The sequence below is a fragment of the Acomys minous genome (genome assembly GCF_964271855.1).
Source record: "Acomys minous genome assembly, chromosome: 16".
Classification (NCBI taxonomy): domain Eukaryota; kingdom Metazoa; phylum Chordata; class Mammalia; order Rodentia; family Muridae; genus Acomys; species Acomys minous.
This window is the reverse complement of record NC_140498.1, coordinates 95079853-95220266: the sequence shown is the minus strand read 5'-3', so window position 1 is coordinate 95220266 and position 140414 is coordinate 95079853. Positions and strand designations below refer to the sequence as shown.

At 50.8% G+C, this 140414-nt stretch overlaps 5 protein-coding genes and 1 long non-coding RNA gene across 17 annotated transcripts in view; 4 read left to right on the top strand and 2 right to left on the bottom strand.

Annotated features, from left to right (window-relative positions):
* The first annotated feature begins 26125 nt into the window (after window positions 1-26125).
* On the top strand, window positions 26126-26816 carry LOC311586678 (NADH dehydrogenase [ubiquinone] 1 alpha subcomplex subunit 6-like). The gene has a single exon (XM_084762809.1). The coding sequence runs from the start codon at window positions 26161-26163 to the stop codon at window positions 26542-26544; it is 384 nt and encodes a 127-aa protein (XP_084618935.1). The 5' UTR covers window positions 26126-26160; the 3' UTR covers window positions 26545-26816.
* A 4261-nt stretch (window positions 26817-31077) lies between these two features.
* On the top strand, window positions 31078-48925 carry LOC311585840. Its single transcript, XR_014775365.1, has 3 exons — window positions 31078-31637; window positions 42087-42231; window positions 47983-48925. It is a non-coding gene; the product is annotated as an uncharacterized lncRNA (long non-coding RNA).
* LOC311585839 (uncharacterized protein C12orf76 homolog) lies at window positions 44116-46974 on the top strand. The gene is made up of 2 exons (XM_084761453.1): window positions 44116-44314; window positions 45777-46974. Exons 1-2 carry the CDS (start codon window positions 44182-44184, stop codon window positions 45860-45862), a joined length of 219 nt encoding a protein of 72 aa, XP_084617579.1. The 5' UTR covers window positions 44116-44181; the 3' UTR covers window positions 45863-46974.
* A 646-nt stretch (window positions 48926-49571) lies between the features above and the next one.
* Window positions 49572-84855, bottom strand: ANKRD13A (ankyrin repeat domain 13A). Of its 2 annotated transcripts, none has more exons than XM_084761405.1 (15): window positions 84490-84855; window positions 72486-72618; window positions 70430-70554; window positions 67212-67257; window positions 65236-65379; window positions 64211-64400; window positions 59763-59829; window positions 58612-58693; window positions 57370-57431; window positions 56564-56697; window positions 56012-56169; window positions 54878-54985; window positions 53230-53390; window positions 51684-51751; window positions 49572-51109 (listed from the first exon to the last, which is right to left on the bottom strand). In XM_084761405.1, exons 1-15 carry the CDS (start codon window positions 84583-84585, stop codon window positions 50914-50916), a joined length of 1770 nt encoding a protein of 589 aa, XP_084617531.1. In that variant the 5' UTR covers window positions 84586-84855; the 3' UTR covers window positions 49572-50913. The 2 variants fall into 2 exon arrangements, with proteins under 2 accessions (XP_084617531.1, XP_084617532.1); XM_084761406.1 differs by having other exon boundaries at window positions 56564-56694; window positions 84490-84854.
* Window positions 84856-86438: 1583 nt separating this feature from the next.
* Window positions 86439-134947, top strand: GIT2 (GIT ArfGAP 2). 9 transcript variants are annotated; one of them, XM_084761410.1, is made up of 20 exons: window positions 86440-86634; window positions 89850-89983; window positions 92278-92390; window positions 92885-92990; window positions 94641-94727; window positions 94833-94963; window positions 97751-97845; window positions 108013-108058; window positions 109001-109052; window positions 111967-112039; window positions 112264-112361; window positions 113380-113491; window positions 116815-116957; window positions 118877-118981; window positions 123487-123735; window positions 125515-125604; window positions 128996-129078; window positions 129580-129768; window positions 131458-131521; window positions 132198-134947. In XM_084761410.1, exons 1-20 carry the CDS (start codon window positions 86583-86585, stop codon window positions 132408-132410), a joined length of 2235 nt encoding a protein of 744 aa, XP_084617536.1. In that variant the 5' UTR covers window positions 86440-86582; the 3' UTR covers window positions 132411-134947. The 9 variants fall into 9 exon arrangements, with proteins under 9 accessions (XP_084617541.1, XP_084617536.1, XP_084617534.1 ...); XM_084761408.1 differs by having other exon boundaries at window positions 113380-113495; window positions 116819-116957; window positions 118877-119026; XM_084761409.1 differs by having other exon boundaries at window positions 86441-86634; window positions 109004-109052; window positions 118877-119026.
* A 4808-nt stretch (window positions 134948-139755) lies between these two features.
* TCHP (trichoplein keratin filament binding) overlaps window positions 139756-140414 on the bottom strand; it is a 13197-nt gene continuing 12538 nt past the window's right edge. For all 3 annotated transcript variants that reach the window (XM_084761426.1, XM_084761425.1, XM_084761424.1), the window contains exon 13: window positions 139756-140414. This exon is cut by the window's right edge and continues 492 nt beyond it. The gene's annotated coding sequence lies outside the window, so the exon portion shown is untranslated.

Sequence of the window (140414 nt, the reverse complement as noted above, 5' to 3'; positions counted from 1 at the left end):
CTGTGCCACTCAGGGCGCGCACCCTCCTGCTCACATCCTGCCTCACCGGGACTCGGCTTCCACTGTGCCAAAGGCACTCACTGCTGAGAGGGGCCCAGTAAACCTTGAGCTGGGGTACACAGTAGGATTCTCTGGGTGGCTGCATCCTGGCCTGTCCCCGATTCCCGTGAGAAGGATGCAGAACCTCTCGCGGTACTGCGGCAGCTCTCTGGGTTATCCTGTTTGAACATCTTAGCATCTTTGTATCTTGTGCCATTGAGCCAAGAGCTTAGACAGCACAATCAAGATAACTGTGCTGGTGTCCAGGGAAGCATCAGCGCGCTTCCCTAGCCAGGTGTCCTTTTCTTCTTGTGTCCCTCAGCTGCCTCGGGGGCCAGCTGAACCAGAGCCGGAGTGGGAAGAGGCACATACCGTGTGGTGCAAATTAAGCCACTCAAGGGGCAGAGATAAGGCAACACAACGGCCTGCTGGCCTGTGCTCAGGTCTCAGTCAGAAGCCACGGGGCGTGGGCAAGGGACCACCCGTTCTTCTCAGATGGCTCCTGGCTTATTTACTGGAATGCCCCTCTGCTTATCTATTCTTCTCAGAGTATAAAGCTTAATAGATTGAGTGCACATGAACCCTGAGGAAAAATGACTGGTGCTTCCTGGCTACGCCTGAGCAGCCACTACTACAGGTTGGGGGAGAGCCAGATAGATGTGTGAGGCTGTTGCCTCTAGCCAGAAAACTCCGGGGGCCGTTTGCTAAGTTCAGGGTTCACGTGGCCATGGTATTGTGAAGATCCCCAGGAGGAGCTGCCGTCATCCCTGTGGCCCCCACATCAGCCCTGTGGGACATTATGTATTGGACAGTCCATGAGGTGACTTGCCCAGAGTCACACAGATCTCAAGGACCAGGTAGAAGGAATGTGCTTGGCTCCTCGGGTCATAGAACATCAGCCAGAGTCCACAGTGATGCTGTGGATACCCTCACTCTTTTTCCCAGATTTCCTCACCCCACAGAGGCTGTGAAGGGGGAGTAGACCTCCCCGCAAAGGAGCGCTTGGCCAAAAGAATGGCTTGGAACAGATCCAGACTCCTGCCTTTGCATTGCAGTCCTGCACCAAAAGCTAGGGCTTTTTCCCCGCCTCCCCTCAAAAAGACAAAACTTAAAGGAGAGAAGAGTCTACTCCAGGCCCACCCCCCTAAGAATTTTCCTCATCAGCTGCAAGGGTGAGCCACCTGAGGGACCATTGGTGTCCCTGGCTCCTCTGTGACTCAAAACTCAAGCCTTCTAAAAGCTGTCCCATGGCCCCACCACAGTGACTTTGCCTGGCTTCGCTGGGCAGCCGTCCGTGCACTGTTAATGTTGGTTACTGGGGACAAAGTAGCTCCGTGGCTGGTGGTTTCCTGGCAGTGAAGGAAGCTGTCAGGAACCTGTGTGGTCTCTACTGACCTGACAGACACTTCATGTGAGAAGCCTGGTGAGACCTGGCAGCGTCTGCACCTGCTCTGAAGATGCTCCTTCCTGCTGCCTCCTGAGCACCTGAACTCCCTCAGGAACGCTCCTCCCGCCTCCGCCCTGCACAGCCAGGGGCAGAGCACCAGCTCCTCTGTGAAGGTCCCTCCATAGCCATCGGCACCGCACTCTAGGTGTCTTCTGAACCATACAGGCCCTGCCATTGACACATCCCTCTGCCATCAAATGTCGCCTACCTGCTATTGGATGGCGGTGTCCCTCTAAGGGCAGTCCTGGCAGCACCCCAAAGCAGGGGTTGTGTCCTCACCCAACCTGTGGGCGTCCCAGTCTGACATCCCCTATCTCTCTTTTCCGAAGGTCTCGGAGTCTAAACCGCTCTTAGTAGTGTCAGGTTCCGGCAAGTCTATCCGGCTATGTTAGGGCTGGAATTCAGCTTTCCTGCGGTGTTGGTTGCTGAGGTGGCCCCAAGAATGTCGTGTCCTGGGAAGAAAAGAGGGCAGGCTTCCCTTCAGATCTACACTCAGGAACAATGTTGAGAAGCTAGCCCATTTTCTATGTGGAAACTGAAAATGTAACTTTTTGGGTAGATCCCAGAGGAGTGGCTCCCTGGGCCTGAGGTTCGCCTCCCAGAAATTTACACTAGATATAGAACAGACACAGGAGGGACGTTAAATACGGAAGAATCAAACGCAATATTAATACCCCAAATTGTCCACTGAACATGGCCAATCTAACTAGCCGGAACCTTATTTTACAGAGAGGAGAGGCCACGCAGCTGGGTGGCTGTGCGTGCCAGGGATGCGGGCCACGGACCGCTCAGGTGTCCTGATCTCATTATAGGAGTTTGGAGCAGGACCGATGGTGCGGCGTGCCAGGGCGATGCAGTGACCGGGGAGGTGGAGGCTGGCCAGGAGACTCTGCAGTTCCAGAAGGCTCCTCAGATATCCCGCTCGCTACTCACAGCCAGCAGCCACCGGGCCCGCCTCGTGTCCTCAGCTAAGGCTCTCCTCGCATCAGTGAGGTCGCCTGGGCTTCCCACTGGGTAGGCTTCAGGGATAGCGCTGGCAGCGAGCCTGAAGCAGAGGAAAGGGCATTCTTAAGGACCCTGAAAAAGCTGAGGCTTAAGTCCCTGAGTCTCTGGGGAGTAGGAGGCCTGGCGATCCTGGGGGGAGCCATGCAGTGCCCCTTCATGCCTGCCCTCCACAGGGGCCATCCTGAAGCCCCCACTTAGCCATAGGTTGGCGTTTCACATCTCCCCAGTAGTGATGCGCTGCACCTCTGGTATCCCCACCCAGCTTGCCTGCCTGTCGCTGTAGCTACAAACGAGTCCCTAGGCTGGAGGAGGATTTCTCAGGACATGCATTCACTTCATGAATTTTCCTAAGATCTTGATCTTTCCCACCTGGCCGCCTGGCCGTAGACAAAGCAGCCACCTGGCTCTTTCATCACACTCTCGGGCTTCCTCTTCCTGGCTCCGTCCATCCTTTGTGTCCCGCATGGGAGGCTGCGGAGAAGCCCATTACAGAACCGCCTTCCAGGGCGGAACACGCTCACATCCAGAGCACCCAGTGCCTCAGGCGCTTCTCCAGAACCTTTACATAGATGCTGACACCTCCCAGCTGTCATGCCCCTGTCCCCATGAAGAACCGCTGCCTGGCTGTGAAGGGGTGCTCCTACTCGGTGTTGTAGTCTGGTGTCAGAAACCGGGGCGCTGCGTGGCAGGGGCCTGAGGGGCTCCGCGGAGACACTGAGCTCACTGCGTTCCCAGGATGTCAAGTGTCTGGGTGGGCCAGATCCTTCATGATGAGAGTCATAAATGTGAGAAACAGGAACTAGGAGTGGGGACTCCCATCTAAGAGGAGGAAAGGGTAGGGCAGAGGAAGCCCGCGCACACGCGGACTGGCCCTTTCTGAGTCTTCACTGCTGCCAAGTGATCGTCTGAACCTTAGGAGCAATAGCGCTGATGAGGTGGCCGTGGGGACCAAGAGCAGGGTGGGGTGGGGGAGAGAACTCAGGGCTCTGCCGCTCTGTGGGCTGTGCTATTCCACGTGGTTTAATCCAGGGCACTATCAATTTCCCCTCGTGTCTGCAGTCCTCAGTGAGGGCCTGTGTTAGACCCCGCTCCCCCCTCCCCCCCACCCCCGCTACTAAGGTTGCAGTCCTTCATGACCGGAAGGCCATGAGCTTGGGGAAATGGAGGGCCCCCTCTTCTCGGCCTGACCTGGGGAGACCAAATCCCCACACCTCCTACCCCAGGAATGTCAAGTAGTCCTCAGGGGAATGACAGGTCCAAATTCCCTTTCTCCCCATAAGCAAGCACCTGGGCATGCAGGGTTGCCTCCCCATGCTAATGAGGTATCTCAGTACCTTAGCCGCTCAGCCAATGACCTTTGTCCACCCTGGATATCACTCCCCTTTTCCCAAAGTTCTATATGACCATCCTTCACCCTGAAAAAGAAAAACTGATTTACCTCCTAGAAGCTGGTAACAGTGCCGTCATTTCCGCCAGCTCTCGTGGGGCTTTGGAACTCCCCGTCTGTCACCCCATTCCATTTTCCCATGTGGACAGACACTGACAGTCCTCTGGGGCAGGGAGGGTCACAGACGTGGGCGCCTTCGCTGTGCAGTGGGGGACGGGTGGATGGATGGTCTCTGATCTCTGTATTTCCCCATCAGTCCAGCTCCTCAGCTGTGACCAGGAAAGGATGGCTGTTGTCATCCTGTCTGTCTGAGAGGCTCTCAGGCTCACTTACTGTCATTTCTGGAAGAGAACAGGCAGCTCTCAAGCACCCCAGAAATGGTCTGGGGTCGCTTTGGAACAGCACAGATGCACGAGCTGGCCGTGAAGCAGGGAGTGGCGGGCGGCAGCAGACGCCATCTGGCCACCCTGAGCGCACCCCATGCGGTGTAACCTCTTTCCCCAACTGTCTCTGAACCGCGCGACCGACGTAGCAGGGCGACAGCATCTTCTTTTGTACCTGGCTGGGCTTAGATCCTAGACCATTCACCTGTGCGGGCAGTAGGGACCGGAAGCCAAGTGCCTGAGGGCGCTAGGAGCCAAGGTTAGGGCTGGGGCTGGGGACCAGAGACAAAGAGAGCATCTGTTTACCTCAGCGGCAGTCTTGAAAGCTGGCCCCGAAGGCTTCTCCACAGGTGCCCTGGGGCAAGTGGCTAGGCTAGTCTGAGGCAGCTGGAAATAGAGAAATTTGCTACAGACAGTGAAAGGAGATGGGATTCCACTGTGAAGACAGCAGAATGGACCTCTAGGTTTAGTGTCTGAGTCACGGGCACCAATGTTATAATTAATAAAAAGAAAATAAGATAATAAGATGCCAGGCAACAGATATTATATTATATGAGGTTTAGTAAGTGAGCACGGGGTGGGGGGGCGGGGAGAAGGAGAGGGGATAAGGGTACCCCAGAGAGAGAGGAAATAACAGAGTAGAGTAGGTAGGGGGAAGAGATAAGAGGGGACGGAGGGGAGGGCGGGTGGAGAGGGCGGACAGCATCACGGGTAGGGGGGCTGAAGCAGAATGCTAACAAGTATGACCCGGGATTAGGGACGAAGTCATTCCTGAGACGATGCCAGTGTGATGTTGTCTGGACCACACAAGAGACCACGGGACCAGCCGCTACCACTGATGACCGCACCCTGCACTGGAGCCCAATGTAGAATGACCGCAGCTACCCTGGGGCAATTGTGTCACACTGTCTAGTTTAAAGGTGCGCAGTGGAGCCCACCCAAAGGCCGGCTAGCAGCTGGCTTATAGAAGCAGGTGGAAAACAGGAAGCGATCCCTACCCGAGTCCTGTGGATACCTCGCTCTGTGGTCTCCCGAGTTGGTCCTGAACCTGGGTCTGTCTTCTGTCTTCCAGTCTGGGTCTAGAGACAAGAGGCCTGAGTCCTGGTCTTTGCCTCTTCCCACCTCCCACACAGCAAAGAGTCCTACATGTCACGATAGCTGGAGAGGGAATGGCGCAGGAAGTTACTCCATCTCCTTGAGATCAGATGTCTGTACTATGTAGTCCTCAGCTCACTCAGGACAGGCGTGTCTTGCTTGTTCTCTCTTGGGTGAGCACAAAAACAATCGCTGTGTAGACAGCTGTGGCTGATGGTGGGGGAGGGGCCAGACAGGTCTAGCTAACTAGTGTGACCCCCTCCCCCTCCCCCCTCTCCTCCCAGTTCTCGCTCTGAGCCAGTCTCCTCCGCGGAAGGCCCTGGGCAGCCGTCTCTGCACTGGGGCGCTTGGTCATGTAGTTCTTTCTCCCTGGCATTTTGTCACAACAAACCCCCTTCCAAGTGCCTCTGGGCAGCTGTCCTGGAGATGGGGGACATGCTGGGGCAGTCTCACTATGACAATCTTGCTCCTGGGAGGTGAGTTGACAGTGGGACATTTTTCAGTTGTGCGGTCTTTCCAAATTCCCAAATCCAGAATTACCCTCAAGCCCAGAATTGCCCTCATTTTTGTACACACATTTGCATAAGCAAATTGCTTGACTGGATTCCTCAGGAAGGCCTTCGAATACAGTCTGAAGCCATTTCGTGCTAAGTCGGACAGGACCATAGCTGGGATGCTCCTCGCCCGTGCCTGAGCTTATCTCTGCACCCGGGATGCGCGGCCGCCTCCCTTCTCCTAGGATGCTCAGGCCTTGACTAAGACCTCTCGCTTCTTGCTTCTCTCACCGCTCCTTGTGGCTTGCGGAGCGCTGTGTAATAACCAGCGCCCGTGGCGGCAGACGGATTGCCCACCTGAGGAACGCGAGGGCCTGGCAGCTAGTTGGCTGTCTTCCAAAGAGAACGACTTGACCTCTGTGGAGAGAGCCAAAGGGAGGCTGCCGGAACTGTGCAGACCCCCCCCCCTTCTAAGTCCCCACTAGACCCGCATGCGGCATGTGTCTTATCACTGAGGGGGGCGTCTCACTGCAAAGGGAAGCTTGGCCCAAGCACTGTGATATAAAGGTGGGTTAGGATTCTACCGGATGCCTCCTCTAGCTGCAAGGCTTGGGGCATGTGGACAGGACCAGGGCGGAAGCACCAATGGGTGCTGGCAAAAGAGCCCTTGAGCTGACACGCTGAAGAGACAGGATTCTGGCATTGCTGTGGACTGTCTGTAGTGTGAAGGGACGGTCACAGGAATGAAGGCAGACCTGATGTCTCATGATTACAGATGGGCTCTCCCAGGAGGTGGAGGCAGGGGGGAAAAAAGACGAGGGACTTAGGTCACGGGGTTAACCAGCAGCCCCGGTCCCCACGCTCTGCACACGGTACACACATCCCACATTCTCAAACCTTCCTTTCTCATACTTGAACAGTCACGAGTTCGTTTGTTTTGTGTGAGCAAGCTGCATTCTATGTGGGGAATGGGGGTGGGATGGGGACCACTCAGAGGTGGCTCACCATCCAGTTCAGTTACTGACCATGAGCAGCAGTCTTTAGAAACTGAAGACGAGCCGGGCGTGGTGGCGCACGCCTGTAATCCCAGCACTTGGGAGGCATAGGCAGGCGGATCGCTGTGAGTTCAAGGCCAGCCTGGTCTACAAAGTGACTCCAGGACAGCCAAGGCTAACACAAAGAGAACTTGTCTCAAAAAACCAAAAAAGAAAAAAAAAAAAAAAAGAAACCGAAGACGTTTCCCTGGGGGGAGGGGATGGTCTTTAGAAACCAGGCCCGTTTTCCCGCGTGGCGGTGGTCTTTAGAAACTAGGGACATTTTCCCGGGTGGTGGCGGTCTTTAGAAACCAGGGACATTTCCCTGGGTGGTGGCGGTCTTTAGAAACCAGGGACATTTCCCTGGGTGGTGGCGGTCTTTAGAAACCAGGGACATTTCCCTGGGTGGTGGCGGTCTTTAGAAACCAGGGACATTTCCCTGGTTGGTGGAGCTGTGTGGGGACAGAAGCGGCACAAACGTAGACTGCAGTTTGTCATGACACTTGGCAGTGAAGTGTGAGTGTGCAGGCCAGGTGGACGAGCGAGTCCCGACCTGTCGCTGGTGTTGGACATAAAGGTGTCTTCTGGTCGACTTTGCCCTCAGCTTGTGGCCCCGCACACTTATTTTGCCTGGGTGGTGATGTCAGAGCCACACTTCGGGACCAGGGCTAGAGATGGAGTCATTTTGTGTTGGGGAACACGATTTCCGGGGACACCCTGACCTCAGGAAACGTGGTTTGGGAAGGAAAGGCGTGAGAGTGAGGGAGAAAGGCCCTTTGGCTCCGGAGTGGCCACTGGACCAACACAGTCCAGAGCTTGGTGACTTGTCCCTAAGGTTGAAATCTACCAGTGGAGCCAGGGGGAGGCGGGGGCTCAGGCGCCTGAGGCTTAGGAAATACAAAAGTGCAATAGGCAATCTCCTGGCTAGGCCTGTCTGTGAGAGCTAAAACTAAAATTGACAAAGATGAGCATGAGTCCAGCCCTTGATGCTAGCCAGGCCAAGCGCACACTCACTGATGCAGACAGCAACAATGGGCTCAGAGCTGTCCATAAGGGGACCTCTGCTGGGTGGCAGAGGGCGCCTGCTCAGGACATAGGGTCTCCCCAAAGGGAGCACAGGTGCTCAGAGACAGACAGACAGGCAGAGTTGACAGCGGAGGGTGGTCTCCAGGGACGGCCTCCTTCAGAAGCTCCCTGAGGGAGGAGCCGGGAGGGGAAGCCTTATGCTTAGTGACCCAGGGGGCTGTGACTTTGTGAGTGCCACAGTGGGGGACACAAGTTTGGGTTGATGCAGGACTCATAGAGCAAGTATGGATCTCTCTCTCTCTCTCTCTCTCTCTCTCTCTCTCTCTCTCTCTCTCTCATTCTCTCTCTACACACACACATTCACACACACACACTCACACACACACACTCTACACACTCTACAGTCACAACCGGGACACAACACAGCTAATTCTGAATGTAACAGCAAACCAATAAGATGACTGAAGGCCACTGTTTGTATTGGTGACACTGGCACTGGCCAGAGTCCCACTGTCACTATCAAGAAAAGGCATCAGTTGAAGGAGGCATGGTGAGCCACACGTATGAAGCGGCTGAGTTAGAAACCTAATGGAAAGCCATATCCAGCCAGTGAAAGACACCTTTGGGATGCCGTCCATGGCATGAAGTTTGTTTACACTGTTGAAATGACCCACAGTCATCAAAAACGAAACAAGCCACCAGCTCCGTCATTGGACAGGACTGTTGGCCGGCCCTGACTGTCAGGGTTGCGGAGGCCCTGGGTGGGCTTTATGCTGGTGGCCAGTTTATGATCGTGTCTGCATAGCACAGGCAGCTAAAACTGTGTCAGCACTCGGCAGGCCCTCCAGGGGGCAAGCATTTGCACTTAGAAGGAAGATTGCACCCATAGGAGTCTGCAAGCCAGGGTGTGCTGTGTGATGGCTGCCGGATGATATGGTGAAACAGACACACAGCTACCTGAGAGAGGGGTGTGTGGGGAGCCAACGGCAGGCTTGTCTCTCAAAGTCCTTTCCAGGGGGGGGCTGTGGGGGTTGGGCTCTCCTCCTCCAAACAGCTGCACCTAGAAACTAGCCTTACCCAGCCGGGATGAGGGCTTTCCTGCAGCCACATAGATGAAGCCCCTCAACCCCCGTTTATTCCCCTCGGGCTTGTGTACATATAGCTCCACCACCAGGCCATGTGGGTGCACGCAGAGTTGGCGGTTGGCATGGAGCAGTTGGAGGACGTGAAACAGCCCAGCCAGGATGGTCTCCTGCACCCGGGGCCACCGCTGGGTGTACCAAGAGGGCACTTGCTTGACTCAGACGACAGTCACTCTTGACACGTGTCAAAGAAATAATCCCACCGGAGCCTAGCTTAGTAAACCAATAGATTTATTGGGAGGTTTTTAGAGGAGTGTAGGTGAGGGATACGTACCTGAAGATAGGTGACTCAAAGACATCTATGCCACCAAAAAGCACCACCCTACCCCACCCCTACATACTCCATAACGATATCAGTCACTGTCCTCCCCAGCCTGGCACAGTAGAGTAGAGTGCACAGATGGGATGCTAGAGTCCAGAGAGAGAGGCGGTGACACAGCTAAGGTCTTAGAAGCTGTTTCACTTTACCGACCCAACCGGAAGCATGCAGGAAGACTGGAATTGGGGGGGGGGGCGGGCAGGGGTCTCCCTGGGCTGAGTGAGGGCGGGCTGCGCACGAGTGGAGGAACGCTTCCCTCAGGGGCTGCAAGTGCTTTGCTGGTTCACATCTCCAATCCTGGAAGAGCCTCCAGAGTAGCCTTGTGCCCCCCCCCCCCACCCGACATTGTTCCACAGGAAAATGAGGCTCCCAGGGGATGAAGTCAGGCACCCAAGCTCAAGGGAGAGAGATATTTGGTCCCAGCCCCAGATCTATTTGGTTCAGGAGAGAGGTCACAGCTGCCAGACAAGGGATATACCGTATGCCTGAGGGAGGGAGCCCAGTCGTCTCGCTGGCCCAGCAGCTGAGAGGGCCACAGAGCCACTGCTCTTCCACATTTAGCACTTCTGGCAGCAGACATTGCAGGCACAGCCCCTAGAGTCAGCTTGCGCATGGCATCAGAGGGGTGCCCAGGGCATGAAGTGACCCCGGCCTGCATCCAGGAACCCCTCCACCCCCCACGAAGAACCCTCCTGTCTTCCCCCGGGACACTTCTGGCGGTGGCTTAGCCTGGTGCCTGAACACCCCTTACTCTCTTCCCCTTGGTCCCATCACTCTGAGAGTGTAGGTCCTGTACACCACCCCAGCCCACACGGAGGGGGCACACACGGCCTACACTTACCATCACCTTCTGCTTCTGGCATGTGCCTGGTGCCCCTGTGCACCTCAGCCCCATCTGGAGTTTACCTCAGACACATTCGCCCCGGTCTCTGATTCACCCAGGGGTGCTTGGCAAGTCTTAGGGCCCAACAGGAAGAAGAAATGATGTCCCTGGCTTAGGTAGCCACCTTTGCCAGTGCCTGCCCCACGCCACCACGCACCACCAGGCACGCAGACGCCGCACATGCTGACTCCAGAGAGCCTGCAACGCCACACAGCCCAGAGCTTCCGCACAGATGGCTTCAGGATGTCTTGGCTCTGTCTGGCCCTCCCTTTCCTTCCTCTGTTGTGAGTGGACTTGGCTCCACCCTCATTGTAACTCAAAGTGAAGCCTTCGATTCTCCCATGGTGGGGCTGTCATGGCAGCACCTGGCCCGGGGGGAACCTCTGCCTGCCCAGCTCTGTGTCCACTCACTCTTTTGGTTTGTGTATATAATTCACAAGGTGAGTCATCTTCCAAGGAAGAGGCTGGTGTTTCTTATCCCCATTTTACAGATATGAAAGCTGAGGTTGTTGAGTGGGTGATAGTGACCGACGGGGTTTGTCCCTGCGTCCCCTCGGGCCAGTCTGGTGCCCCTACTCTCTTGTTGCTCAGCAATATCCAAGTCTGAAGACCCCCTCACAGAGCCCAGAAGGGAACCCTGGTTTAGAAATCAAATCGTGAGATTTTAAAAACCAGCGAGGGCTGTGTGGGAAGAATGTTCTAGCAGAGGTCCGGGAAGCTAGGGCCCAGGTTTCCACAGACTCCTAGCAAACCAGTGTAATGGCAATGGCTGGGACAGGTGGTGGGAGGGGCCCCGGCCACGGTGAGAGTTGTCGTCATCATCAGGAAGCTGAGCCTGAGCATAAGGGCACTGGGGCATGGAGGAGCTCGAGACTCCATGGGGCCTGTGTGCCCGGACTTTACAAAGAGTCAACTACAGATCAGTTCCTCAGCCACCCAGTGTCATTTCAAGTGCTCATCAGCTACGTGTGTGTCTACCGTAGAGGACGGCACGCCTGTGGGCACCGGCACCAACACAGGCAGCGTCTCAAAGTGTGTCAGATGCACTGTGTTAGGGACAGCACTCGAGGTTTGGGTGGAAAGCATTTTGGAGAGAAACAAAGAAGACAGTGGGCATGGATGGGCTCACGTGACTCGGTGAGGTGAGCGGTGGGCGGCCAGTGCCAGCATGGTGGCTGGCACTCAGCCAGCGTCCTGGGAAGTGGAAGAAGGTGATGCCCCAGATATTTCCAGGTACTCACCCCTCTAAGTGACACCCAGTTGTCATCGTCCTCCATGGCTTGAGAGGTCAGTAGAATATGGCCAAGGACACAGAGGGACTTTCAAGGCTGGGTCAGGAAGGCACTGCGGCTTCCCCCTCTGTCTCTTGATCCAGTTTCCAGTGGCTGAGGCTGGTTCGGGTTTTGTGTCTTTCAACCCTTTCCTGCTGTGCGCATGCCAGGCTCTGCTCCGGGCTCCCGCCACATGAGTTGGCCTGCTCCATATTTCACATGACACTTTCAAACTTAGTTTGTTTTGATTGCACAATTTTCACGTCCTGTTGAATCTCACAGTGCGTGTGGGCTTTCCTGCTGTCTGGCTAGGTGCATTTAGAGCTGAGAATATGCTTTCTGTGTCTGCGTTGCTTTCACAGACGTGCTGGGATGTGCTGGTCAGGGCAGCTCTGACACCACGGGCTTTTCTGGGAATGTTTCGTGTCCTCTTGATGCTTGCTGCAGCGTTGTCATTGCCGATGGGAGGCAGGTGACAGGTGGGGCTTTGTCTGTCGCAAGGTTCTCCTGCCTGCCTTCTGCACTTACCAGTAAGAGGGAATGGCCCAGTCTCTAGCTGTAGTACAGATTTTGTCCATTTCTAGACCTGGTTTTGCCTTTACAATATGAGACTCTCACATCAGGGAGCCGAGGGGTGTGGATACTGGGGACAGAATGATTTTGAGGACTGGCCTACTGAGCTAAAGGTGACCCCGTCTGCCCACAGTCGTTTTCCTCACTGTGATGGCTGCTTTGTTTGATGGATTTGCAACGGCTTGGCCTATTTTTGATTTGTGTGAGCAAAACATGTGCCTTTCTCCACCCCTTTCCCTTTATCTTGTGTTTCCGCGTTGAAAGTCGGCCTTTTTTGCACACAACGTGGCTAGGTCTCATTGCTATTTAATCCATGGTGCTAGACTCTGACTTCTAACTGGTACGTTTGGGCCACTCCAGTTAAGAGATTGCTGAAAGGGGAGGGGGCTCCTTCCACTTGGCGGGACAAACGGCCCTTAGCTACACTCCACATTCACACAGTTTTGAAAAGCAGGACAGGCTCAGAATGACAGAGAGATTCACAGGAACCCTGTTGGAGCAAGCTGACTTTTAAGCTGAGTCTTGAAGACTGTACTATAATGAACCTTAACTGCTGAGGGAACGGGGAGGACTGTGGGCGCCATCCAAGCCGCCATTTTATATGAAGGAAAGGGCTGCTGTTATGACTGGAAGCCGCTCTGTCATGTTTTATGGGTAACGGGCTGGAGCAAGGCTGGGCCTGAGGGAGGGGACAGCAGTAGGCTGGCCAGGGAGTGGGTCACTATGATGTGAATTGGAGAACTCAGGGAGAGCACAGAAGGGGGTCAGGTGCCACTGCCCGGTAGAAGGGACACTGGGACACGGTGCTGTGCCTGAGGCCCTGAGATGCCAAGTGTCTTGGTCCTTCCCTGCAGAGAGAGGTGGGGGGTGGGGGTGGGAAGAGCTGACAAGCTCAGGGCAGGCGTGGCCAGTGTGGGTCCTGTGATGCAGGCCTTACTAGGAGCAGATTGAGCAGGGAGTCGGGCTGAGGGCAGGGAGGCTGCAGATGGGCTGGAAGGGGCTGTGGGAGGGAAGGAGAGGGCAGGGCAGCCATGCTTGCTTCCAGACACGAGATGCAGCAGCTTTCCAAGGCCCCTAGCACAGGCCTCCCTCCCCCCAGCTGCCCTGTGATGCTTATGCTGGAGAGGAAGCACAGGAGCCTGGGCAGGCAGAGGGGACAGCAGGAAAGCCTGTGGCAACGGGCGCTAGCACGTCTGGTCATCCGCAGTAACTCTAAGACCCAGTCTCAGGAGATGGCAAGAGACAGAATCTCCTCATCCATGTGTGAGCAGAGAAATCTCCCATTTTTACCCCTAGACCTTTGTCCCATGTGTGCCAGAGAAACCCAGGGTGCCCTGCCTTTCTTCCTAGAGGACACTGGGCACCAGCCTGGGTAGGGATGAGCCTCCTCCTTCCTCTGAAGTGGCAGAAACCCTTGGGTGGAGTTGTGTGACTCTGGATGGAAGTACACTGCGGGTCAGGGCTCACGGACGGGGTCTGGAACTCTGGTTAGAGCTGTCTTCAGAGCTTTGTTACAGAGCCCCTGCCTCGGGCGGGGGAGATCATTGATCAGAGGGGCTTAAACGCCGAGCTGCCACCCCTATTGAACCGGAACTCCTCTCTGATTGTCTGCTGCCCCACTGGCAGAGGTGTTTGCTGGCTCAGTGGTCCCTTCCTGAGTTCTCCCAGGACTCCGAATGCAGTTTTCTTTATGCCAAGGGTTTTGGACATACCTGGGTATGCAGAGTGCAAACCTACAAACTCTCTCACCTCTGCCAGAGATGATAGGGTCAGTAAACAGCACACTGGGTTGTGAGGTGGACTCACCAATGTGGGGGAGGGGGGCTTTAGAATCAGGAACCCAGAAAGGAATCCAAGGTGCTGGGTCATGGCGTGGTGTCTAGACTGACAAACCACGCAATGTCACTGGATCCTGGAGATGCCCTATGAACTGAAACAGGGGCAGCGCAGGATCACAACCACCCCAGGATAGCTGAGGTCCACACGCATGCTCAGGGCAGCTAGCTCTTTTTTTACTGGTCCTTGTATCCTAGAGCCTGGGCAGGCCAGGAGGACAAAGGGTGACCAGGATATTTAACGGATAGTTTGGAAGTTTGCTGTAAAGAACTGGCTTCTACCTTCTCTTTCACCTGCTTGTCATTGGGCTTGGCAACGTGTGGCCCATGGTCAGAACAAATATTTGCAATGTGTGAGCAGAGAAGTGGGCACAGAAGGTGTTGCACACACACCGCTGGAGTGAGAGGCCAGGGCGACTGCAGATCTTCTCTCTGAGCCTTGGGGAGGGGAGGGGATCACCCCCACCACCAAGCAGGGCCCTGAGCTAGAGCAAGACTGGGCCCTTCTTCTCTGCCCCAGCCCCAGAGCTGTCAGCACCATCCAGGAGCAGTGAGCCCAGCAGAGGGCCAGCTGCTGGCTGAGCAGCTCCCGCAGGAGGCAGCAGCCTTGGGGACAGTGCCTGGGTGTCCTCCTGCCCTCACCCTGAGAAGCCACTGCAGGGTGGGGGCGGGGCACTGAGAGCCAGACAGTGGACACCAGTCACGTGCCAGGCAGCTTGAGCTGTGGACCTGGGCTGCCTGGGAAGGAAATGCTAACCCTGTGAGCCTGCGTGCCCCTGCCTAGGTGTCTGGCCTAAAGCAATAAAGCCTCATGCTCTCACAGAACTCTGTGTGGATGCTCTAGTTCCCTAATCTCCTAGACAGAGGAGCACTGCACACCCAGCCTTTCTCCAGTGAGTGCCGTTGTGCTCAAGTTGTTCTGGGAACAAGTAAGTGATGTTCTGAGCAAATGCCCCTGGTGGGAAGAAGTGAGCTTCAAATTTCCACTCACGTCTTTCTGGGGCACCAGCAGTTGATGAAACACGCATCTTTCTATGACAGCCTTTAAAATGCCCCCTCTCTCCGAGTACTAGCTGTGCCCTGCCTGGGCCACTAAATGCTTTATGCCATAGCCTATAAATCTGTTCCTTCAAGTTTTCCATTTCCAGACAAGAGAGTCCTCCTGTCTGTCTCTGGGATCTCTCTGGCCTCTCAGGTTTAAGAGCTGTGCTCTGGAGGGAAGACTCTTGGCCTCCGCCCTGGGCCCTGGCTTGACCCCTGCGCATGCTCCCGTGCTGCAGTTAGGTGTAGGTCCCACCTCGTGGACTGTCACCAGCATTTTGCTACTCTGTGGGTCCTTCTTTCTTCCTTCTCCACCCCTTTTCTTTCTCCCTTTCAACCCCTAATAAGACATTATGAGAGAAAAAGGATAGAGAGAAAAAGAAAGAGATCCCTGAATAAAATCAGGGACTGGCATTAATGATAGACCACTTCCTGCTGGTTAGGGGCATCAGCTCCTTGGGGGAACGTTTGACTTTTGCGGTCAGGGTATCTTTTTTCTTCTTGTTATTTCTTCATTGTGCATGACTACATAGCAAACCTCGACCAACAGCAACCAACAACCTACCCTGCCTCTTGGGGCCTTAGCATTTTTTCTCCATTTATTTATTTAGTCACTTTACAGCCTGATGCCAGCCTCCTCCCTCCTTTCCTTCCAGTCCTGCCCTCGGCCCTAGCATTTATATATTCTCTGAAAAGTCCCCAGAATTCCAAATATCACACAGTCGCAGAAACGGTCTGCAGCTGGAAAAAACATGCCTCTGCTGGGAGCATGAGGCAAGTCATAGTCAGCTGCTGCAAAGCTGCCCTATATCCCCACACTTGGGATTAAAATAAAAACATATTCTTATAATATTGCTGGGTTTTTTCTTTGTTTTGTTTTGTTTTGTTTTTCAAGACAGGGTTTCTCTGTGTGATAGCCCTTGCTGTCCTGGACTCACTATGTAGACCAGGCTGGCCTCGAACTCACAAGAGATCCCCTTGCCTCTGCTTCCTGAGTGCAGGGATTAAAGGCATGGGGCACCACCCACAGCTTATTGCTGTGTTTTTTTGTTTGTTTGTTTGGTTGGTTTTTCGAGACAAGGTTTCTCTGTGTACCCTTGGGTGTCCTAAACTCACTATATAGACCAGGCTGGCCTTGAACTCAGAGATTCACTTGCCTCTGCCTCCTGGGTGCTGGGATTAAAGGCGTGCGCCACCATTGCCTGGATTTACTGCTGGGCTTTTAAAGAAACTAAACTTTGAAAATTGTCACCACATTTCCTATTACTGTTTTAGGCCATTAATTGTGTTTAGCAGGAAACTATAAACTGAAACATTTTCTATTGGGGGAGCTAAACAAAAGCCATCTTGTGTTAAGCCTCTGGCTTGCCCCCAGAGAAAGCCTCCCCCACCCCCTACCCCCACACCTGAAAGCCAACTCAGGAGGTGAAGAACACAGAATGCTACAACAGATGAGAAAAAAAACAAGTCCCCCTGCAGCTTGGCTCAAGGCCCCCCTGTTCTGCCTCCTCTCCCCTCCTCTGCACCTTATATAAACCCTGTACTTTAAGGAGGAGGGGTCGCCACCTTCCTCAGTTTCTGGGGAACGGAAGGTCCTTGATCTGGAGTTTGCTCTATAAAAAAGGCCCTGTGTGAATTGCATCCGGCTGGTCTCTGGCTGTCTACGGGGGTCTCGAGACTTGGGCATAACGCTATGAACTAGATGCTTTTTCAGGTCAGAGGCCAAAGTTTTCAAGAGACCTCTCTTGCTTAGTTCTAATCTTTATCAGCTTTGATGGTATTCGGAGCTTTTCATTTCCTGTGGAGATACAAGCGAATCTGCATCCCCAATGCAAAATTTTGTTGTCTTCATTCTGATATTAACACATCTTTATAGTATATAGGTTGGTTTAATTACAGTTCTTTTCTGTAACCTGGTCACTCTCAGCGGCTCTTGTCTGAGACAGCTCATGCTGTTTGCTGTGGGGCCTCAAGCCAGCACCGCCCCCTCCCCGAGTCCAGTTGCCAATTGCAAGAAATTGGCCTTGGATATCTCTCTTGTACCTACACTCATTGGTCCAATGGCAGTCCTTGCCACATTGCCTGCACACCCCTAGAAACCTAGGCCTTATTTATGGTTTATATTTAGAAAACCAATTGCCCCCACAGATTCTTTGTTCAAAAATTGGTTGCGAATGACCAATTCCCCACAATTAAAGCACCGGGGGTTTTGATATTTATTGGAGGCCTCTAGCTATATCTTGACCTATGATATTAGCACAGTACGTTAGAATAGTATCTGTCAAATCCCTTACACACACTCCATAGGCACTGCCTGCACCTTTAATGGTCTAATAACCTTTTTACATTTGGTATTCTTATTTTCATACACCAAGGTCCACCCCTCCCTCCTCTAACTCTGGCAGAGAGGTTGGTTTCAGAGTAACCTTTTGTCTTGAAATGGGCTGTGTCATCAAACCATCTTCCCGCCTTTTCAGCTTTTCTCTGATCCGGCCACCCTCTGCCACAGTTTCTGCCCCTCTTTCCTCCTGTGAGAAACGCCCCCCCCCCCCGCACCCCTCTCTACCCTCCCCACTCTCTCGCTCAGTCTAGACAACTGAACCTTTTCTCTTTCTTGTGGTGCTCCTCGCTTCCCAAGTGTTTCCATTTCCAAGACCAATTTTTCCAAACTGCTCAGCCAGTCTCCCAATCTTTCTTTCTTTCTTTCTTTTCTTTTCTTTCTTTCTTTCTTTTCTTTCTTTTTTTTTTTTTTTTTGTTGTTGTTAAATTTTTATTTCTGGGGTTGGGGAGAAGGTAAGGAGAGAAAGCAGGGAAGTGGGGAAAGGGCAAGGCCAAGGGTAGGCAAAAAGCGCCCTCCCAACGCTTCTTGAAACAGAACGCAGGAAGAAGAAAAAAGAGAAAATTCCCTCTGGGAGCAAAGTGGGGCATAGCCCAGGGTAGCAGCTGCAATAAATTCTTTTTGTTGGCATCTTGAAATGAAATATTCATTCCTTCATCCCCTGCTGTTTCTCAAATTTCCCATCCTGCCCAGCCCCACTCTGGGTACCACTTGTAATTGATGTTTGCTACTTTGTGGGTTCTTCTTTCCCCCTGCTCCATCCTTTTGTTCCCTTTCAGCCCCCTAATACTAGATATAAGAGAGAAAAAAGAGAGGAAAGGAAAGAGATGCCTGAATAAAGTCAGGGGTCAGGAAAGGGGCGATATTATCATTAGAACACTTCCTGCTGATGAGGGGTACCGAGCTCCTTGGGGCCGTGTTTGACCTTGACTGTCAGGAAACCTAATTTCTTCTTGTTGTTTGTTCTCTGTGCACAACTACTTAACACACTGCAGCCAACAGTCCACCCTGCCTCTCGGGCCGTAGCATTTATATACCCTCTGAAGAGTCCTCAGAATTTCAAACATCATACAGTCGCAGAAACTATCTGCAGCTGGCAAAACCACACCTCTGCTGGAGCACGAGGCAAACCATAGTGAGCTGCTGCAATCAATCTGAAGCAGCCCCATTACCCCCACATCTGGGATGAAAACAAAAGCATATTCTTACAATATTGCTGTATTTTAAAAAATGATACAAATTCCAAAATTGTTACTACAACGGACACCTCACGAGACAGGCTTCTGCAGCAAGTACAGCAGGGACCGTGTTTGGGCTGTGACTGGCTCCTCCTCACACTGGTCTGAATCTGGAGCTGTCACTCGGGGAAGTGGCTGCATCTCTGAAAGTGTTGGAATCACAATTCACAGTGCATCGATCCGAGATACGTACGGGGTGTTTCCAGAAGATTCTCTCTGACGGTGCCACAGTCGCGAATGGGTGTTGTGGGTGTGGGTTCCTCACTGGGAAAGTGAGGGCATATGGGTTGACATGAGGGCAGGTTGAGAGCCTGCTCCATCTTGCCTGGAGGCACCTCAGGATGACAATGTGGGCCAGACTGGTCATGCCAGCCCCTTAATATCAGACTTTTCCAGAATCAAGAGCTAAGAAATGAGACCCAGTCTCTGGTCTTTTGTTACAGGGACACAGGATGGACTGAGAGTCCGTGGCAGGTAGAACACTCAGAGGTCCCTACTGATAAAGACATAGTGGCACCACAAACGTCCCATGTGAGCCTTTTCCTTTAGAACATTTTCATTTACATAGCATGACACAAGTGACATGGAAACAAATTTACCTAACGAGGACCATATTCCACAGTCATCCTTTGTATCATGAAATAGAAAATTGACAGGCCATTAGCATTATTCATAAGTCATAAATGTTTATGCCTTTCCTGTGCCTGTATTAACTATGGCAAGAGAAGGAGAAGTGTTGGCCACTTGTGATGACCCACGAGTCACTCCTCATGAGGGTTGCCCAGCTGATGGCCCAAGAGGGTCCTTTGTGGCTTCAGCCAGGTAGAGCACTTGGGGTGCCTGATGGGCGGGGACATCAGATACAAAACACACCAATCCTCAGTTCATATTTTTGTGCTGCAGTTTTCCTAAAATGATTTAAACTTTTGAACTAGAAAAAAAAATTCTTAATTTTAAATGGTTTATCTCTATTTGAATAAAATTGACTAAATTTGTAGTTTCATGTGTACATCTACTCTGTGAAATGACTTAACCCTATCCATCCAATAGACAGCCTCACCAGCTCCCATAATTCCCTCTGTGTGTGGCACAAGCTCCTAAGATCAGTTCTCAGCCAGTCCCAGTAGACAGTCGTGTCATTCTGCCCCAAGCCAGCTGTGAATCAGATCTCCAGAACTTAGGCCTCCTGTGCCACAGGAACTTTGTATCTTGTAAATGTCTCTTATTTCCTCTGATGAGTGGATGAGGTAAGAGCCTTACCCAAGCTGAGCTCAGAACCGGTCCCTGGGCCTAGGCCTGGAAGCTTCTAACCTCAGTACAATCTCCTCTTCTGTAAACCCAGACCTTGAAGGCTTCAGCTTCCAGTCTTTGTCTGCTAACCTAGGCCTAGAATGTTTTCAGCCTCTGAGACTTAACTGCTGATTAGGCTCACCCTTTCCACCTCTTTCTGAACTCTGGCTGGCTGGCTCAACTCAGCTGTTCTGGCTCAAACGCCTCTCCAAGGTGACTGACTCAGACTGGCTTCTCTTGGCTTTTGACTGAATTATACTGCTTAGAAAAACTGCCTCTGAACTCCACAAACTCAGCTGCACCGACTGCAGGGACTGAACGGAACTGAGGGGAACTCAACTAACTCAACTCTGTCCCTGTGCTGTCCTTAAATAGCCTGTCTTTCCTGTCTGTCCTCATGAGAGTCGGGCATACCCTCTCTGACTCATTCTGTCATATTGGGTCATAGTGCTGCCATGATGCCTTCCAGGGGGAAGAACAAACTGATTTCAGTCGCCAAAGCCCTAGAGCAACAGTGACACAAAGGACAGGCGGCAAATGGGCCATTGTGTCCAGTTACAACCCAGTGTGGGGCCTGGCTCGGGGGGGGCGGGGGGGGGAGTAACTGTGGGTCATGAAGGGGCTGCCCTGTATTCCATGAAGTCCTACCTCTGTGTAGATGTCCTAAGATGTGTTTATGCTACTAAAAGGGTTTTCTAGCAGCTGGTGGTAAGTGATTATATTTAATATTAACTATGCATGAAAAATAGAGCAGACAATTACATTAAATATATACACTTGGGTAGTGGTTGGAATGAGACATGGCTCTGGCATGTCATGAGAGGTAAGTCCACTCTGCCCTTTGGTGGGAGGTGTGGGGCTCAGGAAACATGTAATTTCCTGTGATCCACTCCAGTCCCAAGATGTGTGCAGAGCAGGGCGGGGCATGGAGCCTCAACTGCAGAGTTTAGGCAACTGAAAGGTAGAGAGGTTTAAGTGGTTTGGTCAGGGTCAACACAAAGATGACTGACAGATTGTGGTCAGCATGGAGTTTGCTCCCTGGTGGCAAACTTTCCAGAGTCCTATTTTTGGTATCTTAAGACTCTGAACTAGGGGACTGTGTCCCTGCTCCACATGTCCTACCAGACCCAGGGTTCTTTAGGAAAAGGAAGCTCTGAAAAGGTGCCTGAGCCCAGAGAAGAGCTCAGAGTCTCCACTTCCTAGGTTTCCATTCCTGGCCTCAAATATTGCAGCCTCCCTCAGGGTGACCCTCCTCCTCAGTAGAAGGTGTTATACTGTGGAAGGGTTAAGGCAACAAGCAGATGGCCAAGTTCAGTGGCAAGTCCAGACATGTGACCCCCATGCCCTGGGCTCTGTCAAGAGTCCCACTGACAACCAACAACCTCACATGATGAGGGTTCGGAGCCTAGGATAGTCCCAAGCCACCGTCACTGCAGGGCTGCCTTAACAATGAACAAACCCGGGCGAGCAGTTAGCGCTACTAACGGGGCCATGTGCCCATGAGTTGGAGTCTCAGGGTCTCAGAGCATGGGGTTGTACCCATGTCAGCTGGCAACTGAGCCCCGTCTAAGCATCTGGACAAAGGCCTGGCTGAGAACAGGCAGTGGCTGCAGTTCCCTGCTCACGGCCATCACTAAAACCTGTTCTCACAGCCTGCCTCTCCTCCTCAGATTCTGCAGAGCAGGCACAGAGTGACCTCTCTTTGAGGGACCAGGCCAGAGTCAGATCCTGTGACCCCTTACAGGACACTGCTTGAATGCCATCCAGGCCCTTTTCCATCATAAAAAACCATATTCTTCAGGGCACTGCCCCTTGTCGCTATCTTTACAGCTGTCCCTAATAGCAGGGATCTGGTGCTGTTTTTTTTAAAGAAAACACCAAATGTTCAATTTTACCAATAAAGATGCAGGAGCCAGATGCTGAGGTGAAAGCCTGCTAGCTCAGAAAGGTAGAGAAAGCACCCAGCTGACCTTCCTACTCAGCTCATGTCCCAGAAGGAAAAAGCCCCTTCTCCTTCTCCACAATGTCTTAAGGACTTGTCAACTCAACGCCTTCCCTTCATTTTACTCTTTGTCAGCTGGGTTTCTTTTTTTCCCTCTGCCTCTTGACCTAGGGTTAACTTTATTTAATCCTGTTTACAGAAAGCTCTTGGATTAAAGGTATGTGCTAGGGCTGAGCCTGTTTATAATAAACAGAAAATTCCTGGATTAAAGGTGTGTGTTAGGGCTCAACCACACCAGACAAGAAACAGGGTTTTGTTACAATACATTGTATTGGTTTGGCGTAACTGACATAGAGTCTGAAACCTACTTTACGGCTGCCAGCACTATAAAGGGCAGAATCTAAACTGATTCTAGTCTACTCATAAGTTAAAACAAACTACTCTAGACCTCATATATATATCCCAAGCACTTGCCAATCTAACCCTCAGGCTGCTTCTCTCCTGCTTCTTCATCAGCTGTCAACCATCTTCTTCCCCTCAACTGTCAAATCGTGGCCACGCCCCCTCTCCAGGAAGTCCCACCTTTCGCTTCTTGCCCTTCTGCCCAGCTGATTGGCTAAACAGCACTGTATTTACAGTTGTTACATCCACTCAAGACATTCCTCCACAATTCCCCCTTTTAGTCTAATAATAAAAAAAAAAAACCTTTTACCTATACATTTATATTATTACATCAATATACAATATACAGACAAGAACCACAAGACAATTGTTATATTCATGTTATACTCATAATGTTTTGCTGTCTTCAACCCCATCAGAGACTTGAGGAGGAATAAAATTAATTAGCTGAGTAAATAGGAAGTACAGCTTAGCAGCTTCCAAAATGAAAAAAGTGACAGAGACACCTCGCTGCCTGAACAGTCACCCAAAGCTTTCTAACACGTTGGAGCATCGTCTTCAGCCTTCTGGCCCAATATATCTGATAGGCATATTTGTGAAGCAGGGACTATTGAGGACTTGCCTACCCTGTCTTGGCAGAGGTTGGCGGTCAACTCCACCTGCACCCAAGTTTGCCCATTTCAGGCAGAATTCTGTCTGTGGCAGAAAACAAGGACATTTTTGCCCAGTGGCTTGTTTGCCACATCTGAGCCATCTCCATAAGGAAGTTCCTCGATGCTCATTACCTTCTTTGAGGCTGGGTGTTGCCAGGAGTCAACCTGTCTCATTTTCAAAGAATCCTCAAACAGTAAAAAAAAAAAAAAAAAAAAAAAAAAAAAAAAAAAAAAAAAAATCTTTAAAAGCTATATTCTGTAGGTCTCTGAGGTTTTTGAAGACCTTATCTAAATATTTTACCTTATCTGTCTATTGAACCTATGAATTATATTCTTGTGATAAAATTGAAGAGTACAATGAATTAAACTTACATCAGTATATACCAATGAATTAAAAATAGCCTTGTGGGGTAACAATTAAGGCCTTAAGTTGAAGAGTAGATTCGAGAATCTGACTTTTGTCCTATCGTTCCTATATATTTCTATATTCTCAGAGAAAAAAAAATCTCTGAGTCCAACCTCATTCTCTCTCTGAATAAGACCATTAATAACATATACAATTCCCAATTAAAATAAACATCCATAGCCCAAAACCTTACCCAACTCCCCTTTAAGGGAAATGGGATGGTGTTCTCTTTTTAAGGCTTCTTCAGGCTGATTTGGGACGAATAATACCTATGTAGGGGCCCAAATAAAACTGGGAAAATGGTTAAACAAGCTAGAGATAGAATTTGTGGTCCAGTCTCTAAATGTTGAGAAATTCAGGCTTAATAAAAGTTATGTGTGGGACAGTGTGAAATGCTGGACCAACTGGAATCCGGAGCTTTCTTTGAAGCTCTATTGGGAGATGCTCTGTTCTGATGACGAACAGCAACCGAAGCACTTGCGGGTGGAACATGAGGAACGCAGGATGTCAGCATCTCAGCATGCTGGAGGATGCATCCCGTCAGGTCTGATCCAGCATCAGTGTCTGGTACTTTTGTTCTGAAAATATATAATTTCTGACAAGCATTTTACAGTTTTCAAACTGTAAATGCGTGAGGTGTGCAGGATGCACAGAACAATTGAGGCTGGTTCTGTAGTTTGAGTTCATGTATGTATAGACTGACTTAAGTTAGCAGTCTCCCTTTCATCCAGGTCTGTTTCATTTTGACCTCTTTCAAAGAGGAAGTATAGTATTACCATTGCCAAAGAACATACAATCATTATTTAATTGAAATCAAAACAAGATTGTATAGTTCTAAATGTCCTGCTCTAGGCTCTGTGGTGCCTGATGGCTATGCTACCTGTCTCCCGAGGAAATGTGTCCCGTTTTAGAGACAAGCTGGTTGCCCTGAGCAAAAGAAGAGGCATTAAGCCTTAAATAAACTTATGCATACCATAGGCACCTTGTGCCTGGGTTTTCACACTTACACAAACTCCTATTTTAGAGTTTACGCATGCCCTAGGCGTCTTGTACCTGGGTTTTTCCATTTGTTGCAGGTGTTTTTCTCTCACCTCTTCTCTCCATAGCAGGTGGAGAGACTTTTAAACTAAATGTCCTTCTCTAGGCTCTATGGCGCCCGATGGATAGACCAGGACACTCGATACCTGTCTCCCGAGAAAAGGTATCCCGTTTTAGAGACAAGCCGGTTGCCCTGAGCAACAGAAAAGGCACTAAGGTTATCCTTTTAAGTGTATGAATTGTAGCCTTTGAGTTTTTGGGACCTAACTAGGCTGACATGTACTTTGTCGCCTGTAAGTCCTCGGAATCTTTTTGCATTTGGTGTGACCATCACATGTCCACCCCCCCCACCCCCCACCCCGTGGTGAAAGTAGCTCAGGTTTAGAGGGATAAGCCAGCTGCCAGAGCAGTGAGACCTCAACCCAGCATACAAAGGAAAAGTGTGTCAGTTTAAATCCTAGGCTGTTTTTGCAAGTAACTTATCAGCAGGGGGTCACACCCTGTGGAGACCAGGCTGCTCCAGAGCTCACAGGGATCCACCTGCCTTTTTCTCCATTGTGTTAAGATTAAGGGTGTGTGCCACCACCGGTCCTGCACAAATATTTCATGTCAATTCCAGTCAAAATCTAAAAAAATCTCAAGAAATATTCAAGAGTTACCAAAAAAATTTCTAAGTCTTGGGTCAGTTGCACCAATTTAGGCTTCAGTAAGGGAAGCCCTGCCCACCATCCGTTTGAATTTAGTTATTGCTAATTCGCACAGGTGGACCCTTTCCAGAGAGAGCTGACAAATACCTTGCAGCTAATAAGTTCTGAATTTCAGCCGTTATCAACTCTATGGAAAAGAGTTTGGTTCCTTCTTCCCTTCTCATTGTTGGTAACTTAGCCTGGCATCTCTCAGCTTTCTGCCTTTCTCCCTGAACAACAAAAGGCAAGATAAGGTCAAAGAGGATCCAGGAGCCTTCTACCATAGTGAGTTGGTGGGAACCATAGCAGTCTATTCTCCCCACCAAACTATAACAAAGTATCCTTTTTCAACGGTGTGGATACACTAAATACATTGGGTACCAATTTGTTGCAATAAATTGTATTGGTTTGGCCTATTGGCTTCCAATAACTGACACAGAGTCTGAAACCTACTTTAAGGCTGCCAGCACTATGACGGGCAGAATCTAAACTGATTCTAGTCTACTCGTAAATTAAAACAAACTAATCTAAACCTCATAACATACATACATCCCAAGCACTTGCCAATCTGATCCTCGGGCCGCTTCTCCTGCTACCTCCTCAACTGTCAAATTGTGGCTCTGCCCCCTCTCCAGGAAGTCCCACTTTCCACTTCCTGCCCTTCTGCCCAGCTGATTGGCTAAACCGTGCTTTATTGACAGTTGTTACATCCACTCAAGACATCCTCCACAGAGTTTTGTTTTGTTTTGTTTTGTTTTTCAGGTTTTTCGAGACAGGGTTTCTCTGTGTATCCCTGGCTGTTCTGGACTCGGTTTGTAGACCAGGCTGGCCTCGAACTCACAGCGATCCACCTGCCTCTGCCTCCCGAGTGCTGGGATTAAAGGTGTGCGCCACCACGTCCAGCAAGATACAGGGTTTTACAGTTCACAATTTTGGGGTTCACAATGGAATCAAATAACCTACAACAGGTATTCACCCCAACCATAAAATTTTTGTTGCTGCTTCTACTGTTATGAATCACAATGTGAATATCTGATATGTGACCCCAGTGAAAGGTCAACCCCCAAAGGAGCTGTGACCCACAGGCTGAGAACTACGGGTATATGCAAAAGTGACATTAAGAAATGTGTGGTTCCCGCCTACTCGTGCCACGGCGTATGCGCGCGCCGAGGGGGCGGAGCTTCCTTGGAAAGATGGCGGCCAGCGGCCTTCGCCGGGCTGCTGCCGCCAGTACCTCGGTGAAGCCCATTTTCAGTTGCAACCTGAACGAGGCCAAGCAGAGGGTGCGCGAGCTCTACCAAGCTTGGTATCGGGAGGTCCCGAACACTGTGCACTCATTCCAGCTGGATATCACTGTAAAGCAGGGACGGGATAAAGTCCGAGAGATGTTAATGAAGAATGCCCGAGTCACAGACCCCAGGGTGGTTGATCATCTGGTCATTAAGGGGAAGATGGAGCTCCAGGAAACCATTGAGATATGGAAGCAGAAGACACACATGCGGTTCCTCCATGAAACAACAGAAACACCAAGGCCAAAGGATTTCCTGTCCAAGTTCTATATTGGCCATGACCCATGAGGTCACCCAATGGGAAGGTGCGTGTTAATATTTAATTAGAGTAGTAATAAACCCATTGATGGTTGCTTTATGATAAAAAAAAGAAAGAAAGAAATGTGTGGTTCGGGGCTGGAGAGATGGCTCAGAGGTTAAGAGAACTACCTGCTCTTCCGGAGGTCCTGAGTTCAACTCCCAGCAACCACATGGTGGCTCACAACCATCTATAACAAGATCTGGTGCCCTCTTCTGGTGTACATGCAGGCAAGAACACTGTGTATATATGATAAATAAATAAATCTTAAAAAAAAAAGTGTGGTTCTTTTCCCTTGTGGGCCATCTGAAGGGAAGATGGGTCACCAGCATCTCTACTGGAGTCCACCCATGGTCCCCATCTGATCAGTCCCATGATCTGACCTCAAAATACAGGCCAAACACGTGCAGCAGTGTCTCAGTCTGTCCAAGAAGGACATAGTGTTGTCTTTGTTTTCCAAGACAGGGTTTCTCTGTGTAACAGCTTTGGCTGTCTTGGAACTCTCTTTGTAATCAGGATGAACTTGAACTCACAAGGATCCTCTGCCTCTTCCTCCCGAGAGCTGGGACTAAAGGTGTGCACCACCACGCCTGATTTAGGACATAGATTTTAATTTGGACTAAGCGACCTTCCTTGAATGGATTATTCTTGAAGACCCAACAAGAGGGAACATGCTAGTCTTTATACATAAGAAAATAAAAAAACTCCAAGACCTTAAAAAAGGTATAGTTCGGGGCTCAAGAGTTGGCTCAGTGTTTAAAAAGCACTGGTTGCTCTTCCAAAGGGCCTACATGGCAGCTCACAACTGTACCTGCAGTTCCAGGGGATCTGGCATCCTCATAGATGTCCAAGCAGTAAAACACCAATGCACATAAGAATCTTTAAAGAAAAAACATGTTTTTCCAAATTTAGAAAAATACTTAAGAAAACCAATTAGAGAGAATAAAAAAGTCAAGTGTTCAAAGTAATATTAAATCAGTACAGAAATGCGGTGGGAGTAGTGACTATAGGGGAGGAAAATGCATTTTGTGAAGTAGAGCCCATCTATTTGAGGATGCTGCACCCACAAAACTGTAAATGCACCTCCAAAGTTTGTCATCTCAGAGAAGTCTAGGCATTGTTAACCTCAGAGCACCCCTGCAGCCTCCAGTGTGGAGCACCCAGCCGGGGACACTTCAATTAGAGACTCAGATGTGCACTGTCACAGTGGTGACAGACCATCATGGACAATTCGGGGTGGTGCACCAGCACAGCACAGTGCTGCCGCCATAACGCTCTGTAGACAGGCTCATGTCATGTGCCTTAGTGTGTCCTGTAAAAACACACTTCAAAACTTAGAGCCTGGACACGTTATTATTCTGTATTTATTCAAATGAGCTAGGTAAGGTAAAAACGACACGCCCTCTATTTGGTTTATATTGTTTTGATTTTTGTTTTTGTACTGGGGATTGAACTTAGGACCTCATACATGTTGGGAGAGAAAAACACTGTACCACCATGGTATATCCCCAGCTCTTGCAACCTTCTCCCTTTAAAAAATAAATATTGAGCAATGTTTCACTAAGTTCCCAGCATGGCTTTGAACTCGGCACACCTTGAACTTTGGCTTGAGCTCCTGTGTCAACTGTCAGCCCCCTGGGGAACTGAGTCACCAGGCCCAACTCTAAATACTTTTTTTTTTTAATAAAGAAGAAGCTAAAGGGATATATTAACATGTTGAATAAAAAGAGGCTTTCCCCCCATTTTGAAATGTAAAACACGCCAGCACTATTTCTGACTAGGTATTTTTAGATAAAAAGTTTAAATTTGATTCTGATTAAACATCTCTCTCTCTCAGTGTGTGTGTGTGTGTGTGTGTGTGTGAGAGAGAGAGAGAGAGAGAGACAGACAGACAGACAGACAGACAGACAGACAGACAAAGAGACAGGCAGAGAGGCAGACAGAGAAAGAGACAGAGAGAAAGAGAGAGAGAGAGAGAGAGAGAGAGAGAGAGAGAGAGAGAGAGAGAGAGATGCCTAGTGGTACACAGCTGTGATCGTAGCATACAGAAGGCTGAGACGGGAAAATTGGCACTAGCCTGGGCTACACACCAATACTCTCACTCAAGAAGACAACGTGTGAGCTGTTTGTAGGTTGGAGAAGGAACGCACCCCTTATTTAAACGGTGGAAACCAAGCTGTGCTATATACTATTTGATGAGTTACCAGAGGAGCAGGATCATACTCAAGAACTGCCACACCAATCTCAGTGCGATGTTGATGGTTTATTAGCAGGCCACAACCCAAGACGGACCGCAGCCAGGGGTACAGTGGACTCAGGAGCAGGTTTCTTACTGGAAAACTGTAACCAGGTAACAGCCAGATAACTAGGTAGGAAGTGGGGGTGGGGGTGGGGGGCAAGGGGAGGGAGCAGGGTTACATCATTTTGATTAGCTAAACACAAGAATGATTGATTCTGTTCTGAGCACAATGTCCAGGTGACTGGACAAAGTGTTTTAATCTGATTGGCTAGGACATAGGCTTGGGGACACTTCAGTTCCCCACCATTCTGAGAGAAAGGAACATAGCAGGGCATCGTGGTTTTGTTTAAGGGGAACATGAATAATTAGTTCAAGCAGAATGTTCAACAAGGACTGATCTGTAAGTAAAAGGCTGTTCAAGCTCCTAGGCAGGTAGAGCCTGAGAGACCCGGAACTTAATTTCGCCTTACGATCAAAATGGAGACTTGGAGACAAAATGGCTTCTGATGTGCTAAAGGTGACAGCAGGTGTTGACCGAGGAACCACAGTTATGCTGGGAACTAACTTAGGCCTCACGGGAGGGGCTGTAGGGCTTGAGCAGGTTACAACAGCTTGAAAGTTGACAACAAAGTGGTGAAGATCCCAGTAGGCAGGAGACTGAAAGGGGATTTAAGAGAGGAAGGCACTAGCAATCCTGTTTGCCAGCCCGGATCCTTACGGATATAACCTTGTGGGCCGGAGAGGTGGTGTTTCAGTCACTGTTGTGTCGCTGTAAGGAGACACCATGACCAAGGTAACTTTAAAAACCAAAGTATTTAATTGGGGGGTAGGGGGCTTGCTTAGAGTTTCAGAGGTTCAGTCCATGACCATCACAGTAGAGAGCGCAGTGGCAAGCAGGCATGCTTGGCGCTGAAGAAGAAGCAGAGAGCTTACATCCCGACCCACAGTCAGCAGGAAGAGAGCCAAGAGAGGGCCTAGCTTGGGCTTTCGAGACCTCAAAGCCCAACCCCAGTGACACACCTCCAACCAGGCCATATCGACCACCAGCTGGAGAGGAAACATTCAAACATGAGCCTATGGGGGCCACACTCTTTCAAACCACCATGATGGCTCAGCAGTTACGAGAACTGGCTGCCGTTCCAGAGGATCTATCCGGTTTCATTCCCAGCACCCACAGGGTGGCTCACAGCCATCTGTAACTCCGGTCCCAGGGAGTTGGATGCCCTCTGAGGACGCTACACAAATGCAATGCACAGACATACATTCAAGCAAAACACTCATACACATGAAGTAGAAATAAAATCTCGAGCAAATTTAAATGACCCTGTGATACCATCATTAGGTCGGATCTAAAATAAAGTGGTGATTTAATCTTCGTATGGGGAAAAAAAAATAAAGCACTGTCAAGGGTTAAGGATATTACCAAGATTATACCATTCAGAGAAATATCTCCAGAACTTACCCTCTTAATCTGCTATAATTAGAGAAAACCCCGACTTGGTTAAGGATGTGTGATAAAGCTTGATGGTTAAGGGAGGTTAGAAACCTCTTGTTTTTGGCGCTGGAGAAATGGCCCAGGGGCTAAAAGCGCTGACGGCTCTCCCAAAGGACCCGGGTTCCATTCCCCGCACCCACACAACAGCCCACAACTGTAACTCTTGTTCTAGGGCACCCAAGCTCCTCACACACGCAGGCAAAACACCAAGGCACACGAAGAGAAACGAAAACAAAAAACCTCAAATTTCCCTGCATAACACTTGAGCTATTATTAGCATGGAAAAAAAAAACCCTGCAGATTGAGGGGTTCTGTGCGTTTCTTTCCTAGAACCAACGTCAGGACTCGAGCTGTGCCTGCTGAGGAAGCATTTGAAAACCAGTCCTGCTGCATTCCTGGAGAACTGGGCACAGAAAGGATGCACCTGCGGCGGTGAGTTCATGGCCAAGGTCACTCCAGGATAGCGAGGTGGTAGTGCTATCTTGCCGTAGGATCACGTGTCTAGGCACCTGTGCTACACAGGATGGAGAGCTCAAGCGAGGTGACAGTCTGTGACTTAGGATCAGCGCAGTGTCTTTTATAAGTTTTGTTTTTCTTCTTAATACAGCACAGGGTTTGTCAACTGTGTCGACTTTTGAGGAAATCTGCCGCCTTCTCACATCAGTCGCAGCTGTCCTCTTCCTGCTTTTTGGCTTGTTTATTGCTACCCTGACCTCTCTTATTCCGTTCCCTCTGCTAACGCAGGGCTTGGTTTCTTCGCTTTAACCTAATACCTTGAGGTCTATCACAATGCTTATTTAAGGTCTGGTTTTCTTAATTTGTCGTCATAGACCTTCCTTCTTAAGCTGCTTTCACTGCATTACAGAAGCTTAATGCGTGCTATTCCTGTTTTTACTCATCTCGAGGTATTTTCTCCTTGGCTCTGGCCCAGCCCAGGGAAATAAAGAGAAATAAAGAGCATCGGTGGTATTTGACACGAAGCAGAAAGGACTTCGAATAGAAAATGACTGGGACGCTGGGAAACGCAAAATGGGATCTCAGGCCCTTCCTTTCAGATATGCTGCAAGTTCAGGCGCGAGTTCTAAACTTAGAACTCGCTCTCTATGGGATTAGCTCATGGACCAGGCAAGGTCAGCCAGTGATGGAGGCTCTTGAGCGCCTCTCACGCTCCTCCATCACTCATCGCGGCCAGAAGGGGCGCTAGAGCACAGAACCCAGATAAAACTGACTCCGGCTCCCACCGGTGGGCGTGGCCTCCCGCCCTTCTGGCTCTGGTTGGCCAGGCAGGGCGCGGGGGCGGGGCTGAGCTTTCCGGGCGTTCTCTTCAGAACAGCCGCTGGCTCAGCCAGGTAAGCTCTGCGCTGTTGTTTTTTAACAAAAATCTTAATCCTTCGACTTTAGAGGGCGCTGGAGCCAGATGTTGGGGTGAAAGTTTGCTATCTTAGAGAGGCGGAGAAAGACCCTGTGTAAGACCCCCAACACGGTGGTCTTAACGTGGAGACCCCCACCAAGAACCAGCGAGACCAAGGTTCCGGTTGCAACACACAAGAGGCTTTATTGCAGGGGGTCGGGTACCCGGGCGTTTCAGTCTCTGGAGAGGCTGGCGCGCTGAGCGAGTCTTTCGGGGGGCCTTTTATAGGGATTTTAGCGGGAAGCGCGGGTACAGAAGGGAGAAGCATAGTTACAGGGCTCTGATTGGTAAATTTAAATGAGGCGAGGTTATGGCCCGGTCATCAGATGGGCTCTAGGAACAGGGGAGTTTACCCGTTCTCTGGGCCAGGTGGCCGACCATAAATATCTTGTTTGACATGAAGTGAGGTTATGGCCCGGTCATCAAATGGGCTCTGGGAACAGGGGAGTTTACCCGTTCCCTGGGCCAGATGGCCAACCATAAATATCCTGTTTGACAAGGACAAACTGTTTCTGTTATCTCAGCATGCTTTTATTTTTCTCCTCTGGGCCCCAGGCCTCATCTTATCCCGGGAACCTATTATTCTAGTCTTGCCTTGCAAGATAGCGTTACTGCTGCTATGCTTGCTATGGCGGGTGCACAGGGGAGGGGGTCTTACATTCCCCCCTCTTGTTGTAAATTGAATGAAATCTTTCATTTAATGACCTCTGGTTCTACCTGTTGGAGCTGTTGGTATTGTTGGGTTAGAACCAAGGCCTGTACAACCGATAGGCGGTCTCGGATGAATTGCATCAGTCTGTTAAGGATGCAGGGCCCAAAAAGTAGGAGCAGGATAATAATTAATAAAGGGCCCGTTATGGTAGATATTAAAGTGGTGAACCAAGGAGCCTTATTAAACCAGTTTTCATACCAAGTTCATCCTGATTTAAATTGCAACTGTCGCTGCTTGAGCCTTTCTTGCAGCTTAGACATACTATCTCTGACTACTCCTGTATGGTCAGCATAAAAACAACATTTTTCCTTGAGGGCTGCACAGAGCCCACCCTCTTTCAGGAACAAGATATCTAACCCTCTACGATTTTGGAGCACTACCTCGGAAAGGGAGGTCAGGGACTGTTTTAATGCACTAATGGATTTTTTTTAATGCTTGAAGGTCTGCGTTCATGGCCTGCTGTAACTGCTGAAAATGAGCAACCTGAGTGAGAGCAGTAGTCCCGGTTCCGATCCCTGCCGCAACCCCCCCGACTGTTAATCCTCCCAATAGCAGTGCCAGAGTGATGGATATTGGCTCTCGAGGGTAGCGATTGATCCCCTTAAAGTGGCGATATAGGTCGGAGGGGTCATGGTATGTGATCTTGGGGAAGAGTTGAATCAATACACAGAAGTCCGAGGACATTTTAAGGATGGATGTCGTGACGCATGGGGTTAACCCAGTGTTACAGGCCCAGTAGGTCCCATTTGGGCCGGTAAGGTACCTGGTTTCTGAAGCTTTCGGAGTGCTGGTCAAGGTGGTGTTGCACAGAGATTTATGGGACGAGGGGACGGTCCCTAAGCAAGTTCCCTTCCCGAAGATTTCAGACAGTGTGAGACGGTGAGGGGTATTGGAGAGGCACCTATTGTCTGGGGTAGAGGAGTTAGTAATGCTGGCCATAAGGGCAATCCCCTCGTAGTAAGGGGGTCGGGAGGTGAGACACATCCAACATTTCTCCGTCTTTTCCGGGGAAGTATAGTTCAAGGCCTGGTATGCCCCTGTAACCAGGTCTAAAAGTGGGTTTCCTGTATTAGGATGTGATTTCAGGGCAGGGAGGGTGCTAGGGCCCATTGAATATGGCATCGATGGCGTGGGTTGGGGTAGTACCTGGGGTCTTGGCTGGGCCTGATGTGGCTTAGTCAGGACAGGGTTCGGGCCTATAGCCAGAGTGGGAGCTGTAGTCAGGGTTAACTTGATCTTAAAAATTAGTCCAGGGTCTCTTCCTGGGGCATATAATCGCAATCCCCAGTTGTTTCCCTTAAGCCATTGGCGATCTTGTTTTCCTTTCTCTGTAAACTTGATGACCAAAGGGTTGCAATAGCTATTTTGGCAAGGCTGAGGGCAGTTAGGGTCATTGGTGCTATTTTTCTTTACCGTGATCAGGTCCCAGCTGGAAGAAGGGTTCCAGTAGGCCTCGCCTGTAGTCTCACAACCCCATGAAGCACAATAGAAATCAGGGATCCCTCCACACTGACGCTTAAGCTGTCGAGATTGACCTTGCCCCGGGCATACATAGAACTCGGCAGACCGGAGATTAGTCCGGGTGTACTGGTTTGAACATCCATAAAGGTCGGAGGGTATATGGATGGGGAGAGTGCCTGATGATGTGCTGCCCCCAGAGCATGAAGTCTTACCGGATTCAGGGAGATTAGAGCCAGGGAGCCAGTCAGATGACTCGGCTGCCAGCTTACAGATGTCTGGTGTCAAGTCCGGCCACCAGGTCCATGGGGGGTGCAGCGCAGTGATCGACCAGGTGGTGTCTCCTTCATTATTGGTTACCTCCCAGGTTTGTTGTACTGGGATATGAGGGCTGGCGGACGGGGTCCAGGGGAGGGTTAGGAGGAGAACAGTGAGGGTCATGGGGCGAATTAGGTTCGGGAAAGTCTTATCTTTAAAGGGTTGTCGGTCTGATGTGCTCTCCATGTGATCCCGTCTGTGTCTTTGGCCGCCTTGACGTGAGCAGCGTGGATCCATGTGGCAATTCCGTCAACCTTGAGAGCCATCGGGGTAGTCAGGAGTACGGCGTAGGGTCCCTTTCAGCGGGGTTCGAGGTTCTTGGTCCGGTGACGTCGGACCCAGACGTAGTCTCCAACCTGGAATGGGTGAGGGGCCAGGGGCTTGTCAAGCTGGTCTTTATAAGCGCGGGCTAGGGGTTTCCATACCTCATTTTGCACCTCTTGGAGGGCTCTTAGGTGTGCCTGGAGGGAAGGCCTGGTGGCGAAGGAGCCGATATCTGGGTCAAGGAAGTGAACAATAGGAACATGTGAACCGTAGACAATCTTAAAAGGAGTAAGCCCATGTGGGCCAGGGGTGTTCCTAACCCTGTATAGGGCCAGGGGTAGCAGGGCCACCCAGTCCTTAGTGCCAGCTGTAAGCGTCAATTTGGTTAAAGTCTTTTTAATAGACCTGTTTATGCGTTCTACCTGTCCTGAACTCTGGGGTCTGTATGAACAATGTAATTTTCAATTAATCCCCAATAGTTTGGCCACCTGCTGGCTTACCTGGGAGACGAAGGCTGGTCCGTTGTCGGACCCGATTACCTGTGGCATCCCGTAGCGAGGGAAAATATCATCTAAAAGCTTTTTGGAAACCACCTTGGCTGTCTCATGTTTGGTGGGGAAGGCTTCAGCCCATCCTGAGAAAGTATCTATGAAGACCAGCAGGTACCGGTACCCGTATATACCTGGTTTGACCTCCGTGAAGTCAATTTTTTAATGAGTCCCTGGCCGGTGTCCTCGGACCCTAGTTCCTGACAGGTTCAAGGACCTGTTATTATTGACCAACGCGCAGGGCCGGCAATTGTCAGTGGCTCTCTGGAGGGCCTCCTTTTTTTCTAAGAGGTAAAAGTCCGTCTCTTTTCTCTCGAGGAGGGTCTTCATTTTCTGAGCACTTAAATGAGTGAGCTTATGGAAGTAGTCAATCAAATAGTCTCTTTTGAGGGGATGACTACCTTGTCTTGATACCGCCAATGGTTGGGGCCTTCAGGGAGAGTGCCCACCTTGTGAAGTCTCTCTATGTCGTCGTTGGTGAATTTCCAACTCCGGTCCTGCTGTCCTGGCGCTCCGGTGTCCTCTTGTAAGGAGAGTGCCTCGAGAGTGTCGAGGGGTCTTGTAGCGGCTTGGCGGGCTGTCTCGTCAGCCAGCTGATTACCTCGAGCCTCAGGGGAGTCCCCTTTCTGGTGGCCCGGGCAATGGATGATGCTGAGCTGTGGGGTAAAAAGAGGGCCTTCAGGAGGGCCAGGATTTCAGTCTTATTCTTAATTTTTTTACCTTCTGAGGTGAGGAGTCCTCGGCGCCGATAGATTTTTCCATGTACGTGGGCCGTGGCGAAGGCATACCGGCTGTCTGTATATACTGTTAGCTTTTTTTTTTTTTTGCCAGTTCCAGGGCCTTGGTCAGGGCGATCAGTTCAGCACGCTGGGCGGAGGTCCCTGGGGGCAGAGGGCTGGCCCATATTACCTGGTTGGTGGTGGTGATAGCCGCTCCGGCCCGTCGTGTCCCGTTATCCAGGAAGCTGCTCTCATCCGTATACTAAACGAAGTCTGGGCGAGGGAGAGGCTGGTCAGTGAGGTCAGGGCGGGTTCCGTGGGTTTCCGCCAGGACTTGCTGACAGTCATGATCCTCGGGCCCGTCTGGGAGAGGGAGCAGCGTGGCAGGGTTGAGATTGGTCATTGGCCCAAAGGTGACTCTGTCCGAGTCTAAAAGCATGGCCTGGTAATGGGTTACCCGGGCGTTGGAGAGCCATCTGTCTGGGGGCTGCCGGACCAGGGATTTCATGGCATGGGGCGCCAAGATAGTAATTGGCTGTCCCATGGTGAGTTTATTAGAGTCTTTAAGGAGTAAGGCGGCTGTAGCAACCATCCGTAGGCAAGGGGGCCAGCCTGCTGCCACGGGGTCCAGTTTCTTAGAGAGGTAGGCTATAGGCCTTTTCCAGGGCCCCAGTCTCTGGATTAGAATTTCCTTGGCGTAGCCTTGCTTCTCGTCAATGAACAGCTCAAAGGGCTTGGTTAAATCGGGCAGCCCCAGTGCGGGGGCTGAGATTAAGGCAGTCTTGATAGCCTTGAAGGCCTGTTGATGGGTGGGCCCCCAGGTAAACATCGTTCCTGGCTTGGTAAGGGGGTACAGGGGAGCTGCCATTTCTGCGAACCCAGGGATCCAGAGGCGGCAAAAGCCCGCTGTTCCTAGAAATTTTCTGAGTTGACGGGGGGACCGCGGTGGCGGGATTTGGAGGACAGTTTGTTTTTTAGCCGGGGTGAGCCACCTCTGTCCATCCTTGATGGAGTAACCTAGGTAGGTCACTTCAGTCTGGCAAATTTGTGCCTTCTTGAAAGAGGCTCGATACCTCAGCCATCCCAGGACTTGTAGGAGGGCGTGGGTTTCCCGTTGGCAGTTCTGCTTAGAGGGGGCTGCCAAGAGGAGATCATCTACATATTGGAGCAATATGAGGTCTGGGTATTGTACCCTGAAGTCGGCCAAATCACGGTGTAGGGCCTTATCGAACAGGGTGGGGCTATTTTTAAATCCCTGGGGCAGCCGTGTCCATGTTAGTTGCCCTGAAATCCCCAATTCGGGGTCCTTCCATTCGAATGTAAAGAGAGGCTGGCTGGAGGGGTGCAGTCTTAGGCAGAAGAAAGCATCCTTTAAGTCCAGCACAGTGTACCAGACATGGTCTGGGGATAGCCCCGTCAGTAGATTATAAGGATTGGGGACAGTAGGATGTATGTCTTTAACCCGTTTGTTGACTTTTCTCAAATCTTGGACCGGCTGATAATCCCCCGTCCCGGGCTTTTTAACAGGAAGCAAAGGGGTGTTCCAGGGAGACTGACAAGGAGTCAGTATGCCTTGGTCCAGGAGTCTCCGAATATGAGGCCGTATCCCCAGGTAGGCTTCCTGGGACATAGGGTACTGCCGAATAGAGACTGGGGTGGCAGAAGCCTTAAGGTGTACTAATATGGGGGGCTGTTGGTGAGCTAGGCCCATTTTCCCAGTTTCGGCCCATGAAGATGGGTAAAGGGCGTGCCAGTCTGGGCTAGGGGCATCGTTCCCAGGGGGGTCAGTCTCATACAGTCTGTATTCGTCTTCTAGGTTTAATACTAAAGTCTGAATAGGCCGCCCTAGTGGTCCTGTCACATACGTGTGCCCTTTTTCGAAGTGAATTTGGGCCTTGAGTTTGGTTAACAAGTCTCTTTCCAGGAGGGGATATGGGCAGTCCGGGACATGAAGGAAAGAATGTGAGACCTTACCGGTTGCAAGATGTACTTTCCTCTCGGTAGTCCAGCGGTAAGGCTTCCCGCCAGTCGCTCCTTGCACCCAGGCAGTCTTTGTTGTCAGGGGCCCCGGTGCGGTGGTGAGGACGGAGTGCTGAGCTCCCGTATCCACCAAGAAGGTGACAGGTTGCCCCCCCACATTCAGAGTTAGCCGGGGTTCAGGGGGTGCTCCTGACCCTGACTTCTTCAGTCTTCTAGGTTGAGGAGAGCCGCGGAGGGGGGGGGCCCTACGGGGCCCTTTGGGACGTCTGGGACAGTCCCGTACCCAGTGGCCTCTCTCCTTACAATAGGCACATTGGTCCTTATCCACAGGGGCTTTTCTCCGTTCTCCCTGGCCCTGACTATCCTGGCGCCCTGAAACTACGGTGGCCAACAGTTTACTCATTTCCCTATGTCTCTTTTTATCTCTAGCATTTGCCCTTTCTTCCGCTTCTTTTCTCAATCTCTCTTCCTTTTCTTTGGACTCTTTCCTAAGCCTTTCTTCTTTCTCCTCCGGCGTCTCTCTCTTATTATAAACTTTCTCTGCCTCCTTTAAAAGATCCTGAACTGTACTCTCCTTGAGTTCTTCCAATCTCTCTAATTTGCGTCTGATATCTGGGGCAGATTGCCAGACAAAGGACATGGCCAGAGTGGTGGCCTGGAGAGGGTCCTCAGGGTCATATGGAGTGTAAACCCTGTAAGCCTTTTTCAGACGCTCAAGAAAAGCTGACGGCGTCTCATCTGCTTTCTGAGTAACCATCTTAACTTGGGCCAAATTTGGCGGCTTTTTGGAGACCCGCTATGAGCAGCTGGCGATAAAGACGTAGGTGGGCCCTACCTTTCTCAGTGTTGAAGTCCCAGTCCGGTCGTTCCAAGGGGAAAGCACTGTTGATTTTATTTGGCAGCTGGGTAGGCCGCCCATTAGCTCCTGGGACGTTCTTGCGTGCTTCCAGGAGGACGCGCTGCTTCTCTTCGGAGGTGAGGAGCGTCTGTAGGAGCTGTTGGCAGTCGTCGCAGGTGGGTTGATGAGTGACTAAAATAGACTCAATAAGGGAAGTTAACCGGGAGGGATCCTTAGAGAAAGGAGGGTTATTGTTTTTCCAGTTATAAAAATCTGAGGCAGAAAAGGGCCAATATTGCATCTGGCCACCTGTGCCAGCCCGAAGGGGGAAGGCCTGAGAGGTCTGGGGTGGAACTTCGCGCCGGCTACGGAGTCGGCCGGCCATTGGTGAGGCCTCGGGCGCTGCGGCGGGAGCAATATCCTCAGGCGGCCCCGGCAAGGGAGGAGCCGAGGGAGTCGGGGGTCCGGCCGGTGAGGCTGGGCCTGGGGCCGCTGGGGCCTGATAAGGGGGTGGTTCCTCGGTTAGGAGGTCAAGGAGGGGCCCCTCGTCCGGAGGCAAGACCTTAGGGGGGGGCGGACAACGGCGGGATAGAGACCGGCCCCAGAGGGGGCCGTCGGAGTGGGGGCCAGGGGAGGGGCTAAGGCGGGCGTGGTAAGAGAGGTGGGGATAGGAGGGGGCTGAGTGAGGAAAGGTTTGACCCATGGAGGGGGGTCACGAAGGAGAGATTCCCAAGTTATTATGTAGGGGACCTGGTCCGGATGACCGTGTGGTCCAGGGTCCATAATTTTGGACTTGACCTGTAAAATGAGAGAAAGGTTAAAGGTGCCATCTCATGGCCACCCGGTGTTAAACGTGGGCCATTCGGCGGAACAGAAAGTCTCTCATTTGCCCTTGCGGACTTTCACTGACAGATTGTGTGCAATGACACGGACCTCTTTGAAATGCTGTAAGGTAAGGGTTAATGGGGTGGCAAGAGTCTGACCCATGGTACCAAAAATATAAAACGAAAGACAACAGAGGAAAACTAGACACAAAAGACCAAAAACAGCCTGCGCGGGACGCTTGCGCCAAAGCGAAAGTAAAACAGAGGTTGGAGATGGCTGCTCGTCTCCCAGATGGGGCGAATAGCCTCTCAGATGGGCCGGGGCCCCAAATAACCCTGGGGCAGACAGGGTTCTGGTGGGACGGGGAGTCCCTACGGAATCCCGCCGGGACGTCTCCCGGGGGTACAAGGAAGAAGTCCGAGTCCGTCAACTCCTTCTAGTCCTTGTCAAGATTCAGAGAGTCTGTACAGACGCCGGAACACGTAACGGTCAACACGAAGACGGGACAATAACAACGACTGAGCCGGCCGACACAAAGGCTTACCTCCCGAATTTGGGTCGGTGGTCCCTGGGTGGGGGTCTCTATCTCGGTGGGACCTCCAAATGTAAGACCCCCAACACGGTGGTCTTAACGTGGAGACCCCCACCAAGAACCAGCGAGACCAAGGTTCCGGTTGCAACACGCAAGAGGCTTTATTGCAGGGGGTCGGGTACCCGGGCGTTTCAGTCTCTGGAGAGGCTGGCGCGCCGAGCGAGTCTTTCGGGGGGCCTTTTATAGGGATTTTAGCGGGAAGCGCGGGTACAGAAGCGAGAAGCATAGTTACAGGGCTCTGATTGGTAAATTTAAATGAGGCGAGGTTATGGCCCGGTCATCAGATGGGCTCTAGGAACAGGGGAGTTTACCCGTTCTCTGGGCCAGGTGGCCGACCATAAATATCTTGTTTGACATGAAGTGAGGTTATGGCCCGGTCATCAAATGGGCTCTGGGAACAGGGGAGTTTACCCGTTCCCTGGGCCAGATGGCCGACCATAAATATCCTGTTTGACAAGGACAAACTGTTTCTGTTATCTCAGCATGCTTTTATCTTTCTCCTCTGGGCCCCAGGCCTCATCTTATCCCGGGAACCTATTATTCTAGTCTTGCCTTGCAAGATAGCGTTACTGCTGCTATGCTTGCTATGGCGGGTGCACAGGGGAGGGGGTCTTACACCTGCTGAGCTTCCTACTCACCCAACGTTCCCAAAGAAAAGGAATTCTCCTTCCCCACACTGTCTAAAACAAAACAAAACCCCTTATATTGGATGTCCCTCCCTTCTACTTCCCATGGGTCTCTCTATCCATCCTCCTGACTTCCTCATACTCTCTATGGTTTTCTTTTCCTATGTTCACTCCCTGTCAACTGGTTGCTTGCTCCGCCTCCTGACTATGGTTGACTTTATTTAATCCTGTTTACAATACTCAAGCAGAGAACTCTTGGATTAAAGATGTGTTCTAGGGCTAAGCCACGTAACAGATTTTTCCAGTAAACAATACGATCTTGGAGTTCACAGTGTGATCAAATATCCTGCAACACTGTGTATCATGTGCAGACTGTTCCCCTCACTCAATGGTCCCTTGGTGCCGGAATGACTGCCTGGAAAGTGTCCTGTCCTGTGACCTTGCTTGAAGGGGGTGGAATCCTGGTGCACTTTGGGACTCTGGGCTCAGCCCCATAGGAGTCCCTAGGAGTTCTCAGGGATTTGACAGCCACCTGCAGTGCCTAGGATCCCTCGCCCTGGGCGTCATTTGCTTTGGGAGTTTGCCAAGGAAATCAAGTCCATGTCGGGCAGATAGTGTGTGTGACCTTTAACCTGGCGAATGGGCTCCTCCTTGTTTGTGTGTCTGGGGAGGGGCAGGCATTGCTTTGTCTTTTATTGGTGATCAATGTCAAGACAAGTGGCCACAGAACGAAATTGTTTTGTGACTGGATTCATGTATGGGTTCCGGTAGGTTTGGGGGTTTTGTTTGTTTGGCTTGGATTTTCAAGACAGGGCTCCTCCATGTAGCCCTGGCTGTCCTGGAACTCATGGTCTAGACCAGGCTGGCCTTGAACTCAAAAAGATCTGCCTGCCTCTGCCTTCTGAGTTCTGGGACTAAAGGTGTGAGTCACCACCACCCAGCTGTGTTCTGGTAGTTTTAAAAGATTGCTACGGGGCTGGAGAGATGGCTCAGAGGTTAAGGGCACCACCTGCTCTTCCAAAGGTCGTGAGTTCAATTCCCAGCAACCACACGGTGGCTCACTAACATCTATGATGAAATTTGGTGCCTTCTTCTGGCGTGCAGAGGTACATGCAGGCAAAACACTGTATACTTAATAAAGAAATAAATCTTTAAAAAAAAAAAAAGATTGCTACAAACCACAAAAAGAGTTACTTAAGGGTGGTGCATTCCTTTAAACCCAGCACTCAGGAGGCAGAGGCAGGTAGATCTCTATGAATTTGAGGTTAGCCTGGTCTACATAGTGAGTTCCAGAACAGGACTGTTTGGAGAGACACGTCGTAGTAGTAGTAGTAGTAGTAGTAGTAGTAGTAGTAGTAGTAGTAGTGGTAATAATAATAATAATAATAATAATAATAATAATAATAATAATAATAATAATAATAATCACTTTCCTCAAGAGCTTGGGTGGACAGAGAGCTACCTATAATTCATTGGTCTAACTCAGGTCCTGAACCTGTCATTGCAGCTGAAGAGATGGAAGATGCTAATTGGCCCCTGGATGGTATGTATGCTCTTGGGGCAAGACTGTGTGAACATCCTGGGTAGGAAGACTCAAAGGAAAGGGAGCAGAGCCTGTGTCTACCACCATCGTACTTTTGAATTTCAAATTGGTAAGAGTGATTTCTATACTATATTTATAGTCTACTTTTTAAAAAATCAGTATAAAGGACAGTGGGTTTAGGGGGTGGAGAAAGATCTCAGAAGATACATCACGACCACTTGTAACTCTAGCTTCTAGAGGATATACAGCACCTCTAGTGGCCTCCACAGACACTGCACTTATATAGCTCACACACACACACACACACAGACACGAACGCACGCACACACACATGCGCGTGCATGCATGCACAAACACACAGAAGGTGCTGGAGAGATGGCTCAGTGGCTAAGAGCACTTGCTGGTCTTGCAGAGGACCCAGGTTTAGTTCCCTGTATCTACATGGTGGCTAGCAAACATCTGTAACTCCAGTACCAGAGTATCCAATGCCAGCTTCTGGCCTCTATGGACGCTGAAGGTATGAAGGTACCTTATATATCGAGGGAGGCAGGAGCTCTCACTTGAACCCAGAGCTCATAAGTCAGCTTGTTCTGACCCCGTCTCTTCTGGAGCAGAGTCCCGGGACACAGGTGCGCCACTCTGCGCACTCCAGCTTAACGTGGGTAACAGGAATCCTGCTAGTGCTTCTCTGCAGCGCAGCTGGTGCTCTGCCTGCTCCTCTAACCTCTGCTCTGAGAGTCTCCTGCTTCTGTGGACACTCACCTTCCACTGGCTTGGCCTCTTCTCCATGTTACCGGCTCAGCCCACTCTGCGAATGAGAATATCAAAAGCAGTCGTGGACTCACAAACACAAAAGGCCACGGAGAGAAGCGTTTTACTACGCCTAATCCTGGGACACCCAGGAAGGCAGCGCAGGGGAGTGTCTCCCAGTGAGCTGAATAGCCTGCTTATGCAGTCAGAAAAGGGGGGTGTTTGTACCAGCCACAGCCGATCCTTCCGTGAAAATTGCGTTTAGAGCTGTCTTGGCGCTTCTTCCGCACTGGTGACAGCAGCCCCTCTGGTAGGCTGGGTGGAAACGGCTGCAGGGAAGAGGCACGAGATATTGGAAACAGTGGTAGCTGAGGTTGTACTTTCTGAAGCTGGAGTTGGGGAGGGGAGGGAAAAAGGGAGGAGAGGAGAGAGGAAGAGAAAATCCTGGAGGAGCACAGGTGCTCATCTGTCTCACAACTGACCCCAACACTTAACTTAGTTTCCTGGTTCATCCAGTGAACATTCATTCAACATAACATACTACGATTCTGGACAAAACAGTAAACAAAACCAAAATCACTGCCCTGGTGGATCCTACACACACACGCACACGCACACACGTACACACACCACCCCCAGATAGGGTACTTCTGTGTAGCCTTGGCTGTCCTGGAGCTGGCTCTGTAGACCAGGATGGCCTCAAACTCAGAGATGTGCCTCCTGGGTGCTGGGATTTAAGTCGTGGGTCACCATTGCTCAGCTGCATTTTTGTTATTTTTGTTTTTGTTGTTTATTTAAATAAGAAAATAAGCATTACATTTGTCAAATGGTGATAGGTTTAATGCGATTGAATTAAGCAGGACGCTGGGTAGGGTGAGTTTATTTTGAGAGAGGGGAGAGGCTTCAATTTTAGAAAAAGATGTTCAGGATACGGGGTCCTTGAGAGGGCGTGTGTAAAATGGGAAGACGGTGTCTGTTTCTCGGGACTATGGTGGCGATTTAAAACGAAAATGCATGGGTTTGTAAAGCAAAGCCTTCACAGGGAAGGTTCACGCGAGCGCTTGCCACAGCGGAACGTTCTGGGCGGAACGTTGGTCCCCGCGGAAGGTGGCCAGGGTGGAGCTTTAAGCCCGGGCCACTCCGCACTGGCAGAACCTTGTCCGGTCCCCTGCCCCTCCTCCGCCAGCCGCGTCTAGTTTCCATGGCAACCTCGGGAGCGGAGTGGGACGTCCGCGGAAAGGGTGCGATTAGGGGCGGGGCTTGAGGCGGAAGCGGGGTGCGCACCATCCGTGCGGTGCAGGCTCCGGAGATGCTGCGTGCGGGATGGCTGCGCCTGGGTGCTGCGCTCTGCAGCCTCCTGCTGGGCCGGGCCGAGGCCCCGAGCCCCGGGGCGCCGCCGGAGCGGAGCCGTCCCTACGCGGTGCTGCGTGGGCAGAACCTGGGTGAGCGGGGCGGGCGGGCGGGCGCGGGGGGCGGGGGGTGGGAGCTGTCTGGCCCGACGGCCCTCGCGAAGCAGGTCTTCTTGCTGTCAGCCCCCAGCTTAAACCCTGGGAGCCGGCGCCGGTTCCCTGTGTGCTGGCGGCACCTGCTGGAAGCCGGAGGCCTGGGTTCCTGCGCCGCGGTCCAGCTCTGTGTATCCAGGCTAGGCGGCAGGGCTCACCCTGCATCCCTCTTCCTTTTAAATAGGCCCGTTCTCAGAGATGGCGTTTGTAACTGACAAGTTTCAGCGCTTCCTGCATACCAACTGTTGTGCCCAGCGCTGTTTACGTGTATTCTTTCTGGGCCTCGGTGTAAGCTGTGAGAAACGTAGGGCTTTCAACCCTCTTTTACAGAAAAGGAAAATGAAGCCCAGAGCTCAGGGATATTCGGGTAGGAAGTGGTCAATGCCAGTACTTGAATCTGGGATTTGTTGGGGCTTGAAACAACTCTGGGGGAAAATATCTGTTACGTACACCTACACACAAACGGGAGTGCGTGACCTCGAAAGGAGCCCCGGTGTTTAGCTGGGCAGCCCTCAGAGTGAATCTGTCCTGCTTCAGCCGTCCCGTCTCTCCTCATTAGTACATCTGTGTGTCTGTGAAGTGCGTGGCCGCGTGGTATCGTTTCTGGGTTGTCTTTCAATCTGCTTGGTTTCTCCCGTGTCTAACGTACCACTAAGTTCTCACGGGTCTCCAGCCTAATCCTTGAGAGCTGGTTTTGTCAGCCTGGATACTCCTGACACCTCAGACAAACACCTTAGACACACAAAAACAAAAGGGTTTGTTTGTTTGTTTCAAAGCAGGGTTGTGAAGTTATTGCTGCTTTGGCGATGAGGCCCTTGTCCAGGTTCAGCTAGCACAGGACTGGCTTGTTTGTCACATCTTCCGGTTTTAAAGATGAAGTAGGGCTCCCCGGTCCTGTCATCTCCCATAAGGAGGAGATGCTTCTTGGAACAGAGCTAGAGGATCTGTTTTCCCAGCTAATTGGATCAGTCTTTGCCTGCAGCCTTCCAAAGGCCTTTCTTCATACTTAGGACCTGACGTCCCGTGTTGGCCCCGCATACGTGTGCACAGGGTACATACTTGTTCACCCACATCCCTGCGCCACACGCATACACAACCCTTTGCCAGCTGCTTCTCAGCATGGTTCCCATGATGCTTTTCTGCTCACTGGCTCGTTCTGGCCTCAAGGCCCTTGCTTTGCTGACCCCTGGGACTGCCCTAGCCCGCCCACCCCGCCCGCTGTTGCCCACCCTCTCATACTGTATTGCGGTTCTTCCCGTGTCTGTGGGGTGACTTGAGTAAGTGCCTGACTATGGCTGGTTCCTGGCACCCAGTGCAGTAAACACCGTCGGTGCAAGTAGCAGTTGGAAAAGCACTGTCTTTTAGTGGAACCCCCTCGAGGTAACCTGTCTTCCCTTTGCAGTGTTGATGGGAACCATTTTTAGCATCCTGCTGGTGACCGTCATCCTTATGGCATTTTGTGTCTACAAGCCCGTCCGTCGTCGGTGACAGCCACATAGGAACAGCCTGCAAGTTTCTGGGACAGGAGAAGTTGTGTTGCATGGAGACATGGAATCAGTACTTCTGGGAAGTGACCTTTGATCCGAGCGGGTGGAAAATGCTACAGGGTTTATAGAAAAGTGTCTGTCAGTGGTTGTTTCCCCAACATCAGTCATTGCTCCTGAGTCGGTGGCATTGTGTTTGTTTTTGTTTGGGTGTACTGGTTAAAAGTGAGGCCTGAAGCTCCAAGGTTCCCTGTGAAGACTCGTCCACTGCAAGGTTCCCTGAAGGGCCACCAAGAGGAATAATCACTAATAATCACTAATGCTTGACGTTGTAAGAGGACAGTGTAGCGAGCGTCCTACCATTCTGGCACAGTGCGTCAGCCACACACGGGGCAGCAGGAGGGCTCAGCAGGTGAAGGCACTTGCCGCCAAGCCTGGCTTTGGTTCCTGGAACTCACCTGGTAGGAGGGAGAACCGACCCCTCGGGTTGTTCTCTGACCTCCACACAGGAATATAAGTAAAAAGAAAAGCAAACACCACGTTTTTGCTCTACTGAATGGCCCCCTACAATACCCTGGCCCCAAAGCCGGTGCTGATTGTGGGGTGCTTACCCATCATTCCTTGCTGCACTGGCGCTGAGCCACAGCTGCATCCTAGGTCTGTAGTCGTGTGGCCCCTCAGCCTGGGAGGCTCTGGGTTGGACTGGACTTGTCTGTCAGAGGAACAGCTCCACCTGAGTCAGACACATCGATGTCCCTCTCGGCCGTGCCCTCCCAGATGGGAACCTTTTCTCCCTGGTGTGGAAGGCTGGACCATGTGCAGGCTGCTGTGTTGACAAGACTCTGAGCTTTTCATGTGCTGCTGCTGAACCAGATTTTCCCTGTTGATACTTCCACTGTTAGAGAGTGGTTATTTATTTTCAAGCTGCTAGAATTCATTTTGTTATAAAGTTGTTGTAATGCCTGTGTGTTTCCCCTCTGCATAGCACTGGCCTTGTTTTGTTTAACAACCTGCACTGATGTGAATTAACTGATAAGAAGCACTGTAACTGTTGGGGTCTCGGCTGTAACCTGGTAACACTGAGCCATTAAAATGTCAATTAAGATTAAAGAGGAATCCAGTCCGCTGTTTCATTCCTCATTGTCTTCCCAAGTGCTTAGTGCAGGGTGTGCTGTCCCGATGGTTCACTTGGTTTGTTGCTTTTGTAGAGAACCCAGGCTTGGTTCCCAGCACCCACATGGTGACCCCCAACTACCTGGAACTCTAGGTCAGAGGGTCTGATGCCTTCTGACCACTGGTGGGCACCAAGTATACATGTGGTGCTCAGACCTCCACAAAGGCAAACACTCACTTACACAAAATCCTTTAAGAAAAATTGAACAAATATAAAAAGGAAGAAAGAAAATGTCAACATAAGGCTCTGTGTGTGTGTGTGTGTGAGAGAGAGAGAGAGAGAGAGAGAGTCTGGCCTGTGCAGTGGGATTTAAGCACGTTACATGGAGTAGTAAAGCTTGAGTCACAGATGCTCAGGCCGGCGGGGGTGGGGGGTGGAGAGCAGGCCTGTGTTTCTGTTCTCAGCACAGCAGCGCCAGCACTCTGAAGTCCCAGTGACAGGACATGCTGAAATGTAGGAGACATTGTCACAGGCCGCCCTTCCGAGAGGTTCCAGGTCATCTGGAGAGATGGCTCAGCTGTTACGAGCATGCACTGCTCTTCCAGAAGACCAGAGTTTGATTCCCGGCACATAAGGCAGCTCACACCCACCTGTAACTCCAGCTCTGGGGCCCCTGCCTGAGGACAGCAGCACTCATGTGCACATGCTCTCTCCTCGGACACTCCCGTGATAAAAAGTAAGTGAATAAAAAAAAATAGAAATTGCCAGGCCTGGTGGTAGTGCACACCTTTAATCCCAGCACTACGAGGCAGAAGTGGGTGCCTCTGAGGAGCTCCTGGCCAGCCAGGGCTACAGATGGATCCTTTTTCAATGCAAGGAGTGAAGGTCATCAGACTCAGCCAAGCTGTCCCGATATTACCTGTGTAGCCAGCGGAACGGGTGACCAAACACAGGTGCTATTGCAAACACCTTTTCTTTTTTCTTTTCTTTTCTTTCTTTTTTTTTTTCAGAGATGGTTTCTCCATGTATCCTTGGCTGTCCTGGAACTCGCTCTGTAGACCAGGCTGGCTTTGAACTCTGGGATCTGCCTCCCAAGTGCTGGGATTACAGGTGAAACACGTGTCTCTCTGCATTGAATTTGTCTCCTGGTGCTGCTTGGGGTCTGGGGACACTGGCGCAGTAAGTAGTGACATGGTTTCTACCTGGACTAAAGTCAGTTGTGTGGTTTTTGGTTTTTAAAGACAGGGTTTCTCTGTGTAGCCTTGGCTGTCCTGGACTCACTTTGTAGACCAGGCTGGCTGCGAACTCACAGCGATCCACCTGCCTCTGCCTCCCTGAATGCTGGGATTAAAGGTGTGTGCCATCATGCCCAGTTTGGACTTCGGTCTTAAACCCACAGCTATTTCTACACTTAGGTGTAGGTAGCACTTGGGCCTCCATCACTCACTGGCCGCCGGTCAGGAGCAGCCTGAGCCCAAGCTGCTGCTAACATGTTCCTGTCGTTACTCAGGCCAGCTTTCCCCTCACACTTCTTCATGCCGTGTGACAAGACTGGAACAGACTGGGTACAGCAGTGCTTCCGGGCAGAACGCCCCAGTGTCAGCTAACTCATTAAGTAATCCATGGCGCACCCATGAGCCTTTAAAGGGGATGCGCACGATGTCCTTGTGGCTCAAGTAGTGCTCACCCCCAAGGGGAGCTGCTCTTCTCGGATTCCGAGAACACCAAGCCCCACTTCTAGAACCCTGACATCATCACTCAGCCACTGCCTGTTTTAAGGCCCAGACTTTCACCAGAATGCCTTAAAAATAGCCACCACCACCTCACCCCAACCCCAGCACTGTGCCGCTGAGGAGTGAGTCTGTCGATCCATCAGCAGTGTGGGTGTTGGTCTGCCTTTTCTTCTAGAGGGTACCCCACTTCCAGGAGGCACTTAGAGAGGATCCAAGTGGCCCAGAACTGGATGAAGTGTTGACCGTGCCCTGGGCAGGAAGGCTGGGGTGGTGGTGCCAGGCACTGTGAGCAGAAGTCACTGGAAGACACACTACAGATGAGGCAGGGCCCAGGCAGGTGGAACTGTGAGCACCCTCTAAGGAAGTGTATTTATTTGCGATTTAAGAGAGAACACATGGGAAAAGCTCAACACGTCGGTGCGGTGCTTTTAAAGTCTCTTTTCACGTGACTTCCTGGGGACACAGTCCGACTTGAGGAACGCAGAGCAATGGGCGCAGACCCGGGAGCCGCCTGGGTCCCCTTGGTGAGGCAGCGCGGACAGACCGCAGTTATTCTTGTCAGGGTCTGCTCACAGACCACCACGCCGAGGAGGAAACAAATGTGATGCCCACATTGGTGATGTGATGACGTATGTGCAGGAAAGAGTTTTCGTCGGCCCATGACAGAAAAAGGCAGGTGGCTATGAGGAATTAAGATCACAATTCTTAGCTGGGCGTGGTGGCGCACGCCTTTAATCCCAGCACTCAGGCAGAGGCAGGCTGATCTCTTGAGTTTGAGGCCAGCCTGGTCTACAAAGGGAGTCCAGGACAGCCAGGGCTGTTACACATAGAAACCCTGTCTCCAAAACACAAAAACAAAGTCACAATTCTTTGTGTCTAAGAACATTTTACTGGCAACACTGTTATCAAACAGACATTCCTGGGAACGGTGGATTGGTTCTCTTCCAATCCCAAAGGAAGCCTAACAGGAAACAGACAGAGGAAGGTGCTGTTCACCACGTGATCAGCACAGCCTGTGGGGTGAGTGCCTGCACAGATGAGAGGTGCAAGGGGCCCTTGGCTGCACTCCCCAGAGGTCAATCTGTTATGCAGTAGGTATTGACAGGGGGGATTAGACAAAATAGTTAACTACTAAAGGTATCCAAAGAAGGCCTGAGAAAGTGGTTAAAATGTATAACCTTGTATTGCTACTGATGGGAGTAGTCAGCTTTATATCTTTTAAAAATAATAAAAAGATTCTGTTAAAAAATATATTTATCCAGAAAGATGTTGATTTGAACTCTAAAAAGCAACGTGGAGTCCTCACTTTTCCCTTTTGGATGAAGAGCCTCCACTCCGTGTTAGCGCCTTTCAGGTTTCAAGTGTGTCCTGTCCTCTCTAAGGCCACGCAGCCGGCTCTCCAGGCTGGGTATCCTTCGAGGGAGCAGGTACGTGGTGCTAGACTCTCCGCTGTTCCAGCGGGCTGGCCAGCTTGCCTGCTCTGAGAACCAGCCATGGATTCCCCTAGCTGCACCTCCAAGGACAGGATTAGCTGCCTTCGGTTCCGCCTGGAGGATGCTGCTCTCAGAGGAGCTGCCCTTCGGATTCAAATCAGGTCCTCGGTGTGTGGAGTGAGGCGGTTTAAAACTATTAGTAATTTTTAAGGCTAAGGCAATATCCGTGGTCATTTGAATAATTTGATGCAAATAGTCAGCTATAATCTAAAATAGATCCTGTACATATCCTCTTAGCTGGGGCGAAAGGCCTGGAGGAAGGTAGGACGGGAGGAGTAATGGCAATACCGTGGGGACCCCACAGGAAGGGGAGATGAGGGGGTCAGCACACCCCGTCTCTTTGGTGAAAAGGAAGGAGGGGCGCAAGCTCTTGCCCACTCTACAAAGGCTGCAGCTCTCCCGTGGAAAAGCACCCTGACTGCAGTGATGCTCGCGATCACTTGTGGCTATGATGCATCTACGAGCCTGCAGGGCTTGGCGTTTCTGTGTAAAGCTGGTAGTAAAAATGTGACCTGCAAGCCAGGACAGCTAATGGAAGGTGACGATGCTCCCCTCCCCTCAGCGTGGAGATGGGGAGTCCCTGGTCCTGCACCTCTACATGAGGAAAGAGCAGCTGCTGTCTGCGGCAGTGCAGGCCCTTTGCCCTCGGGTCTCAGCGACGCTGCAGTCCGTGCCGCCCAGAGCCTCTGCTTTGTGCAGCGCTGGGCAGCACTGTCTATTTCTCTGTGAGTGACAGCTGTAAGACTTGCTGGAGTTCAGCCTCTTCCTCCTGGAGCCTCAGCTCCTGTTCCGCCAGCTCTTTGGCAGACAGCTCCATGGCCAGCTGCAGGTCAGTATCGAAACAGCTGGATTCACCGAGGGCACCCGGGCATGGACCTTCCAAGTTGGTCAGGAGGCTCTCCTGGATAGCTCTAGGGTGGAGGATGGGAGAGAGTCATTCCTATCCTGGGGACGGTGCCAGCAGCTCGTTTCTTATGGTGACTGAGAGCACACTGTCCCCAACACTCCCGATACATGATGCCGCCTACCCTGCGGAGGCGGAGGTTCTGGGCCTGTGACCAAGCTATGAACAGACCTTCGTCTGTTTGAAAGCAAACTGAGGTTTTGACCTGTAGCGCTCACGCATGCCTAACATACAGGCAAAGGCTGAACGACTGAGGTTTCCCTTAAAGGGGTTTCCAGCTGTTTCCGTAGCTCTTCCCCAGCATCTTTAACACGATGCATATCCTTGCCCAGACAGGTCTGCACTCACACATTCACAGAAGGTGAGCCAGTCAGAAAACATTTACCCAAAGCTTTGCCACAAGCAGCCCTAACCTGGGAGCCCAGCACGCGGTGCCCTCATCAGGTCAGAGCTGGATTAGTGACTGACCACAAGAGAAGCAGCCCGAGAGCCCCTTAGAGCTCCCACTCAGCCCAGCCACGCGGATGGCCACACATCAAGTTCCCCGGGACAACCCAGGTTTGCCAAAAGCACGACATTACCTCTCATACTGGGCTTCATAGCTGTGTGTGTGGCCGATCCCTCCATTTGACGCCGGTTCAGAAAGTTCCTGACAAAAACAAAGGACGGGTATAAACACCCCATAGAAGAAACAGTTGCCAAAAAGACAAGGAAATGAATGTAGTGAGAACAAAATACGCAGTGTTCACAGTTTGTCACTGACAGTGCTGTGTGGCACAGGGCATCAGGGCCACCACCTCCTCAGACCCTACACAGTTCCAGTCTAGTATGAGCCACTAACCTAGGACAGCATTAAGCGACTGAGGCAGGCCATGCCTTAGGGACAAACTGAGACACTCTGTGGCATTCGGTGCCCTGGACACTGGCTACTGTCCGTGTCACAACTTAGAGTTGTCAAGGTTTTTATAGCTATTAGGAGAGCAAAGCTAAGCTCACTTGCACAGGGAGAGGAGGGGCTGACAGCTGTGTCCAGAGGCTGGATCTTCTACAAGGAGCTTCCCAGAGGCAGCAGTCCAGCTGCCAAAAGACTAAATAACCCTATCCACCACCCTCCCCCCCCCCCAAAAAAAAAGAGAGAGCTGGAGAGGTGGCTCAGTGGCTAAGGGCACTGGCTGCCTTCCCAGGACCCAGGTTCTGTACCCGGCACCCACACGGCAGCTCACAGCCATCTAGAACTCTAGCTCCAGGGCCACCAACACCATTCGGGCCTCTGCAGGCACCAGGCACAGACATCATGTGGGAAAAACACCTATACACATTTTTTTTTTAATGAATGGGGGGAAAGGACAAGAAACGAATCTGAGGGTCTGAGGTAGTGGAGAGGGCAGGGCCGCAGTGCAGAGACACTGTGCTCACACCTCACGGGCTCTAGTTTCACCCAAGAATTCCCAGCATGCTCTGCAAATCCCTACTGGATGGACAGTGGGAGAAAAGAAACCCTGAGCCAACAAAGGGACAGCAAAAACCCAGGACACCGTTCCATCCCAGGCCGCAGGAGACCAAAGAGAGAAGGAATAAAAACAGTGCCGACAGTCAGGCCGTACAGTTTTCTTTGTCCGCATGGTGAAGCCAGGGGCAGTAGACGGCAGAGCCCAGGCCCTGGACTTTCAAACAGCCGGGGTCTGGAGAGGCAAGCACGTAGCCTCCATGCTCTTTCTTAGTTCTGATTTTGCCTGAGATGCCGAAAGCACTAAGGAGACTCCTTGGAGTAGGGAAAAGTCACGAGTGAGCCACCACTGCATCACACCTTCGACTGAGCGCGCATTCCACCGTGACTGTTGCCTTGGGGAGCTGGGATGAAAGCCCACATCGCTACTTCACAAACGCAGCACTTCAGTGCTAGAAGGCTATGAAGCTCCACCATAGCTACAGGGGTGACCTCGGCTAAGGAGTCTATCTGAAGACACCTTATGAACGACGCCAGCTGGGTGATGTAATGGCTCTCCCAGGCAGCCAGCTTTGAAATGACCCGCATGAACACTGGACATACAAGCAAGCAAGCCCTGGACCGTGAGCCTGGACCTCGGGAGATTGCCCACCAGGCCCCTCCCTCCCGGCCCCGCCCACCTGGCTGCGGCTGGACTCCAGCAGGCTCTGCTGGATAGCAAACTGCATTATTTCATAGTCCTCATCTTGCAGGTGCACGCTTCTGCCATTGTTCTGAACGTGGTAAGATTCCGGGATTTCAAACACAGACTGATCAACCTCGAAGTGTGTGACCTCGGAAGCTGAAACACATTCGTTACAGTCAATTCAGATGATTCTTTTGAGTTTTGTTTTTTTTTTTTCTTGTTTTTTGAAAGAGTGTCTATTTAACTCAAGCTGGCCTAAAACTCAAAACCTATCCCAGGCTGACACTAAGGAACACATAATCCTCTTGCCTCAGACTACTACTGTGTGCCTTCCCTGTGTTTGGGGGGTGGGGGTGGGGTGGGAGCGTGGGTTGTCTCCTTGACTGTTCTTCCCCCCTGACATGGGGAATCTTACTGTATTATTGCTCACACCGACCTCAAACTCAGGAACTCAGCAGACCCTCACGCCTCAGCCTACACATGTGGTGACCACGGGTGGAGTGCACTCAGCTCAAGAACATTTCAAATTAAAAAGACTGAAGCCGGTAGCCAGGCACGGTAGTGCACGCCTTTAATCCCAGCACTCAGGAGGCAGAGGCAGGCAGATCACGAGTTCGATGCCAGCCTGGTCTACAAAGTGAGTCCAGGACAGCCAAGGCTACACAGAGAAACCCTGTCTTGGGGTGGGGGCGAAGAGTGAAGCCAGTAATACCCAAGGGCTGAGGGTGTAGCTGAGCTGTGCGGAGCTTGCCTAGCAAGTAAAGCTCTTGGCTCAGCCCCCAGTGCTACAAATAAATAAGATCAAATACTGAAATGTAAAAAAAAAAAAGAAAGAAACCAAAGATGAAAGTACTAACAATCAATCTGCTATTGAAGGAAGACTTTCTATGATGATAAAATTCAGCAGAGTCCCGTTTTTCTTTGTTCTTTGATTTTTCTTGGTGAAAACTAGCATGTAAGTACAACGCAGGAACCACAGTGGCTGTAAAGTAGGAAGAGTCTTCTCCCTAATGGGGCCAATGAGCGGCCTGAAACCACGGCCGGAACATAGCCTTCCCCGCTGGTGTTCAGTTCTTGTCACTGTGACAAAACCAACCAGGACAGTATCCCACAAGTTGTTTTCCATTTAATCTAAACTGTCCTCTTCTGCAGCACAGATCTGCCTTGTTTAAAAATGTCAGGTGTAATGACATGACTTTTAAGGTCTGCACCTGCACCGGCCTGGGTCCCCTCCGTTAGGTCTGCACCTGCACCGGCCTGGGTCCCTTCCCTTAGGTCTGTATCTGCACTGGCCTGGGTCCTTTCCCTTAGGTCTGCACCTGCACTGGCTTGGGTCCCCTCCGTTAGGTCTGCACTTGCACCGGCCTGGGTCCCTTCCCTTAGGTCTGTACCTGCACCGGCCTGGGTCCTTTCCCTTAGGTCTGCACCTGCACCGGCCTGGGTCCCTTCCCTTAGGTCTGTATCTGCACTGGCCTGGGTCCTTTCCCTTAGGTCTGCACCTGCACTGGCTTGGGTCCCCTCCGTTAGGTCTGCACTTGCACCGGCCTGGGTCCCTTCCCTTAGGTCTGTACCTGCACCGGCCTGGGTCCCTTCCCTTAGGTCTGTACCTGCACCGGCCTGGGTCCCTTCCCTTAGGTCTGTACCTGCATTGGCCTGGGTCCCTTCCGCACTTGGACTCTCTTCAGCAGTGCTACAACCGTTGACATTTCCAAACGTGATCCGTGCGTTTAAAACATGGAACAAGGGGATTTCTGAAAATGAGACATTAGTAGGTCTCGCTGAGAACACGGGTCCTTTGCTAATACTCTGCAGAGCATGGTTGATCAGCACCAGCACCCCACCCCACACACCCCCAGACTGAGGCAGACACAGGTGAAGGAAGTGATCAAGACGGGAGTCAGATGCTATGAACACCAACCATCCAAAATCCAAAACAGCATCATCTATATCCTAGTCCAGCACCAAGCGTGTCTGCATCCCAGGATCTGTGTCAAACGCCTTCATTCAGTAACTGTCTAGGATGACAGGTGGTCTAAACACACACACACACACACACACACACACACACACACACACACACACACGGCATTATCAAAGTATTAACAAAATATTAAAAAGTAATCCAAAAAGCTCAAAATAAAATTATCCAATTTGGCCAGGTGGTGGTGGCGCACGCCTTTAATCCCAGCACTCGGGAGGCAGAGACAGGTGGATCGCTGTGAGTTCGAGGCCAGCCTGGTCTACAGAGTGAGTCCAGGACGGCCAAGGCTACACAGAGAGACCCTGTCTTTAAAAATAAAAAAAAACAAACAAGTCCAATTTGAAGTTTTGCTTACATTGAAGACACCACATTAAAACGAGAATTCATCTTCTTTGCTTTGGGGAGTGGAGGAGGCTTTGTTTCTTGAGCAAGGGCCTCATGATGCAGCTTTGATCTGTCTGGAACTCACTGTGTAGACCAGGCTGACAGAACTACTGGCTGGAGATCTTTAAGTTTTGATATCAAAAGGAATCAAACATCACGCCAAGTCTTCAAATGCAGTGAAGCCAGAGGGCAATCCTGGCCATCCCGTGTGCCGTACGCTAACTTCTTGTTTTTTGAGACAGGTCTCTCTGCAGCCCTGGTTGGCCTCGAATCCACAGAGCTCGCCTGCCTGTCTCTAAGTGCTGGGATTACAGGCGTGCGCCACCGCACCTGCCACTAATTTCTCCTTAATCGGCTCCATTTTTCTGAAGCGGGCCGGGCACCCTCACAGACAGAACCTGAGTGACCATACCTATCTTGACAGGGAACCCAGGAGGGAAGTCCAATTTGATGAAATCCCGCAATCTTGCAAAGTGAGCGCTGGTCCGCGCCATGAGGTCAATGATCGGAATCACCTGCTGCACGAGCGACAGCGGGAACTCCTCACACATCCACAGCGTCGCTTTAAACCTGCAGGGGTGACAGGGTGAGGGCTGCAGCCGCCTCTGGGGGGGGGGGGGTGGCAGGGCAGTATTAGCTGGCCAGACACACCACCCTCCACAAAGAACCCCATGCCTCCTCAGGTCACCTGAAATCTGACAATGGAGGGGAAAAGCCTGCACTGCAGCCTAAGGGACTGCATTCCATCTGATAGCTTTATTGGCAGTAAACACACACACACACACACACACACACACACACACACACACACACACACACACACGCTCTTCTATCTCTATTCTCTACTACAGAGGCGAAGCAAGAGCCATTTACTGTTGGTTTCTGTCAGGTTAAGAACTGCAGCATTTCTTTACGGAAAAGGGGCAAGGCGTGACCAGTGACACTGCCGCCACACCTCACTTACTTTTGTGTTCTAATCGTCAGCTCTTTTGGCCTTCCGATGTCCCTGTCTTTCAGATCGAAGTCTTCGTCAAAGTACTCATCAGGCGTGATAGCCGTGGGGTTGTTTACGGTGGCACACTCCGTTGTGAGGTCCTGCTGAGCCACAACCCAGGAGCATCAGGACTGCCCGACTTTAAAGTGCAGCCCTACTATGGGTTTCACCGAAAGTCAGGCTACTGCTTGGAGCAAGCAGGTCTAACAGTTTACGTCTGTGCCTCCCCTCGACTTTCTGTCCTGGTATGGAAGACAGAGTGAACGCGGGCTTTGGAGGACTTCTGCCCCTCGGTCATGTCCACTGTACCAAACGCATGGTTGCGAGGGGCCCTGCTGCTGGATGACACCAGCCTGTCTTTTGTTTGTTTTTGTTTTGTTTTTAGAGACAGGGTTTCTCTGGCCTTGGCTGTCCTGGACTCACTTTGTAGACCAGGCTGGCCTTGAACTCACAGCGATCTGCCTGCCTCTGCCTCCCGAGTCCTGGGATTAAAGGCGTGCGCCACCACCACCCAGCTACGCCAGCCTGTCTTAAGCGCCACACTCAGAGACGGTCCTTGTTTATTTATCATTAACAAAAGAGAGCCTGACTCTAGGACCTACCCTTCCTCCAAAGTCTTGATTTTTCAAACTTATTCATCTAATTCTCTCCCAAAAAGAGTATCGGTAGTCCATCTCCTAGTTGGGTGACCCACTCAGGCCCCGGTAGCTGCCATCACACACAGGCGAGGCCAACCTTTCCATTATCTTCCACTGACCGCCCTGTCGTCAACTCACCCCTTGAGCACCAAAATGATGTTCCACAGTTCCCAGCAGGGACTCCAGTGGGTTCCGGTCCTCTAGAGGAGGGAAGGTGAACAGAATCAAGCCCCTCACAGCCGCTCCCGGCCCGGCCCCAGCTACCTACAGGACATGCCATTTGTACACAGGAGATAAAACCACCCAGGAAGCTGAGTGGAGCTTTAACCTGGAGGGACCTGCCAGGGAATGCAAGCACCGTCAGCACGAAGCCCAGTTACATGCGGTGAGCACACATCAAGGAGGAAAAGGAAAAAAACCAAAGACAAGAACCCAAGCAGACAGCTGCAGCCCCTGGCTCAGGAGCCAGCGAGCGGCTCGGCATTGCCTTCCCACCACGGTCACTCACCGCCCGCCCACCCACTGGGAGCCATGGTAACTGGCAACCAGCCAGAACTGCCTGCACTTTCTAAATGTTTGCACACGGCAATTCCTCAGGTTCTCTCAGTGATGGTGAGAATGACCCAGCACCGCCTCCGATTTTACTACACAGGAAAACGAGGCCTACGGCATGGGCCACTTCACAAGGCCACAGAGCTAGCAAACTCAGGATAGAGTAACCACATGTCCACAGTGATTCGGCCCAAAGCCCAGGTTCCATGAAAATCTCATCCCTGCACTGGAGGCAAAGTCACTCTCACAGCAGGGCTAACACTCTCCAGTGTCTTCTCCCTCACACTGCTGCTGCTGCAAACCCCAGCAGTTATTGTGATGACTGAACTAAGCCTTCATGAATGGCTTTCATTACAACTAAAACCAACCATAAATAAGTCAAACTAAGGAAATTCTTACAAAGAAAAGTTACGATTTGCATCCCCAAACACATTTACCCCAAACTAGACAGCGCTGCCTATACCAGTGGTTCTCAACTTGTGGGTCACAACCCTTTTGGGTGTCAAGTGACTCTTTCACAGGGGTTGCCTGAGACCTCAGAAAACACATATTTACATTATGACTCATAGAATAGCCAATTACAGTCATGAAGTAACAATGAATATAATTTTATGGTTGGGGTCACCACGTGAGGACCGGTGATAAAGGGTCAAAGTGTTACGGAGATTGAGAACCACTGGTCTATATGATCAATCAACCAATCAACCAATCAACCAACCAACCAACACCAACCAATCAACCAACCAATACCAACCAGCCAACCAACAACCAACCAACCAACAACCAGCCAGCCAATCAGCGGGGGAAAGGGCTGGTGGTTGCACTCACCTTTATATCTCTTCTTTTCCTCCTCAGTCAGGTGCTCTGTGCGAATTTTGGTTATCACACTCACATTGTTTACTGTGTAAACCTTGAGAGATGTGTGTAAAAGACAACAGTGACACAGGGAATCAAAAGCCAACAAGCAGAGCAAGACCAAGAATGCTGAAGCAAAATCAAGCAAATCTAGGAAAATAAAGGTGAGAACTGGTCAACAGCCCCTAGGCCCTTCCATAGCGTCAGCTCCTGCCTGGGGGTGCACGCAGCAGGTGCCTGGCTTCTTCCTGCTCGCCCTTCTCACAGCTAAAGGGGCTTAGCAGGTGTCCTGCTGGGATGCTCTTGCTCCCAAGCCTGACTCCTGGGATGGGTGATGCTCCGCTAACCACTAACCCCTAACAGTACTGGCTTAGCAGGACCCAGGTTCTCTTGACCAGGGAGATCAGAGAAAATCTTCCTATTGACAAAAGAAAAAAAAGGGAGCACTGCACTGAGGGGAGCACTTTGAGGTCAGGGCTGCCTGAGGGGTCTGGATTGGTTGGGTGCTGACAGCTGCAGAAAACACTGAACCACAGCAGCTGTTTCTAAATGCATCTTGCAAAGCATGATGGGGCTTTTTTTCCCCCTCACTTAGAGGCCAGCAAACGACCCTACAGCTCCCAGCTCCCTCTGTCCTTGCTGTACACTGAGGAAAGGCCTGCAAACAGCTTGCCAACTGATAAAAATACCAGATGACAGACAGGCAGGGCAGCCCATCACTATAGCAGTGTGTCTGGGCACGGAAGTGGCAGGAATGGGTCTTTAAAAACTGAGGCTGAGAGTTGGCTAAAGAAATGAACTAAACTTTAATAGAGTCAAAGAAGCTGTTTACTACATGATGTCATCTTAATAGAGATAAATTTAATGGGAAAAAAGTAGAACGAAAAGAGCAAGTCCCTCGTTTCTCAGCAGCCACTGCTCTTTAGGGAAGCTACAAACCTGCCCAGGGCATGCGATCCCACTTTCTGAAAATCAATAAGACAAACCATCAAGTAGGAGACCCGCTGGCGCGTATTCCCCGGGGCCTTCCTTCTGACTCTGGCCCGGAAACAAACAGACTCCTCACTCGCATAGAAGAAGCTAAAGAGCTATATGAAATCTTAGTTTAAGAGGTTTCCTTTTACCTTTGCTTCGTAACCATTAACAACTTCTGCTTTATCTGTCCTCCAGCCCCAGAATCCGGATTTAGTTCTGATAAAAGTGAACACCACAAATTTCCACATGTACAGCATACCATTCAGACCTCCCCCGCTGCCCTCACAGCCCCCCACTGACGTTAGGGAAAGACACTGGGAAAGCATGGTCCCACTGTCCACAAAAGGATGCTACAGCGGCAGATGGCTTAGACATCCCCACCCCCCTCCCACAGTTATCAATCAATTTGCATCACTCCAAGCAAAGGAAACTTCCTCTTGGCTTCTTTATAGGAACGGCCAGCACAGGGGACGAAGGTCATGGGATTTGTTGGGCTGCTGTCCTGGAGAAGTGAGTGAAGATGAGCAGTGCCCAAGATCTTGCTACAAGGAGGTATCTAGGGCAGCGCACTTATCTGGGTCATCTACCCCAGGCAGGGGCACCGAGCCTCCACCTAGCACAGGCAGGGGCACCGAGCCTCCACCTAGCACAGGCAGGGGCACCGAGCCTCCACCTAGCGCAGGCAGGGGTACCGGGGCCTCCACCTAGCGCAGGCAGGGGCACCGGGGCCTCCACCTAGCACAGGCAGGGGCACCAAGCCTCCACCTAGCGCAGGCAGGGGCACCGAGCCTCCACCTAGCACAGGCAGGGGCACCGGGGCCTCTACCTACCCCAGGCAGGGGCACCGAGGCCTCCACCTAGCGCAGGCAGGGGCACCGGGGCCTCCACCTAGCGCAGGCAGGGGCACCGGGGCCTCCACCTACCCCAGGCAGGGGCACCGAGGCCTCCACCTACCCCAGGCAGGGGCACCGAGGCCTCCACCTAGCGCAGGCAGGGGCACCGGGGCCTCCACCTACCCCAGGCAGGGGCACCGAGGCCTCCACCTACCCCAGGCAGGGGCACCGAGGCCTCCACCTAGCGCAGGCAGGGGCACCGGGGCCTCCACCTAGCACAGGCAGGGGCACCAAGCCTCCACCTAGCGCAGGCAGGGGCACCGGGGCCTCCACCTACCCCAGGCAGGGGCACCGAGGCCTCCACCTACCCCAGGCAGGGGCACCGAGGCCTCCACCTAGCGCAGGCAGGGGCACTGGGGCCTCCACCTAGCGCAGGCAGGGGCACCGAGCCTCTACCTACCCCAGGCAGGGGCACCGAGGCCTCCACCTAGCCCAGGCAGGGGCAGTGGAGCATCCACCGCCATCCAGGAAATCTCAGTACAATGAAGCACGGAGCCCCCTCCTGGTGGAGAAAGAGCCATTCTAATGTTGAGAGGCTAGGAAAGGCCTTAAAACGTCAAATAACCGGAGAAGCACATGTTTATCAGGTCAGGTACAGCAGAGGGCAAAGAGATGAAAAGTGGCTTTTTGGCCCAGCCACTGATTCCAGTATATGGGTGATTTCTGAGGTAGCCCGGGATGCAATGGCCCCCGGAAGACGCACTTGGCTGTGGTGGAGCACACCTTTAATCCCAGCACTTGGGAGGCAGAGGCAGGTAGATCTCAAACTCACAACAATCTGCCAGCCTCTGCCTCCCAAGTGCTGGGATTAAAGGTGTGCACCACAACGCCCGACTATTTTTTGTTTTCGATCAAGGTTTCTCAGTGAGTTTGAGACCAGCCTGGTCTACAAAGTGAATCCAGGACAGCCAGGGCTACACAGAGAAACCCTGTCTCGAGAGAAAAAAAAAAAAAAAAAAGGAAGACGCATGGGTGCCTTCATTTTGTGTCACATAACCCACCCAGCAGGAGACAGAGCACTAGAGGGCTATGGCAGACGCTGGCTGCTCTAGCTTACACTGCTCAAACAACAACAGTGGCTGGGGACCACACCCAACAAACTAGCAGGTCACGGCCCTTGCTGCTACCTGGAAGTAAAAATCAAAGCACTGCTTTTAATTAACCAACTCATTCCTCGGTTCCTTATTTTGAAGATGTCAATGATGTTTAAGCTGGGAACTTGTAGTTTTCAAACATGTGGTCCCTGAGGGTTACAAGGCCTACCGTTCCCTGCCGCCTCCTTGGTGGTAGGTGGACCCGCCATCACATTCCTCAACTGTCCCCACCTAATCTCACACAGCCCTGCCTTCTCTGCCTGTCACACCTGACCCCAGCACATCAGAGGCCACTGTGAATCATTATTACATAATTTAAAGGCAGCTCTGAAGAGGCAGGATTTTTTTTTTCTGCTATGGCACAGCGTTCAGGAAAAGAATAAAATCCAAAGTATAACCAGTTACATACCACCTGCCAAAACTCATCAGGGAGGGTAGTGATTTGTAAGCATCAGCTTCCTAGTGCAGACACAGGGAAGGGACAATAGTAACGGCTGCAACGCGGCAAAGAGCCGCAGAGGGCCTCAGTTGGATGTCACTCACACGCCTGCATCAGCAAACCTCACAACTCAGGAGTGGAAAGAGCCGCAGAGGGCCTCAGTTGGATGTCACTCAGATGTCTGCATCAGCAAACCTCACAACTCAGGAGTGGAAAGAACCGCAGAGGGCCTCAGTTGGATGTCACTCACACGCCTGCATCAGCAAACCTCACAACTCAGGAGTGGCCACATCTATTTATTCCTAAGCACTCTCGCTTCAGCGCACTGTCCGCTTCAGGAAAGCCAGCTTGAGCTGTCTGAAAACCCTGCGATCGCACCGACACACGCTGTACCTTCATCCTCAGTGCCCCGGAACACATTCTAATTTCCCATCTGCACTCAGTGGACCCAAGCCAGGAATTGCCACACGCCCTGGATAAGCTCTGCTTCATCACAAACAATGGACCCAGCAACTCCCATGAGCACCATGGAGTGAGGACAGCAGGGTCCCAGATCCCAGGAGCACCACCCTGAAGCCCACGTGTTGTTTTCCTTCCGGCTAAGGAAACAAAAACCGGAGAGTCAGGCCACTTGCCCACGGCCACCGTTACCCATCCTGCTCTCATCTCTGCCGTGGGCTGTGGTAGGGACAGTGGCCGCCTCTAGTCTGGAGCCTCTGAGGGGGCCTCCCTGCCTGTAGAGGCACATACGGAAACTGAGACTCTAGCTGAGACCCTGCACACGACCCCACAGTCGGTTTCTAAATCTCAATGTCCCCAGCCAGGAGGCCGGCAGGAGGACTTCCTGCTTCAACCACCCAGTTCCTCCTTCCAGAGCAGAAGTAGCCTCCAGGCCGACACAGGCTGCATGGCGTAGCCTCTGTCACAGAGGCCTGCGTTCCTCGCTTTGTTGAAACAAAAAGAAAAGGGCATTGTGTTTTAGACTTGACTAAAGAGACATCACTAGGCTTTTTTCACCAATTTTATATTGGTGAACCGGAAGGGAGCCATTTTAAAGAGCTCAGTCAGCATATCATGGCGAGAAAAGAATGCCTGGGTCCATGGGCAGCATCCAATCAGTTTGGGTTATGCTGATTCACAGGCAGCCACAAGGGATGCTGCAGACTCCCTGGGTTCACTGTGCTCCGCAGCAGAGATGTGTGAGCTTCTATTTCCTCCATGCTCAAAGCACCCCCTCCCCCACCCCCAGTGTGCCCCACAGGTGGTTGGGGTAGACAGGGGGTGGGGGGGGTGGGGGACTGGTGGTGGGGTGGGGTGGGGTGGGGTGGGGGGGTGGGGGGTGGGGGTGTATCTCATGGGGATTAAACACAGCAGAGAGCTCTCTGGAGTCCTCTGGGACCTAGAAAGAACTGAGCTGCCTTCACTCTCCTTCCACACTATTGGGCCCCGCAGGGCGTTATGATACATTATTGTATCATACTCCATCAAGGGAGTTACGATACATTATAGTGAGTATAAATTTGACCACCTAGGGTCTATACAATTCTGGTCAATTCTAGCTTCAAGAGTCTCAAAGTTCCACATTGGGGATGAAGGAATGTTGTGCATCCAAAACTACCAAAGCAAAAAAAAAGATCCAGGAGCCGGGCGTGGTGGCGCACGCCTTTAATCCCAGCACTCGGGAGGCAGAGGCGGGCAGATTGCTGTGAGTTCGAGGCCGGCCTGGTCTACAAAGTGAGTCCAGGACAGCCAAGGCTAACACAGAGAGGCCGTGTCTGGAAAAACCAAAAAAAAAAAAAAAAAAAAGATCGAGGGACTCCAGGAGAAAGGGCCCACAGAAGCATACAAAGACAAGACTTAGGCACCATGCCACAAAGAGGACGCCCACAGGACATCAATTATGATTCCAATTTGATTAGCATCAGAGATCACCCTTGAAACCCACAGCATCATGCCGTACTAGAAATTAGAGAGGGCCCAGCCCAGCCACAGCAACTGCAAACGCGCTGTCAGTGAAGGTGGCCCCCACAGTGACTGCAAACGCGCTGTCAGTGAAGGCGGCCCTCACAGTGACTGCAAACGCGCTGTCAGTGAAGGCGGCCCCCACAGTGACTGCAAACGCGCTGTCAGTGAAGGCGGCCCCCAGGCTAGGTGCAAAGTGCAGTCCGTACCTTTCAAAGGCGACATTTTTAGTGTCAAGGTTGGTGTTGATGACGGGGCTGGTGAGCCGCCTCTGAACCTCCCTGCTCTTCGGCTTCATCAGGTCCAGGGTGAGGCGCTCCATTTCCTGGGAAAGGTCAAAGTGCTCGGTGGTGACAACTCGGTCATCGTGGTTGACTTCCATCAGCTCTGCCCAGTTGTCTGTCAACAAGAATGCTAGTGTGAGGAAGTGTGAGCAAGTGTGAGGAGGCACCGCAGGGAGGCTGCAGTCAGCAAGGCAGCCGTTCACACTTCTCGCTCGGCTAGATAGCCTACAGAGCATGGGGTTGCCTTTCTTTTTCCTTTTTTTTTTTTTTTTGAGGTGCTGGAGGTTGAGTCCAGAGCCCAGGAAGCACTCCAGTACTGAGCATGTTGTCTCCAAGGCTACTGATCACTGACAGGACTTGCTCAGAGCTTGTCTGGCCAGCTCCTTACAGCTCACTGGAGACCCCAGAGCATCTTCCCAAATGGGAGAGTTTAAAATTAACTTTACTTCTTTAGTAGGAACACACTTCACCTATGACCTTTACAAACTCTACAGAAGTAGTGTAAATGACCAGGTCTGACCGCACTGGCGGGCCAGATTACACCAGGCCTTCACCAGCAGGAGCATGCCTGTTTCTGAGAGGAGCACAGGATGACACAGATGGAGGCACAGGAAAGTGAATTAGCTCACATGTGACAGGCAACCGGTGTTAGCAATGAATGAATTTAGCAAGGGAACTTGCCAGTCACCATAATAAGAGGTGGAAAGAGCCAAAAAACTAAGTGCAACAACCACAAAGACCTCAAACAGATGAAGTGTAAAATACAAGGACACTGTGACGGTTAAAATGTCCCGTGCAGCTGGCCATCGGGACGTGTAGGGGCCAGCCTGGTCTACAAGGAGAGTCCCAGGCCAGCAAGGGTAACATGGTGAGACCACGCCTCAGCAACAACAGCAACCAAGCACCTAGTATTCAGCTCCCGCAGGGATTACTACAGCGGACTCACTCACCTCCTCCCTTAAATATGAAACTCCGTCTCCCTCTGATCCAGCTCATGTTTTCAAACCCCAGCAAGGTGACGTCCACGCGCAGCTTGGCACCACTCTTCCAAATGCGGCAGACATCGTTCGGGCATATTCTGGAAACCAGGGGCACTGCAGGAGAGACGGGCGTTACTGAGGACGCCACAGGGCTCAGCAGAGTGCGTGGGCTGGGGACTCATGTTCTCACATTAGTAAATGGGGCAGTGTGGTAAAAATAAAGTCAGGACTGGTTAAACACAACCGGACTTCTCCCTCCACGCTTGTCATGGAACTCATCCTGGCAAACAGATGGCCGCCGGGCAAGGTGGCGCACGCCTACACCCTGAGCACTCCAGAGGCCGAGGAAGGAGTTCCACGGTGAGGCCAGCCTAGGCCTAATAGCAAATCTGAGGCCAGCCAGGACAGCCTAGTAAGACCATTGTCAGCTAAGCAGGTGTTTTAAGTGGCTGGAGTTTATCCCAGTGGTAGCTCACTTGTATGCACTTGGTTCAATCCTGGTACCACAGACACAAACAATGGATAATAAATAGGAAAATTAGAGGTGCACATCAATGCTTCAGGAGATGCTTAGCATGTATCAGGCCAACATTAAAATGTTATTAAAAATGAAGAAAAAATAGCCTTTTATTGCAACACATCAGAGAAAACAGAGAACTAATTTCCCATCGGTCTTCTTGGGCCTGCACTGACGGCCAGGGCTCAGAAGTGTGGCCCTTCTCTCTCACACGGCCTTTTCTCTCACACGGCCTTCTCACTCACACGTCCACTGCAGCTGTGGCCACAGCCCCCATACTACAACCTCCATTCAAAATGCACTTTTTATCAAAACCGGAAACTGGAGTGAAATGAAAAAGCTATAAAAATCAAGTGTTAGTTCACTGACCTACAAGAAGGAAAAAGCAGATACCTATGAAAATAGGTATCATCAATTGCCTTGCAGAATATTCTGGGGGGAAATACATGCATTCTTGTAGAAAATTAGAATGAGAAAGAGAGAAAGAGAAAGAGAGAGAAGGAACAATTCTGCTAGTTGTCTCATTTTGCCTAGAATAACAAATTTGAGAGACTCAAGCTACGCAACATAATAAAAGTAACAAGCTGTAGTAAGTCATTAAAATGACTACATTACAAGCGGGCATTTACGACTGATAAGATGGCTGGGCAAACAGGCGGAGTGGTACCTGCCTAGTCCCAGGTACTTGGGGAGCTAAGGCAAGAAGTCACTTCAGCCCAGGAATCCAGAGGCCACAATGAGACCCCACTTCTTAAAGAAGCTGCAAGCATTGGCACACACATGTAATCCAGCACAGAGGCTGAGGGCAGGCTGACGAGCAAGAGTGTGACCACTGTGAGCTACACAGAGTAGAGAGCCAGGCAGGGCTATACCAACCCAACCCCATTCACCCCTAAAAGTAATAAAAAGCAATCACACTAACAAAGTGGGTGTCAGGGATACACAATGCAAGTAGGAGACAAAAGTGTCTGTGTGCTATATTTATACACGTTCAGGGCCAAAGTCCAATATCAGAAAAAAAAAAAGGTTAGGAGACTAAATGGGAATGCAGGTTCATCAACCACATTTGGATTTAAAACACACACACACACACACACACACACACACACACGGGCTGGAGAGATGGCTCAGAGGTTAAGAGCACTGCCTGCTCTTCCTGAGTTCAATTCCCAGCAACCACATGGTGGCTCACAACCATCTATAATGTAATCTGGTGCCCTCTTCTGGTGTGCAGGCACACATTCAGGCAGAATACTCTATAAATAATAAACAAATATTTTAAAAATATAAGTAAATAAAACACACCCACACACTCTCAAACACAGACACACAGAGACACACACACACACAGCTTTTACAAAGGGAAATAAGCCTATGAAGCGGGTATGTAAGTTTGGGAACAAGTAAACGGCCAGCCTCCAGCACTCACCCCAGCTGGTGAACTCCCACTTCATCTGCACATAGAAATCCGGGGCCTGGAGGGCAGACAGAGGTTTATAATGGGTGAGCATGGCGCTCTCAGCGAAACAAGCATAACAGGCTTTGTGTGGCTTCTTAAACAGTTAAGGGGGAGGAGAAAACGCAAAGAAAGTATGAACACACTGAAACAAATATTTTATATTCGATTCAATACTTTACCCTGATGAATACATCTCTAGCCAGCTACGTTAGCGCAGGAGCCCGCTAGACTGCTCCGTGGGCAAAGGGTTAGCAGCCAGGCCTGACGGCCCAGGTTTGCTCGCTGGGACGCACATGGCGGAAAGAGAGAACCAACCCCCACAAGATGTCCTCTGACGCCCACATAAATGCTGTGGTATACACGCACCACCGCACTTCAAAAAAACGAATGTCACTTTAAAAAAGAAAAGAAAAAAGTTACCAGACAAGTGACTGGGTTGGAAATGGAACCTTATGGGGTGGTCGGGCTCCTGGCATGAACAGTTAAAGCTGCCGTGTGATGTGGGTAACAGCCTGTCCAAGGTGCAGAGAAGGAATCGGGGCTCCTCTTCTGTGGGGAACTTGACTGTAAAGGCTCAGTGTGCTGGCAAGCGCTTCCTGTTTATTGGCTCTAAGTATGAAGATGGGAGGCCAGGCATCACTTCCCGGAGAGCGGACCTTCCCTCAGCTTAAGAGTGTCGCAGGTTCCTTTTAGATTTTGGCTTTCTAAAATTCCATACCACCGCAACATCCTTGTTTAGAATTTTTTTCTCTCTTTTTTCCCTCTGATTAATTTCTTACAGAAGGCTCTTCAAGAGCTAATTAACACACCCAAATTACCATCCAAAAGATGAGATGTGCCAGCACACCTTTAATCCCAACACTCGGGAGACAAAGGTATCCTTGAGTTTGAGGCCAGCCTGGTCTACAGAGTGAGTTCCAGGACATCTGGGGCTATACAGTGAGACTCTTGAGAGAGGAGGGAGGAGGGAGGGAGGGAGGGAGGGAGGCAGGCACACGGACAGACAGACAGACAGAGACAGAGATGGACAGACAGACAGACAGAGAGGTCATAGATAGACTTGTCTCCTTATTCTCTCATTACCCACAAAGCTTCCCAGTGGTTCCTGTCCCTGAGTTAGGCAGAGGCAAATCTCCCCTGCAGGAAACCAACCTCGGGCAAAGACAACCTCCAAGGGATAGCTGGTAAGGAAGGATGCTAACATACGGTCTAAGGAGACAGCGCCCAAACATGCCACCATCAACAAGAGCTTCTGCTGCCAAAAAGAGTGGTTTGTGGACTGTCTGTAACGGGAAGCGTCACTACAAATCAATGCAGTCCACTTCTAAGGGTCAATGTAGTTTGTTTTGTTTTTATTTTTTAAAAATCCTTTACACTGAATCTTAATTCTTCCTTGTCAAACAGACAGTTGAAGGCTAGTGATGTTGCTCAGCGGATACAACAGTTGCCTAGCATGTCGGAAGCCCGACTTCCAAGCCATCAGTGCATGGGGCAGGCGTGGTGACTCGCCTGTGACCCCAGCCTTGGGAGGTAGAGGCAGGAGGGCATCCTGGCTGACCAGCCTGAACTAGATCGATGCTGCCTCAGGGGAAAAACCCCACAAATGACTTTCTCCCGATTATAGTAACTCAGGTGAGAAAGCAGCAGAGCTCCATGACCCTGCAGACCTGTAAACGGACATCTGTTTCTAAAACAGCACAGGTAACTGCCTCACACTTCATGGGACGTTTCACTGTGCTCACGTGGGAAATGAGTATCTTCACAAGACTCCCCTTAAGCTTGGTACAACCTGCTCTGAAGAGCGCGGTGGCCGGCCATTGCCTTTTTTATAGCCAAGTTCATCCCTCTCTCCACCTGACTTAACTAGCTAACCGCTAAGAGGCTGTTCTGTGTAAGCTGGGACTCCAGAGCGAGGAAATGGAGCCTCCACTGCCACCGTGGGCACATCACAGTGCTCCAAAGCTGTCCCTTCAAAAGGCAAAGAGCCGTGATCCCAAACAAGCCAGCAGCCCAGGAGCCAATGCTTATAAAGAAAGGCATCTCACACTGTGATTCACAGGGCAGATAATGTCCCCAAAGCCAACAGCTGCGAGTGAACTAAGGAAGTGGGTCAGAAGCCACAGAGCACGAGTGGCTACAAGTGATGAGAGCGGCGAGGAGATGTGGCACGGACCCACGGAAATGCCAGCACAGCAGTGGCATGGACCCACGGAAATGCCAGCACAGCAGTGGCATGGACCCACGGAAATGCCAGCACAGCAGTGGCACGGACCCGCGGAAATGGCAGCACAGCAGTGGCACGGACCCGCGGAAATGGCAGCACAGCAGTGGCACGGACCCGCGGAAATGGCAGCACAGCAGTGGCACGGACCCACGGAAATGCCAGCACAGCAGTGGCACGGACCCGCGGAAATGGCAGCACAGCAGTGGCACGGACCCGCGGAAATGCCAGCACAGCAGTGGCACGGACCCGCGGAAATGGCAGCACAGCAGTGGCACGGACCCGCGGAAATGGCAGCACAGCAGTGGCACGGACCCGCGGAAATGCCAGCACAGCAGTGGCACGGACCCGCGGAAATGGCAGCACAGCAGTGGCACGGACCCGCGGAAATGCCAGCACAGCAGTGGCACGGACCCGCGGAAATGGCAGCACAGCAGTGGCACGGACCCACGGAAATGCCAGCACAGCAGTGGCACGGACCCACGGAAATGCCAGCACAGCAGTGGCACGGACCCGCGGAAATGGCAGCACAGCAGTGGCACGGACCCACGGAAATGCCAGCACAGCAGTGGCACGGACCCACGGAAATGCCAGCACAGCAGTGGCACGGACCCGCGGAAATGGCAGCACAGCAGTGGCACGGACCCGCGGAAATGGCAGCACAGCAGTGTGGCCACCACTATTTTGGTAAGATCACCTTTAGCACCGGGTTCTGCTAAGAACACAGGGTGCCAGGCAGACTGGGTTTGACATGTACTGTCCTCAGGCTGAATTCTAAAGTGGCACTGAGAAAGGTCCGCATCCTGCCCCAGAAGCATAACCTGTGAGAGGCCTGCACTCGGACAAGACAAGACAGGCAGAGGTTGGCACTATTTGGCAACATAGCACAATATTCACTACTTTGAAGACGTGAGGAAGACACACAGGCCACGGAGCTTAGAGTATGGCGTGGCCAGTCTGTGGCTACCTCAAGAATCCTGTGCAGTAGCTCGGGTACACCTTCGAGGGCCATGGACATGTAGTGGTAGTCTCGATGTTGCAGGACTGTGTACACCATCTCAGGATCGCCTGTGCTCACAGCTTCGTGCAGAACTAGAAAACGAAAGGGCAAAACTGCGTCACCGAGCATCCCCACATCCCCTGCATCTGCACCCCCATGTCCACTGTACCCCCATGCCCCCTGCACCCCTACACCCCTGCACCCCCATGTCTCCTGAATCCTCACATCCCCTGCATCCCCAAGCTCCCTGCATCTTCACCCCCATGTCCCCTGTACCTCCATGTCCCCTGTACCTCCATGTCCCCTGTACCTCCACTCCCCCTATACCCCATACCCCTGAATCCCTACACCCCCACATCCCCTGTACCCCTACATCCCCTGAATCCCCACACCCCCTGTACCCATACCCCCCGAATCCCCACACCCTTGATCCCCACATCCCCTGAATCCCCACACCCCTGCATCCCCCCATCCCCTGAATCTCCACACCCCTGCATCCCCCCATCCCCTGAATCTCCACACCCCTGCATCCCCGCATCCCCTGCATCCCCGCATCCCCTGAATCCCCGCATCCCCTGAATCCCCACACCCCTGCATCCCCGCATCCCCTGAATCCCCACACCCCTGCATCCCCGCATCCCCTGAATCTCCACACCCCTGCATCCCCGCATCCCCTGAATCCCCACACCCCTGCATCCCCGCATCCCCTGAATCCCCACACCCCTGCATCCCCGCATCCCCTGAATCTCCACACCCCTGCATCCCCGCATCCCCTGAATCCCCACACCCCTGCATCCCCGCATCCCCTGAATCCCCACACCCCTGCATCCCCCCATCCCCTGAATCCCCACACCCCTGCATCCCCCCATCCCCTGAATCCCCACACCCCTGCATCCCCCCATCCCCTGAATCCCCACACCCCTGCATCCCCGCATCCCCTGAATCCCCACACCCCTGCATCCCCGCATCCCCTGAATCCCCACACCCCTGCATCCCCGCATCCCCTGAATCCCCACACCCCTGCATCCCCTGCGTCCTCACATCCCCTGCATCCTCATGTCCCCTTTGTCCTTACATTCCCTGACAAATTCCAACAGGAGAAACCATCTGTGTAGCTCATGGAGCGGAATGTGCCTCAGTGCCAAAGAACTCAGGTTGGAGGTTCTGGGGCTCAGCCATGACCTCTGATTGCTAACTCATCCCCTCATTAAAGAAAACCAGGGGGTTGGAGAGATAGCTCAGTGGTTAAGAGCACTATCTGCTTTTCCAAAGGACCCAGTTCAATTCCCAGCACCCACAAGGCTCCTCACAACTGTCTGTAATTCCGGTTCCAAGGGATCTGACACCCCAACACCAATACACACAAAATAAAGTTAAATTTAAAAAAAGAAAACCAAGCTGGGCGTGGTGGCGCATGCCTGTAATCCCAGTACTCGGGAGGCAAAGGCAGGTGGATCGCTGTGAGTTCGAGGCCAGCCTGGTCTACAAAGTGAGTCCAGGACAGCCAAGGCTACACAGAGAAACCCTGTCTCGGAAAAACAAACAAAAAACAAACAAAAACAAACAAAAAAAAGAAAACCAGCTCGCTCATCGGCCCCACCACACCTCCTCAGACTACACGTGGTTCTGGCTGGTGGCACTTGCACATGCACCTGTCCTTGCTTGGTCCACATAAAACTAATAGCCACTGATAGCCACTAAATAGCCACTAATAGCCACTAGAGGGTGAACAAACAGCAAACATCAAGATTTCACCAGAAGACGCTGCTTCGGGTGCTCCTATCTTTGATTCCACTTACACTGCTGGCCTCACTGGCCCTCCTACCACACCCCAGGGTAAAGTGGCTTGCTCGAAGCTTTGGGATGGGCCAATTCTGGAGAGGAGTCACTGTCTACTGAGGGTTCATCTTGTCATCCCTGCCCCTTGCCCTGAGAAAGACTGAGCGGAAAATTACCACTGAGACTCATCCTTTCAGCCAGAGATATCGAAATGAACGTGTGGGGCATACATAAGGATACTTGCCTGTCCATCCCTGGCCGTTTTCTTTGGTCACATCTGCTTTATGGCGCAGCAAGACTCGAGCAGATTCCAAATGCCCCAAAGAAACCGCAAGGTGCAGTAATGTCCGGCCCCGTGGGTCCAGCGCCTCTGCACTCTGTGAAGCAAACACTGGCGTCATACACCGAGTAGAAAGCATAAAAATGCATGTCCAGCAATAATGAAACACAGAAATCCAGAACACACGATGAGCACACGGTAGCAACAGATGCCACGGGCGTTTGTGCCCGTGAGCACCGGTCAAGCACGTGAGCCTAGACACAAGAGCATGGTCACTGAATTGGCTGGGTTTTGGTTTTGTGTGAGATAGGTTCTCAGATGGCCCAGGCTGGCCTTGAGCTCCTCTGATCCTCCTGCCTCCACCCGCCACTGAGATTTCAGGGGTGCATCATCACAGTGCTCAATTTCCTTTTTTTGTTTTAGTTAATTTTTTAAACAGTGGATTCCTTTTTCTATAAAGTTACGAGCCTGATAAGCAAACAAGACTCCAGGCCTCGAGAGCAAACCTTAAACCCCCAACACCATTCAAACAAGGCCTAGAAAGGCCAGGAGCTTTCCTGCTGCAACGGCCTGTGCCGCAGATGCTGGGGTCCTCTCAGGCTCAGCGAGCACTCAGACCAGGACAGGTCTGTGGTCCAGAACAGGAGGACAGGCCTATAGTCAACACTGAAAGCCCAGACATTCATCTGGGCCAGGTTAAGCCTGCATTCTCGAGCCGGACTTGCTACAAAGCCTTTCTCTCATGTGTGCTGAATTCCCACGGCCTAGAAGGAGCACACAGCAGCAGCTGTGGCCTCACGGACCAGGAGTGAGAGCCAACGGGCACACCAAGCCTGCAGTCTTCTTTCCTGGTTTGCTCTCAGAGCCCTCCCTTGGGTCTCCAGAGGCAAGTGGCACAGTCTGGCGTAAGCGTCAATGTCCTGGCGTTGCCTGCACTGCACAGCTCTGCGTGCTTTTCCAAGGACACAGCTTTGCCTGGAGATGGCAGTTGTTTAGGCATAAGCCACAGTCTCCACACAAGCGCTCCACAGGCCGCCGAGGAGGGCGAGTAAGTGACTGAGGGTTAACGGCCGCGATCTGACAGTTATGCAACCTCCCGTCCTGCTAAATTTATATCACAGCTATTGCACAATGAAGGCAGGAACTGTCATCGAGGAAAAGAAGTGGGAAGCAGTGTGCTTGCTGAACATGAGGTCCCTAAGCCAATCCCAGGTGCTAAAATAGGGTACCCTCTTTTCCCTGGGGGATAGGTCCCAGGAGTCCTTGTGAGAGCCTGAAGCTAAGAACAGCAGTGAACCCCACAGATACACTATGCTTTCCCCACACATACATTCATACAATAAGATCAAGAATTTTCACCCAGCAGGGTGGCGCACACCTCTAATCCCGGGACCCTGGAGGCCGGGACCTCCACTGCAGATCTGACACAAAGGCTGCTCAGTGACCACAGTGAGGGGCATCCTTGCTGGACAGGGATGCCTTATGCCTCCAGCAGGACAGAGCAGTCAGCAGAGGGTCCACCGCTGACTCAAAAGAAGCGAGTTCTCTGGGGAATTTCCCACTTCCTAAGCCACAGGCTCTGGTTGCTCATGGGTGGTGCTCTAGGTTGCTGTGATCAAATACCTTGACAGAAAGAGCAATTCAGGGGGAGGGGCTTTATTTGGCTCACAGTTCCAGGCTACAGGCCATTGCTTTGGGACGGCTGGTCACGTCATGCCCACAGTAAAGAGCAGAGACAGAGACAAGCACGCACCTGCATGCTCTCTTGCTAGCTCTCAAACTGAGCATCCCCGCTTTGCAGGGGATGGTGCCACCCACTGTGGGCTGAGTCTTCCCACATCAACTAAGCCAATACCACAATCTCTCACAGATATGCCCACTGGCCAAGCCAATTACCACAATCCTTCACCAGACACGCCCACACGATAAGCCAATTACCACAACCCTCACAGACACACCCACTGAACTAAGCCAATTACCACAACCCTCACAGACACGCCCACATGAACTAAGCCAATTACCACAACCCTCACAGACACGCCCACATGAACTAAGCCAATTACCACAATCCTTCACCAGACACACCCACATGATAAGCCAATTACCACAACCCTCACAGACACACCCACTGAACTAAGCCAATTACCACAATCTCTCATAGACACGCCCACTGGCCAAGCCATTGTAGATAATCCCTAGAATCCAGATGATTGTAGATTGCGTTGCATTGACAGAAAGAAAAGCCTTGAATAGGGAAGGCCAACCATCATGTCTCCACACATGGTCCACACCACCTCCCATGTTCCCAAGACTTCAGCAGACTTCATGGCTAGTCCACTGCACCAAAGAGACTGAAACTATAAAAAGTAGGGGCAAAGTATTATATTTCTTAGCTTCTGACATCCTACTCTCTAACTTGCATTAAATAACCATTTTCCTAAAAGTAGAAAGGCTATGAACTTGTAAACTAGGAACACAGCTGAAGTTTAACAGTAAAGAAAGTAATTAGCACCCTCATTACTTTCCCTCCCTCCATTACATAAACTATGAACTCAAGTTCAGTCTATGAGAGGCACGGCCTCAGCACGCCGCCAGCCACACAGGAGCGCCTGCCCTCACATCAGTTACTCTATTCACCCTAGGTAGGATGGGAAGTAGGTAGGAAGGGAAGCAGGTAGGAAGGGAAGCAGGTAGGAAGGGAAGCAGGTAGGAAGGGAAGTAGGTAGGAAGGGAAGTAGGTAGGAAGGGAAGTAGGTAGGAAGGGAAGCAGGTAGGAAGGGAAGCAGGTAGGAAGGGAAGTAGGTAGGAAGGGAAGCAGGTAGGAAGGGAAGCAGGTAGGAAGGGAAGTAGGTAGGAAGGGAAGTAGGTAGGAAGGGAAGCAGGTAGGAAGGGAAGTAGGTAGGAAGGGAAGCAGGTAGGAAGGGGAGTAGGTAGGAAGGGAAGCAGGTAGGAAGGGAAGCAGGTAGGAAGGGAAGCAGGTAGGAAGGGAAGCAGGAAGGAAGGGAAGCAGGAAGGAAGGGAAGCAGGAAGGAAGGGAAGCAGGTAGGAAGGGAATGATTTACTCAGGCCACACACAGAAACAAAGAAGCACCCACTGAGGCTGCAGCCAACACTGAGCCTCCTGGACAATAATTCTTAGACATGATGTAAAACAAACAAACAAACAACAAACAACAACAAAAAAAAACCCAGTTCGCTACGTTGCTAGCGTTCTTCTGTTCTGAACTGCAGAAAGACACATTCGGCATCACATTTTACACGGCTGCTGAGAATTCCTCCGAGCTTACCTTGCCTCCCGGTCACACTTGAAATGAGAAAGGCATGAAGAAACCCCCTACTTCATCCCAGCAACAAAGTGATTAGAAAATCAGGGGAAAGGCCGGGCGTGGTGGCGAACGCCTTTAATCCCAGCACTTGGGAGGCAGAGGCAGGCGGATCGCTGTGAGTTCGAGGCCAGCCTGGTCTACAAAGTGAGTCCAGGACAGTCAAGGCTACACAGAGAGACTCTGTCTTGGGGGGGGCAGAAAAATAAACAAAAGAAAATCAGGGGAGAATAAAGAGGATGGGGAAGATAAGGAGCTTTCAGAAGGCCCTCGAGGTGTCCACTGCACTGACAGCTGCCTTGCTACGCTGCCAAGAACAAAGCCCTGGGTTATTAAAACCAAGAGCTGGGTCAAATCAAGAATAAACGTGGGTGCTAAGGACACATCTCAGCGCGTGGACGCACTTCCCACCCAAGCCTGGCCTCCTGAGTGCCAGGCCTGGAAGCCACACACAGTGAGCTGGGCTGCGTAGGGCGTGCTTGGTTCGCAGCACACACAGAGGGCAGCTCACAGCCACACGGAACCCTAGGTCCAGGGGGTCTGGCCTTTCTGAGCATCTGCTCTCACATGGCAACACACCTACAGGAAAGCACAAGAGTACATACAAATAAAATGGAAATAAATAAAAGCTTATCTACTCACACAATACAGGATCATGTACACAGAAAAGCCCAAGGGATTCACTCCAAAACTAATTAGTCCCAGCATTCGGGAGGCAGAGGCCAGCAGATCTCTGTGAGTTCGAGGCCAGCCTGGTCTACAGAGTGAGTCCAGGACAGCCAGGGCTACACAGAGAAATCCTGTCTCAAAACAAAAACAAAAACAAAAACAAAAAACAAAACAAGTATGTCCACTCTGAAAACTAGACATTCTTCAAAAAGAGGATATAAAAATCCATGCAAAAGACCGCCATTTAGTCATGAAAAAGAAGAACAGATACATGCCATAACATACATCCATCTCTAAAACACCATGCTAGACACAAAAGGCCATGCTACGTGAGTCTGTTCTGTTGTTCATGTGCGATTTCCAGACAAGACAGATCTACCAAAGCAGAGCATGTTAGCTGCCTAGGCTTGAAGGGACTGGGGAGAAGGGAAAGTGGATGCTAAGAATACACGGCTCCCTTTTTTATTTATTATTTTAAAAATAATTTAAATGCTTTAAAATTTTTTTCAGTATTAACAGGTTAAAAACAAAACCCAAGCTTCCGATTTTGCCAGAATAGCTGTGTTGAGGCAAACAGACCAGGCCACCGTTTGAAGACAGAGACAGTGGCATGGGGGACACATGGCGTTTGGCAAGTGGGAGTCTCCAGATGTCAGCAAAGGGAGCGATGGGCGGGGCTCTCTTCAGGGTGGTGGAAATGTCTGGAATTGACAGAGAACACACTAAACACTGCGGGAGGGTCACGTTCCATGGGTAGTGTATCAGCTACTTTTCTGCTGCTGTGAAAAAAATACCGTGACCACAGCGAGCGAAGTGAAAGCATTTATTCAGCTTACAGTTCCTGAGGGTAATGAGTCCTCTATGGCAGACAGTCATGGTGGCCAGAGCAGGAATCATATCTCAGCGACAAACAGGAAGCCCAGGGAAGGGGCACAGTCTACACACTCTCAAAGCCTGCCCCCCAGTGACGCACTCCCTCCCACAGGGCTGCACCATATAGGTGCATAACCTGTCCCCAGAAATCACTAGCTTGGAACTGAGTGCTTAAAACACCATTCATTCATCCAAACCACACAGGCACATCTATAAGTGAATTGGGCACCAATAAACATGTCGGGAAAACGCATGTTTATACGTAAACTACTCTACCATCTATAATCTGTCTTATTGCTTGACGAGCCGCTTCAATTCTCTTGAGCTTGGGTTCGCTCCCTGCAAAATGAGAGCTGTGAAGGTGCCCACTGCACAGCTCTCACAGGAAGGTGTCACCTGGCACAGGGCTTCACACCACACGGGGCTCCTCTCAGTCCACCCACACTGTGCAGTTCCTCCTGAGGGGCTGTCACTCCTCCTGAGGGGCTGGCTCACTTTCATTAGTGCCTTCTAACAGTACCCCAAAGAAGACAGCTCTTGGAATTCAACAGACTCTGAGCCTTGCTGTTTTGACTCAACCCTGAGCTATATTACATTAAAAGTCCCTCTTCCCCTTTGGGTCTCGAACGAAGTCAAGGAATAAGAGTCTGCACACCTCCCCTGTGCTTGCCACTTCTCTTCCACAAACTTCTTCATCACCCCGCCATCCTCCAGAGGCGGCGAACGGTGATCTGTGAGGGCGAGCTGCAAACAACCTGGGCCCCAATTCCAGCTTCTGTGACTTCTCAGTGCCCTGTGCTACCAAGCACATGGCGATCACGTCAGCCGCCCTCAGACTGTCCCGGGCCTCTGCCTCAAGTCAGACAGGGAAGGTATCCCCTAGGCGGTTCTGTGAGCCTGAGTCCCTAGTGACCTAGGAGGAGCACCAGAGAGCCTCCAGGCAAAGGACACTGACTAGAATGTGTGCTCAGTGATCTCACCTGCCTGCCACAGGCTTCTGCCAGGCTCCAGGGGCTGGGGCTGTCTAGAACATTCTCTCCCCTTCCTGGCTGCTGTGCTTCCGCAGCTGGCTTCAGGTACTGTCTGCCACCCTCCACCAGTGCCAGCGCTGCACGGACAAGCCTTTGCCTTTGTCCCTCTAAGTGTGCCTCTACTCCCCAGCATCAGCGTGAGGCCTACGGAGTCCCAAAGGCTTGGCCAGACGACTCCTGGAACACAACTTCCAAGGCCCAGTGAACATTAAAGAGCTCCGGGTTAAGAGGCACTCTACCGAGAGCTCTTCTGAGGCCTCAAACACTCTCACAGTTGGCCGAGTTACACCAGCGCTGGCTACCAGCGATACTCAACGCTGACAAGAATTTAGTATCTTGGTCTGGATAAACTCAACCCCTTCTGTGCTTCAAGAGGTGCTTGGACAACGTAAGATGCTTGTGTGCCAGCTGCAAGCCCTACTCATGTGCCGGGACGGCTGAAGGAGTGGACGGCAGAACCTCGATGACGGCAGCACAGCAACGCTGATGGCGTTTTTTACTGTCGAGGTGACAGGGACTCTCTGTCCTTAATTCTGCAACCAACTCCCAGCTCCTGTAGAAAAACTGCACGGTGAGTAAAAGAGCTAAGTCGCAGCTTCCGGAAGTCCTGGTCCTGCTGCAGGGTACCACGTCTTCACCCACTTACCACAGGCCAGAAGCTCCGTCTACTACTGACCTTAGTGCCTCTGGAGCAGAGGCAAGCTCCCTGAATGGCGAGCAGGGGTTAAGAAGACAGGTCTGAGGCCAGCCTGGGCCAGTTGGTTGTAAGATCTTAATTCCTAGCCCAGGGTACTGGTACACCCTATAATCCCAGTGCGTGGGGGGCTGGGGGCAGCAGGGACTACACAGCGAAACCTTGCTCTAAAAAACCAAAACAAAACAAACAACAACAACAACAAAACCCACACAAAGCAGGGCCTGGGAAGATGGCTTAGCATGTAAAATGCTAGCTATAGGACCTGAAGTCAGATCCCCTGTGCCCATGTAAAACCCAGGCATGGCACACACATCACCCCAGCACTAGGGACATAGAGACAGGAGCATCCTGGGGGTTCATTGGCCAGCCAGTCTAGCGCAAAGTGTGAGTTCTGGGTTCATTGATAAACCTTGTCTCAAAAAGTAAGGTAGAGGAATTGTTGAGGACACCCCAACATTGACCTCTGGACTCCCCTGCACTCTCACTGGCAAGCCCAACCACAGACACACGCACCCCACACAAACAGATACACATACCAAGAAAAGAAAGCAAAAGAAGAAAATTTTGCTTTTTATTTCTCTTCTATGTTTGCCTTTCTCTCCAGAGAGGGGAGGAGGGATGAGGAGGGAGGGAAAGAGGGAGGAGGGGGAGGAAAGAAAGAGCTGGGATTCAGACAGCACGCAACTCTCCGATTTCAAATATGGCTCAAGCACAAGCTAAGCACACAGGTGAGCTGCTCTCAGATTGCTAGGACAGGAAGGATGCACGGGGACACCTAGTGCAGAGAGCTGCCCAAGAGCCAAACCAGAGATGCCAGGGACGCGTGAGTTGCCTGCGCACACGATTAAAATACAAAACAAAATTAACATTTCACTAGAGAAATAGTTTAGCAGAATCTGAGATGATGGCTCCCGTCTTTAACCCCAGCACTGGGAAGACTGCCTGAGGTGGGAGGACCGCCGTGAGTTCACGGCCAGCCTAGACTACAGAGCTAAGTTCCGGGCCACTCCCCGTCACAGGTTATAATTCAACAAGGACGAGTCACACGGCCAAACACACATCTTAGTCAGCATCAGCACTGGCCGTTAAACCCAACCGCCTCCTGGTCAAAAAGGAAGGTGGCTGGCTCATAATCAACAGAGGATCTGGGTAAACACCTACTTCCTGCTGTGTCGTGTAAGGGTCTTGACTCCCAAACCCGTTGTAGGGACTCATACAAAATGAAAGCGCAAGACGCCCCTTACCTGAAAGGGTGAAAAATTTCATAATGGTGAAGTCCTACGTAGCTGCTCTGTCCCTGCCGCTTCAACAGCCACATTTCAAGGCTGAGGTTGGACTGTATGGTTATGACCATCAAGATGTCCATGCCAAGGTCTCCTCCCTAGACAGGGAGGCGCAACACTATCAAGTGACCCATTGTATTAAATTAGGGCGACGTGAAAGCCAGAGACTCGGCAAATATGAGCACTCTTCCTCAGCCTTCAAGTCAAGGGCGGTAAAGACCCGACGTTTTCTCCCACAAAACCTATTGCAAGATTTGAATTCCTGAGCACAGCCAAGCCTGTGACCGCAGGGTGGGCGGGGCCAAGGAGGACGGCCACTGACAGGGTTTGAGGCCAGCCTGGGCTACACAGTCAAAGGCAGGCATCCGTGAACACCTTTACCACGGTTTGCAGGAAATGGCGACTTTCCCCACAGCTGAGATCATGAAGCAAGGTGTGGCTCTTACTTCTGCAGACAGCTCTTCCTCTTCAGTGAGGAGAAAGCTGTTTTCAGAACTCAGGCCTGAAAGCCCATGGTGTGATCACAATGACCCTTTCTACCAAATGGACTTTCCTTGTACTTTCCAACATTACACAAGTTGAGAACCACTGTGCATAACAAAACAGTGCTGAGGACTGAGCCTAGACAAGTGTCCTAGGCCTGAACCAGACACCTCAACTCCTTTTCTGTGTTTTTCTTATTTTTCTGTATTTGAGACAGAGTCAAACTTGCCCATACTAGCCTTGAACTCGCACTTCTGCTGCCTCAGCACCATGATGGGTGTGGGCCACTATGGTTGCACGGGGGCATGTGTCACATCTCCGCAACTCTTAAACAGTTGCTGCGTTACCTAATGAAGAACAGCGGCTCTTACAAAGCCTCGTTCTGGTGGATTCTCCCCACGCTGAGGATGGGACCCAGGGCCTCCCACATAATAGACACGTGCTGTGCCACGGGGTAGCCCACACTTGCACCCCTTTCTTATTTATTTTCAGATAGACCCTCACCAAGTTGCCCAGGCTAGCCTCCAATCTTCCTGCCTCAACTTTCTGGGTGTATTGGGTTCCTGGTGCACCTCCAAGGAATCCTTTCTCAAGTGAAAAAGGGACGTCTGAGTTCTTGTGGGTTCCCATACAACTTACAGTGCACGTGGCAAGCTGCAAATCAACACTTAGCAGAACTGCTCAAACAGTCCGATGTGGAGCTTGCCCAGTATTTACCAACCAGAACCCAGGGTTCTCCACAGTTGCGGAGTCAATGTTAAGTCCTTGACAAGCAGGTCTGTGACACACTGGGTAAGAGAAAGGAAGCCAACAGTGACAATTATGCCGGATTTTAGAGTAATTATGAAGCCTTATCTTTATTTGCGCCAATGCTACTACAACTGTTGCAGTGCAGTGCCATTAACACCAGGCACCTCCCTACAGGTAGTGGCTCAGCATTCAGGAGGCTGCCTCCAAAGTTAGAGTCCAGCCTGGGCTACATAGTGAATTATACGCTAAAGCAGGGCTATACAACAAAATCCTGTCTCAAGATCCCCCCTTAAAATAAATAAATAAACATATATATACATATGTATATATAGCAAAGATTCTCAACCACTAGGCACTGCTGACATTGGGAGTCAGATAACGCTGTTGTGGGTGAGTGGCTGCCTTGTACACTATAGGACACGCTTCCACCCAACTGGGTGCCAAGAGCACCCACCTCTCAAATCACAACCACCCCAGAATGTCTCCTTGCACTTCCAAAATGCTGTCATCTCCAGTTGAGAACCACTGATTTAGAGGAATGGCAGCAGATTTTAAAAAGAAAAACAAGAGCAAAAAACCAACGAAAAAACCCAAAGCACTTCCTAACAGGGAGGGCCTAACGAGTGTAGGCCTCAGAGATCCTCAGCCCAGTGAGAATCTCTTTACATCAGCCGCCCTGGGGAGCTTGTTAAATGCTGATTCCTAGGCCCAGCCCCAGCACCATTAGTTTAGACAAGTTTTGGGGTTTTCCCCTCTTCACGGCCAACATCCTCATCCTAAGGGTAAGGGAAGGTGGGCCCCAGAAGATAATTGCTTTGCCCAAGGTCACAAGGGAGTTAGAACCCGGCCTCCGAAACCAACCAAGCCCTTCCCCAGCACCAGGGCGGGTGGAGTAAGGTAGGTGTGTAGATAGGGGTGTGTGTGTGTGTGTGTGTGTGTGTGTGTGTGTGTGTGTGTGTGTGTGTGTGTGTGTGTGTGTGTGTGTGTGTGTGTGTGTGTGTGTGTGTGTGTGTGTGTGTGTGTGTGTGTGTGTGTGTGTGTGTGTGTGTGTGTGTGTGTGTGTGTGTGTGTGTGTGTGTGTGTGTGTGTGTGTGTGTGTGTGTGTGTGTGTGTGTGTGTGTGTGTGTGTGTGTGTGTGTGTGTGTGTGTGTGTGTGTGTGTGTGTGTGTGTGTGTGTGTGTGTGTGTGTGTGTGTGTGTGTGTGTGTGTGTGTGTGTGTGTGTGTGTGTGTGTGTGTGTGTGTGTGTGTGTGTGTGTGTGTGTGTGTGTGTGTGTGTGTGTGTGTGTGTGTGTGTGTGTGTGTGTGTGTGTGTGTGTGTGTGTGTGTGTGTGTGTGTGTGTGTGTGTGTGTGTGTGTGTGTGTGTGTGTGTGTGTGTGTGTGTGTGTGTGTGTGTGTGTGTGTGTGTGTGTGTGTGTGTGTGTGTGTGTGTGTGTGTGTGTGTGTGTGTGTGTGTGTGTGTGTGTGTGTGTGTGTGTGTGTGTGTGTGTGTGTGTGTGTGTGTGTGTGTGTGTGTGTGTGTGTGTGTGTGTGTGTGTGTGTGTGTGTGTGTGTGTGTGTGTGTGTGTGTGTGTGTGTGTGTGTGTGTGTGTGTGTGTGTGTGTGTGTGTGTGTGTGTGTGTGTGTGTGTGTGTGTGTGTGTGTGTGTGTGTGTGTGTGTGTGTGTGTGTGTGTGTGTGTGTGTGTGTGTGTGTGTGTGTGTGTGTGTGTGTGTGTGTGTGTGTGTGTGTGTGTGTGTGTGTGTGTGTGTGTGTGTGTGTGTGTGTGTGTGTGTGTGTGTGTGTGTGTGTGTGTGTGTGTGTGTGTGTGTGTGTGTGTGTGTGTGTGTGTGTGTGTGTGTGTGTGTGTGTGTGTGTGTGTGTGTGTGTGTGTGTGTGTGTGTGTGTGTGTGTGTGTGTGTGTGTGTGTGTGTGTGTGTGTGTGTGTGTGTGTGTGTGTGTGTGTGTGTGTGTGTGTGTGTGTGTGTGTGTGTGTGTGTGTGTGTGTGTGTGTGTGTGTGTGTGTGTGTGTGTGTGTGTGTGTGTGTGTGTGTGTGTGTGTGTGTGTGTGTGTGTGTGTGTGTGTGTGTGTGTGTGTGTGTGTGTGTGTGTGTGTGTGTGTGTGTGTGTGTGTGTGTGTGTGTGTGTGTGTGTGTGTGTGTGTGTGTGTGTGTGTGTGTGTGTGTGTGTGTGTGTGTGTGTGTGTGTGTGTGTGTGTGTGTGTGTGTGTGTGTGTGTGTGTGTGTGTGTGTGTGTGTGTGTGTGTGTGTGTGTGTGTGTGTGTGTGTGTGTGTGTGTGTGTGTGTGTGTGTGTGTGTGTGTGTGTGTGTGTGTGTGTGTGTGTGTGTGTGTGTGTGTGTGTGTGTGTGTGTGTGTGTGTGTGTGTGTGTGTGTGTGTGTGTGTGTGTGTGTGTGTGTGTGTGTGTGTGTGTGTGTGTGTGTGTGTGTGTGTGTGTGTGTGTGTGTGTGTGTGTGTGTGTGTGTGTGTGTGTGTGTGTGTGTGTGTGTGTGTGTGTGTGTGTGTGTGTGTGTGTGTGTGTGTGTGTGTGTGTGTGTGTGTGTGTGTGTGTGTTTTGCTCTTCCTTCTTCGAGGCCATAAAGCTTAAAGGTGAATTCTGGAGCCAGCCAACCCGAGAAGATCCCGAGAAGAACAGTACTCATTAGCCCGGTGGCCTTGCGCAAGGCAAGTAGGCTCTGGGGTCTCAGTTTCCTTCCCTGTCGAGTGGAATAAGAAGCACTCATTCCTAGCGATCCTGGAAAGCGGGATACGTGCCAAAAAGCCCCCGCAGCCCCCGCCCCCGGTCTACAGTCAGAGCCCGGTGGATCCTAGCGGGAATCGCAAAGCTGAAGGACCGTCCCCGACTCCGCGCCGCGCACCTCACCTGGCCCCGCAGCTCCTTCTCCAGCTCCCGGTAGTCGTTGTTCCAGACCAGGAGGTGCAGCGGGAAGCGGCTGCTGGCGTCGCGGCCCGAGGACATGGCGAGGAAGCCGGGATCCGGGCCTGACTGGGGTCTCGGGGGCCCGCCCGGCTGGCCGGGGAGCGAGGGGAGGAGAGCAGCGAGCCGGAGAGTACGGGGCGCGGTTGGCGGCGCGGACCTCCGAGGCCGGAGCGGGAGGCGCGGGAGGCCCCCGGTCGCGGGCCGGGCTGGTGACCGGCTCGGGGACCGGCTCGGCCGCGCCCACCCCGCGCCCCGCGCGCTCGCGCCCGCGCTGACAGCTCGAGAACCGACTGCTGCCGGCCGAACCGCCCCGAACAGGGAAGTGCGCGGGCCGTTCCACCGCGCGGCGCGGCGTTGGGGGGGGAGACGTGGCCCCGAGACCGGACCGAGCCCAGCTCCATCTCTCCCCGCCACGGCCCCACGCCGGGACACACGACAGTCAGCCTTCTGTGGGGCAGCGAGACCCTCGGAAAGCCCAGGATCCCCACGCGCAAAACTCACGGTGCGCGCCCCCCGGCTCTCTCCCCCTGCCCCAGCCTCCTCCAGTGGTTCGCTCCACAACCGGGACTCTTCCATTGGCTCTGCAGCCCGGGGATGAGAGCGGAGGCCCGGATCAAACCATCGGGCTGGTGCCTCCCTCAGTTGCCTTCCATGATTGGTCAGAAACCATTTTGGAGGTGGGCAACACGAAATGGTTTTCACGGAGGGGCTGGCCCCTGGAGAGGTGGCACCAGATACCCTCGTATAACCGGGTAGCTGTGTCTATGGGCTTTTAAACATTGGGATGTTTGAACTGGGTGGTTCTTCGTATGGAAGTTGTCCGACGTTCTCTAGGTGGGCGAGCTGCCATCAGCACTCCTACCAATACTGTCTCCAGACGTGGGCAGCTGTCCCCTTGAGAGGAAAAAATCGCCCGGTTGGAAACCACTATTTTTTTTTTCTGAATTCCCAACTCTGCTATAATTAAAAGTATTTGCCGTGAAGGTTTATCCTGCCATTGGTCTCATTAAACTAGGTATTCCGATTTAGGGCTGTGGCCCAACGGACTAATAGAGTATCCAGGTGCCAGGTGGTGGTGGCGCACGCCTTTAATCCCAGCACTCGAGAGGCAGAGGCAGGCGGATTGTAGTGAGTTCAAGGCCAGCCTGGTCTACAGAGCGAGTCCAGGACAGTCAAGGCTATATAGAGAAGCCCTGTCTCCAAAAGAAAGAAAGAAAAGAAAAGAAAGACAAAACAACAACAAAAAGAGTATCCAGGTTGGCCCAGAGTATGCAAAAGTAAAATTCATCCCTTAGGGTGTGACTTTAGGCACTATCTCTTCTCAACACAACGAAGAACCAAGTGTTGTGTCTGCCCAGATGTGTAAAACTGCCACGAAGTCTGCAAACAGCCCCTGTTCCTTCTTGGCTTTAGAAACACACGTCCAGCTTTTCAGAGAAGTGCAAGCAAGGGCCAGCCAAGAATCCTGACCGCCCTTAGTCCATTCTCCACGGGTGTGGAGTCCTCGAAGACTGAAGCTACTACAGGACGCAGTGACATAAAGATGGCGCCTGGAAAATTTCATGGAGGAATGCGTGAGAACTATCAATCACATTCGAGAGATAATCATGACCTGTGCTTCTGTAGCCTCTTCTGGAAACGACTATATGAACTTAACTGTTGGTTGCCTCCGGGAGATTATACGTATAGAGTGCTTGTCACAAGGTTTTTCTTTTTCCTCTGGTACTAACCAGTCCTGGAACAGAGAATCACTTCCCAAAAGGGGAAACTCCAACTTCGTAGGTATTTAGAGATAAGGCAAAGGATGCTCGGGCAGACCTCTGCCCTCATTCAAGATGGCCATAAGGAAGCGTGCCCTTTCCGGTCACATGACCCACCGGGCTCAGCGGGACACCTCCCCGCGCATGCGTAGTGCGCCGGGGCTGTGAGGCGCTGAGGGGGAGAGGCGCCGCCAGCGCCGCCGGGGGACCCGTTAGAGCGGAAGCGCAGCCGCCGCCTCTGCCGTCGCGGGGTTCCCGGCAGGTGAAGCAGGAGCCATGTCGAAGCGGCTGCGGAGCAGCGACGTGTGCGCCGACTGCAGCGGGCCGGGTGAGTTCCGCCGGCGGGGCCCGCTCGCCGCGCTCTCGGGGCCGGGACCCCTGGCGGGGGCATCCCCGCGGCCCCTGCCACGCCGACCCCCGCGGGCCGCCGGGGCGCGAGACCGTCCGGGGCCTGTCCGCCGCGCGGCCCGGGGATCCCTCCCTCCCTCCCTCCCGCCGCCCGGCCGAGCGCAGAGGCGGCGGGGCCCCGGGCCGGACGGGCCGGGACGGGGAGGGTTCGGCAGCCCCGGAAGGCCGGTGACAGGAGTCACAGGCGCGGGCGGCCCGAGGCTGCAGGTGTTTCCCCTTCCCGGTCTCCCGCCCCGCGCGGGTGCGCGACCGCCGGGCTGCGCTGCCCCAGGGCCGCCGCTCCCGGGAGGAGGGACAGACAGCCCCAGGTCGGGTCTCAAGTTTGAGAGTCTAAGTTAAACCCCCAGATTTTGCCTCTGCACGACCTTGGACCGGTGACTTCGCTTGCTCAAACCTCGATTGCCTCGTTTTTTCCAGTGGAAGCTCTCGCCACTGCAGCGCGCGGTGGTCAGTGGCTGTCCCCCCGCGCGCGGTGGTCAGTGGCTACCCCCCCCTCCTCGCCCCCCATCACCCCAGGGCTCTTCTCTTTTGTATGTGGTTGCTCAGTTCGGAACCCTCGTAGTGGCTTCAGAGTCGTACCAAACAAACACTCTGCCCTGGCAGTGTAAACTCGGGGGGGGGGGGGGGGTCTTCGAACGGCCCAAACCGTTCTTCTGCAGTTAGTATTTGGATTTGAAGATTGGATCTGGTTTAGTAATTGGAACCCAACTGACAGGTCTTGATTGGGATTTTTGGCGCTTGTTTTGGTCCTTGGACTTTTAGCTTCGTTCGAGTTTGAAGTAGATGGCTTTCCTGGTACAGCAGTGTTCAATGAACGGTCTCAAGTAAGCCCTTGAACGCAGGCGGTTTGCAGCTGTTTTTCCTCTTCACCTTGTCATTTGGAAGCAGGAGACTGATTCTATGTGGTACTGTGGTAACCCTTCCTGGTTGTTTCATGGCTCTGAGTACTACAGGTTAACAGTTAGATGGAAGATAACGAGAGGCAGGGATGGTTTTAAAAGAGGTGCTTTATCTGTAAGCCAGGTTTATACAAACTGACATTTTCTCTAAAAATGTTTGTTCCGCTTCCTTTTCTTGCCTGTTTTCCGTTGATTCATGTGTGTCTAACTTAAAACTTCCTCTTGGGAAGCCCTCCTCGGTGGATGGCACCTGGCAAAGGCAGATTGCTTCTCTCTGCCACCCTGAATATGGTCTCATCCAATTGTGTCATTTTGGGACCTTTTCTGTTGTTTCATATTAGTTGTCTTGAATGCCAAAATCTAGAAATACTTGAGTCACTTCCTTCCTGTTTTGAATATAATTAGGCTACCTTGAAGGGTGGACGAGCAACTAGGAATTTGTGCTGCCTCTTGTGCACAGCTCAGGTGAAGAAGGATCAGCGTTCCTTTGGAATCCTAATGTTCAGGCCTTCTCAGAAGATGCTCCCGGAAAAAAATTTGCCTAAGATGGGTGGGGTCACAGATAGTTTTTAAGTCCATTTGTGGTGTTTACTGAGCCTAAAAGTCCTGCCAGATAAACTAGAAGGGCTTCTCCCAGCCTGGTTTATAAAAGCGTAAGTTTCATTTTTTGTGTTACTCAGTATTCTGTCTGTGGGATTCTGATCCCTGTTGGTTAAGTGATTAATGGAGACCATTGTTTAATGTATGTTAAAACACTGCCATCCTTTTCCTGGCTAATTAATGAAAAGCAAAGCCACACTTCCAGTCTTAATACTAATATCTTGCTGCAGAAAGCAGCGTGTGTCCGTGTGCAGAGCCTCGTGTTTCCGCCCTTGCTCCTTAGAGTGGTGCCCAGGCACCTACGGCTAAGCTTGCTGCACTTACTCTTGTGGTGCTGAAGAGAGCCATGCCCTCAGCCCCGATTTCTTGTTTGTTTTTAATGAATCTAGTAGTTCATTTAAAATGCATCATTCTTGTGCTCCCAGGACAGATGCTTTATTTATTTTTATTCTTTACATTGTCCCCCTGACGTATGTCACTACTCCAATTGGGTCTCCTGTGAGTACACGCAAAGGACATGTCTCCAATTCCTGCACAAGGGATGGTGGCAGAGTTGGGGTTCAAACTGTGGACTTGTCTCCATGGCCAACCTCTTAACCACTGCGCTCTCTGGTTCCCAGGATTTGTCTTTGATCGAAATCCTATAACTTTTCATTGTATGACTTGAAAGAGTTAAAATAAACTTTAAAATGGTAAGATGGTATACATGCACTTTAGAGATTTTTGTGGACATTGAAGGATTTTAAAGTATAACCCTTAGGCCAGGCATTGTCAGCCCACGCTGAGTCTGAGGAAATGGGAAAGGCCTGGTTGTAGTTGGGCTTCTAAGGCTGGCTTGACTCACCTACATCCATGCTACCCACTTGGTGTGAACTATACTATTCCTCCCATGAAAGGTTGTCTAGTGAAGCTTTGTGGAATTTCAAAGGAACAAAGTATCCAACCAAAAATACTGTTTTTTTTTTGTTTTACGTTTTGTTACTGTGAGGCACGTTCCTTCAGGTTGGCTGCGGGACAGCCTGGGTCTGACAGTGTTAAACAACCTGTGCTGCCATAGTATCATTGCCTGAGTGGGCCAGGCCATCCTGAGTTGCCCCCAGATACAGGAGCCAAGCGCTCTGTGCGTCTCCTCTGGCTTTCTGTTAGTATAGGGGTCTTGACTTCCTGCCCTGGGCAGCAGTCACTTCGCTTCAGCGTTTACCTGAGATACTGTTCCGCAGATAATTCACTGTCAAGGTGATAAGAGTCGGATGACTTACAAAAGTGGGCTCAAAATTATCACCCTGCTGAAGGTGGAGGTCAGTGGTAGAGCGCTTGGCTAGCGCTCCAATCCTAGCCCTACAAGAAAACAGAGAGGAGTGACCCACCCCTGCTCCCTCAGTTGCAGGTCTCCCACCAGAGACTGCAGCCTGCACAGGAAGGTAACTGCTTGTGAAGGGCTGCCAGGCCCAGCAGCGTGCCCAGTCAGTCAGCCAAGCTGGGCAGGAGCATCAGGCTGCTGCATCAGCTGCTTATGTTGAGGAGCATATGAAATAACAAAAACATGTTCTGTTTTTCCTTACAAACCAAACGTCAGTCGCCCTGTATATAGCAACCAGTTAGTGTCCTTACCACTGAGATGTCCTTCTTTTTCCAGATCCTTCCTGGGCATCAGTCAATAGGGGGACTTTTATATGTGACGAGTGTTGCAGTGTTCATCGGAGTCTAGGGCGCCATATCTCCCAAGTAAGGCATCTTAAGCATACGCCGTGGCCGCCGACACTGCTTCAGGTAAATGGTAGGAAGACTTCTAAGTGGAGATTTGCGCTCTAGGGATTGTTGTTTTGGCAACTACAATGCCTCCCAGTATTCATCTTAAACCTTACAGAAGGAGTAAAGTGTGTCCCTCATTTCTGTACATAAAGTACTGTCCCATCTGAAGTCATTGCCTGTTCTTTCTTTGCTCACTTAACATAATCAGTTACGTATAGACAGATATATCAATAGACTCTGTCACTCAGAGTTTAAATTTCCTAGTGAGTTTTCACTGCTGGCTTTCTAGGTCATCCTCAGACGTCGTTTTGTTTTGTTTTGTTTTGTTTTGTTTTGTTTGAGACACAGTCTCACTTGTAGCCCTAGCTGGCCTTGAACCCACAGACATCCACCGGCCTCTGCTTCATAAGTACTGGGATAAAAAGGTATATGCTGTCATGCCCAACTTCAGAAACCTTTTTGGTGTTGGTGTTGTTTTGGTTTTTGAGACAGTTTCTCTATGTAGTCCTGGCTGTCCTGGAACTCACTATGTAGACCAGGCTGTCCTGGAACTCACTATGTAGACCAGGCTGTCCTGGGACTCACTATGTAGACCAGGCTGTCCTGGGACTCACTATGTAGACCAGGCTGGCCTGGGACTCACTATGTAGACCAGGCTGGCCTGGGACTCACTATGTAGACCAGGCTGGCCTGCGACTCACTATGTAGACCAGGCTGGCCTGGGACTCACTATGTAGACCAGGCTGGCCTGGAACTCACTATGTAGACCAGGCTGGCCTGGGACTCACTATGTAGACCAGGCTGGCCTGGGACTCACTATGTAGACCAGGCTGGCCTGGAACTCACTATGTAGACCAGGCTGGCCTGGGACTTTAAAGAGACCCTGCCTGCCTCTGCCTCCCAAGTGCTGAGATTAAAGGTGGGACAGTGTGGCTGCCCAACCAGAAAGAATTTTTATTTTTTAATTTTTTAAAAATGTATTTCTTTTATTTATTGATTGATTGTGTGTGTGTGTGTGTGTGTGTGTGCGCGCGCACGCACGCCCACAAAGACCAGAAGCGGGCATGAGATCTCCTGAAGTTGGAGTTACAGATGGTTGTGAACCACCATGTGGGTGCTGGGCTCCCACCCAGGCCTTTTGCAAGAACAAGGGTTTGGTGCAGGACACTGACCCAAATGATTTTAAAAGGTCGGGACCCTAAAGCCGCTGCTGAGAAACTTGTCATTGACACACAGTTCCTGAGTACCTGCTCACATTTCCAGAGCTTTTTTCCTGCTTTGATGGAAGCACAGGCTGAGATTGCTCAGAAACTGCTTCAGTGTCTGAAGTTTCTGTTCGGCCAACACTGTGTGAACATGTGTGGGTTACATGCATAGCACGCGTGGGGGGCGGTGTCTTGGTCTTATTTGGGATCCCGTGTCGTGTTCCTAGTACTTCTGTCTGGGGTACACAGTCCTCAGTTCCGCATTGATCATGTGTTCTGCAGTATTTGTCTTAACACACATCTCACTAAACTGGCAGCAGCTGCACCCCATGCTCCCTAAACTCCCATGAACCAAGGCTGCTGGTAAGAGAGGCCCCATGCTGAGGTGCTTAGGGCGTTTCCAGGAGCCCTGCTGGGAAGTGAAGCTAATAGGGTTGCCAGCACTCGGGAGGCAGAGGCAGGTGGGTCGCTGTGAGTTCGAGGCCAGCCTGGTCTACAAAGTGAGTCCAGGACAGCCAGGGCTACACAGAGAGAGCCTGTCTTGGGAAGAGGTCTACTTAAAAGTTTCCAAAGGCCCAGCCTCACAGGAAAGGGCGAGTGTGCTGCACCCAGGTCTGTCTTTGTTTATAATTTTAGAATTTACAAATGGTCCAGAGATGAGTAATTGAAAATGCGGGGCTGACCTTATGATATTAGACGCTAAAGAGTGGAACATGAACCACAGTGGGATGTGTGAGAGAGCTAGCACTGAAATACTTATTTATTGCATTACTTTATTTAAGTATGTATAAACTAACATATATTAATAAAATACTCTAAGTGAATTTAATGAAAAGTATTAAGTGAACAGTGTGTACATGGGTATAGTAGCATTTGTTCAGGCAGGGAAATGCCACCCTAAAGCTACTTTTCCTGTGCAGTCAGGCCAGCTTTGGCTATCCTACAAGCAAAGCGGTAGCGAGGTCTCACTGTACAACCAGAAACAGTAATGGAATGGTACCCAGACATGGTGGTGTTTTTAACAGAGCGTTATTTTTCCATTTTTGTCACTGATTCTTTTTGAATATCTGTGAAAATAAAATATTATTTCACACTGCTTGGTTTCAGATGGTTGAGACCTTGTACAACAACGGTGCTAATTCTATATGGGAGCACTCCTTGCTGGACCCTGCGTCTGTTATGAGTGGAAGACGGAAGGCTAATCCACAGGATAAAGTACAGTGAGTGGAATGTTGTAACAGCCTCTATTTCTTCGCAACAAATGGCCCTGTTGAAAGGAATGTGGCTATTCTGATCGGCCTCCAAAGGGGCATTTGCTGTCTAGAAAGGCAGAGTGAGGCAGGTGGGCCGTCACTTTGCTGGCTACCCATCTGAAGTTACTGATTTCTGCAATTGGAGATCAGGGCTTGGTGACTAGGTGTGAGCAGCTGGGAGCCAAGACACTCTAAACTAGTGCCAGTCAGACCCGAAGTCTGGCTTCGGCATCATCTCGGCAGTGCATCACCTTAGCACGGGACGATGCTGCTTCCTCCCGAGGTGCCTGACAGGAAGAAAGTGCTGCAGCGAGGGGCTCCATAATGTGTTCTCAGACCAGGCCTTCAGCACTGCTGAAATGTACCCCAGCGTTGTTCATCTTACTCTCTCTTCTTACAGTACAAACAATGAGGACTGTGTCAGAACTGCAAGTGAACTGTCTTTTTTGTTTTCACACCAGCCCCAATAAAGCAGAATTCATCAGAGCCAAGTATCAGATGTTAGCATTTGTTCACCGATTGCCCTGCCGTGATGACGACAGTGTGACTGCCAAAGATCTCAGTAAGGTGCGTGCGTGTTCTACAGTCCCTGGGGAGCCTGGCAGACGCAGTGGATTGCTTCCCTTGAAAATAGTACTAGAAAGAAGAAAGCAACCTCTTAAGTACCTTTAAATAACTGACAGCTTTTTATCGAAGTTTCTCTTTTTCTCTTAAATGGCATTCACTCCTCGTCTTGAACATGTTACAGAAAGAGGGTAAATATATGTCTATATTTTTCTCTTATTTTCACTTAATTAGTTAATGAGTACTTTTCCAGTACAGTTTTCACATACATATTTTGATAAGTTCTCCACTTGGCAATAACAGCAATTTCAAAGGAGTGTTTCTGGGGGACCTAATGAGCTTTCGGGATGCTTATTTCTACACGAGACAAGAGTGTCAGAGGGTGGAGGCTAACTGCTTCAGCTCCACATGCAGGCGAGAAAGACCCTGAGGGTGCCAGTGAAGGTATAGCGCACAGCAGCAGCCATTATACCGGGAGCTACGCTGTGTGCGGTGCTCTTCTCTGTGCGCCGTGGGTGTTTTAAGAGGTACAGCTAGGGCTTTGGAGCAGTGCTTTGAACTAGTTGCTCACTCAGCAGGGCATATGCACAGTTCAGAGTCCTAACTACACATAGACATGTATGTGTGTATATTACAGTTTTCCTTTTACTAAATAAAAAATATAGCCAGGTGCAGTGGCGCACACCTTTAGTCCCCGGCATTCAGGAGGCAGGGACAGGCGGACAACTGTCAACTCAAAGCTCTCTATAGTGAGTTCCAGGCCCAGGACTGCATAGCGAATTCTTGTGTAAAAGTGTGTGTGTTTATGTGTTAAGAATAATAATAGTAAGAAGGCGACAACAGTGACTTGGGACTGGAGAGATGCATCAGTGATTTTGTTGCTGCAGATGACCCATATCACAGGATTCACAACCACCTGTAACTCCAGCTCTAGGGGATCTGGCCTCTTAGGGCTCCTGCACTCAGTGTGCACAGATGTACACACTCATATAATTAAGAAGACTGGTCCAGTGGGTCTGCACCCTGTGGTGCCAATGAGGACAGCTTCAGATTGAGAGCAATTGGGTTTAGAAGCTTTTCTGTGATAATGTGTAGCACAGGCCTCGATCCCACAAGAGCAGCCCAGTGACAGTGTGATCAGTGCACATTGATAGTGGGTGGTGTAAGCCGGCGGACAGCATACACGGTGGGCGGCTCGAGGCTCGGCAGCAGCTAACGAGTACTAGTGAACAGCATCTGAGTGTTGAGTCCTTTCCTGTATCATCCAGTCCGCACAGTAACCCTGTTGGCGTGTGGCTCCGTGCTGCCCAGCTTCTGCCGCACACAGAGTTCTCAGATCTTACAGCTGGAAAGCCGTAGGCCTTGAAGTCCACCCACCAAGCCGCAGAGCCTCCTCCTCAAGTGCTTCTCGCTCCCGTGATGGTTGTGCCTCTTACTGGGCAGACTAGCTCACAGTTCTGGCTCCTTGTGCATAAAGTGTGTCAGACTCCTGCAGCCTGCAGCCGTTGTAACAGCAGAGGCTCCTCCGTCTTCCTGAGCCAAATGAAGATGTGTTACCACTGTAGAGTGAGTGCGTGGAAGTCGGCTGCCAGCTGCTCTAGCACATTGCTCCTAACACCTTTTACAACTGCTCTTTTTCTGTTTGTTTTTCAGCAACTCCATTCAAGTGTGAGAACAGGGAATCTTGAGACCTGTCTGAGACTGTTGTCTTTAGGAGCCCAAGCCAACTTCTTTCATCCAGTACGGAAATGTCAATTGCTTCAGATATTAGAGTGAAACTGAGCTGTATTTGAATAGGCTGGGTGTACTTACTTCGCTTTTTTCCTTTTTATTATTAATTCTTAGGAGAAAGGAAGCACTCCACTCCATGTCGCCTCCAAAGCAGGACAGATTTTACAGGCTGAATTGTTAGCAGTATATGGAGCTGACCCAGGCACGCAAGACTCAAGTGGGAAGACACCTGTTGATTATGCAAGGTGAGGGGCCGAGGTTCCTACTGTGCTCTGTGTGCTGACCGTGACCCCTTGCTAAGAGACTAAATTGTGTACGACTTGTCTTTAGCTCATTTAAGGATTTATATTCTATTATTTTGTAGATAAAGATGTTTCAAATATATAGCAGCTGAGACAGGCAAGATCAGGGAATTGTAGAGTCGTAAACTGGTGTGCTTAACATTCAATCTTAACAACAAGCCATAGCGTACTAATCAGGGATCAAAAATTGGGAATGGGGTGGCTAGAGAGTTGGCTCAGTGGTTAAGGCCACCGGCTGCTCTTGCAGAAAACTGGGGTTCATGTCTCAGGTCCTAGCACCACATGGTGCCTCATTTGTAACTCCAGTTCCATGCATCCAACACCCTCTTCTGGCCTCTAAGGGTACCAGGCACACACACACTGCACTTACATGCAGGCAGAACATTATACACATAAAAATAAATAAATATTAACTTAAAAATTAAATAAAAGGATTAGAGAGAAGGCTGGAGAAATGGCCACTGAGTGGTGTGCTTGCCTATAATACAGAGGACGGAATTGGGCTAGGAGCAGCACGGGTGCTGGAGAGCTGGCCCCGCGTTCACGGACAAGCCCAGTGCCTGGCCTGAGGAGGACGTACAAAGCCCTCTCTTCAGGTGTTCAGTGGGTCTTTACATTTTCCCTGCTGTAGTTTTACGACAGGCAGATAGATCGTGGCCTTCTGAATTTAGACAAACCTCTTCCTGTGTGTACCTGAGTAATGGAGCTGCGGGCGCACCACCATCCCCTACAGCTGAAATGCTGGAGCCTGAAGGCCTTCAGTGCTGCCATAAACCTGTTACCGCCTGCAGGAAGAAGACGGACATCTCTTCTTTTTCCTGTTATTTTATAGCTAGGAAGCATCATGTTCTGCTTCACAAGAATGAAACGGGGCATGACAAATGTCTGTCTTAGGATCCTAGCATTTACTTCTCCGTATGAGATGATTAACAAATGCCTGAAAGGACTGAGGCAAGATTATGTATCGATTGTTGACAAAATGGACAGTTAGCCGTGTTCGGTTTTCTTTTGTTTTCCTTTTTCAGGCAGGGTCTGAAAAGGGCTGGCCTTGAGTTCACATACTCTGTGTCTATGCTGCCTTCCCTCCCCTGTGCTGATGATTACAGGTGTGAACCACCACGCACTGCTGACACTTGTGGTTCAGTTGGTAAAAGTCCTGCTACACAGCCCTGACCACCTGAGTGTGGTTTCCAGAGCCCACATGAAAAGCCAGGTGTGGTGTAAACCCAGCACCCACAGCCAGATGAGAGGCAGAGAGGAGAGCCACAGTGTCTGAGCCAGCTATCCTGTGTGTTCAGCATGGCAGAGACCAAGGCCTGCCTCAATAAGGTGGAAGGCAAGAGCCTGCTCCCTAAGTTGTCTCCTGAGCCACACACATACATGAGACACACTCACTCTCTGCCATACACACAGTGCATCTTAAAAAGCATACGTAATGGACTGTGGAGATGGCCTGCTGATTAAAGCACTTGCTGTGCAAGCAAGAAGGTCAGAGTTCAGATCCTCAGAACTCACATAATGCCGTGTAGAAGGCAGAGACGGAGGATCCCCGTAGCCAGCTGACGAGCAAGACTACCTGTACCATCAAGTCCTGGTGTAGTCAGGACCTGCCTCATCAGCAGTCAAGGAAGATTGCTGATGTAAGCCTTGAACCTCCATCTGCATGCGTGTCCACACACACACACACACACACACACACACACACACACACACACGCCCACATACATGCAGACATGCACTTCATATACAACTACACACACACACTGACACAGAAAACAGACATATGTAAGCTTTCTTCATTGTGGCTCAACATGAGGTTTCTTCAGGTCGTCATGGAGGAGTGGCTGGGATATGGACCTGTGAGGGAGGAGCTGACATATCATCAGGGGTGGACGGTGGGGGTGGACAGTGTGCCCGTCACTGGAGACGGGGCTGGAGACAGCAAGGGGGGGATGGACAGTGTGCCCGTCACTGGAGATGGGGCTGGAGACAGCAAGGGCGGGGCGGTTGGTGTGAGGGACGCAGTGTCCGTCAGCTCACAGTTTGCCACTGAGAAGACAGGGAGTCTGTAAGAGTCAAGTATGTGTGGTGGTTCAGGGGGTATCACGTGGAGAAAGACACTGGCCGAAGCTGGGTTTGATCTTTGAAGATAAGCAGGGTCCACAGTACTCTGTCCTTCTCGATGGAGCCTGCAGTGAACTTCGCTGGCCGTGGTCTTTCCGTGTAACAGCTCACTTACGTGCTGCAGGGATGCGCCCTGCATTGAGCTGTTCTGCTTTGAAGCCCTTGAAGTGATTTCTCATTTCTAGACTGACCCAAGGCCAGATGACTGTGTGCGTGTGGAGAGAGGCCATCTTGAGATGTTGACGCCTGGGGCCACCCTGTCCTTACTGACCTAGATTCCTGAGGCTGTAGTGTCTGGGAATACTCTAGTTACCTTTGAGAACTTCTGCCATTTATTAATTTTATTTTCTTGCCTTGTTAAATGAAGTTAGTCTTTATGCCTCTCATCAGTCTTTAAGTGCCCCAAATGCCCTCTTACACTTTCGTAAAGAGAAGAGGGTATTTTGGGTGGGCGCGCGGGCCTGAGAGTGATCCTGGCAGTCAGCAGTGCAGGGATTGCAGGCAGCCATGTTGGATAAGCTGCTCAGGTGTCTGAGGACGGCTTTGTGCTTTCTGACTCCACCGTGACCTGCGAGCTGTGTCAATGGTACTTTGTTCTCTTGGTAGGCAAGGAGGGCACCATGAGCTGGCCGACCGCCTTGTGGAAATACAGTATGAGCTGACTGACAGACTGGCCTTCTACCTCTGCGGCCGGAAACCAGGTGAGTGAGAGGACGGTAGCCTTGCTACACCTCTAACCTGGAAAAACAGGTCAGGACAGCATTTTTATGGCTTCCTCTGCTTCAACACATCCTCTGGAGGATGTCGGTAAGGATGTATATTTACAAGGACGACGTCACCGCGGGATTTGTAGTTCTGCCCTTGTTCTGCACTTTACATCGGGTCTCACGGTGCACCCCGCCTGGCCCTCACGGTGCACCCCACCTGGCCCTCACGGTGCACCCCGCCTGGCCCTCACGGTGCACCCCACCTGGCCCTCACGGTGTACCCCACCTGGCCCTCACGGTGCACCCCACCTGGCCCTCACGGTGCACCCCACCTGGCCCTCACGGTGTACCCCACCTGGCCCTCACGGTGCACCCCACCTGGCCCTCACGGTGTACCCCACCTGGCCCTCACGGTGCACCCCGCCTGGCCCGGGCATGGCTGTGCCTTCAGCTACTCTTTTTGTTTTTTTGTTTTTTGGTTTTTTGGAGACAGGGTTTCTCTGTGTAGCCTTGGCCATCCTGGACTCACTTTGTAGACTAGACTGGCCTCGCACTCACAGTGATCTGCCTGCCTCTGCCTCCTGAGTGCTGGGATTAAAGGCATGCACCACCACGCCCGGCCTGCCTTCAGCTACTCTTAACTGTTTTTATATGATTTGTGGTTTTTAGTTTTTGAGATAATATAATTACATCACTCCCCCTTTCCTTTATTCCTCCAAGCCTCCCGTGTACCACCCACCTTGTAGTAGAAGAGTAAAGACAACCTTTAGTTACTAGAGGAGCCTCTTGCTTTGGCCATTTATTCATTTTATTTTCACCTCATTAAATAAATTTAATTTTTATCTCTCTCATAAGTCTTAAAATCCTTAAGCAGGGGCCTGGAGAGATGGCTCAGAGGTTAAGGGCACTGGCTGCTCCTTTTAAGGCCCTAAGTTCAATTCCCAGCAACCACATGGTGGCTCATAGCCATCTATAATGTGATCTGATGCTCTCTTCTGGCCTGCAGGTGTACATGCAGGCAGAGCACTGTATTTATAATTAATAAATAAGTAAATATATTTTTAAAAATCCTTAAGTATCCCATAGTAATAAAGGAAAGATGGTCACTCAGGTACTACGCCACCTACAAAAACGGACTGAAAGTAGCTCTTGATAATCTGACTCCTGGCAGTTGGTCAGAGTGACTTCTGCCTTTAACTGCTTGTGTGTGATCTGAATGGGGGTCAAGAAACTATGGTCTGAGCCCAGTCCAGCCTGTGACCAGTTTTATTAAATAGCATTTTACTGAAAGGTACCATGCCAACTGCTGCTGTGTGTGTGGCAGCCATCACAGAGCAGCAACGGAGCTGAATAAATTATATAATTACAGCAGATGAGCATAAAGCGTTGTCTCTTCACCCCTGTGCATAAGAGAGTACCAATCCCTTTAAAGAAACATGTTTTATACTGTGGTCATGTGTGTGTGTGTGTGTGTGTGTGTCAGAGTCATACCATGTGGTGTCTGGGGATCACACTGAGGTTGTCAGAAGTGGCAGCAAGTGCTTTTACTGCTGAGCCACCTCATGCACAGTGTCCACATGCGCACACACAGAATAGCTCCTTAACCCTGGTTGTGCAAACAGAACTGAGAGCCCATCTGAGGCAAGGGAGTGCAAGCATGCTCTACCTCAGCTCTTCTGCTGAGTGGAACTAAAATCTATAGACAAGATGCTCAGCTCTGAAGGGTAAATCCCAGCTGAGAATAACAAGACTTGAAGCTGGTGACATCTGTGATCTGGAGCTGCAAAGAAGGTACAAAGAAGCCTTCTCTTTCCGATTTGGGAAGAAATATAGGACTTAAAGCAGACAGATAGGAAGATGGTTTCCCTGAGTTTTTTAAATTTATTTTTCTGTTCTCTCTAACCCCAGGTTATGGGCAGGCAGCAGCAATGACGGCAGGTACCTAAGCGTCTGGCCACTAGCAGGGAAGGATGTACATTGCTTTACTTTTTCTGCTCTTTCTGGTTGCCTGCTCAGCAGGCAGAGCCCAACCTGCTCTGTTTCCTGCTAAAAACAGCAACAACACTTTCCAGAGTCTCACGATACAATGTTTAGACTATCCCGGATTCTATCCACAGTGACTCAGTGTGTGAAGAGCCACTAGACCCTCAAGGGCTGCATGAGGAAGCAGGGAGCAGATGCTGACATGGGGCCAGCTAGTAGAGAGGATGAGCCACCCAGTGACCTGAACGACCCAGTGTCCCATGCGATAGAACCAGCTCCCAGGAGTGGTCCTGTTGGACTTGTCAGAAACATTTTAACCAGCTAATAGTCTGAAAAGCAGTGGACATTCTTAAGACAAAAGACACATAAAACAGAGAAGAACCTAGTAAAAATACTAGAATTGAAAATTATAGCGGGGTAATGGTGGCGCACACCTTTTGGGAGGCAGAACCTGGCGGCAAATCTCTGTGAGTTTGAGGCCAATGTGGTCTACAAAGTGAGTTTTAGGACAGCCAGGGCTATACAGAAAATTTTTATCGCAAAAAACCAAAGTGGGGGGGGAGGCGAGGGTGGAGCGGGGGAGAGAAAATTACAGTAGCTAAAAATTTTAAATCTAAATTAATAGGTCTAGAAATACTTAAAAAGTAAATTGAAAATGGATGGCTAGGTACTGATGTAGCTCGGTGGAGTGGTTACCTGGCATGTGGATAGCTCTGAGCTCAGACTCCAGCACAAGAGAAAGAGCCAGCAGCAGCTTGCCTCAGGGACCTGTGGGAAAATGCCAGTAGGATAGAGGTGCGGCTTTGCATTGATAAAGAACTTTCTTTGCAAGCATAAGACCTGTGCTTGGTTCTAACACCCATGCAAGAAACCAGATGTGTGGCACATACCTGTAAGTCCCACCACTGGGGCACCAGAGAAACTAGGGTCACTGGGGCTTGCTGGCCAGCTAGTCTAACCAGTCAATAAGTCTCAGGTTTTGGTGAGATACAAGACCCATCTCAAAAAATAGAGTGCTATTATATAGGTATACATACATGCCTATAACAAAACCAACGATAAAAGAGGCCATGATTTTGAAAAAGCAAAGAGGGATGTATAAGAGCACTTGTGAGGGAAGAAAGAGAAATAATGTAATTATAATCTCAAAAATCAATCTATTTTAAAGGGGTTCACACCTTTAAATCTCTGCCCTTGGAAGCAGAGGGCTGAGATCTCTGAGTTCAGGGCCAGCCTAGTCTACAGAGCTTGTTCCAGGCTAGCCAGGGTGGAGGGGCTGGAGAGATGGCTCAGCACTGGATGTTCTTGCTGAGGATCTGGGTTTGGTTCTCAGCACCCAGCGTGGCTCACAGCCTCTGTAACTCACTGTCTAAGGAATTCGAAGCCTCTTCTGCTCTCTGCAGGCAGCAGGCAAAATTGGTGCTTTTTTTTTTTTTTTTTAAATGAGAGTGATAGGGAGGAAAAGTGATTCGGGAAGACACACTGTTTCAGTTTCTGGCCTAAACATGCACACAAAGGAAATATTGCCAACGTCTTAGGTTTGTGAGAAGACATAAAGATTTATGAAACTCCAAAGAATGAATGCAAAAGAAAAGTACACTTGAGACACATCAAAATCAAATTACAAAAGGTTAACATTGGAAGAGCATTTTAAAAGGATGTAGGATGGCACCTTATATATCAAACTTGAATATCTTTTATCTGAAATGCCCAGGACTAAAAATATTACAAGTTTCAGATTTTCACTAAAAAATATTTTGGAATATTTGCTATAGAGTTCTGATATAGAAATCTGAAGGACCCTGGTGCCCCTCAGAAGTCACTGAGAGGAGAGGAAGTTAAATGTTATCATCCACACAGCAAAAGAAGACTGCTCGCCTGGTTCCGTATCTGATAAAGCCTTTAGCATGAGGGCAACTTAAACCCAAGATGAGTAAAAAAAAAAGAGACTTAATTGTTCTAACAGCAGGCCTAGAAAAGGCTCTTCAGGTCAGCCTGGGCCTGAGTTAAAGAGTGTTGGACTGGAGAGCAGGGCAGTGAGACGTGCATGGGAGCAGAGCAGCTTGGTCTGCAGGTGTCCATGGCAGTTGACAGCAAAGGCTCTGCTGTGCAGGTGTACAACAGACTCTGTACAGGGAAGCCACGTCAGGAATGAGGCAGGGCGAATGAAACAAGGTAGCGTTCCCACACACTGCCTGATGAGGGAGGGGAAGGCTGCTGAGTAGATTGCAGAGTGTGGGTGGTGTAGCCCTAACACAACCACTAGGAGAAAAAGGCAAAGGCATACAATCAAAAAGCTTGGAGATGGCGGCTGGAGAGATGGCTCAGAGGTTAAGAGCACTATTTGTTCTTTCAAAGGTCTTGAGTTCAATTCCCAGAAACCACCTGGCAGCTCACAACCATTTATAATGAGATCACAAAAAGCCTAGAGATTAATGAAAAAAAAAAAAAAAAAAGAGGCTGGATGTGTTGGTGTGTTCCTGTAATCCAGCACTCAGGAGGCAGAGGCAGTGGGATCGCTGTGAGTTCGAGGCCAGCCGGGTCTACAAAGCCAGTCCAGGACAGCCAGGGCTACACAGAGAAACTCTGTCTCATAAAACAAAAAGCAAAAACAAAGTGTTAAGCAGAACACAGATAACCAAAAGATCTATAAAGAGAAAAAAGGGTGAAGTCATGAAGCTCAAACAGAAAGTAAGTTTAAAAATGGCATAAATCCAAACACAACCATACTTGCACTAACTGTTAATGATCAAAACAGACCATTTAAAAGCGGTGTTGTCAGGAAGGGCTAGAGAACAAAAGCTGACCGCACACTGTACAAGAAACCAGCTTCAGTGCCAGTGCGTGTCCACGCAGACACTGAGGTCGTGTGCCTGTGCTGACGTCAGGCTGTGTCTGTCCCTCAACCCTGAGTGAGCCAGGTGTTGTCTGCATGCATCATGGTTCTCAGAACAAAGAGTAGCAAAGACAGAGCAGCATGAAACAGTGAGCACGGTGTGTGCGCAGCCACGGGCACTCCAGATCACAGGAAGCGGATGGCCCGGCCAGCAGAGGCACCTGACAGTCTGCGCGCCAGGTGGAAGGACAGAGCTGACTCCTGAAGCTGCCCTCTGACTTAGAGATGCACACTTGGCACACATGCACCCACATACATACATGGACAAAGTGAATGAGCCAGTGGGACTTACAGGAAGGCCAGAGCCCAGGTTCTTAGTGCACTCTGCACACACTAAGTTCACCTTTAGCAAGATAAGCCATATTCTGATGATAAACCCTTAGCAACTCTATAAAGAAGTTAAACTTCTGCCGGGCGTGGTGGCGCACGCCTTTAATCCCAGGCCTCGGGAGGCAGAGGCAGGCAGATCACTGTGAGTTTGAGGCTTACAAAAGTAAGTCCAGGACAGCCAAGGCTACACAGAGAAACCCTGTCTCAAAAAAGCAAAAAACAAAACAAACAAAACAACAACAACAACAAAAAAAAACCCCAACCAAACAAAAACAAAGACAAAAAAAAAAAAAGAATTTAAACTTATAAAGTTTATTCTCTGGCCGTAATGGAATTAAGCTAGAAACTTATAAAAATGAAAATATTCGGGGCTGGAGAGATGGCTCAGAGGTTAAATGCACTGCTTCCTCTTCCAAAGTCCTGAGTTCAATTCCCAGCAACTATATGGTGCCTCATAGCCATCTATAATGAAATCTCTCTGGCCTGCTGGCTCACGTGCAGGCCAAATGCTGTATAAATAATAAAGGTTTTTTTTAAAAAAAAAAAGAGAGAGAGAGAAAATATTCAAGCACTTGGAAGTTGGGCAACACATTTTTTAAGTCATCCATGAGTCTCAAAATCTCAAGGGAAATTAGTATATATGTATTACCTATATGGAGTTGAGTAGCTGTTTTGACACAGTAGCGTGGTGTAGCCCAGGCTAACCTCTAACTCAGAACAGTCCTTCCTCGGCCTCCCGAGGGCTGGAATGACAAGTGTGCACTACCATGCCTGGCTCAAAAGCATTTTCTCTAAGTGAAAATGAGCCTGCAGTATGAAACTGTGCAGGCTTAGCTGGGCCTGGCAGCACACCTGGGGTGCTTGTAACTTCAAAGCCAGTCTAGTCTACAGTGTGTCATAGGCAGCCAGAGATACACAGTGAGACCCTGCCTCAAAAGCAGGGGGGGAGGCTGCTGTGGGGATCCTTAGCACAGTGTTTACAGGGAGTTTTATAGCATTAGATACTTGGTTGTGAAAAGAATGGTGCTGAGGGCTAGAGCATGGATGGGTCAGCAAGCCCAGCACACGGACAGCTAAACCAAAACGCTGGGAAACGAACATTATCATGGCTGATTCCTCACTGAGATGAAGAAAATGGGGCGATGAAGATGGCTATTCATGCTGGTAAAGAAAACCTACACAAGATGGATCTTAGTGGTGCCAGGCAGCTAATGGCTGATGAGACGGAGGGGCTGTGCCTGCGGCTTGGTGCCGTGGTTCTCGCTTGCTCACCAGGCACTGGAGCAGTAGTGGGAAGATAACACAACTGTTCGCATGGATGGGACAGCTTAGATAAATGTGCTGATTCCTTAAAAGCCACAAACTACCAGAACCTACCCAAAGAAAATGAGGCTGAAGTATGTGATCTTACGTGTGTGTTCATACACATATCTACACACGTTTCCTCCCCAACACGTGCAGCGGTGCTGGGAACCAAACCCTGGACATGAGGCTGCGGGTGTGCGAGGCTAACATTCTACTCCTGTCCTGAGTTCCCAGCACTGTAAAACTGTGTTTTTCAAGAATTTGAATTTGTACCTCAACATATCTCATTAAAGAAAATGCCAGGTTCAAAAAATAGGAAGAGTGGCTGGAGAGATGGCTCGGCAGTTAAAAACACTGGCTGCTCTTCCAAAGGACCTGGGTTCAATTCCCAACGTCCATATGGCAGTTCACACCTGTCTGTAACTCCAGTTCTAGGGGATACAACACCCTCATACAGTCATACATGCACACAAAACATCAGTGCACATGAGATAAATTGTTTTTAAAAATAGGAAGCGGGGTTAGAGAGACGGCTCGGTGGTGGTGAGCACGGCTGCTCTCCAGGACGGTCTGCGTTCTCTCCAGCACCCACTGGCAGCCCGCGACCATGTGTGACTCAAATCTCAAAGGAGTCTACCACCTCTTGTGACCTCCGCAGGCCCCAGGCACGTAAGTGGTTCACAGGTGTGTGTAAGCAAAAGACTCACACACGTATGTCACAAGGTATTTATGGCTTGCCCCAAGGGTAAAGCCTGTTAAGATAAAGAATAAATATGTTACAGAGAGAAAATAGGAGACAGGAAGTACTTCTCCATTCATGTGAGTGGGTGAGTGGGCGCTCAAACCCAACAAAAGGAAGGGAGGGAGGTCTGGGGGGTCAGTGAGCAGAAATAAAATCCTCAGCACATGATAAATCCAGCAATATATAAAAAGAAAATGCAGCATAGCCACTGGATGTAACTAACTGGCAGTCAGTTAATGTGACTGGAGAGACGGCTCAGTGGTTAGGAGTACCTGCTGCCCTTTCAGAGAACCCAGGTTCAGTTCCCAGCACCCACAGTTTGGCTCACAACCATCTGCAATTGCAGTTTCAGGGGATCTGGCACCATCTTCTGACCTTGGGCAGCCAGTACACACATGGTACCCATATATATTCTCAGGCAAAACACTCATACACATAAAATAAAAACTCTTTTTAAAAAAGAAAATTAGTTAATGTAGTTCAGGACATTAATAAAGTAAAAGGCAAAAAAATTACAGTTTTCAGTGGTAGAGAAAAGACATTTGGGCAAAGTCAACATCCATTCAAAATTGAGAAAAAAAATAGCAAACAGGTGGAGTTTGCTTAACTGGACACCGGCTGCCCCAGGAAACCAAGAGCGCCGTGTGGCTGACAGCATGTGCTGCTCTCCCAAGGCCAGTGTCGGTTCTCGGTGCCCAGAAAAAACCTCACAGAGGCAGCAGAATGAAAAGATGTAAGGGAGAGGTAAGACTTCCCTCACTTAATGAGATGACTTCTGTACGGAAGACCCCAAGGAACCTACAATAAAATTCCTAAAACTATGAGTATAGGGAGGTTACAGAACACAGTGGACAGCCTGGGGCATGTCTCCTTTAGTGTGAGTCGTGAGGGTGCAGGACAACTGCAGTCCACAGGCAGGAACATGGACGTCCACCCAAACTTACCAAACAACCTAGGTCACAGACGTAGTTCCAGAGCCTACGCTGTGAGCGGAGGATGGGCTTTTGTGGTCTTGGACTAAAGGCCTCACAGGCTCTCTCCTTTTCTCTCTCACTCTGTCTTACACTCACCTGACATCAACCCATGCGTCCCTCTGTGCTCAGCACCACCATGCCCAGCTTTAAACCCCAAAGTTTCAGCTCTGAAGTACCAACAAGAGTGGGATGAGAGGCCGGATGCTGGGAGCGAGTGAGTGTTCAGAAACCACAGGATATTCGTTAAAACAAAATACAGACTGTGCATTGAGAATGTTTTCCAACTCCACCTGGGCAGTGCTGGGCATAACAGCCTGCAGTGGCAGCTGTGGGGAGCTAAGGAGCGAGCATTTCCTTCTCATAGATTTGAAAACAGGTTCTCATCAGGTGGTGGCACACGCCCTTAATTGCAGCACTTGGGAAGCAGAGGCAGGAGGATCTCTTTGAGTTCCCATACAGCCAGGGTTACACAGAGAAACCCTGTCTGAGACAAGGTGGCGTCTGGAAGGATGACTCAGCAGTTGAGAGGGCCCAGGTTCTGTTCCCAGCACCCACGTGTTGGCTCCCGGCTGCGTATAATTCCAGTCCCAGGAGAGCCGTTGTTCTTTTGGCCTCTGTGAGCACAGGGCAGGTATGTGCTGTGCAGACGGACATGCAAGGGAAACAGGCATTCACATAGATCTTTTTCAAAGAAGAAAAGATGAAACAGATCTCATGTAACCTAGGCTGGTCTTTAATTTGCTGTGTTCAAGGGCGACCTTGAACTTTGATCATCGTCCTAAGGGCTAGGATTGTAGGCATGCAGTACCATGCCCGTGTGTGCTCGTGAGGGTGTGTGTGGGTTTGGTGTGGCAGGGGCAATGTTCTGAAGTCAGTTTTCTGTTTCCACTGTGTTGAGCCTACACTGTACCGCAGCATAGCTGGCCCATGGCAGGCAGTCCCCTGTCTCTACCTCCCATCTCCCTGCAGAAGGGCTGGAGTACAGGTGTTGCTACCACAGCTGACTTCCACAGACAGAGGTTTTCCTACTTAGCCATATCCCAGGCTGGGGGTCACTTCCTGTGCTCTGGAGTGCAAATGAAAAAGAAAAAGAAAAACCTGAAGACAGCATATAAATGGCAAAAAACAAAGCAACAAAACCCAAGCACGTCATTCAACATCATTATCCATTACAGAGATGCAAATTAAAACACAGTTGATGCCACCCAAGAATCAAGAGTATAGTTCGGGGAGCTCATGATCAGCTCTGCGACTCACACACTGCCGTGCAGAGAACACGAGGGTGGGTTTAGTGTTTGTTTGGGGAGACAGGGTCTTGTGTAGCTCGGTCCCTCTGCTCTAGCTTCTCGTGCTGGGGCTGCAGGCGTGGGCCACTGCACTCTACTTGTTCAGGGTATACAGCAGCAGAGCTACTAAAGACATAGCGGCTTTCTACCAAGCGAGCCTCGCGGTCACTGTGTGCTGCACTCCCAGGCACTGCCTTAGGAACAGAAACTGGGTCTGCACAAAACCCGGCATAGGTGCTTGTGGAGGCATTGTTCATTGGAACGTGAATCAGTGTTCTAGAGCCTCGTTAAGGACAGAGTCACTCGGCAGATGGCAAGGTGGAGTCCCTCTGGAGCTACACGCAAAGCACACCTGCTCTGGCCCTGGCTGTGTGCCTGTCCCAGGCTCAGTGAAGCTTCACCATCTGCTGCTGTGAGCTGGCCTGGCTCCCTCGGCGTTCTTCTCTCAGCTGTCCTGGGGTGAGCAGTAGTGAGCAGGTTCCAGGGACCTTGCAGCCAGTCTCAGATCTTCTTCTCTTCCCCATGTGACACGTGATTACAGAAAATGGCTTATTGGGAAACCTAAACTAAGAAAATAATGGTGGCACTCCTTTATATATCTCAGTATCGATATTGATACAAATAGAACTTTGGTTTCTGTTTCAGATCACAGAAACGGACAGCACTTTATAATTCCTCAAATGGCAGACAGGTAAGGACCGCTCTGGTTTATGTGCCCAGTATTGTCTTGGTTTATAGTGTTTACGTGTATTGTGTCTCGTGTGTAACAGAGCCCATACATTTTTCTCTTTTATGGCTATACACTTTGGAAATCAGACGGCTGTAAGTAAACCACCATGTGGGACTTGACTTGGGAAGAGCAGAGATAGCAGCTCTACCAATAAGGACTTACAGCCAGTGGTGCTGATAGGACTTTGGCCCTTGTCCTGGTATTTTGTGCCTATAGCTTGTATTCACAGCATTTTTGTGTCAGAAGAGATTTTTTTTTTCTTTGCCTAAAATAGGTTAGCAAACTTTTTGTTGTCAAGGTCTGAATAGGAAATGTTTGTACGCTGTGAGCCTGTCCCAGCCACTCAGGGTGTCAGCGGCTCTTACAGTAGTAACAGGCTGGGTGTGGGCAGTCGAGCTTGTAGGCCTTCTCTACCCAAAACATTCAAACACATACAAACCATCCTTAGTTCATGAGCTGAGTGTAAGGAGAGCTGACTACCGTCCAAAGCGTCCTTGGGCCAGCGCTGCTAGAGCCTATGAAATAATCCACTGCCGTTCCAGCTAGGACCCTGTCTTCTGCCTTTTCAGTTTTCCTTACCATCTTTCTTTCTTTCTTTTTTTTTCTTGCTTTTTCTTTTTTCCTTTGTGTAAGGTGAAGCTGAAAGACTTCACCACTGAGCCACACCCAGGCCTAGAGGTGAAGAGTGGTAGGTAGATTGTCTGCCTCAGCAGTGGGGCAGGGTTCTCTCCTCAGCATTGCTGGCCAAATTGTTTCAGTCTCTTCCGGGACTCTTCAGCTACAGAATGCTTGGCTCAAATGGGCCCATAAACCATAATATTTCATCCTTTGGGTGTCTCAATCTTCTAGAGAGTTCACACAATGCTTCTATTTACTTCCTTAATGGTTTGTGCATTTTCTTAGCAGCCTGGATTTGTCTGAGTTGGCAAAAGCTGCCAAGAAGAAACTTCAATCTGTGAGTATCTGTTTCTGGTACACCCCAGTGTGGAAACCCTGACGGTACCTGTGGTCAGCATCAGATGACTGTTAGATTAGAAGGAGGCCGTTGGCTCTGTGGAGCAACAGAGACCAAAAGCCCCTTAGTATATCCAGCCCACTGACCATGTCAGACAACCCGTGTTCTTCTCTGTTGTGTTAAATAAAACGCAGCCCTTGCCTGTGATAGAAGAGAACTGTTTTCCACCAAAGTTCTGGGTATCTCTCAGGGTACCGGAGTGAGTGGAGTGCCCTTCCTTGGGGTTCCTTACATTAGTCATATGGGATACTGAGGAGTGCTCCTAGTTGGCACTGGCAGGGCAGGGAGTCTGTGTTCACCCGCTGGAGCCATGGTGCGCCGTTCCTCAGGGAGCCTTTTAGGTTTATGCTTCTGAAAGCTGGTGATCTGACCCATATGTGCGTTGAGAGTTTGCCCAGGCCTGTGGCTCATAAGCTCTCATTAATATCTGTCTGTACTTGCACGAGGCCCTGGGAGAGTGTCTTCCCTCTGTCAGCCTCCCCAGAAGCCTCCCCAGGAGCTTTCTTGGTTGCCTTGTGAGATTTCACTCCTCACTGTTCTCGGTGCTCCTGGATCAGAGCCAAGAGCCTTTGCTTCTTTTCGTCACCTTAAGGACCCTTCAGCACCGTCTTACTTCCCTTCTGGTCAGGGGTACATCATTGCTGGGGTGGCTCTGCAGATTAGCTCTCTGAAGCCAAAAGTAACTGCCTTCGAGCCCTGCTCCAGGACTCTGGCCTGCATGTCTGTCTTGCCTCGTTCCCGTCCCTCGGCTTCCTGCCTCTTCACAGAGCCCCTCACTGGGTAGCACAGAAAGTGAGCTTATCCTTACTAGCATTTAACTGTACTGTGAAATAAATGTGTTTATGCAATTTGGTGTCTCTGTGTTCTGTATACAGTTTGTGTGTTTGTGTGTGTTACTGCTTTCTTAAACTAAGGAGGCCATACAGTATGATAAATAAGACATCAAGCTTTCGAGGAGGCAGCACCACAGTATGTGCTTTCCTTGTAGTTGCTGGTAGTCTGTAAGCAAACTTTTGTTATACGTAACAGACAGACAGACTCCTCCTTTGTATGTCAGCTGGGCTGGATGCCACATGAAATCTGAGGTTATTTCTGTAATACCTAACGTGGCGTGAGCAGAGTTTAATATGATCTCAAGACTTTAGGCCGTGTGTCACCCTCAGCGCTGCAAGCACAGAGCCTCCTTTCCAATAGGAGTGCTAGGGAAAAGGGCACTGTCTCTGCCCTGTCAGACACCTCAGGGTGTCCTCCTCAGAGGTGGCTGCTCTTGCCAGGGCCATGTAGCACTCATCTCTCATTATCTTCCTCCTCGTAAGTGGCTGCTCTTGCCAGGGCCGTGGTAGCACTCATCTCCCACTTCCTTCTTCCTCATCCTTCTCTTCCTCTTCGCTTCTTTCATTCCTCCCTTCCTAGCTGTGTCTGTCTCATACTTTCTCCTTCCTCCCTAGTGAAAAACTGAGAGAAATATAGCAAAAATCAATGTTTTATGTTTAATATGTTAATAAATTTGTTATAAATAATATTTAATAATTCTTGAATTATTAAATGTTAGCATTTTGAAAGTCTTCAGGCTAATAACGTCTGTTCCTCAAATTCCTTGCCTATAAGATGAGACTAGGATACCTTCATGTCTACAAGCCCTCAGGAGTATGGCCATGTTGCCGTTAGTGATAGCAAAACAGCTTGCAGTCCAAACCCTTGCAGGTAGAAACTGGATGGTTCTCAAGCCTATTTGAGCTCTGAGACCTTATCTTTCCTGGCGCCATGTTTGCAGGGTTTATTTTGAACAATAAATGTAATGTGAGTACACCAGAGAAACAGAACAGAGTCGGACCATCCTCTGTCACCTCGCTCTTTGTGAGCTCACATCAGCATGTTGGCGTATTTCCTTCAGTTTTTATTTCCTATTTGTATTTCCCCCCTTTCTGGAAACTGTAGTAACAGAAATTCATATCCTGTGTTTTTCACGCGGTATCGAAGCGTTTCTTGTGTTCATCTGAGGGCTCTGTAGCCAGTATTTTAAGTTGCTGAATAAAGGCCTCCAGGTTCGTCCGGCCAAATGGATGTCCCTCCAAATGCCATGTTCTGTGTGCGGACGTCAGGAGCAGTGGGCAGTGTGACAGCTTCAGCTTCTGTCCTCACAGGGCTCAAGGCAGTCAGTGAAGAAGTCACAGCTGCTAAAGTTTCAGGATGAGTCTCGTGAGACAGAAGAGCCAGAGCCCCTGGTTGGGGCTTCTACTCGTCTCAGTGGAGAGACCCTGATAGTCCCCCCAGTTCCCGCTGCTGTGACAGGGCCTTAGTCTGTGTGATTGTGATTGTGCTGTGAGCTGCACCCCACAGTACGGTCAGGAGTCACATGGTGCTTCCCCTGATAGGAAGCCAGCAAAGGCGCCTTGCTGAGAAGGCTTGCACGGTAGCGCTTTTCTGCACTCCCAACAGTGTCTAACCCGCAGCCTTGCCCAGCACAGGCAGACATTCTGCCTCTGAGCTTCATCGCCAGCCCCACTGAGCGTTTCCACTTCTTTATCCTGCCAGGGATTTAGGACCCCTCCCTTTTGTAGAGCAGATAAAAGTTGTCAGGACAGCCGACTTTGAGCAGAGTGGAAACCTGTCTTTGAGCAGGTTCTCCTGAGTTCCTCTTGCTGCTCTGTGGCAGCAGCCTGTCTTGTAGCGCAAGGCCTGAGAGGCAGCTGCTCCTAGCGGGCCTGCACCATCTGGGAGGTGGTCTTGGCTGTGGCGGGTGCTCAGCAGACACTAGCTTTGAGGGAGACAGTGGAGATAAAGGGTGAATGAGCCCCAGGCGTCTTCCCAGTGTTAATTGCTGTCCTTGTGTTCCTGATATTTTTCCTTTCAGCTAAGCAATCATTTGTTTGAGGAACTCGCCATGGACGTGTACGATGAAGTTGACAGGCGAGAGACTGACGCAGGTGACGTAGCGCGCAGCCTATCCACTAAGCTTCCGCTCTCAGGGGGCGGTGGCCCAGTGGCTACTGTCCTGGTGGCCCATGTGTTGAAGTGTCCTTGTGCGCATTTTGGCTTCTGAGTGTGCTTCCCCAGGTGTCCCTCGCAGTGTGTGAGCCATGCCTCCCAGCGGAGCCGTGGCCGCGCAGGTGTGATGAGACTCTGTCTCTGGCTCTTTTCCTCTGGCTAGTCTGGCTTGCCACACAAAACCACAGCACCCTGGTAACCGAGACAACCGTCGTCCCCTTCCTACCCGTCAACCCTGAGTACTCCTCAACACGGAACCAGGCAAGTGGCTCGGTGTGGAAGGTTCCTATTAGTGTTTGGGGGGGTGACTGATGGCATGGTACTTAGCATCCTGTGTGCCCATAAACAGACAGCGTGAGAATTGACAAGAGAAGCACATATGAACAGAAAAGTACAGACAGCATACAGATGTGAAAAGAAGTAGTAAAAGATGGTAAAGGGCGCTCCAGGCTGGCAGGGGAGTGGGGCGGGTTCATGCTGCTGGCAAGATTGTGGGCGGCTTGCCGGCTTCTTGCATGATCACAGAGCTCAGGAAGCCGGGGCAGGAAGACCTCACGCTGGGAAGCCAGCCTGGGCTGCACAGTGAGGCCGTGACAGAAATGGGTGAGGGAAGCAGGGAGGAGGAAGTGGGAGGGACCTGTTTTCTAGATGATCAGAAACCTCAAGTGTAAGTAAATGCTCATTTAAGAATATTTCCAATAGCCGGGTGTGGTGGTGGTGGTGCGCACCTTCAATCCCAGCACTCACGAGGCAGAGGCAGGCGGCTCTCTACAAGTCATCCTGGCCAGTGTGTTGTCTGTAGAGCTCGCACATTTAAGGAGCCTCAGCCTGACAGGAGTGAGGGGATGTGGAGAGGGCTGGGTCTGACTGATGGCAGTCTGTAAGAGGAGCCACATCCAGTCTATAACCTCATCTTTGAATTTGGAGATTTCTCTCCAGTTTGACTTTCACTCACTTCAGAATTAAATCATTGATAATGGAACAGCGTTTGAGCCCAGGGCCTCACGTGCTTGTCAAGTGTTGCAGCAGTGAGCTACAATCCAGCCAGAATCATTTTATTTTCATTCATAGCAGCAAATGTGTCTTGTGCAAATGTAAACGTTAAGTTCTCTGGCGTAAGTGGACTGAAGCTGCTGCCACAGGAAACATTAGTGTTAACTAGAGAGTGATGGTGAGTGAGTTCACGTGAGTGAGCTGAGAGACCTTGCATACGTCTGCTGTCACTGCATGCTTATAGCTTTACACTGGAGAATATTTCCCATTATTTTCTCACCCTTAGGGCAGACAGAAATTAGCTCGGTTTAACGCCCACGAGTTTGCTACGCTAGTCATCGACATCCTCAGTGACGCCAAGAGGAGACAGCAGGGCAGTCCCCTCTCCAGGTCAAAAGGCAAGTGTCCAGCTGCGAGAGCGCGCCCGGGGCCTTCTGAGTCACGGAGTTGAGTGCAGAGCTGCAGGGGACAGGGCAGTCGTACAGAGAGCTATGCCTGCCGAGTCTCATTGCTGACTCATGATGACAGGAGTGAACCTACTGGGGCCCTGGTGAATAAGGAGTACTTAAAATATACTAAGTATTGTTCAGGGTTATCTCTTTCTGACTTCTTCCCCATAAAATTGGTATCTTGAAATTAACCCAAAAGCCTGACTTGCGTTTCCAGAGAACACAAATGAGGAAATGAAGGCCCCTGGTTACAGTTGTACTTCCTGCTGTCACTCCTCACTTCCAGGGCCCTGGTTACAGTTGTACTTCCTGCTGTCACTCCTCACTTGAGGGCCCTGGTTACAGTTGTACTTCCTGCTGTCACTCCTCACTTCCAGGGCCCTGGTTACAGTTGTACTTCCTGCTGTCACTCCTCACTTCCAGGGCCCTGGTTACAGTTGTACTTCCTGCTGTCACTCCTCACTTGAGGGCCCTGGTTACAGTTGTACTTCCTGCTGTCACTCCTCACTTCCAGGGCCCCTGGGCCTCTAAGTGGTTAGAACTCAGCACTGTAAACGCGAGTGCTTGCAGCACGGTGACCACAAGCACAAGCACACTGAGCATTGTGGGAAGGCTCACACAGTCCCTGTCCCAGACACAGGAGCTCACTTCCTCCATGGTTCTTGTTTTTTATAGATACAGGAACCATGCCTTTACTGTGAGGCACTTGAACAAGATATTTGTACCATAGAAATTAAGGCCCCAGCAGGCGCGGCAGTGCACTCCCATAATCCCAGCACTCAGGAGGCAGAGGCAGGCGGGTCTACAAAATGCATCCAGGACAGTCAAGGCTACAGAGAGAAACCCTGTCTTAGAGAAAGGGGGAGGGAAGGAAGGAGGGAGAAGGGGGCCAGGGGAGAGAGGAAGGAAAAAAAATGAAGGTTCCGGTCAACACATGTCACAGTCCTCAAAGGCAGGAATCCTTAGCCTATGATACTTTGTGTTTCCTATTGCTAGTTAAGGAGTTTGCTTCTATTAATTCAACCAAGAGAAAAGACAGTCTGTGAAGGCACAGTCCAAAGAGTCTTGTCTTTGCATAAATTTGAAACCTCAAAACGTGCCTGCTCTTAAAGAGAGACTGTCAGATGTTCCATGTTAATGTATGATATCAAAAACATTAGAAACAACTAAATAATCAATTCTACAGAGACAGTCACAAGGGTAGTACACATCTTCTAGAAATACTCAGTGATGTAAAGTAAAATAATACGTTTTTAAAGATTTACTTATTATGTATGCAGTGTTCTTCCTGCATGTACATCTGCAGGCCAGAAGAGGGCGCCAGATCTCACTATAGATGGTTCTGAGCCACCATGTGGTGGCTGGGAATTGAACTCAGGACCTCTGGAGGAGCAGTCAGGGCTCTTAACCTCTGAGCCATCTCTCCAGCCCAATAATACATTCTTTAAAGGTTTGGTATGCCTTACCGTTTGTAAGGTACGTGTATTTATATAGATAATGTATGGGAGACCATACCTGACAACTTAGGAATATGCATGTGTAACTGCTCCTCACCAGCAATTTGAGTATTTGCACAAAGCCCGCTTCTGGCCGAGGTGGAGGCTGGTACCTCCCTGCACTGTGTCCAGTTTTCGTGCTGTGTAAGTGACCGTTCATAGGCTGCCTTGTGCCATGCCTGCCCGTGTTCTTATACGTTCTGTTGGTGATTTCATTGCTCATGAACAGTGGGGAAGGCGCTGAGCAGTGTCCCTGAGCACGAGGAGGCTGAGGAGCGGCTCCTGGGGAAGGTGTGCATACTTGATGAGCGTCCTCTTGCTGTTGGCCTCAAATTGTGCTCATGAGTCCATGGCGTGTAGTACTTAGGGTGTCCTTAGACAGAAGCACGTAAAACAAGGCTGCGTGTTGGTTGGCTTGTGAAAATGCTGTGACCGGTGGCTCTCAGGAACTAGAGTCCTCTGTCTCCTCCAAGAACCTCAGTGACATGTTTGTGGAATATATTCTGAGAATAACTAGACCGTGGATGCTTAGAAAGATGACCAGAGAGAAACAGGCCAGTGTGTCACAGAGGCGGTGGGTAGTCGGCACCATTCCTCATTAGTGTCTACGGGCTCTGTCTGCAGTCTTTGTCACCTCTCTATTGGCACGATGGTGTATTTTAAAGATTTGTTTTAAAAGTTAAAATAGGTCCAGTGTCTTTGTTTTTCAAGACAGGGTTTCTCTGTATAGCCCTGGCTGGCCTGGACTCTGTAGACCAGGCTGGCCTTGACTGCACAGAGATCCGCCTGCCTCTGCCTCCCCAGTGCTGGGATTAAAGGCGTGCGCCACCATACCCAGCTCCACTACCTTTCCTAAGAAACCTGAATTTACTGTCCAGGTGAACCAGGTAAAACAGCATTGGACACTGGAGGTAACTTGAGTTGCCTCAAATAGACTGAGTCCTCGGTGGTTTGTAAACGCTCACTGCTCCTCATCTGTGGAATGGAGGCTACCAGTAATGTACACACGTGTGTCCGCCTGCTCCGGTCGCCTCTTTTTTTTTTTTTTTTTTAAGACTGTATACAGTGCTCTGCCTGCATGTACACCTGCATGCCAGAAGAGGGCACCAGATCACATTAGGTGGTTGTGAGCTACCACGTGGTTGCTGGGAATTGAACCTGGGTCCATTGGAAAAGCAGATAGTGCTCTTAACCTCTGAGCCATCTCTCCAGCCCCCCAGTCTTCTCTTGTCTGTCTTCTGGCCTGCTGTTCATATTCTTTGCGCCTGGTTTCTAGGCTCTGCGCTCTCTGGGGTTTTGTTTTTGAGGCATGGTCTCTATGTGGCCTTGGCTGTCCTGGAGCTCACAATATAGATGAGGCTAGCCTCTAAACTCTAGGAACCGCCTGCTTCTTCCTCCCCAATGTAGAGGTTAAAGGCCAGTGTCACCGTGCAGCTGCTCTCTGTTTAGTTTGCCATCCCCTGTAACATGTCATAGTCCAGTGCCTCACTTTACCTGGGTGCTCCATGTGTGCAAACGTGGCCCCTGCCTTCTCAGTCGGCAGCTCTGGGAGTTTACACAGGCTCAGTGGGTGAGTGAGGAGCACTCGGCTTCCTGTGCAGCTGTCCGACAGGCTGCCTGTTTTTTGTAAGCCTCTGCAGGTGTGGAAATAGCATCACTCTTTCTGTCTTCTTTCAGCCCTTTAAGTGGTTAAACCAGAAAGTCATCCTAGTTTTTTTTTAGAAGGAAAAGGTGTATTTTGAGTGTGAAATAGTCTGTTTCTTCTTCTGTGAGCAGACAGTGTGGAGCTCGTTTTGAGAACAGTCAGTAGCCAGCACAGCACTGAGAGCCAGGACAATGACCAGCCAGACTATGACAGCGTGGCCTCAGATGAAGACACAGACGTGGAGACCAGAGCAAGCAAGGCAAGCCGGCAGAAGGTGAGAAGTCACCTCACACAGGACAGACGTGTTGCATTTAAAACTTGTTCTCACATGGGGCCGTAGCTGAATGGCAGTGTTTGCCAAACATGTACAAGCCCCTGAGTTCAGTTCTCAGCACCACTAGGAAAAGCGCACATGCGCACACGTGTACACACACACACACACACACACACACACACACACGTGTAAAAAAATAAAATGTTCCTGCAGAATTGCAAGGCTTAGCCCTTCGCAGGTGCTGCAAAGGGGATGAAGGTGGGTTCCCTGCTACCTCAGGCCAAGCAAAGATAAAGTAACCGCTCTTAAAACAAGGCCTTGGTCCCTGCGCAAGTGAAGAAGGTTCAGCCCTGTCCAGTCAGGACCCAGTTTATGACCAGAGGCTTTATGCACTCTACCTTATGCACAGTAGCTTTTCTGCGTGTTATCCCCCAGTGAGGCTTAGCTCCTGCCCTGAGGACGCCACTGATGGGGAAGAGGTGTGGTGACAGGAAACACTGTACAGGTGGTGGGCACCACAAAGTGCAGGTGAGCTAGGAGGTGCAAAGAGAGAGCATCACACTCTGGAGCGTCAGGGCAGGAGGCTCTGAATCGGGGCCTTCAGGGTGTGTGGGCCTGAGGCCTGTGCAGAGGTAGAGCAGGACAGTCTGGGCAGAGAGAAGGAACAGCCTCAGGAGAAGGCTGTCAGAAGTAAGAACACACAGCCCAGAGGTTCATGACACCACAAAGGAGAACTGAGGCCCTGAGGACAGTGCACAGCTGCCTTGGGGCGTGGGCCAGATGGGCCCAGTGATAGATGACAGGGCCAAGGGGTCTGGGAGGTTCCACCCCACCTCAGGCTGAGTCACCAGGACTGACCCAGAGAGGCACTCCACAGACATTAGATAAACAAGAAGCTCCACTTGGAAGCCTGGAGATTGAAGCAGGAGAGGACTCACATGCGCCAGCACTCGCTGCTTTACATTGGCAGAAGGAGGACACCCTGCCGGGCTGCCCGGTGCCAGTCCCCTCAGTGAGGCCCTCAGGGATAGGCCTTGCACTGACTGACGAGGCTCCCACCTGCCCCTTGGAGCCTCTAGCTGGGCTCGGGTGCTGTTGGGAACCTTCTTCTGCAGACACGTTCTCACAGACGCCTTCAGCTCCTCAGGCACTGCACAGAGCTCACCCCGCCCCTAACGTGCAGCCAGGCCGGCTTCTGCACCCACTGCTCTGTGGCCGTTTCCACAGCACTCATCCCCTTCAGTGCCGCCGTGCGTACATGGCAGCTGCTCCTCCCTCATGCTGCTGGGATGTGAACACCATGGCGGCAGCCTTCGCTCTCTCCTCTGATCCATCCACTGGAAATTGCCTAATGCTCAATAAGTAGTGTGGGATGAATGAATTCATAAAAGAATGAATTTTTTAAGTTAGCAAGGAAAATATACGCAAGTCAGGACAGACCTTCGACAGCCAGTGCGTGTACAGCCTGCAGCCCTTAGGCAGCCAGTGCGTGTACATCCTGCAGTCCTTAGACAGCCAGTGCGCGTACAGCCTGCAGCCCTTAGGCAGCCAGTGCGTGTACATCCTGCAGCCCTTAGACAGCCAGTGCGCGTACAGCCTGCAGCCCTTAGACAGCCAGTGCGCGTACAGCCTGCAGCCCTTAGACAGCCAGTGCGTGTACATCCTGCAGCCCTTAGACAGCCAGTGCGCGTACAGCCTACAGCCAGTGCGCGTACAGCCTGCAGCCCTTAGGCAGCCAGTGCGCGTACAGGCTGCAGCCTGCTTGCTCCTGTAGGACCTTGTGGCTCAGGTTGCAGCAGTGCTGTCAGCCCTGCGATTCATGTGGTTTAACTTTCAATTGAGCCGGCGTGAAACTCTTTAGCTGTTAGTCTTTGACATCACCATCTCAGATTGTGAACATTTTCCCGGTTTATTTTTAGAGCCTAGATTCAGATTTGTCAGATGGACCAGTCACTGTGCAGGAATTTATGGAGGTCAAAAGCGCCCTAGTGGCTTCTGAGGCCAAGATACACCAGCTAATGAAGGTGAATAACAACTTGAGTGACGAGCTGAGAATTATGCAGAAAAAGGTAACATGTTAATAAATGCCAGGGTGGCTGACTCATTGATCCCACAGCAGAAGGAGAGTCCCAGTCACCATGCCTGTGGTCAGAGGGAAGGGAGACATGTCCTGTAACAGACCTAGAAGTCCGGGGCCGAGTTGTCCTGAAAGCAGTGTGGGGGCGGGGTGTTTGGAATGACATGCTGTGATCAGAAATGCGTCCAGAGCAGGGTTAGGGACTGCAGCTCAGTGGTAGTGCATCTGCCTAGCATGCATAAGGTCCTGAGCTCAGGTCTTGTGTTTGGCTGGGGATATAGTCAGTGTATGCTCTATGAGCACAAGGCCTTGGGTTTGTGTGTAAGAGTGCATTCAGAGTAAATTCTCCACCAGGACAGACTTAACAGCCGAGTGTTTGTGTGAGGCAGCTTTTCCCCATCCCGAGCTTTCTGGGGTCTGGAAGGCATGGATGAGATCTCCCTCCTATCTCCCTCCTCCCAGCCACACCTGCATACAGGGCAGGCAGCGCACGCTTGTCAGCACACGCGCAGTCCTAGCATACACTGTGCAGTGTGCTCTCTGTGGGTGCTTACTCTGACTGCCTCCCTGGCAGCCCTCTGCAGCGTCAGCTCACTGCACTAGGGCTTGACACTCAGCCGACTCCCACACTCCGCCTGTACTAGCACGGAAAGACAGCTATGTGTTGAACATGGTCCTAGCCATTGCCTAGAGCAGTGGGGGGTGGGGGAGGGGGACACAGATATTTACATTAGGGCTCATAACAGCAGCAAATCACAGCTGTGAAATGAAGGTGTGGTTGGGTCACCAGGACATGAGCGGTACTAACAGGTCGAGGCACTAGGAAGGTTGAGAGCCGCTGCTCCAGAGACTCACCTGCAGGAGAGGGCAGGCAGCACTCATCGCTGAGTCTCTTGGGAGACACACTCTTTATGTGTCCCAGGAGGAGCACAGCAGACGGGCTGGTGTTTCTACGCTATTGTTTGAGGAGTGCTATTTAAACTGAAACTATTGTAAGTCCTGGCCACGTCTCCTAAAGGAAAGCCAGAGACTGGAGCTCCTGCCTGCTCAGAGTGAGGTGGTGAGGGCCTCTGAAGTCAGCAGCTCCCATCTAGGCTAGTGCAGCTGTGACCAAGAGGCCAAGAGCTCCCCGCTGTAGCAGAGGACTTGCATTTCCTCCGCTTTTCCTGAGAAGGGTCTCACAGACATGGTAGTCAGTGTGGTCACCACAATTATCAGTTTCTTGGGTGATTTTTTTCTGAAATCTGCCTTTGTAAATTGGTCTGCCCGGCATATCCATAGCTCTCCGTTTAGTGTTCATAGAGGCAATCTATGAGAAGATGGAAGTTCACACCCCAGAACCCATGTACAAAACTGGGGTGGTTGGGCACAATGGTCCACCCGCAGTACCCAAGCACCAGAAGCAGAAGTGGAGTTTCCCGAGCGAGCCATTAGCCAGACTAGCCAGAATAGTGAGCCCGGGCTCAGCGAGACACAGTACAGAAGGGAGAGCGTGACTGCCAAGATGCCCAGTGCTGCACTCACACGTGCACACACATGTGCAAAGAAGTAGTAAAGAAAACTAAAAGTTGGCTGGTGAGATGCTCAGCAGGCAGAGGAATTTGCTGTAGAAGCCTGACAGCCTGAGGTCAAGTCCCAGCACCCACGTGAAGGCAGGAGATGCCACACAGCTGTCCTGACCACTACACTCAGGCACCAGGTACATGCACACACAGTAAGTTTCTGGTTTTGTTTTAATTGCTAGAGACAACCCATATCTCTGAAAGTAGGTGTTTTGACTATCTCTGAGAAACGTAGAGCAAAGACTGGGGAGATAGTTTAGTGGGTTAGACATTTGCGCCAAGCCTGATGACCTGAGGTTAGTTCCCCAAAGCCAGGGGTAGGAGAGAACCAACACCCCCCTCCCCCTCCCCCCCCCTCCCCGCGGCCCCACACACGTGCTGTCCTGTGCTGTGCATGCACTCAGGCACATACACGTGCACACAAGTAACCAACTCCCTCCCCAGCCTCCACACACGTACTGTGCTGTGCACACACTCTGGCACATACACGTGCACACAAGTAACCGACTCCCGACCGCCACACATGCTGTGCTGTGCTTTGTACGCACTCAGACACATACACATGCACATAAGTAACCAACCACCTCCCCACCCCGCCCCCCTCCAGCCTCCACACACGTGCTGTGCTGTGCACACACTCAGGCACATACACGTGCACACAAGTAACCAACTCCCAACCTCCACACGTGCTTTGCTGTGCTGTGCTGTGCACACACTCAGGCACATACACTTGCACACAAGTAACCAACCCCCTCCCCAGCCTCCACACACATGCTGTGCTGTGCATACACTCAGGCACATACATGTACATACAAGTAAACATTGAGTGGAGCCATTGTTCACTAATTATCTCTTCGATTCTTACAAATGCTTTTGATTTCTAAAACTACTGAATCATCTGTAACCTTTTGTTTTCTGCCATACTTTTTTCAAATAGAGTATAGCCTGGTTCTTTAAACATCATTAAAGTTTATCTTAAGGCATGTTCTTTGTAAATGCAGAGTAATTTTTTTTTTTAGTTTGACACAGCCTCTATAATCCCAGCCCCTTTGGAGACCGAGGCAGAAGATTGACAAGTTCCAAGCCTTCTTGGACTGAGAACTAGTTGGGAGCAACCTGAATAATTTGGACTCTGCTTCAGTTCTGGGGCATGGTGTGCCCGGGGTGAGGCTGTGGTGCCCCATGTGCCTCTGTGCCTGAGGCCCCAGATTACCTACGGTCCCTGTGTGAGGGGCTGGGGCGATTGAAACCAGGCCCTTGAGCTCCTCTCAGAAGGCAGTTGGGCAAAATCCTGGCTGGATGTTTCAGAGGCAGCAGCAGTGTTCAGGGAGTGTCTTACTTCCCAGCCTACTCTGAATGCCACTGCGAGCTTTTAGCGTAGGCAGACACATCAGCACTGCACTTAGGGATGTCATCGCTTACATACCTCACCCTCTGGACCATGGCCGTTTCACTGAGGCCACCCAGTTCCCCATTCATAATCCTGACAGGCCATTCACTCTTGCCTGTCCTGGAATGCAGGGATTTCTAGAGGCTCTCTCTTTGAAGAGGAGGCTGCAAACATAGGCAAGGAAGCCATGCTTCTGCAGAAGTGGGCCCTGCTGATACAGAGATGGGGGCTATGTTTATATAGCAACGAGTGTATTGATTTAATTTCAGAGCTAGATAAAGTTGTTAAGAGAGTTGGCTAAGTAGTATGATTTATATCTGATCTTTCACATTAACAGTTGCTTGGAAATGATGCTAAGTAATGAAGAAGACTGGCCACTACTGGCGTACTTTCCACAGATCGGTGCTTTATACAGAAGCACTGAAAGTTAACTCCCAGCACTGCAGGAGCTTGCTATCGGAAAGTTAGGACCCCCTCCCTTGTGCAGACATGGTTGCTTACTGACTTTAGCCTTGGCACTGGAGGGCAGTGCGGTCAGAACGTACGTTCTTTCAAAGAGTAGGCAGCACACCCGCTTATACATGGAAGGTGCCACACAGAGGCAAAGGACCCGATGCAGTGTGGATACAGTTACTTGTATTTAAGTTGCCAGCCCCACAATTCCTTGGTGGTCTCTTAACCGTGAAGTAGCTTACATATGAAAACTGGAAAGAGTGCTCAGAGCTTCCAGGTGACAGTATCTGACCAAAGTGAGGGGGCACCAGGCAGCCTAGCCCATTTAAAGCCACCATCACCGACTGCATGGTTTTTGAGTGACAAAGCCAAATGAGAGAAAGCCCAGATACACCAGCCCTGGGACAAAGGAAGCAAGTGTGCCACGTGGCAGCCCTTCATGTGGAGGTGCTGACAGCCCAGTAGGTTTTTGCCATATGCTAAGTTAGCAAGCTTACCATGGCTTGGCTCTCTTATTTTTATAAAGACATGCTTGAATTATTTGGAATATTAAGAGTGTTATGCAATAAAAAATATTTTATCCTAATTTTTCTTGCTGGCTTTTGAGAGCAATGGCACTGAAATTCTTCCTGGGCTGAACTTGATTTTTTCTTGCTCTGTGCAGCAGTCTGGCCATCTTTGTGACGCTTCCACGGTGTCTCCTGTTACTTTTCCCATTTGCAAACTGCTCAGGGCCCATGTGGGAGGAACTGTGGTTGATGCTCTGAACCTCTTCTTTGAAATGCCTTAGGCTGGTCCAGAGTGTAGCTTGTCCTCAAATGTTTCTGACCCCACGACAGCATCTTAGGTAGTTAGACTTGAGTTTCCCATGAGGCTGTGTGGTGGAAAAAGTGAGTCACTGCACACCGAGGAGTTGTCGTCATGGCTTTCCCTCGCAGCCCAGCTAGCCTTATGCTCTCACTAGGTCATGTTGTGTTGGTACCCTTGACTGTGCTTTGTCTGCTCAGTGTGTGAAAACACAGGCCCACTGCCAAACATTTCTTTCAGCTTCAGACCCTGCAGAGTGAGAATTCAAGCCTCAGGAAACAGGCCACAGCCAGTGCCTATCAGGTGCAGACTGGTTCTGACCACACAGCCACTTCCAGCCACTCTTCCTTAAAGCGACGGCCGTCTGCCCGAGGCAGTAGGCCCATGTCCATGTATGAGACTGGATCAGGTCAGAAACCATACCTCCCAATGGGAGAGGCCAGCCACCCTGAAGAAAGCAAGACAAGACTTCAGCCCTTCCCTGCTCATGTAAGTAGCCCTCTGTCCGTCCTGTCCCCACCGTGCAGTCTGACTGTGCGTCCCTTCTTCTGACCCTGTAGTTCTCTGGGCTTCTTCTGTTCTGCAGAACTGGGCCCTGAGAGGTCCCCTTGTGTTTGCTGAGTGAACACGTCTGCAAATGCGCCCAGTGTGACCAGGAGCACACGGGCTTGTGGACTGGAAGGTTTTGGCTAGTTGGGCCTTCTGGCTCTTCCTCGGCTCCTCTCTCTCCAGGCTGTATTTCCCAGGCAGCCTCTGCTGGCGTTCTTCATGTAAAGTCTCTTTCCCGAGGTCCACAAACAAAAGCCAGTTGTAAAGGTGACAGAAACGTCTTTGTCTTCAGAGTAGGCAGAGGTTGAGGCTGGAGGTGGCTCAGTGGTCAAACACTGGCTGCTTTCGCAGAGGACATGGGTTCAGTTCCCAGCACCCACATGGCACATGACCCACTCTCAACCAGCTATAACTCCAGTTTTAGGGGATTTGACACCTCTGGCCTCCCAGGGCACTGCTTCTATAAGGCACACATACACCTTCAGGCAGAACAGTTTTTTAAAAAAACACAACGAAGTAAGCAGAGGCATGTCCCTCTGTAAGCTGGAGCCCTTAGGACCCAAGGTGTTCTTTTGGGCCCTGGGACATGATGCATGGAGCGGAGCAGCTCTAGGCTTCAGCGTCCTGCCTACTGACCTCAGCGTTGGCTGTCAGCATGGCTTGGTCCCCTTGTAAAGATGCAGCACTCAGGAAGCTGAAGCAGGAGGATTGCCTGGACTGCATAAGAACTTATCTTAAAAAAAAAAAAAAGTTTAAAAAGAAGGAAATTCATAAATAATAGAAACTGTATGTTCCCCCAAACAGTGTCAGTTCCAAAGGGTGCTCAGTGGCAGGTCGTCACTGGGCAGGTTGTCACTGCGATAGTGCACACACCGGGGTGCCAAGCTCTTAAGACACTGAACATGCTGTCTTCTGGATGATTTATTATGCAGGTGTCTTTTCACCGAATGCTGCAAGCATAAACTGCCTTATGCAGGTCTTTCTTCAGAGTGTAATATTTATCCTTTTGAGTGGCCAAATTATTTCTTCAAAGCACATAAAGAATTTTAATAAAATTCTTAGAGTAATGTGAAATGATAAGATCTAATAAATTAAACCTATTTTAATTTTGTCAGACTTCAAGATGGTAAAACTGCAGTATTGAATATAACCAGGAGCCCATTGTCGTAGCTTCCCTTCATTGGGCTTAATGCTTGAAGACCATTGACCATATTTGCCATTGAACTAAGTGAAACGAGTCTAGTTTTTATATAACTGAAAACAAAACTTGGGCACCCTCACCTTGGTAGCTTACACAGTGTCCTTAGTTTTAGAGGAAATGGGGTGAGATTGTTGTGCTGCCCCGTGTCTGTACTGAAGTCCAGGGTGATCGTGTGCACCAACCTAGACTTGCCCGCAGCGCTGATGCCATGCTGTCCCGCTCACCTGGAGAGCAAGCCGCACTGCAGGCTGTGCAGCAGGTGCTGCCAGCTCTGACAGAGCTCTGCCCAGCATAGTGTGACAGCTGTGGTATCTTGTCCCTTATGGAGAAGTGGCCTCTTCAGTGCAGAGTGGCCTCCAGCAGGCAATTGCTTTGTCAGGGATCAGACTGCTCAGGAGCTGTGTCACAGCTGCCACTGAGCTCACACAGCGACTGCTGTGTGGCCAGCTAGCTGTAGGTGGGAGGTGGGATTTGTTTGTTTTGTGTTTTCCCAAGCTTGTTTCTCTCTCCCCTTCCAGATTGGGAGGAGTGCACTTGTGGCCTCCTCTTCGTCTCTGCCTTCCTTCCCCTCCACACTTTCCTGGTCCAGGGACGAAAGCACCCGAAGGGTTAAGTACACTCTGAATGCTCTGCCCTGCAGGAGGGGCAGTGCTCCTGGACTCTTGCTTGGGCGCTGGCCCTTCTGCCCCTGCCCTTGCTAACTGCCCTCTGTCCTGCATGAAGCCGCACTTTGCTCCCGGTTCCTCGCAGCAGCAGGCACATGCACTTACACACCGAGAGAGATTGGCCTCCACCCTGTGTAACTCCACTGTTCTTCTCACCTGTTTAACCACGCTCACCAGTCAGCCTATTGCATTTATTTCAAGCACACTGTCTTGTTAGACAAACAGAAAACTTAGCTGGCTGCTGGTTAAATATAATAGGGCAAATCCCTCCGGGGTGGGGTGTTTTGTTTTGTTTATTTAGCTACAGTTATTAAGTTAAAAGTATTATATTTAGATTAGCACAAAAGTATCATAGCTTTTTTAAACCGTGACTTTATGTTAGCACAGCACATCTGACAAGCGCTGCCCTCGGGTGCAGTGCAGAGGCGAGGTGTCCACTTGGAGTGGTTGGCCAAGCCCTTCTGCTCCTGTGTGAGCCTCTCTGGAGAGCAGAGCATGATCAGACGGGACCTCCAGAGAAAGGCCACTGACGGGTGCAAAGGGCCTAAGTGGCATGGTCCCTGTTCTGAAAGGACCATCATGTAAAAAGAAAAATGCTTTCCTGTGTACCAAGAGCATGATGGTTTCCTCTTGAGGAAAGCTGTGGGGTGAGCCTGGTGCTGGACACCTGCCCTGCAGATTCCAGTACAGTCTGTCAGTAGCAAGGGTGACGAGGGAAGAGAACGGTGCCCTAGAGACCACCCTCCCCAGCAAGCCTTTGTGTATCCACCCCACCCCCTCAGTGTGCTGTGGGCCCTGTCCACTGCCAGGGTCACATGTCTAGCCAGGCCCGAGTTTCCTTTCAGCCCTTTTGAAGTAATGAAGTCACAGGACTTGTGAGCAGTCCTGAGAGTGTGCCACAGAGCTCTGTCCCAGGGCTCTAGTCAAGGAACAGTGAACCCCACACTGTGCTGACGAGTGCCAAATAAGGCCCTTCTTATCCACTATGAGATTCCGTAGTTTTTAGAATTGTAGTGTTTTGGTAGTTTTGAAAAGGACTACTTGCTGAAATGGAATGGTTTTGTGCATAGTGAAGTCACCCAGGATTGTCTGAGGCCCTGGCAGCTTTGCCGTGAGTTTAGGTTTCTGTGGTTTGTGCAGAGAAACGGCACGTTGTTATGTAACTGAACCAACACCAGCTATAAGGTAACTTTTCTATTAACAGCTTGAGAGCAGCATTTTAACAATCCTGGCTCTGCATGCTCACGGTAATTTTCATAAGCTTACATGCTGGCTACATTGAAATCCTGTATGCTTTTTTGACGACGGAGGAGGACTTAGTACGTAAGTAATTGTCCTTGGGGGTTGACTTCCGCACTTGAACAGTGTTTCCTGAGCTCTGTTAATGGGTCTGTCTCACTGTTCTGAGATTTTGAAACAGAGCTTGCTTTTTCAATCACTGTGGGTAATGTAATCAATTTCTGTCATCTTGGCATCAGGAAAGCAAAAATCATCTCTTACAGAGATAAGGTATTCAAAGAGACTGAAGGATTGCAAATTTAAGGCAGGCTATAGCAAGACTGTCACAAAATCCAAAATATAAGATGTGGACAATATTAGTACTGTCTTCTGGATATTCCCCACATGGGGGCAGCTCTGAGTGAACTGTCCAACATGGTTAAAATGTAGCTTGTAAACTGGGCATGGTGGCACACACCTGTAATTCCAGCCCTGGGGAGGCAGAGGCAGGAGGATCACTGTAAGTTCGAGGCCAGCCTGGTCTACAAAGTGAGTTCAGGACAGCCAAGGCTACACAGAGAGACCCTGTCTCAAAAAATAACAAAATAAACAACAACAACAAAAATATAGTTTGTGTGTGTATTTATGTTTGAAACACATTTTTAAAGTAAAGATTAGCTAAACATTCCATGTAAATGGCAAGAAAGGTCCTCGGGAGGGGCAGGTTCTGAGATCAGGCCCACAGGCCCTGCTTTCACTCCCTGCACTGAATGTGGGGCCGCTATTGTCAGTAAGAACATAAGAACTGAGCATGGTGATCTCCCAAGGCTCCTCGCCAACACTTCATCCTTTTCCAAATGAATGGCGTGGGTAAGAAGGTTCATAGTAGATCTTAGGAAGCCAGCCCCACTGTCTTCCATAGCTGGGGGAAGAGGAAGTCCCGGAGGAAATGTGAAGGGCCTCAGCAGACAGACAGAAGCAAAGTATGGCGGCACTCAGGCACCTTACCTCAGAGCTGGCCAAACTATGGGCCTCGTACAGACTTCCTCAACCAACTTCCTCTAGCAGCCATTTTTCTGGATAACCCTACACACCTAGTGTGCTTAAGGGGAGCCTTTGTAGTCCCAGCCTGTGCTACAGTCTCCTGCATCAGTTCAATCACCTGGCTGTGTGCGTTGATAAACATGGCTGAAGTGCAGGGTACACAGCTGGAAAATAGCTAGTTAGTAATCAGTTTTGCATTGGAGTAGGCTGCTGTCTAGATGGATTGTCCCACACAGTAAGCTAAGCACTGAGAAACGGTTTTCTTCACACACTCCAATCTGGCCTCTCCCAGAGGGCGTCATCCTCGCCACATCTTGTCACACTGACAGGCCCTTCGTTTAGTGGTGCTGCCATTCCTCTGAGATGTTTTTAGGGATTCCTACTTTGAAGATACAGCTCAGTTTAAGCTGCATGGTTATACCAAATCTCTATTTTCTGGGGTAAATATTTTGTGAAACAAGTATTGAGCTAATCCATTTGGCTAATAGGCAGCACATGGCTGGCTTTCTTGAGGACGCATGAAAACCATCCCAGGAGCAGTTCTTAGCAGGAGCCATCCAGGCTTTGCACGTGTGTAGTGTGCAGGGTCTGCAGAGGGCTTGAGAGCACACCCTCCTCCCCTCCTGCAGCCTCTGCTGAGCTGGGCAGCTAGCTTATTTGGTTCTTCTCATATGCTGTTAAACCAGATCATTTGAATTAGCTTCCAGCTCTGAAGGTCTGTATTCAGATAAGTCCTGGTGTGTGTGCTACTAACTGCATCTCATTCCGTTGTAAACCTGTATTCCTCTCATAACTACATGAGATGGCTGTGCGTGTGTGCCTACGTGGTGTCTGTATCAGACTTCGCTTGCGCCAAGGTCTGTTTAGAACTTGCTGTTGAACTAAGAAGAAATGCTGCAAAAGTGGAAGAACCACTTTGGACCCACTGTTCACTCATCTTTTACTAGATTTCTGGTAAAGGGCTGGTTCCTGTCCCAAGTGAGCTCTGTGTGTGAAGGTGACATAGCCTGGCAGGAGCTCTTCCCCGGGAAGGCCACGATGCTTGTAACTAATGGGCCCTTCTCTTTTTTAGGCCTCCAGGCTGGAGAAGCAGAACAGCACACCGGAGAGCGATTATGACAATACTGCCTATGACATTGAGCCAGATGACACGGTGTATGTGCACAAGAGAGCGTGGGGAGTTGGCTGTTAGTGCAGGCGGGGCAGGCCTCACCACCCTCACCTGTATCTAAAGACCGTGAAGGGCCTGAGCTGTTTCACCTGTCTGGCGTCACACACTGTGTGTCTTCTGCACTCACATTATGCCTCAGAGCTGTTGGCCCTGTGTGGTACCTGCTGTGCCAGGTCAAGATCAGCCATGGTGCAAGCTTGTTTCCCCAACAGTCAGCCTGCAGGGGATGGCTGCTGATAGCACACCTCTTCCTGTATTTCCTTGTCTCCTTCTTCACCCAGTCTACAGCAGCCCCAACCTCCAGCCCAGGACAAAATGAAAAGGTCTTCATGTGTCTGTAGGTACCAGCTGACGAGTAGAGCTCGTGAGTCCTCCTGCTAAACAGGATAAAGGGAACCACAGAAGCAGCCTGCTCCAGGGCCAGAGATGTGAGTCCTAGAAGCAGAAACAGCTAATGAGTGCTTGCCATTCTTAACTGTCCACAGGTCAAACCGGAAAGGACGGCACAGGAGTATGCTGTGGCCAGGTGATGGCTCATTGCCAGACACAGCAGAACCCCACTTGGTTCCCAGCCCCGCCCTCCCCAGCACAGAAGACGTCATCCGGAAGACCGAACAGATCACCAAAAACATCCAGGAGCTCCTAAGAGCAGCCCAGGAGAGCAAGCATGACAGGTGTGGGCTGTAGCTGTGTTTTGGGTTTGCCTGTGCCAGCAGGCACCGCCCGTGTGTCCTTGAGCTAGGGGTTTTGTGGTGTTTTTACTGCTTTCATCATGTTACAAAGTAATCTGAAGATAAATGCATGTAGAAATAAAACTGCTGAGTCCTGGGGACAGCAGCTTCCCTGGGGTCAGGTCAAGCAGCCACCTCACAGCTGGCAGGTGAATCTTCTGGCCACTGGGTTCCCAGGATTCTCCGGGACAGAGTCTCCAGACAGAGGTGTCCTGGGGGGAGGCCTCTGTAGAGCTGCCTGGCTCTCCTGTGCACACACAGCTGCAAATGTGGCGTAGAGCAGAGTGCCCGACACTTCCTCAGCACTGAGGGAGCGATGAGGAAGTCCTAAGCTGGAGCCTCTGCTCCAGTCTGCCGGCCGCTCCGAGCGCTTCAGTGCTGCTGCAGCTTCCAGCTGACGCACATCGATGGGTGTCAGAAATACAAACCTGTGCCTGCGGCCAGTTCAGGGTTTCAAAATTGCAGTGTGGATTTGCTTCAGTTTGGGAAGTTTTTTGTTTTTATGTGGAAATCCATTCAGCGCCTTTTCTGGTTTGATCTCCTTTCTTTGAAGACCAAGAGAAAATGAGATTTAAAAACCATTGGCTTGTGCTTCTGATTTGGAAGTAGAGTTGGCCCAGGGGCTTTGCCTGTCACTAAGTGTTTGGTGTTCTGTACTTGGAGGTAGGATGTGGTCCCTTCTGCCTCCTTGGAGTTACCTGAGGCCCCAAGTCCCCACTGCCCCCAGCTCTCCCGCAGCCTGACTTGCTCATGGTCTTGCCTCGGGCCACCCTCCCCCATCCTCCCCCTCACACCCCACAGTGATATAAAATTAGAAATAGACTTTATTCAGAAGTCAGTTTTATGGTTTAAAAAAAAAAAAGGAACGAATGTTAACTTGAGGCTGTGAGTCTTCGATGTTTAGAAACAGTTTTGTCAGCCAGACTTACAGCCGACTTGACAGCGCTTCATTGCAGGAAGTACCTCCAAGTGTGCTTTCCTTGCCCATGGCCTCCAGGCAGAGGGGCAGCCCTGCACACAGCCTGTAGCGCGCAGTCCTCAGGCTGCAGACCTGGCACAGCACGCTGCAGTGAGTCACCCCTTCTGCTGCTCTGTCGGGGTGCTAAAAATAAGAATTCTGCATAAAGCCAGGGTCTTGGCTCTTCCCTTTCTTGTCACAAGTCTGCTGTCATGCCTGCATGGAAAGAGGCTGTAAAGACACATGTGAAACAGTCTTCCCGTTGCTCTTAGGAGCATCTGGATGAATGGAGCTGTGTGAGTTCCTTGGCCAAGCGGTACCTGATAGTGCCAACTGGAATTTAAGGGATTTTTTTTTTCGGGTCCCTGATTCACCTTTACAGGCCTTGGCTCCTCTTTTTAGACATCTGGGAGGTAGAAATGAGGCGTTAATGCGCTGTGGCTGTCCTCATCTCTGTCGTCAGGTCTTATTCTGCAGATCTCGGGTGAAGGAGTGTTTGTGAAAGGATGGGGAGCGGCTTTGTAGCCCTGTGCTTGCTGTCAGGTGTGCACATGGGGCAGGCCACAGCCTTAGCCCTTCGTCAGTGGGCTATAACTGGAACCTGACCGGCCTCAGAGGAGGCTGTCCCTCCCAACCATCTGAGCTGTTTTACTGACCTCTCCATTATCTCACAGCTACATCCCCTGCTCAGAGAGGACACATGCCGCCGTCACCGAGATGGCCGCCCTGTTCCCCAAAGTAAGTTGTTTCTACGCATTGCTTTCTGATCCTAGGTGAGGAGCGGACTCCAGGGTAAAGCCAGAGCCCTGTGCGCACTAGGCAGACATACTGTTGAGCTTTACAGCCAGCCTATGCCTTTTCCTTATGGTTCTGTAGCATGTTGTTTGTAAGTATGTTGTCTTTTAGGTCTTTGAGATGTTTTCACTGTGCATGAGTATCGGTTTTAATAAAACATAGATATTTAAGCCAGGTGCTGCAAGGTAAAGCAATAAAGTTTACAATATATCACCTGCATGATTATTTTTAAGTACCTAGAAATGGCGTACACTACTAGAGTCTCTCAAATACAGAGCATGTGCTCTTAGGCCTCAGGTCACAAAGCTTGTAATGTATAAAATATCCAGCTGGCTGGGTGTGGTGGTACACGCCTTTAATCCCAGCACTTGGAGGGCAGAGGCAGGCAGAGCTCTGAGTTCGAGGCCAGCCTGGTCTACACAGTGAGTTCCAAGGTAGCCAGGGATACAGAAAGAGAAACCCTGTCTCAAAAAAACATAAAAATAAATAAGTAAATTACCCAACTGAAAACAATCAGATTTTATGAAACACCTCAGGCTGCTCTCAGGAGGAGGCTTCTTCCTTGCTGCTGGATGTCCACCCTGCAACCCACAGCAAACAGCTGTACTTTTTATTTTAGAAACCCAAGTCTGACACGGTGAGGTCTTCCCTCCGGTTACTGACATCCAGTGCCTACCGGCTCCAGTCAGAGTGCAGAAAGGCCCTCCCAGGAGACGCAAGCTTGCCCACGGATGTGCAGCTTGTCACACAGCAGGTCATCCAGTGTGCCTACGACATCGCCAAGGCTGCCAAACAGCTGGTCACGGTCACCACCAAGGAGAACAACAACTGAGCTGCTGGCCGCTGTCCTCCTGTCTTCTGGGCTGCAGTTTACACATGAACTCTTCAGATTTCTACAGAAATGTTTAATGATTCAAAACTTTTTAAAAGAAAACTCAGTATTATTTTTGCATGTTTTCTAACAGATTTTTGACTGTATTTAACCATTGCCTTATCTGTGCCTGTTTGCAGCTTAGTTCTGTCCTGTTGTGTTGTCACCAAGTGCTTAGGTCATGACTCTGTATGTTTAAAAGTAATTGTTCAGACTTTGTTAAAACCTTTCCATCCTTTAAAACTCTCTATCCATGGCTAAAACAATAATTGATATTTTTAGTAAAACATTTTCTTAAGAGATAAGAAAGTTGGGTTTTTAAAAAAAAAAGCAGTGTTTGTTCCCTCCAGGCATCCTGCAGTTAGCTAGCTCTCCACCCTGCCACACACTCCTGCAGTTTGCAGTATCGCCAGCTGTGTGCGGAGAGCAGGGTCCTGGCTGCTCCTAAAGAGAGCTCATCTCTTGGGAGGACAAGGAAATGATCCATTTCTAACTTTTGTATTATGTTAAGTGTTGTGTTATTTAATATTTTTTATCTTGATTTTCTATCTATAAAGCCTTTGCCATCATGCTGAAGTCTCCATAGTGTCCAAAAGAGCAGTTAGGAATTCACCCTCTACATCGTCTTCAGTGTCAGGGACCTGCTTCCCCCAAACCAGACAGTTCACTCAGAGCTCAGAAGCACACCTCTCACAGGGCGCTGATGTCCTTGCTGGAAGGATGTCTTCCCAGGTAAGACAAAATGGCCTCAGTTTCTCCCCTCATCTCACTGGTACTTACGATCAGACCCTATGGCAATGCAGACGCTCCCACTGTGCTCCAGCTGGCTGCAGCTCTGCAAAGCTCTGCAAGGGCAGAGGCTGACAGCCAGGCCATGGCAGCACTGGTGTTCACAAAGCTCACGGCTCTTTCTGGTCCATCCCTGTCCCAGCGTTCTGCATTGGTTTTGTTCTGGGTAGGGCTCAGGCCCTGACCTGAGAGGACAGGCATTGTATGGCTATGAAGCCAGCCAGGTACACAGCAGAGCGCAGAGGGCAGCTGGGGAGTCCGCCCTTTCTGCAAGGACAGCAGCTCCTCTCTCACATGCCCCTCTCATGTTGCTGTGGAAAAGTAGATCTGAGGTTGGTAGACATTTGGTTTTTCAAGATATAAGAAATTTGGGTTATTTTATGCCATTTTTTTCTAGTTAGAAATGTGGGCAGTAAATCCATACATGCCCACCAAACAAATGGGAAGTGCACTGTGGCCTCTCGGCTGCCTCAGCCTCTGCTGAGGTCTGTAAACCGCAACATGAGGGCTGGCCTTGCTGGCCACCAGAAGCAGCCTCTGAGCCAACCAGGGAGGGCAGCGATCGGCCGCTGTGCAGTCACCATCAGCCTCTTCCCTGTGTTATGTGAGAATGATCAAAGTGCAGGTCACCTCACTGTGCGCTGAGCCTGACTCATCACCGTTGCCGCTTGGCCACATTCTATCCTAGAAACAGCAGCACACAGTCAGGTGGCATCCGCACTCCAGAAGCCACAACCTGCAGGATGCCCTGGAGTGCATTTTAGAAAGGAGCTCAGGTATTGTTTTTCACAAACTTTTTGCCTGCTTCAAGGACTTTACTACCCTCCCTGGCGGGCACTGGTTCCAGTCCTGAGCTGTTCCCCAGGGAAAACAGGCCTCGGTTAGAAGCTTCTAAGAAGAGAATTATTCATTAGATGTGGAAGAACGTCTTTTCAACGAAAAGGCCAAGGACCTGCCACAGAGCATACTATCTATCTAGAAAAGCAAGGGGCAGGGCCAGTGCAGCATTTCCAGACGCTCTCAAGAGCACCAGAGTCCAGTCAGTCCAGTGTCGCCCTCACACTGAAGCTCCCAGGTGGAGGCCGAGGAGCCAGCAGGAGCTGACAGCAGATGCGTCTTGTCTCAGCGCTTGTCCTGGCCCTTCTTGCATGCGGGTCCCCTTGCCTCGCACACGTCATCTCTGCATCCACTCGGGGTGCTCGGTCCCTTCCTGCCTGTGTACCCCGCTTCCTGAGACCAAGAAGATGAAGGTACGATTGATGAGCAGGCCTTGTCCAAAGTTCCAATAGCAGAAGGCACCATGGCCTCAGCACAGTGGTTCTAACTTGCCAAAGACTTAAGTCCAGTGTTGCACCCATTGGGACTGTCATTGCACAATGTAGGCTTCTACCCTGACTCCAGTGACCCTCATCGCAGAACCCAGATGAAGAGTAGCACACTTGCGTCCTCCACTGCTCCCATGAGCCTTTTATGGTCCAGTTTCCTGTCCTTCTTGTCCTAGTTGAATATGGCCCATGCTCTTACAGAACAAAACGCTGCATAGACCAAATGAGATGCCTTTCATACCAGTCATTAACCCAGTCACCGTTCTCCTGTCCTTGTTTCTCATTGTCACTAAACATCCTGTGCCTGAAGTTATTGTCCCCTCATTTAAAATGGTTCTGAAATTTGTGCCTGGCAGTTACGCAATAAATAGTCTCTTTAAGTGTCTGCGGTCACGTGCCTCCCTCCAGCTGGTGGGGCGGGTCTCTCGGGAGGGGTGTTTTCCGGCTCAATCTCTTGGGACACCCACCTTAGTCTTCCCTTCCTGTGTTTAGTACACAGCCTGTTTTGTATTTGTGGCACTGTGCCATGCAGCTCAGGCATGCCTTGAGCTGTCATCCTCCTGCCTCTGCTTCCTGGAAGCTGGAGTTTTGGGCATGTGCCATCATGCCCACCCCTGAATCCATCTCACCCTGGCACACTTACCCCTTTTATTTTTAGGTCAGCCTGAGCCAGCCCAACGCATTGCCCTCTCCCCTCCAGACAGGCAGTCAGGTAATAGAATTAGTTCATGCTGAAGGCCGCAGTCTGTCTGTCTTTCAGGAAGAAAGCACACCGTTGTACAGGTGCGCACAGGGCTTGTCAGGGCCATCTCCCATCCCACCGGCATGTCCTGAGAAGTGACTTGGTACTTCCGGATGGAAGGAGCAGGGGACAAAAATGACCATTTCCAGGCCTCTCCAAATGAAGTCTGAAGACAGTACAATGTTACACACTGTGTGGCCCAGCTTGTCAAGAGGACCCAGGTCAGACTGAACAGCTCACGCCCACCCAGAATGCTTCCCGGGCCAGGTTCCCAAGAAGCCCTCCAGAGCCGCTGAGCCCGTCATAACATCGTAATTCCCGCTGCTACTGACTATGCCGGGCGCTGCCCAGCTCTGTCCATGGGTGACCTCTTCAGAGAGTGCTGGTGATACAGCGTAGCTAGCAAAAGCACCTGCCTCCAGGCCTGATAGCCTGAGTCTGATGGCCAGAGCCCACATGGTTAGAGAAAATCGCTTCTGTGAACTGTTCTGTAACCCGCAAACGCACTGTGGCATGCATGCGTACACCCACAGACATACACCAAATGAATGACCTCTCCGGTCTTCATGGGAACCCACAGAGGAAGGGTTGTTTCCTTTTGACAGGAGAAGAAGCCAGCACATGAGGAGGCAGACTCAACCCAGCCTGGGGAAGGTCAGGACTCTGACTGTTCCTGTAACTGAGGATGTGGTAAAGAAGTCAGTGACAACGTTCTGAAGCCTCAAGGCCACTGCCAGAGTGCCATTAAGACTGCTTAAACAAATGGCTCTTAGCTGTCCGCTGGTGCGCTAAAGCCTGTGGCCTCCCCACAGGGTCTCAGCTGAGCTCGTCAAGCCCTGGACTGTCTGGTGTCCAATGAGGCCAAGAGAAAGGACTGCTGAGCTTCGCCCACTGGCTCAGCCCTGTGCGAACATGTCCTCCATCTGAGGCAGAGCACAGACCACCTCACAGAGGGACCCAGCAGGCCAGGGGCGAGTCCTCTGACACAGCTCTTCCCTTTAGCCCAACTGCAAGTCCTTGCACCTGTTTCCACGTACAGGCTGAGTCAGGAAGCAGGTCTCCAGGCGGTGAGTATGACCTCAACTCAGCTCCCCACATCCGAAGCCCCTGTGCACATCTGGCTCTTGTTCCCATCCATACCCACCACAGTTCCATCTCTTCCCAAGTCCCCAAACTGTTCCCACTCCTCAGAACTTAGTCTAATTTGTCTCCCACATGAGGTATCTTTCCTGGGACTCCAGAGCTCTTCCTACAAAAAGCCCTCTTCCCAGCACCTTCCCCCTGGGATTCATCTTTGTCTCTTGTCATCGCTCAGGCCCACCTTGGCCAGCCTCTCCTCTAAAAGCCCATGCCAACACTCACTGAGCCTTGGCTTCTCTCTGTGCCTCATCTGTAAGCTCCATCTTGTTCCCAGAACATCTAAGAGACAGGCACATTTCGGAACTGACCTTGCTCTTGAAGTTCCTACCTGTCCGTATGCCGCCATCTTCCTACCTCTTTCTCTGTTTTCTCTTCCTCACGCCCCTTCCTGGAACCTCACTCTGGTACTACCCTGTGCTCTCCTGGGTCTGCAGTCCCCTCACACCCACCTTGCAAAAGGTCTCTGTGGCCCAACGTGGGGTGCCACCTGCCATGGACCGTCTCAGTCAGGTATAGGTCCTTGGATACGGGAGATCTTTTTTTTTTTTTTTTTTTTTGGTTTTTTGAGACAGGGTCTCTCTGTGTAGCCTTGGCTGCCCTGGACTTACTTTGTAGACCAGGCTGGCCTCGAACTCACAGCGATCCGCCTGCCTCTGCCTCCCAAGTGCTGGGATTAAAGGCGTGCGCCACCACGCCCGGCAGATACGGGAGATCTTGAAGCGTCAGTGTACAAGGATTCGGCAGGTGACACTCAGATTCAAAATCCCTGTACACCGACGCTTTGAGAACTCCCATTCCCAAGGAACCTATACCTGGCTGAGACAGTACGTAGCACAAGCTCCATGTTTTCCGCAGCCTACATTTCCATCCTCATTTCACAGACAGAAGACATGGGCCCACGAGGAGACAATTGGCCGCCATGTGGTAGGCACTGACTGGAACCAGAAACTGGGTCGAGGAGAGCTGTGTGCTTTCCCTGACTGAATGGAGCGGCCATTATGGAGTGGCCACTTGTGACCCTCTGCCACCAGGTAAGGGATCCAAGCAGTCTTTGCTCTACAGAACCCTATGGGCCTCTGTCCCCTAACTTCAGGGCAGCTGAACAAAGCCTGTGTGCATCTTCTGTACTTCTGTCTTCTCTGTGAACATGTGACGAGACCTCCGGAGATGAGTCTCATCCTGCTGCTCAGAGACAGGGACAGGAGACTCCCACATTCTCAGAGGACATGCGTTAGGAGCTAGGGTTTGGTTCCTATTTACCTTGTGACTTTAGCTATCTCTAGCACTGGCCTTCTTTACATTTTAATTTAATGTCTATAAATGGGGGGGAGGGGAGGGCAAGGTGTGTGGAGCCAAGAAGATAATTTGCAGGATCAGTTCTGTGGGTCCCAGAGATTGAACTTGGCAGTCACACTCCACCACAAGCTTCATGAGGTGCTAAGCCATCTCATCAGCCCTGTTTCATTTTTAAAATTACATTTCCTTTCATCTCAAAGGCTACTGCTGTTCTCTCTGTGTGAAGAAGTATAGACAAATCCCCAGAATGAAAAGGCCTGGGTGGGGACGTGGCTCTGTTGGTAGAGTGTTGCCACACCTTATGAAGCCCTGGCTGGGTCCATCCCCAGTGCCCATGTAAACCAGGCTGGCTGGCGCATGTCAGATGCCAGAATGAAAAACACCATTCATTCCCGTTAGAAATCACCATACTGCGGATTGTTCCCTTAACACTGCAATTCTGTAATTGCTGCTTTCAAACAGCTTTTTAGCCTCCCCAGGCAGCACTGTTTCTCTGGCTCTTGGTTTGGAAGCTTTGTGCTATCTGAGCGAGTATGGCACAGGCCCTGTGCTGGGCACCTTAGTGAGTGAGCACTCACAGGACCGGCACTGGGAGCGATGTCCTTGTCCCAGGCTGGGCCAGGATGCAGGATGGTGTTTCTCGGGGAGGGGGGGGGGGTTGGGGGGGCAACTGTGGGCCGGTGGCTTGCTCTGCAGACTTTAGTCTGTAACAGGCCTGACTACAGCATGAGGAAAGGAAGTCCACGCCACCTGGACAATAGTGATGGGTGGGAGAGGCTCAGGGACTCCGGGTTGGTGTCAGATGGCGTCATCTGTGATGGAGTCTAGACTCACTCATGGCTGCTGAGCACGGGACCCAGGCTCCATGGTCAAGGGTGGGAGCAGGAGCCAGGCTGCAGTACCAAGGTGGAAGCTACTGAAAGCCAGAGGCCTGCCTCACGTCACCCTAAAGACCTGGGAGGTGTCAAGGCCTGAGCCTCAGGCTGCACTCCTGAGGTGACAACTGGAAGAGGGCAGTGTCAGTGCAGGTGTCCTCAGAGATGCTCACTTCCGCATCTGAGTGTGTGTGTGTGTGTGTGTGTGTGTGTGTGTGTGTGTGTGTGGGCACGCATGCGTGTTCTCTCCTTCTACCAAGGACTAAACTCACCAGACTTAGCAACCAATGCCTCTAACCACTATGCCATCATACTGGCCCCTAATTTCTACCAACAGCCCAGAGAGGTTCAGAAACAACGTGAGCTGGAAGCCAAAACAGTGCTGTGGCCAGTTAGGTCCAGGTGCTCAGTGAGGTCTTGGGAGTCACAACACAAGTCAGGTGGCATCGATGACAGCGTGGCCCTGCGTGGAGACTCTCACAGATGCTTACAGTGATGGGGAAACAAAGGGCTGGGCATTTAGGAGAAGCATGCACAGGGGGCTGCAGGCGTGGTGTGTTAGTCTAAAGATGAGCGCCGTGGGGCGGGTGCACAGGCAGCCTCGTGCCCTCCGCACTCTGAAGGAGACAGACGTGGGCATCATCTGGAGTCACGCAAAGAGCTTTAGAGATGCCAGTCTTAACAGAAAAAGGTGGAGCCAGAGAGAAGTGAGTAAAGGAACGAGCATGTATAGTCAGCTGCATGGAGTGAAAGCAGAGGCGCTGAAGTGTTCAAAGCAGCATGTGACTGTGTCTTGGTGAGAATAAAGGTGCCCTTGCTCAAAGACGAGGTGTCAACTCCACACGGCTGAATCCAGGCCAGGTCATGAAGAACTGCGAGGTCCACGTTTTTCAAAAGCATCACAACAGTCCTGAGAATGATGCTTGAGTTCACGCACAGACCGCTCCCTAAAGCCCAGATGGCAGGAAGTCTCTGTCCATAAAGAAACAGGGCTGTTGACTTCCTGTTGCACTGTGGTCTGTCTTGTGCCATGAAGTTTGTGCATCCATGCCCGAGTCTAGTGTCCAACTCCTACCCAGCGCCCAGCGCCCTGCCCAGCGCCCACTCGCAGCAATACCAATTAGTAGTGACAGCTGAGGTGACATGAAATAGAGCTTTTACTTCACAATTACTGAGCATTTGAAAAGGGCAAGTACAAGTGCATGATGAAAACAGCTCAGGGGCCACAGAACCACGGGTGAAATGAACACAGACTGAGGACAGGCTCCATGTGGAAGGGACAAGGGACGTGATGCAGCCCAGGCGTTTCTAACCATGGCTTCTTATAACCAGAGAAGATGCCCTACAACCAGCTAGAGTTCGCTGAGGTATGGAATCTTGAATACAACGATGGAAACAAGCCCCAGAGGAAGCATGTGGAAAACACAAGCCGTAAAACTACAGTTGTGGCCACAGGAACCTTAGCTGCTTAGCAGGAGCTGGGTCAGATGGGTGAACAGTGGGGACATGGGCTCACCTGTGACTCCAAGTCTCACTCCATTTCTCCAGGGTCACATGGTTCTCTGGGCACTTATGCACACAGGCCTCCCCCAGACTCAGGAGGTCCCTAGTCGTGCCCCTAGCCCCTGCCTTTATCAGGCCGGCCAGCCAAGTGACCTTGAGGACCCTCCAGGACCTTTAGGGGTGGTATGGGTGGGCTCACATGTCCTGTGGAACCTTCTAGGTGGTGTTAACTGGACGAGGACCACACAGTAAGCACCCTACACTGAGCACCACCCCAGCACCTATGGGAGGGGGT

Bases quoted from the DNA above. Each gene is read 5' to 3' on its own strand.
- LOC311586678 (XM_084762809.1), top strand. From the start codon at position 26,161: ATGGCGGCCAGCGGCCTTCGCCGGGCTGCTGCCGCCAGTACCTCGGTG.
- LOC311585839 (XM_084761453.1), top strand. From the start codon at position 44,182: ATGCTGCGTGCGGGATGGCTGCGCCTGGGTGCTGCGCTCTGCAGCCTC. The intron at 44,315-45,776 runs GTGAGCGGGGCG...TTCCCTTTGCAG, and splicing joins GCTGCGTGGGCAGAACCTGG to TGTTGATGGGAACCATTTTT.
- ANKRD13A (XM_084761405.1), bottom strand. From the start codon at position 84,585: ATGTCCTCGGGCCGCGACGCCAGCAGCCGCTTCCCGCTGCACCTCCTG. The intron at 58,694-59,762 runs GTAAAAGGAAAC...ACATCTCTCAAG, and splicing joins TTAATGGTTACGAAGCAAAG to GTTTACACAGTAAACAATGT. The intron at 51,110-51,683 runs GTAATGTCGTGC...CCTCCACCCTAG, and splicing joins TATGAAGCCCAGTATGAGAG to AGCTATCCAGGAGAGCCTCC.
- GIT2 (XM_084761408.1), top strand. From the start codon at position 86,583: ATGTCGAAGCGGCTGCGGAGCAGCGACGTGTGCGCCGACTGCAGCGGG. The intron at 92,991-94,640 runs GTGCGTGCGTGT...TTTGTTTTTCAG, and splicing joins CTGCCAAAGATCTCAGTAAG to CAACTCCATTCAAGTGTGAG. The intron at 123,736-125,514 runs GTAAGTAGCCCT...CTCCCCTTCCAG, and splicing joins TTCAGCCCTTCCCTGCTCAT to ATTGGGAGGAGTGCACTTGT.